This window comes from Barbatula barbatula, assembly GCF_947034865.1.
Source record: "Barbatula barbatula genome assembly, chromosome: 2".
Lineage (NCBI taxonomy): Eukaryota > Metazoa > Chordata > Actinopteri > Cypriniformes > Nemacheilidae > Barbatula > Barbatula barbatula.
The window spans coordinates 11,165,677-11,272,801 of record NC_136767.1 but is presented as its reverse complement, the minus strand read 5'-3'; the positions used below and the strand labels follow the sequence as shown (position 1 = coordinate 11,272,801).

At 39.1% G+C, this 107,125-nt stretch overlaps 1 protein-coding gene across 3 annotated transcripts; it reads left to right on the top strand.

Moving 5' to 3' along the window:
• The first annotated feature begins 16,236 nt into the window (after window positions 1-16,236).
• Window positions 16,237-92,273, top strand: adamts3 (ADAM metallopeptidase with thrombospondin type 1 motif, 3). Of its 3 annotated transcripts, XM_079477093.1 has the most exons (24): window positions 16,237-16,581; window positions 17,041-17,065; window positions 17,898-18,295; window positions 32,143-32,299; window positions 43,943-44,130; window positions 53,706-53,789; window positions 55,109-55,265; window positions 56,361-56,466; window positions 57,896-58,039; window positions 61,573-61,705; window positions 63,683-63,796; window positions 64,048-64,193; window positions 65,011-65,186; window positions 65,702-65,835; window positions 66,479-66,602; window positions 69,365-69,421; window positions 70,529-70,612; window positions 71,108-71,188; window positions 73,666-73,829; window positions 77,659-77,815; window positions 77,950-78,082; window positions 85,324-85,531; window positions 86,601-86,718; window positions 89,783-92,273. In XM_079477093.1, exons 1-24 carry the CDS (start codon window positions 16,516-16,518, stop codon window positions 90,250-90,252), a joined length of 3,624 nt encoding a protein of 1,207 aa, XP_079333219.1. In that variant the 5' UTR covers window positions 16,237-16,515; the 3' UTR covers window positions 90,253-92,273. The 3 variants fall into 3 exon arrangements, with proteins under 3 accessions (XP_079333219.1, XP_079333220.1, XP_079333221.1); XM_079477094.1 differs by lacking the exon at window positions 71,108-71,188; XM_079477095.1 differs by lacking the exons at window positions 69,365-69,421; window positions 70,529-70,612.
• The last annotated feature ends 14,852 nt before the right edge of the window (window positions 92,274-107,125 follow it).

Sequence of the window (107,125 nt, the reverse complement as noted above, 5' to 3'; positions counted from 1 at the left end):
CCGTATATCAATCACTCTTGTAATTGTGCTGTTATTAGGAAAACTCTCGCTCTATAATTCTTTAAGATAATTTTGTTACTCATGAAAATCACTATTGGGATAAGGGACTACTCCCCAAATTGTTCCAAACCTGTAAAAATGTCTTTGTTCTGCTGAACACAAAGAAAGATATTTATAAAAATTTTAACAACTGAACTTTAGGGACATCAATGACTATTATTTACATGCACGCTCAAAATGCGATTATAATAGGATTTTGGAAATACTGCAATTACACTTTACCTCGTGTAAAAGCAATAGTTCGATTTAAATAATGTGATTAAGCTTATAATTGCAGGAGGAATAATGGAAGAAACATGTGGTGTACGCCGGTTTTAATCTCAATATGAAGGCATGTAAACAATTTAATTGCATCTATGCTGCTCTGATCAAGGTGCGCATGTGCTTGTGACAGGCACCTTTAGCGCAAATTAATGGTAAACATGACAGTCTGAAGTTTTACCGTCAACATAACTTGTTGTCAGCGGTCTCTGCTCCTTACCTTCATACAGAAACAGTGTGAACACGATGAAAGCATACCCGACCGTTGCAGAGGTATTTTCTGTCATGAAATATATTTCTATATTCATCACGACGCAGAATAATCATAAATACACCCACATGACGGTGGTTTGCATTTGAGGCGAATATATTTAAACGAAGCAAGGATGCTGGGTTTTTTGGCAGCTTAAAAATAGAGATGTCTATCTTTTGGGAACAGACAGAATTTTCATTTCTGTTATATAACAATAATAATGTACATGTAGTAAAAACAAATTCCTGCTTTGTTTAAAGAGTAGACTTCACAACGAGGCACTTTCAAAACATTACTCTGTTCGAGCATCCTGACTAGCCCTAAATTACACTTTGTTGTTGAAACACATGTTCGTCTTTCTCAAGTGTTCTACCTGATATGAGCACTGAGGGGCGGTGGAGAGATCCCTCTTAGGTTTAACAAGATTCCTTTTGTCCCTAGAGATCAAAAACTCCTCTTCCTTTTGTGCGCCATCTATTAAAAAGAAGTCCATAAGCTGATTCTGTCCGGCAGCACACAGTAAATTTCTGCCCTGTTTGTCTTGCACATTGAAGTGCAAGCTGTTTAGATAAGCGATAAGCCTCAGAAGAAATAGATCAATTGGACAGTAATCCTTGTCTCTCTGCCAAAGACGTCAATTGGAAAAATTCAGGTGCCAACGAAATCCCTGCTATTCCTCTGTAGCTTTTGCGAACTCTTTTTCGATCATCAGAGTGTCGATGTGGTGATAACCAAGCCTATTCGTCAAAGAACCTTGGAGAGAAAATAAGTCATGTATGACTGAATGAAAGGACCAGGTGCTCTGTATTATTAGAAGTTCTGCAGCTTTTCCGGCTTTATATCGCATATTTTGGTGGGTTCGGGGGCCTGTGAATACGCAAAATGCATCACTTAAAAGGAATCGGAGAGAATGCATTGATCCCTTTGGGATTCCAGGGCTCGTGATCGGTTAACTGCATGACTGAGGAAGCCTCTTCCCTTCACATGCCATCCTCACAGCAACAAAACCTTTCAAATGAATAGAACCCAGTGGCCGAGGCCCAGGTCATTTATATCTGCTCAGGCGCTATCTGACTGCTGAACCAGTATTTATATATCTTGACTGCAAACGGGCAGTAAGATCAAAGCTCATTTTGTGGTCAGCAGAATATCTGGCATATGTTCATGAAAAGCATCAGTTCTATCAGATTTATCGTCTTGAACCGGAGGCAAATTAAGTCTAGCTCGAGATGAAAAAAAATATTTTAATATGGAAATCTATAGCGTTATGTATTCCTTGATAAGGTCCTATCTGGCTCTGGTGTATCTAATGGGCCTAGATAATCATCTTTCAGATACAGCAGCAGATTACTGCAGTTCTGCTCAATATCGTCTCAGAGTAGAATGCTTGGAAATGAGAAATAAATCAGTCATGCAGGAACTTTCACACATTTGACTGAGATAAAACAGTCCTTGGGAATCTGTCTGAATCTACTCTCTCTGAATTCACCTCGCTGTCTGAATCCAGCAGAAAGATTTGCTCTATTCAGATACAGTCTTCTTTCGAGAAGTGAGAACATCTGACCAACATAGAGAATGAAATGCTCTACTCAAGCAGAGCTAGTGAAGGTTGAACTGCCAAACTTTTGCTTCCTTAAATTTTAAAGTACAGTCTGTATAACATTTTGTCTAGTGGTTAGTTGCTGTTACTTTAACAAATTCAACTTATTTTTATAAGTTAATGTTGAATTTATGTTAATAGATTTAAAACTCTGAGGAGGAAACTGTGGTTCATTATTATTTTGTAGATTTACAAGGATTGAATATTAACTTATGAGTTGCCTGTTGACAAATTCTTAAAGGGACAAATCACCCCAAAATCTGTCAATTCTGTCATAATTTACTCCAGTTGTTCCAAATCGCTGTAAATTTCTATGTTCATCCGTCTAAATATGTGTTCAACAGAAGAAAGAAATGTACTGTATACAGGATTGGAACAATTTGAGGGTGAGTAAAAAGTCTCAAAGATGAAAATCAGAAAAAACTGAAAACCCACAAGTATTTACGCAACTTAAGTTTGTATATAGTTATACACCAACAATAAACTGATGACACGAAGTAGATTTGTCTGTTTAAAAGTAAAACTGAAGTAATTATAATTTTTGGTTGCCAAGATAATTAGCATATCTATCTAATCTATCTTGAAAACCTATAAACTCTGATGTACTTTTTAAAAGGCCAATGAAATTGGTGAATGGCGCAGCACGCCAGTCTCCGCCCCGTACATACGGGTATAAAAGGAAGATGGAGTGCACATTTATTCTCCTTTTGTTCTTCGAAACCTGCTGCAAAGGTTCATCATCATTATGCTAAGCAATTTATCGCTCTGTACTTACCCACTGGACCATACAACGCAGATTAGTGGAATCACCTCCTGTATACGACTCCCCTCTGGCTTTTCGGTGGAAGACATACAGTAGGTTTCTAAAAGAGCACATTTTCTTAAATAGCTGAAAATTTCATACAAAGTGGGCGTGTCCCTGACATATCTCGCCTGCTGTAACCTTGGATGCGAGCGACTCGTACCAGGTGTTGCAGTCACTGCTGGCTGTGTCTTCCAGGACGCAGCCACAACATCGCCTGCTTTCCGCTCTACGGCAGCTTCCGAGCCGTCTGCAACGATGGCATTCGAGCTATTTGCAGCGATGGTCCCTGGGCTGTCTGCAGCAGCGGCTTCCGGGCTGTCTGCAGCAGTGAGCTGCAGTGCTGATGTGGCGACTCTATTAACGTTGCCTTGACTTTCCTTGACATTGGCAGCTAGGGATATGTCGATGTACCCCAGGTTGAGCGGGCAGTCGCGGCACACCGGTGCCCGCAGACAGCCACCACCTGGAGGGAATGACCAACCCTTCTAAAGTTTGTACGTTTTTTGACACTGGTGCCGAACACTTGCACTGCTGAGGTTTAAGCTGCCCCTGCGTGAGGAAAGACACGATTCAGCTGTGTGCCGCCACTGGCCAAATAGGTGACGGCATGCTGGGTTGGCTGATGTCCACTCTGGTGGTCCAAGAGGGACACCTATGGCTCAGCCTTGAGCAGACGTGTGACGCAGAGAAAGTAAGCCTTCTCGATGCACCCATCAAGCAGGGTGGACTGTTTGGTAACACTGTTCTCAACAGTGAAGAAGCGTGTGCTTCCCAGGCGCACCGCCTCTCCATTCCCACTTTGGTCCCGGCCCCCGTGGTAAGTGTTCCCACTGCCTTCTGCACTCTCCACTCTACAGTGCTTCGTGCAGCGAAGACTCAGGCAGATAAAGTCTGCAGAACCACTCACCACCATTCTGCCAGCCACACAACCCCCCCACGGGGACGATGTTATAGATAACTCCCCTGGCTCCTCTGTCGTAGTTCTTCGATCGTTGAGCTGCCCACCCCATCCAGTTGGCTAGAGACGGTGATCCAGTTTGCCAGCAGCGAGCGCTAAGGGGACGAGGTGCCACCCCTCTGGCGAGTCTGACCGAGATGTCCTCTGGGTTCTACAGCCCCTACTTCATCGTTCCCATCTTGGGGCTGCGATCTCTGAAATAAGCTCTTCAGGCTTCCATTCAGAATGTTGACGCAGATACACGTCCTGAGGTCCGTCTGACATCAGGATTGGTTCCTGGCTGTTGACCTGGAGGACACCTACTTTCATGTTTCGATCCTCCCTCACGCGAGACCCGAGCATGTCAGTGCGAAGTCCTGCCCTTCGTTCTGGCTCTTGCTCCCCTTGGGGAGTAGGTCGTTTGTATCCTCAACCATCTCAAGAGATTTGTTGTGTATGCACAGGGACCTTGGGCTTCGGCCTGCGGGTCAGCTGGGAAAGGAGAAGCTCTACCTTGCGAGAGCACCTCTTCTCTCTGTGTGGAACTAGACTCTGTCACCATTACACTGTGGAATGCAGTCAGTGCTGTGCCACCTGTTACATCTCAGGCGGCAACCAGCGGTCCCACTGAAAATCGTTCAGAGGCTCCTGGGGCATATGCGGCAGTGTTCCGCTCGGGTTGATGCATATGAGACCGCTTCAGCTTTGGTTCCAGAGTCCAGTTCCTTGGAGGCCGTAGCACACCGGCAGAGCTGTCCCCAAACAGAGATTGGTTCAGTGGCTTTTCTCCTGTGCCCGCTGGTAGTAAGAGCTCACTCCACCCAGGGTATAGCATCCTTGTGGGCACTGGATCAGGGCGCCTCTCTGGCAGACATCTTTAGAAGCTGCGGGTTGGGCTACCCCCAGCACTTGTGTGACGGCCCACTGGGCGTACACCTGCGAGGCGCCATCTTTTTTTCCAATTTCCAATTTCCACATATCACCTCCCTGTCGGTAGGATGTGGCCTCAGTAGCACAGGCTTCTCTCTCGAGGTTCCTGCTCTCCCCAATGTCCCTCACGTTGCCAGGCGGCCATCTCGTATCTAGAGTAGAAAGGCCCCCACCTGTGACGGCCGTTGGTAAGAGCCCTTGCCCTTATTCAAGTGCTGCCTCACTTTTTTCACTGGGAAATCATGATTCTCACTATCATGAAATCTCGCCTAGGCTGGTCAGGGTCACGCCGCTTTGGTCGTGATACGGTGAAGCTCAGTGGCGTTTTGTAAAGGAACCCCATCTGTCGGTTCGACACAACGTCGAGAGACTGACAGAAAGGGAAAGAGTTGGTTATGGATGTAACCTCAGTTCCCTGATGGAGGGAACGAGACATTGTGTCCTTTATGCCACAACGCTTCACCCGCTGCAGCGACAAGGTATCCTTCCCAGGTTCATCAGCCCAAAAGGTGAATGAATGGGCCTTTTATACCCGTATGTACGGGGCGGAGACTGGCGTGCCGCGCCATTCGCCAATTTCATTGGCCTTTTAAAAAAAATACATCAGAGTTGGTTTTCAAGATCAAACCCCGTCTGTTGGTTCGACACAACGTCTCATTCCCTCCATCAGGGAACTCAGGTTACATCCCTAACAAAGACATTTTCAAGGATTAAAACAGGACTCAACAAGTCTAGGCTAGTGCTATAGATCCAACTCCCTGAATCATGTGACAGAAAATTTACTGATAATTTAGGATCAATTGAGATACTAAAATAGCTACTTGTAGCTGAAGATATAAAACCACTTAATCCATGCTAGCATGCAGAGAAAATGTCAGGGCTTTCATGTACTTTCCTACAGCTCGAAAACAATGGTTGATTTTTCATCATTTGTGCCGAAGAATCTTGACTGAATATAATGAAAATTACACTGCACATTATAGCAATTACATATGTGTAGAAACAACTAATAAAAGACATGACTGAATAAAAACAAAACAGTAAAACCGTTCATAAGCCTACAGTTTATGTGGTGAAAATATATATCTGCACATTGGCAAGAATCTGCATTGTACCTTGAATGGCAACAGCGACGAAGCCACGCCACAAAGTCCTTGTCAGTGAAGCAGGCATTGATTTTATGGCTTTTAAACAGCAAATAGCTGGAACTGTTCAAATTTGGCTGAACAATGTGAAAATCTTAGATGCGGTGAAATCACAGGATTTCAATCGATCCTCTTTTGTCTTTGAAGCAATCCATGTGTGATGAGGGAAGAGAATTGTGTGCTTTGAGAATCAATGGCTTGCATCTTCTTGAAGCACTTTGGCCACCTTTTCTCTCAGGATGGGTTTATTTTTTTAAAGAAATTCTCTAGTCACGTAAAGCCTGTGTGTTTTTTGCTCCAAAAAGGTTGCATTTTTAGTGTTGGCCAGGAAACTCATACCATGCATTGAATAGAAGGTGACCTTTTGTGTCACGCTCTATGTGGTAATTTGTCATAATGGGAAGTCATTACAGTCTTTTTTAAAGCTAGATTGTCAATTGTACTACTCACAATTAGTAAAATGCACAGCACGAAAAAGGTAATGACAATCCTTGCATGTGTGCCAGTGCTTTAATTGTGAAGTGCTATTATAAATTCTATTCATTAATTAGATTATTTTGGCTTGTAGAATTAATCAAATTTTGCTTTGGATGTCGCGTACGAAAGCACCTCCAGAGAAATAAAGCATTTGTGTACTGTAAATGGAATTTATTATAGTTATTTGACCTTTGTGCCAATTGTCCTTAGTAATAAATAGAATTTCTCTCTCTCAATATACATCAGTTTATGGATTGCATATAATGTATATACTGTATAGTGTTCAGAAAGTGAATGCAAGTTAAAATCATTGTCTGTTCCATAAGGGGTCAGCTATGCTGACATGGTTGACTGCCGACAATGTTGAAATAGCTTTGGGATGTGAGTTCACTCTGGGTAATGTTGAGGCATGGCATGCAGAGGGGTGCGTGGCGGGAGGCGGCCCTCTACTTGATGTGCTCTTCAGGAATTCAAGTTTGAAACAGGGGGCGGATTAAAAGAAACAGCGGCAGCAGGTGGTTTTATTGTATGGAGGTGAAGAGGATATGTGAGGTCTTTACTGTCCTCTCCAACATTCTCTCTCCTTGTCTCTCTCTCACTCTCTCTCATTTGACAGATACAACAAACATTGTTTTAAAGTGTAACGTTCATTGAGAAAGATCAGTAACAGTGACATACATGATAAGAATGTATGAGCTTTATTGTAGAGATAACAAGAAACGACAGGCACAGGTGTGCTGAAATTTCACGCACCGGTCATTTTTAAATAAAGTACAATAATAGGTTAAAAACCTTACAAAATTGGAAATGAGCATTGCAGAAAACAATGGAGTAATTTATCTTCTACCTTATGGTTTTCTCAAAATATCACAACATTATTGTCTCTCTAAAGTAAACGCTTTCCAAGAAATGTCTTCTCTTAGTCATTCACATTCCTGGTTTTCTTCAGGAAAATCTATTCATAGTATTCAGTGTATTTCGTAAGTTGTGATGGCTGCTGAGCTCCAAAAAGTTAAATTGCGCACATGCTACAGAAAAGAATCTGTATCTTTAATAATACATAATCACAGAGCAGCACTAGCTGTGCTTTGAGGTCTTTATTTATGTACTCAATAAATAAAGCAAGAGATGCTTTCTGCCAGGATACTGAAGGGCATTTGATTTCCAAACCATGTCACACTGATGATTTTTCATGTGAATTATGCACTTTTCTAAGGATGAGTTGTGTAAATGGGTGGATATTTTCATATTGTATTCAGACACTGGTAGTATTTCTCAATGGGGAAAAAATCTGTAAATAAAAATTTATTTGGTGGGTTTTTCAAATTGATATTTTTCTTATATTTGTGGGTCGTGTTGGTACTGGTCCAGAGTTCTTAAAGTGGTCAAAAGTTATTTAAAGAGTTGCAAATGAAAAACTAACTGTATTTTAGTTGAACTTCATTTGCCTTACAGATTGTCGCTCAGCAATCGATGCTAAAACCCAAGTGATTATGAGAAACAATACACTGAGGCACAATTAGAATTTTGCTATTGTCATTTAATGACGACCTTTGAGAAAAAACTATTTTCGGCTTAGTGACATTGCTGGAGACATTTGTTAAATGAGCCAAGAAAAAAACAAAAATGCTCCTCAAGATAATAATTAGTATTAAAATGTTTTCTAATGTTTTTACATTGTTTAACTGTTTACATTTAACTTTTCACTGTGTTTCAATAAAACTGTGTGCGTAGTGACGACGCCATTTCTGATGAAAACGGTTACTTGTGAACCTTCCTACTACAATGGTCATGATGATGCATGTTGTTCTCAACGGCTCCTGTCATTTGAAACAAATTCAAGTCTGATGACAATATCTGTGGAATTGTGGAATGTAGAAATATTTTTCTCTGTTGTTCAATGGACATTTCAGGAATATGTCTTATGCCAGGTACCCAGTTGGCCATGTTTATACCTGGTAGCGTCTTAAAGTGTCTCAACTGACCACATGCTACACAGTATGGTACAGAATCATTTTGTTGGAAATCTTCTTTTTTGAAAATATCAAGGTTTTTTATTTCTATTTTATAACTACGATGTGCACCATCGTAGTGACCCTTAAAAAATAAACATGGTATTATTTTCATAGAAAAGAAAGAAAAAGGTAAAATGTTTCAGAGAGGTGACCTGTTTCTGTTTATGAAGCACTAAGGTGGCTGACAAAGGACTAAGATGTTGTCACGTTGCCGCTATAGAAACAACATGGCAAATTCCATGCAAGGAACTGTATGTAGATATAAATAGCTCATTCTAAGGTAAACAAAATGCTTCATTATGTAAGGTTAATCTATGTATATTACATGGCATTTCGGGCAATAGATCCTCCAAAAAATTACACTTTGGACCTTTAAAACTTTTTAAAATGAGCAGAAAAACCATGTCAGATAAATTTATAAGAACTTGACAAATTTCACTGTATGCTGAATTCCAGGCAAACCAGAACAGTCTCGTGCATCACTGTATTGAGGAACATTCTTTTTTCTCCTCATCAAATCGTTATTTCCAACTTAGAAACAAACAAGTTAGTTTACAACTCTTTTAATTGTCAAATTGGTGATTGGTGTGTAGACAGCCCAGTGTTCTCTGTGTCACATCAGGGCACATTCTCTTTCACACTTATCCAAGAGGCACATGCGTTTCTGACTAGTTGTGAATGTGAATGTGAGTGTTTTTAACACATTAACAGCTTCATATTCAATTCTCAATTTTTAATGTGAATGATATGAAATTTCAGCGGTTACAGAGATCTTTTGCTGCAATACACAGTATATCTCTTGAATTCAGCCCTAGGCCAACCTTCTTAGAAAGGATTTTTCCTCTGGCAGGTCCTGAAGGAAAGCTCTTGTGGTGCAACCTTAGGGCAGATTGGACTATTAGGATGCTGATATCACCTGTTTCTAAATGGCTAGATACACATTCCATGAATCCCATGTGTTTTCTGGTGAAACTATTAGAAGTGAGCACTTGCGCTTACATTCTAATTGGCTTTTTACACACATTTTTATTTTTGTTTGATTATCAATATTAATATTGCGGTAAGCAGAGTTTAACTCACATTGAACTCAAAATAGTTTTTAAGGGTCTTTATTTAATTTTGGCATGGTTCATGTCTTTTGTGCTGAAGTTCATGTGCATCTATAAAAATGATTTAAATAATATCTAAAGATAAAAAAATCAAGTTATAGAACAGGCAGATATGAATTAGCCAAACATCAGCGAAGGGGAATTATATAAACATCTTAATGCCATCCTTTTTAAAATCCGTGATTCAAATGATAACCTTCAGTGTCTGCTTAGAAACAACGTTTGGCCTTGTACTCGTCATTTAATTAAATGGGCCGTGTGCACTAAACTATTATGTAACAGCAGAATGAAATTAATGTGTCACATATTTTTTTATACCACAAGCTATTTAGAGGCTAAAATATAGTCCTAAAACACTGTGTGGTTTATTTTAACTGTGTTTACACACTCCATTGACCAGAGGCTTCATTTTTCCATAAGTTCATATTCACTTTATGGAAAGACTGTAAACAAATATAAGTTTAGTATATTCTAAATGTTGTAGCGGAATTTATATTATATTAATATTTTTTATCCTGTGGTTATGTATACTTAGATAGTACTGCCTTGATTTTCAAGTGTCTTTAAGACTTACAGTAGGTTAGGGTTTTTAAAAATTCTTATTCTTCTAGCTTTCTGATCATTGACCAAAATATCAATGTCTACTGAAGGTTATTAAATAGCTGCAGTAAAGAGTGTTGTGAATCAGTAAATAATGGAAATGCTTCTACAGGGTACACATTTGATAGACACTGTGTGTTCTTCATTGATATTACATTTTTAAATCAGACTTATGGATATAAAAACCACACTAAAGTGATCAATAAATGTTATAATTTAATCTAACTTTTAAAACTCACCGATATAGTGTGTGAGACATTGAGTATTTTCTTTTCTATCCTTGCTCTGTTTGAGAATGAATGCTAACTATTTCACTAAACCTGAAATACGAATCAAACTTTGTCCGATTTTTGCCTTTTATAAAGAAATCACATTGAAACCTGCCAAAGGCTCAATAACTTGTTGTACATTTAGTTAAATATGAATTCCTCATCCCATTCCAGTGAAGGCTTCAGTGAATACATTGCATAACCTAGTGCTTCAAAGTGTATATGTATAAAAATCACATTCACATTCACACTCACAGCAAATGGTAGACCTAAGCTGGTCTGTGCTAAAATCTGCCACAGAATTTTCTCCATCTGGTTGTCATCTCCTCAACAAAGCTGACCTTCTTCAAGCAAAACCATGGTCCAGCAAACCAGCAATGAAAAGTTCAAATATTGGACTTTCCTGTGGAGCTCAGGCTCAGTGACAGCATGCTCATGCCAACATCAACAGGGCGGATGGTGTCGGAGAGCATGTCTGTCTCGTCTGCGGCAGGACGCTAAAGTGGCACATGTTGGAGCGGAAAAGAATACTGCTCATCCTTTTATACTTCTTGGGGATTTGGCATCATTGGTGTCTTTTATTCTGTGGATTTCTTCTATTATGTATTTTATTTCAAAGTTTAGATTCCTTGGTTTCTTTCGATTTCCGGGAAATAATCATCAATTTTGGTAAACTTGTGAAGACAAATCTTTTATTGTTTTCTATATTCAAAATTGTTCATCAGCAATTCATTAGACAACATATGGGGCAGCTCTTTTTAATTCATGGAGAGTTCATATTACATGTAACATTAAGTGCAATATTCAATATTCAATGTAAACATCAATATCTCAAGGCTCTCAAATGAAAACGGTAAAGCCAACTCGCATTCTTTGGTAGCTAAATGTTGATGGTATTATTGCATTTATGTCTGTACTGTAACTAGAGCAAAGTGTAAAGTCTCAGGACACTGTTGAGGAATGGAAGACTTTAGCTGTATCAAAATATGTTTGTGTGGCAAAAAAAAATCTGGAGTTTGCATTTGAAAAATGTGTTTGCCCTTTTTTGATGGGTTACGCAGCTATAAGGTACTTGTTGTCCTAAGCAAGTTTCTCTGACCATGAAAAAAGGAATATATAGATTCACGTATTGTTAGTTCCTGGATTTATTCCAATAAAAAACTTTCTTTGCAGTATCCATATTTCAATGTATTTATGTTCAATGTCACTCAATGGAAATGTTGTAACTTCATACTGGGTGGGTGGCATTTTCCATTGCAACAATACACCCGCTGGTTTATCCATAGAGGAAATGGATAAGAACAGCCAATTTTAGGCTGGATCAAATTGCCTGATTTTGTGACCTGGGGACTTTGAAACAGATGTTCGCTCAAAGCCTAAGAGATTTTAGAGGCAAAGGAAGCGGAATCTTAAATTAGTGCGAGACCCTGCACTCTCTCTCTATCTTGTGTCCCCTATTGTGTTTCTTTTTTGCCATGTGCAATTTAATCATGCCAGTTAAAAAAGTGGAACACTTAAACATGTAAATAAAATATCAGGAAGATTTTGCCATCACATATTTTAAAATGTAAGAAACATATGAACAGTTCACCCAAAGATAACGTAGTTGTTGTTTTTGTATATACACAAAGTTGAAATCATGTTGGCAACCCCGTAATCATTTATTACTTACATAATTCATTACTTACATAGACATTATCACTTATTAAGTAGTGCACAGCCAATTCCATTTCCGCCCTTGGGAATGTAATTAATGTCCCATTTGAAACTGTCTTTCAACCAAGAGTGCATAGAAAGTTAAACTCTAAACTGTGGGTCCAACAAAAAACATACACACATTGTAAGCGTACACACTGGTGTTAACATACTTTCGGTCACTCTCTAACTGGAATGTTCCTGGCTTCTGTCTTGACTGTCATCACTGGAATATGGGCAATCCTCCTTAACTCAGTTGTTTCACAAGTGCAAAATGTTCAAATGAAGCTGATGCCTTTTTTAGTGAACAGTCAGTTCTCAGAGTGATGTTGGCACAGACACACACACACATAAAAAAGCAAAAAAATGGGAAAAGCAACTCATAACCCATGGCAAAATATTCCTCTGGTTGACCTTTCTGTTGTTTCCCAGTACACCATGATAACTCGCATAACTGCAGATTATAAATGTTCACAGTTGTTAGAGTAAGCAAAAATATATGAAAACATTGGAAATGAAACGCAGGTCTACCTAGGAAATTGGTTTGTGTAAAAAAATAATTGTGCTATAAAAAAGCATAAAAGGTGCCATAAAGAGTAACAGTATTATTGTTAGTATCAGCAGATGTTTTAGTGTAATAGCAGTGTTCGTAGTATACACTATTTAAAACTTTAAAAGGGTTTTATGATACCATAGTAGAAACAATTATTATTATTTATAGGTATATATGTTTAAGAAAGAATTACGTTTTTTTGTTTAACGTTTCTATTGACACTATTTCTTCCGAATTTCCAGTAAAACTATTGTTTCTATTTGCATTTATTTGCAGGAAATTAAAATTGGAAAAACAGGTATTCATGTTCACATGTCATATTCACATGTAAGCAATACAACAATAATTTTTGTACATGTACGTAAAAGCAAAACAATATTTTTCATGTACATTTTTATCATAGTTTTCATGTGTCTTTTCAATGCTGTCAGTTTTTCATATTGCTGTTGGATGAGTTTGTCACTCATGAGGTTTGATCTTGGACTGAGGTTATGACACTGGACTGGAATGGCCACAATACATCTAGAATTATGATTAAATGAAAATCTCTTATTTTTTTCCGCAGCTGTATATTCAACGATAGGTCAAAGATGTAGTTGTTGTCGTATGTGGCGATTTGTTATAATTCTTACTTTTATTAAAAACCCACATAATTCAGACAAATCTGCTGTTTTGAACGCAGTATGTGTCTTCTGACATCTTTTTGGGCAATTTATTTGTTATGTTTTTGTAGTTATTCACATTTTTTTTCTCAACGTTTACAGAGCTATACCATGCGATTAACTCAAAGGAAGACACTAAATTCTCGACAATAGTTTAAAAACAAACTATTTCTTAAGTTATAAAACTGAAAAATGTGGGTTTCCATATCATGCAACAGTAATTGTTCTTTGTTGTTCAAACTCCCATGAAATGGTACTGCTTAACACTGAATGATTAAGAACTTGTTCTCAGAATAGGGCAAGTATGGGTTAAAATGTCAAAATGTATTGTCCTTTTCTTTTCAAAATGCCTTTGCATCATAGATTTTATTGCTGTTGCTTTTTGTCAACGATGTCTATGGACAAAAAACACTATTCAGCTCTTGGGAGGTCAAAGCACCAATTAGATGGCCATTGTGACTTTGGCATGCCTTCATTCGCTATTGTGTTCTAACGTTTTGTTTGAAAACAAAGTGGGATGGAAGCGGGTTAGACAACTTGACATTCAAATACCTATTTCATTGCCGTCAATGCCGTAAGTGATGTCACAGAGGTCAGCCCATTGCAAATTGCTGTTAGTTGTGGTCTAATGGTTTGATCAGTGTGTTCCCCCTACAAACCCATAGAAAACCCACAAACATTTTGTTTGGAGGAAATGCACTTTATTACAAGTCTTGGTTAAAGCATTTAAGAAAAGATCCCTCCATCCACTGCCAAACACTTTGGTTGGTTTGCCAAATGCTCACATTTTCATGCATTTATCAGAAAAAAAAATTCACATTTTAGGCATGTTTTTAGCATTTAAATGTGTAGGCTTGACTGAAAAAAAAAACACTTGGAAAGGTGACAATCTTCAAACATAAGTAGCACCCTACAAAAACAATATGGTTCTTAACGTCAGCAAGGTTCCAAGTATTTTATTGTTTCATTGACCATTTTACAACCCCATTACTCAGTCAGTAGCGGTCTTAACAGAATTTAAGCTGAGGCGCAAAACAAAAGGGTTGCTGACATTCAATTTTACCTTCCAATAAAAGCCTTAGAGTGCATAGACCTGGGTGCAGACAGATTCTCAGGACCTCCAAGCACCTCTTTAATCAACGATAACAATACAGCTAGAATTTCATATACTCTTTCAGCAGCGGCCCAGTAACACTTGGAGAAAGGCCAGAGTTAAGGACCACAGAAGGAGAGATAATACATTCAAATAAATACATTCAAAATAAAATTACAATTAATTTGAAAGCATTGACTGCAGAAAACAAGGTAACCATTAGTTCTCTTTTTTCCCCTGAAAATCATGTACCAGACCTACTTTACACTAGTTGAAGGTTCTATAACCTTTAAACTTTTCTGGTATGTTTTTTAAATAAACAAATTATAGATGTACTTTCAGAGCAGAAATGATCTTTATAGTCACATGTCTGACAGGTCTCGAAACAGACAGCATTCAGACAACAGTTTGATTCAAACAATAAGCTTTTGTATAATATACACATTTATAAATATTGCCTATACCAGTGAGTGAATGATCACGATAGAATGATAGTACTGTGCCGTATTTTAACTGTGAGCAGCGTGCAGCTGAACAAGTTTCACCAGAGAAATTTATTTTTGATTTATCGGCTATAATATATCGGCCAAAATTTTATTATCGGCTGATAACATTAAAAATGACCATTTATTGGCCGATTGCGATATTGCCGATCATTTATTGTGCATCCCTACCATAAAACTTCAAGTTCTACAAAGCATTCAAATCATCCATTATGGACACAAAACCAAAGGTTTACTTTTACCAACACTTTTCTAAATATATTATTTTGTGTTCTGCAGAAGAAACAAAGTTACACAGCTTTGATATGATAAGAGGGCGTGTAAATAATGACTATAAAAACAAACTATTCCTTTAACACTGAAAGCAAGCTATTATCGGGTGATATGGTCTGGGAAGACACACATGAGGTGTCCAGATGTGTAAGGTGATCAGATTTCTAAACTCACCTGTACTGCATTTACAGACACGTGGCCATAAAGGCATCATGAAGACGTGGATATGGACTCACCTATCCGAAACTGACCATACGTACGCACATTCACGTATCATCTAATGGTCCGATTATCTTTTGGCTGTGCTTTAAAAAGGCTGCAAATGTGTGATAGGTAACCAGGCCTCGAAGAGAAGAATAAAAATAAAAGAGAGCCTTCACATTGCCTTCAAGAATGAAAACAGAGCCAACTCTCTGTTACACGCTGTTCTGTTCATTTCTTCCCTCAGAGGTATCGACACATCGAAACCAGAATACAACACAAATTAGTTGCATTGCGGTATTTGTGCCTCAGCCTGTTTGGCTGATAGAGATAAATGAATCTTTGTGGAAGGCTATTACACAAACTGTTGACTGAGGATTTTCTTCACAGATTTGTATCCCCCTTCCTCCTGTTTTTGATCTGGCAGGGAGGAAGAACAAAACACATCTTTCTCCAACACAGCGAGCTGTTATTTCCTCTGACTTGGAAAAACAGCCTCCAAACAAAGGTCTAACAACTTCACCAAACATAGAAATACAAGTTGTATTATTGATCATTGCCTACTATTAGTAATAACTACATAATACATAATAGCTGCAGTTCAGCCACACACCACAAACAAAGATTTGATTTTCACCTCCGTTTACTTCATACCAGAGTTGTGGCTTGATATTTTTTTTTTGCATATCCCTTCTCTTCTTTTTTTCCACCATGTGCTTTCCTGGGAAATGGTAGATGATGACGTCAGCACAGGGCTGGTCTGTAGTTTATTAGTCAGCGCGAAGTTCCAGGTTCGAGCTCAGACAAGGCTCTGTCCAGCCAGCTCAACTTAACCATAACAGCTCTCTACAAGGGGATGTCTTTCAAATAAGCTTACAAACCTGAGGCATTGACCCAAGTTCTGCAACTTCCACCTCCCTCAGTTCCTCTTGGTTTATTTGAAAGCATTCTTTAAAGATCTCTTGCTTGAGGATAAGTGGTGCTGTGTAGAGAAGAGAGGCGCGCATTGAACCATCCAAAATTGGATTGTAGATTCTGTTTCTCCGTCTTAAAGTTGAAAAAAGCCGACTCGTGATGGTTGTCCTGTCACTTAGGTTACTAATGGTAGGAGTTGTAGTAAGTCTGACTTCAGCTGAACCGGTAAGTTTGAACGATTTACTGTTTATCTACGTGTAGTTGAATGCAACGTTATCAGTGAATGAAAGTTCGCGGGGAACTGCGTGTTTGATGCGCATGATGTTCAAGTCGGTTTTACGTTTAACGAATCGTATAAACAGTTTATGTTAGACTTTTGTTAGTCTGCATTATTCAGTGTTTCACTTTAGACCTAATAGTCTAAATTCTAGAGACGGGAGAACGTCTGGGACAGTTCCCAGCTGTCAAACCCATCGCCAAACTGTCCGAAAAGTAGGCATGGCAAAACAGACGTGGAATCGAAAGTCGAGCTTCTGTCATATCTCAGCACATCTAACACTCTGTACTTGAGACATCCGTTATGCATTCTCTATTTCCAGCGGCGGTACTTTCACAGCTGTTTTGTAAATACAGATCTTGCCTGCTGCGTTTTGACCTTATCTTTGTGCTCTGTTTCGCTTGCAGGCTGGTGAAATAATAGATAAAGAAGGTAATGTATACCGTCTTTGTTGTCAAACGTTTCTGCTATCTGTGCTCAGTGCTTGTCCTTTCCTCACTCGTTTAAGTGAATTTGTATGGAAACACACGTTAAAGTCACGTTATCACTTACATCATCCGCCCTTAATGTTTAATGACAAAATATCACAGGCCGAAGATTGTGGGCTTAAAAAGCCGTGACAGGCAAATTACACAGTGAGCCTTTTAGTCTTGAAAAGTTCGAAATTCAACCAGGAAATTGTTCTCCTTTAAAACGTCTCAGCATTTCAGTTTCTAAAACTCAATGTAGCCTTTTGTACTTGATGACTTGACACTGTTTGCTGTAGTTGGGTCCATTAATAAACCAACAGCTGCAGAACTTCAAGACGTTCATTGTATGGGGAAGGAAGATGTTGGATGTTTTAATAAAACTGCATAATTTTTATGACATAGTTTGGGTAAACGGGTTTGTTTGCTTTACTTTTAGTTACCAAAACTTTACATCTATCAAAACTATCAGCAAATCGTGTGCCGTCATTCATATGTCAGGAGGCAGGCCAAGCACTCTTTTAAAATTGCTAGAAATGTAAACGGCTGTTTAGTCCCCATAAAAACGATTCAGTAGGCCATTAAGTTTACCACAAATGGCCAAAGTTTACTACTACATCTATTTCGGAAATTTGGACATAAATGGACCCATTAGAGGCACTTTGTTTTCCACCTGGATGTTTGTTTTGTAATCTAGGTAGTTAAAATGTATAATATAATCATAATAAATGTATATTTTTGTGAAGTATTCAGATGCTTGTTCCTATGTCTTATGTGTCTGCATTATGTCTTAACAGACTTTTTGAAGATCCGTTTGAAAGAGTATGGCCTTGTTACCCCCATCAGCACAGATGCAGAGGGACACTACCTCTCCCATCTCCTCTCAGCCAATCACAAGCACCGCGTTAAGCGGGACACTTTGGAATGGTCGGTGCAAGCTGTAGAGACGCTGTTCTTTAACATCACTGTTTTTGGCAAGGAATTCCACCTCCGACTACATCCCAATCACCGATTAGTGGCTCCTGGAGCAGTGGTGGAATGGCACGATGAGATGCAAGCTGAAAACATGACTGATAACAGCACCCACTCAGAGAAAGTACTTCGAAGAGAGTTACTGAACACAGACTGCACTTTTATTGGGGAGATCACGGATGTGCCTGGAGCTTCAGTTGCCATTAACAACTGTGATGGGCTGGTGAGTCGTTTCATTTGCCTGACACATTACTTTGATGTAAACCCATTTGTTACAAACCCACTTTTTAATGAGGTTGCAAACTTTCAAGCTTTTGCTTATTTGTAACAATGCCTTTAGAAACATCTCTGCAATGGCTTTGAGTTGCAAACCTACAAGGAACTTTCTTTGATGACCGTTGAATGTTAACCCATAAAGTTTTTATTTTATTTGACATTTCACCCGTCATGTACGTACAGGAAAAAGTCTAAAACTCCAAACCTGTATGATTCTTTTCTTTGGAACACCAAAGGAGCTTATTAATGTCCAGGCTGTTTTTTCCATAGAACCAAAGTAGACTGTGACCAGCGGTGGTCCAGAAAGGTCAAAAACACAATAAAACAGGCCATGCAAGTTCTTTGCTTTATTCCAAGTTTTTTCAAACCATATGCTTGGGTTTATGTGGGCCAAATTTAACTAACTATTCACTGAAAATTGCTTATTATGAATTGAACTTTTATTCCCTTTTCAGACACAGGTACCAATCTTCTCAAATGCCAGTTTTCAAATCAAATCATTTGAACAGAGAGTTCAGAGATGAACTGTGCATTGTACTGTGTCGCTCTTGGCCTATATAGCACTTCTATAGCACTTCAAGCAAATACTATTCAAGCTTTAGGCAAGTGTCCAGGGCGACAGTGGAGTTGAACTGTGGGTCGCCACAGGAAGCTAACAGATAGGATGTAGCAGTTATCAAAGGGGTTCCTCTGTCACACCAGTGTGAAAGCTCCATGCAAAATAATAGAGAGGCAAAAAGCTCATAGAGGGAGGAATGATGTGACTCTTTTTTTATCTCAAATGTTACTTCATCTAAAGAAGTCTTAGACAGTCTTATCAGGATCAAGTATGTGTTGACCTTTTTATTGATGATCTACGGTAATAACCAACATGGACAACATCAACAATAAAACAGTCTGCTTAGGGACCCATACATAAAGCCATGTAAATGTTAGTAGGATTACATTTTTATGATACTGTAAAATCATAAAAATTCTTGAATCCTTTCAGCTGTGAGTTACATGACTGAACCCCTGGCATGATTTTTAATGCACTTTTCACCGGACACAATACAGTGTTGGCCATGTGATTCATTCATACAGGCCTCACATTTATTTTGTTCATTGGGTTTTGGACCATGTTTGTCTTCAATACACTTTCAAACCTTCTCACAATAGATTTATTCATCTTTGGATTAGTGTCCATTTGCCTGTTGCACCATTCGTCTAGCAGAACATCTTCCGGTTGCTTCAGAGAGAAGCAAGGAATCTGTTTCACTCTTCTCATAATTGTAGAGATAGAGTAATTATCCCCTTCGGAAATCTGTCAATTGCACAAACCACTGCTAATCTTGTTCCGGCACCGGTTGTTCAAAACCTTGTTTAGACATGCAACCTAGAGAGAATACAGTAAAAAACGACAACCACAGCCTTTCCCCCCCCCCCCCGCAGTAGCCTACACAAATAATAGCAATCCCTATAACAATATGTCTTCATATTATTTTGTCCAACCCCTCCATATTCCCCATTAGTGAAAATAAACACAAGATGTTTTGAATAAATATGAGTTTGAGCAGCATGTATGATTGAAAATGTCCAGTTCACTGCACCTCCGCTAGTGATGTCACGTCTTGTTCTGAAATCACAAATGTGACGGCGTGCTATGGTTGTGATTGTACGGCTCATGCGGTTAAATAATTCTTGCTCCGTGTCCACATTTGAAAGAATATGACTGTGTCAGTGAGATGAAACATTAGCTAATGTTGGCAAAATGTTTTACCTCGGCAAATACCTCTAAAGATAAATAGTAGTTTGAAGTAATGAAGTTGTAATTTGCATACAGCAGGTGCCTAGAATGCATTCTTAATTGCACTTACATGCTAACCTGCTGAGCTATTCACTTAAAAATTTGACTTTCCTTCAGTGCTATTTATATTATGCGAGAATGACAGCATTGTCAATGTGTAACCTATGTGTTTCTAAAGCACATTGAGTATTTCGCAGCTTTACATTTTCCACCCTAACTCTGTAATTTTCTCGAGTAATGGCTAAAATGCTACATTTATTTGTCTTTGATGTAAAGTACCACTCTGGGACGACACCGAGCTATGTTTCCCTGCTCTTAGTTATAGCAACTTTGAATGTTAAAGTCTTGCAGGTCCGGCGCGCAGATATTGAAGCAGATATTTCCTCTCCTTGCTGAGAGTTTGTGGGGGATGGAGGGATGATTTTAGCTGGGGGAGGAGAAGGAGGAGTTGTTGGCTGGCTCACTTACACGACACAGGCATGTTTCAGGCCTGTGAACATTCCTCTGGAAGTGGAGAAAAGTGAACGCTTCTGCTTTTGCTTAGCAATTCGTCAAGATCTGGGAATATCAGTAGAGACACTTTCATAGAAATACTATGGGGAAAGACTTTCTTCTTCCCTTTTCAGTGAGAGTTCACATGGCAACGAAACTTATCCACTGCTTATCTACGGCTACGCGTCTGTCATAGCTTGGCCCCTTTAATGCATACTGCTGTATTTTTTGGGGGACAGAGTGCTGAAGGAAGCTCCCCTCTCATTGATAATCAGCACTGGCTGCATTACTGTGCCCCTGGCCGAGCTTCACACGAGAGCCTGGCCACGAGCCATAACTTCATCCCCATCGCACCTTTGTCAGGAGAATAATGACATTAATGGTCAGAGGATTCTGTGTTCTTCTGCCCACATGCTGTCAGTAACAATTTCGCATGTTCACGGCTTATGATCTTTCTTAGATGCACATCAGAGCTGAGATGACTTTGAACTTTTCTTTTTTTATTCTTGCTTTGCATTCCTCTAATATCAGAGTTCTGAAGTTCATGTTGACTGTGTGGATTGACTTTGAAATGGAGAGGGATTTCTGACACGCGCAAAGAACAAATACATCTTATACATTATGCCTTTTTGTTGGAATGATCTTTTTACTACTATGTCAGTATTTTAGTAACAGTTTTCACATAGTTATTTTAAGGCTAAATGATTGATCTATAGGCCTATTCAGACTAATGTATATAAGAAGGTGAAACATTGTGACCCAGTTATCATGTAAAATCATACAGTCAGATTTTTGCTTATACCAACCCCTTGGATGTACATTAGAAGTGAAGATTTGGCGAGGAGATCTTTAGTAGATACCTGTAACACATGTTGTCTTAGCGTTGCCTTTATCAAGTTCAGGGCCTGCACAACCTACAACAAACAGAAGTGCCAGTGACTAAGGAATGTACAAGACCTGAGCTGTGGCAAGTGGGCAGACACTGTTTTAAGAGTAAACATAACTGTGCTTTCTGACATCTCTGACATACCAGTGTGTGTATGTGCAGGCCTTTTCTCAATGGATAACTCAGTGTGCCGTTTTCTCAAGGCTTTAAACTCTCGTAGCTGACAAGGTTAGAAGACAATTTGAAAACGTATATATGTAAAAGTAGAACTGAATGGACAGTTCTATATTTTAAAGAAAGGGGAGGTAGTAGATGAAGATTGTTCCAAAATGTGATAAAAATCATGTTTTAAATAAAAAAAAAATCAATTAATATCAATCAAACTGCAGTTGATTTGAGCCATAATAACAAAAAAAATACAGCTAACTTGCATTCCATTCTTCGCTAACACTGTGTCTCTTGACTTTTCTTTTCATGTTTTACATGTGTTTTGAATGAGGCTTGGCTTTGGAAAAAGCTCTAAAGGGAGGGAGGATTTTTAACTAAAAAATCACAACTCAATGGATTAGTTCTTAGTCTTTCAAACCTTAATGCTGTTATTTAAATCTATTCCATGTTTTTGGGGTGTATCCATTTTTAATAATGATACTTTTAAGAGTATCATAAAATATTTCAAATATCTGTTGTACTAGTTTCCATCTTGTAGAGCCAAATCGGATGTTTGTGTGAGAAACATACTGAAATAATATCACAATTCACTCTAAAATCCAATTATTTGTCCAACCGCTTTAGGGCATCTTTCTCCAAAAGTGTCAAATTTGACATTGGAGCTGCAGACTGAGTTGAATTATTTGATTTGTGATTGAATAATGACAAGGTTTGGCATACATGACTTGGAAAATAGTGCTATACAGTAGTATTGCATACGTCATATCTCCGAAGAGTACTTAGTTTGATCAAATTTATAAAAGAGAGATACAGCTGTACGATTATTTCTGGAAAAACACGAGTTGCTTGAGGGGGGACCAGTGGGGAGAGTAATTCTAATTGTAGTGAGGTAGGCGGGACGAGAGTCGGGATTCGAGGCCACGGAGGAGATTGGGAGCATAAGAGGACGAGCGACCGGACCGTCAGTGAGAGAGGACCAGGCCTTGACTTTATGTCATGGTTTGTGTGTGTCGCCGGCAGTCGCCCGTGAGGGGGCTGCCGGCTGTCTATTTACGTTTGATTTTATTAATTAAAAGTGCTTGCTGTGCCTTTCTATGAGAATGGCCAATAAAAGGAATAGAATTATAATTCCTTTGTAGTGCTTTGTAGAGTTTATCAAGTACAGAAATACTACGTCATATGCCCAACTCGTTTTTTGACAAGTTGACCATGTTAAGCATGAGAAGCCAGCACGATTAACAGTGTAATAAAAATACATGACATAGCATGATACCCAATCTTTTTTTGTTTGATACACATCATTAACACAGATCCATAAAAGGAAGGAAGGAGACGGGAACTGGTGAACATAAAATAACTTTTAATTAATAATAGCAAACGTAAATAGACACACACAAACCATAACTAAAAGCCAGGCCTGCTTCTCTCTCACTGACGCCCGTCTCCTTATGCTCTCGATCTCCTCGTTATCACTAACGCACCGGTCGCTGCTCTTGTCCCGCCTACCTCACTACATACCCCCATCCACCCCATCCCCTGGGGGTATGCACCGACGAGACGAGAGAACGGAGACGGGAGCAACCGGAATGAGAGGGGGGGAGAGGGACATGCTGCAGCTCGGTCCTCAAACTGCCGTGTACTCTCCTTCGCGTTGCCTTGCGGTGGCCCTGGGCGCTAGACCATGCGCCCCCTGGTGGCCAGCGGTGGCTCCTCTGGTAGGGAGATGGTAGCGGGCCCCCCCGTCCCTTGGTCCTCCCCCTTGGGCAGACGGACGCAGGCTCTGGCCTCTGGCAGGTGGTGGCCCCTCCCGGCTCTTCCGCCACCTGCTCCTCCCCCTTGGGTGGAAAGACCCAGGCTACGGCCTCTGGCAGGCGGTGGCCTCTATCGGCTCTTTCGCCCCTGCTCGTCCCCTCTTGGGCCGACAAAGCAGGCTCCAACCTCTGGCGCCCGCTCCCTCTGGGGAGACAGTCATCCCGTCTCGACCTAGATGCTCGGCCTCCTCTGCTCCAGAACCACCGCTTCGAGGAGCCGCTGGCGGACGCCTCTCGTCCGCGCTGCCCGAACTCTTCGAGACTGCGAGGCAATTCGGAGCGAGGACTCTCCGACAGCATATCCCCCCCTCCCTTGTTTAGCCACCACTGTAACACAGATCCATAAAAGGAAGGAAGTAGATGGGAACCGGCGGATATAAAAAAACTTAGACACACACAAACCATAACTTAAAGCCAGATCTGCTCCACTCTCACTGACGACCGTCCTCTTATGCTCCCGATCTCCTCCGTGATACATGTACAGCTGACGCTCGTTATCACTCATGTACCGTCCTCGTATACCGGCTCTCGTCCCACCTACCTCACTACAACATCATACAAATTAATACGGGTTAACCACCTCTCAAAATAGCCATTTCTTAAGGTACTTCAGAATAAATCCTTGCTGATATAGAAAAGTTAATGCACAGACTAGTTAAAAGATAAAGCTGAGCAGCCATAGTTGGTATCACAAAGTGGTTTTATTTTGTATAAAGTACATTTTCTGAGCTGTATTGGCAAGTCTCTCTGGCTTTCTTGAGTTTCATTCCCTAAACTGTATACAAACTCAGGTGAGGATTTTATTCAGTCCACACAACACCCGTTTAAACTCTGAAACCATCATGAGAACACAAACACCAAATATTTTTCGCCAAATGTTGGCTGAACTCTGTGACTCTTTTCAGCATCTCAGCTTGAAATGAGGTAAAAAAAATTGATCCTTGGCTGCTGTTGGATCATAACTGTTAGCTCACAAATGTTGTACTTGTTGTTTACTGTGATTACATTTTATGGAGTTTTACGTTTCTTTGTTTTCTAATGCACTTAAAAGGCATCAAAATGAATTAAAAAGGCATCGAAATGAATAATTTGGAATATAACTGGCAGCAGTCCCAAAAATGTTAATCGCTTTGTTTCTACTGGCAAGGCTTTCATTACTTATAGCATTATCCAAAGTGACAAAGAGAAGCTGGAGAAAACAGATGTACTGATTTTTGGATGTAAGTAAATTACAGTACATTTAATAAACCTCTCATCATTTCTTTGCATCAGATTTGTTAAGTATCTGCAAAGAACAGCTGCATTTTACACATTTACAGAAGGGGCATTTGGGCGATTTAGCATATCCAGAAAAAGATTGCCTTTAATTGAAAAAGAAATGCAGCCAGTCCCTTCACCCCGAGAAGTGCAGCCATGCACAAGAGTTGTATTCACTAATAGTTATTGATGTACTTTGTTGATTCAGCCGAGCGATCTTTAGCCTGTTGCAGAGGCTTGACCCCAGAGCTGTTTTGGTATATGGTCTGAGGTTGTGGAGGGGAGGTGTTTGAGGATAGGCAGAGGCAGAATCGTTCTTTGGGTTTGCCTCAGGAGAGGCCGGGGAACAGCAACTCCAGCCATGCGTGTTGGTTGCTTTTATTAATATATTAATATGTTTATTCATTTTTAATCATGACCAGTTTAACTTAAGATGTGACCACATTTTCTGTTGTCATTGCTCTGGACATTGGAGCCTGTTCACTAGCAGCACTCAGTTCTGTTTTGATTTAACCATGAAGGTCTTGCCACCACTCAAAGCAGTGGGTAAATGTTTGCTCTTTTTACAGAGTGGCACTAAAAAGAAATGAATGATTTACATTGTATTCTCCTGTTTAACTTGCAAAATTCAATTTGTATTTTGAATTCTATTTTTATATGTTGTGAATAAGCGTAGAAATATGTGAGGATAAATGTTTTTATTGCTTTAGATTTACTTTATAGTTTCACATTTTGGTTTATTATTCTATAGATTAAATGTACATGTGTGATCTTTAAAAAAAAAATATGTCATGAGCACAAACAGTTCATCAAGTTGATTTTATTATTTAGTTTTTACAACTTATAGTAAATTTTGAGTGAATTATTAAAGTGTCACAAGTGATCGAAAATGTGTTGTCTTGGCATTACTTGGCATTTATTTTTATCTCATAAGATTCAACTTAGATGGCAAGCTTACAACTCAGATAACATTTCTTCGTTGTTCGAATGGATCACCAGCACAAACTGTTTTCAATGTGCATGCGACTACAGGAACTTTGTAAATTTGTCAGCAGTTATTGATTGATTATTGTTGTTGTTTGTTTTGACAAAGCATATTTTTAGGCCATTACAAGTATGCTTATAGTGGAAATAAGATCATTTGAAAAGTACAGTGTAAAGTTGATTACTATGTGACTTTTCCTGAGTACTGCTGCTTATTTTCATTTCCCTCCATTCCTCATACCCTCTCTGGCTTAGATGACTTTAGCATTTTTCCCATTTTTTATGCCAGCGAAAGAAATTAACCGGCATAACTTTTTCTTAACGTTCCTTTTAAAGGTGGATGAAAATGGCAGGTAATGATGACGAAGGTTTACACACATTTCTTTAAACCAAACACACCTTTAAACAACATGTCGTGTGAAAGGTAGCAGTGTCTTGGCTGAATCCAAGCTTTTTTGAAAGTGGTCGTCGTTTTTTCTTTAAACAGCACGTTCATACCGGCTCCTTAAGAAGTTAAGACTGCAGTGCAGTCCTAGAAAACTGGACCCCTTCAGCTGAATCCCATATGTTTGTCTTGGCCCATAGCTGGTGTCTGCTTGGCTGGCGCTGATGGTGGAGTTATTAAACTGATGGAACACAGAACGCTTGATCCTTTTTCATGGGCCGCTATTTAGGTGCTGGCATGGTAGAAGCTCTGTCCAGCCACCTGTGATTGTCCACTTGACAGAGCAAGCTGCTCATTGGTCAGAGTGTGGGTAACGGAGGTGACCACCGCTGTATTTTGCCACCGGCAGTGTCAATTCCAAGCAACTTAATGATAAGCCAGTAATGTTTTCACTGATTTTGATTATATGTATTTGTGTCAAATAATTACATGTATTTTCATTTAAATGTTTTCTTCTTCCATGCTGAACTTTGACCCATTGAACTGTGGGTCTGTGGGGGAAAAATATGTGGGCAGTCGAGAAAGGTTAAGTGAGGTAAATCTGGAAATATTTTGCACAGTACATCGCTGATTCTGTCCTCGAGGAAAGTGCACAGTCTTTTACTTGCCTTGGGGTATTTGAAAGTGTGGGGGTACAGTATGTCTGCGTTCTTATAATAAACCTCTTCAGCATTACCATCAGTATTTAGGACCATTAGCACATTAGGACCCAAAGCTGAATATTATACACTCGTAAAAGAAAGGGTTCTATATAGAACAGAAAAAGGCGCTTCATATATGGAACCCCTTAAAGGTTTTTAAGGGTTCAATAAATAGAACCCTATAGGGATCTTTGCAGACTGGGAACATTTTCTATCATTGAACCTTTTAATGTTCTAGGTTCATTTTTATGGATTTAATTTTTATTTGTCCTTTGTTGAAAATATGATTAGAATATTTATTATTGTCTTAAGTAACACAGTAGAATTACATATGGAATTAAAATCATTTAATTGAACAGTCTTATAATTATTTAAATGGTTTAATGACTGTAAACATGATAAACACCTATAAGTTATGAGAGCACTCTAGTGTGGTTCAACCACAAATTCTTAAGTCTTTAAATGGACATTTATATGTGGCAGACGCTTTTATCCAAAGCGACTTACATTGCATTGTATTATACATTTGTTTCTGACTATGTGTGCAATCCCCTGGGATCGAACCCATGACCTTAGCATTGCTTCTGCCATGCTCTAACCACTGAGCCACAAGCTACAAAATAATCACAAGGTTCTTTATGGCAATAGAATTCATAATACAGTACATCATAAATATGGTTGTACAATTTGGGAATTGGCAGTCTTTTGTAGCCACTAAAAAGTTCAAACAAATGGTGCTAAATTATTTTTATTGTGTGAATGAAGGTTTTTGCCACACTGAAGAAAATACATCTAAATGTTACTTTAGTGCCTCTGTCACTTCTACGTCTTCAATCAGGATATTGACACCATTCATTCTGATGCTTGTCCTTCTCAACAAGGGGTCTTGAAGTGCCATAAAGATATATGGTTGGTGTTAGCTGTGCTGAATACTGAATTTTTTTACATCTACTGAATAACAGAGAATACAAAATCCCCAAATTTACATTTTCTGTTTCTCCTAATGTATTACAAAAATAAAACACAGAAACTAGTATAGTTAAAACTTGCTGTATCATGGAGAGGTGAGGTCTCTGAGCCCCAACATCTCGACACAGGGGTGCCTCAGGGCTCAGTGCTTGGTCCGTTCAATGTTCTGTATACATGACATCCCTAGGCTCTGTCATTCGGAAACATGGATTTTCCTATTATTGCTATGCGGATGATACACAACTCCGCCTGTCATTTTTCCTCTACGATCCGACTGTTTCTGAATTCATTTCGCTGCTCCTGGCCTATAAGGCCACCACTGATTTGGCACCCTCTTATCTTCACTCGCTAATGCAGACGTATGAACAACGTCTTTTGGTGCCATCCCTTAAATGTAAAAATCTCTCTCACGTACCTTCTCTGGATCAGTTCTGCAATGATCTGCCCGCTGCTACAAGATCAGCAGATTCTGTAGCCATCTTTTTTAGAATCGTCTGGAAACACATCTCTTCCGTCATCACCTGACCGATCAGTTTTGCTTTTATCTTTTTTCTACTCTATACTGTGGTAGGCTATATGAGACCCGTTTTTGATTGCACTTATGCTTTTCGTTGTCTTTATGTTGTTCCAATTGCTTCCATTCTTTACCTCATCTGTAAGTCGCTTTGGATAAGACCTTCTGCTAAATGACTAAATGTAAATGTAAAACTTACATTGTCCAGACAGAAGCGAAATCAGCAAAAACATTTAAAATGAGCAGTGCAGCATTCCTCTCCAGATCTGCACCATCACTGTACAAATAAAAACAAAACAGATAAATGAAAAAGTAAGGTGTCTGCAAGAAATAAACATCAGGCCCATTCCAGACCCAACACAAGTACTTACACATTTTCTTTCTGTAATCCTAAAATGTTGATTCTCAGAAGTGGAACAGCAGTCTCTATAAGGAATCTTCCCAGACCGCACGTGCATGATTTCATGAAGCATCTTCAACACGAAGACTACATGCACACTTATACTTTTTATATAAAAATATTTAGATCAAGATGATCACATACTTAGATGACAACATCAAGACGATACTCTCTCTCTCTCTGATGCTAAAAACAGAAAAAACAAGGTATAAAAACCATGTTTAAATGTTTCATAAACATATTTATTGATGCAATCTTTTACAACAGTCATCTGTTTACTCACGTGACTTCTGTCAATCATCGCCTGCATTTATAAACATCAGCGGAGCAATGTAAAAGCTGTGAACTCAAAATGTAAACAGAGATAGCAAAAAATCGTTTAAAATTTTATCTGATCCATATCACGTCATTTCACATGTCTCAATTTATCACAAACCCCAGCAAATCAAACATCCACGGACATTTCTAATCTGCAAACCATTTCTATCCTGGGCAAGAGTTGGATGCTTACTCAGAGAATTACACATAGGCCTAGTGGATGAGCAAAAAAATGTGTGTGACTATAATGAATAATGAATAGGCTTTTATGACGCCAAACAAAATAATGTTATCAATGATATACTTACCCACTGTTTAAAATATGTCTGCTGTAATGTTACTTGATAGAATTGAGCAGAGAAACCACACAAGCGCTTCCTTCAGCGGTCCCCGTTCACCGCGGTGCCCGCCGTAGTGATACTCTAACCCCGCAGCACTGCTTCTGCGAGCGGGCAGGCATAAATATACCGCAGAAACATTGACATCTCCTTTGCAAACAAGTTGCTGAGACATGTAGTCCAGTTCTATAGACGCAAATATATAAAATAAAACACGATTTACTTATATTGTAGTCTATTCAATGCTGGCTGTCACAATGTTTCACACTGTTCGTTTTAAATGATTCATCTGTTAATTGAAACATATTACAAATTACTATCATGCATGCATCTTCTCATACTTGTCAAAAAACGAGTTGGACGTACATTGTATTTCTGTGCTTGATACACTCCCCCAGCGTTCGTATAGGTATCGGAAAGGTTTCATTTCGTAACAACTTTTCTTAGCCCGGAACAGCACGGGGCACGCCCATGCATCAACCAAGGAGAGCGGGAGAAGGAGCATGCGCACAAGTCACTTTCACTTGTGTGCAGTAGAGAGAGAAAGAACTACGTTCACTTCATTTGGGTGATGAATGTTATATAAACGGTAGATATAATACTGGATTTGGAGATCGTTTGAAACTGATAGATGGAGTGGCAGTCCCTGCACTAAAAGATACCGGACATGAACCGCACACGTGTTAAGTGCAAACCGGTCTGTGTTTTGTTTGCAGTGTGTGCGCATGTGCTTTAGTTCCGCTTCCCCCCCACATGCGTTGCATGTTTTCGGAAATAATTGTACAGCTGTATCTGTCTTTTATAAATGCGATAAAAAATTAAGACTCTACGGATATTTGAAGGCTGTGACACTCTTCTGTAAGTATTCAAGATTAACATGAGATATACAGAAACTGTGTTTTGGCGGTTTAAAACATGATTTTTAAAAAGTAATTAAAACCCTAATGGCCCAAATATGAGCAGCTTTGGATAATGGAACGACTGCAGGGTTTCATCTTGTTGTGTGCATAGAAAAGGCATTAATTACAAATCGTTTTATTTACAGTGAATTGAATTTCAATTCTGATTCCATTATTGAAGTGTATAATTAAAAGAATTGGATACAGTCAAAATGTCCTTTCGATTAAGAGGGGCCGCTGAAATGATTTTATTCATTTCTAGTTTGTGCCTCAAATAACGAATATTGATGGGATGTGCCATTCACATTCGATTTGTTCATTTAGCAGACGCTTTTATGCAAAATGACTTCAAAATGAAAGAACATCACAATAAATTTGAACTTCAAATCACTGCTCATTGAGGGCAGAGGTGTCGAACAGAGTTCATTGGAAATGGAAAGAGGCAGCAGGTGCGTGGTAAGGTGAACTCACCATGTGTTCTTTTTGCACATGATGACCCTGGGAAGGTGTGGCTGGGTAATGACAAGGACATAGAGGATCGAGCGAGAGAGCAAGAAAGAGAGCTAGTTTACCAGCACATTCCAAAGTATGGGTTCTGAGAGGCAGTTCTGTGTACAGGAGGCCGGTTTTGGGGCCCGGGGGCTGGATAAAACTGAGAGACTGTTTTAAAAGAGCAAGAAGGCTGGTTCCCTGTCTATACACACACATACACACTTGAATTAATGTACTGTACATTCAAATTCATATGCTCACACGCACAGACCCACGTATATACACACATGAGCATATGGAGAAATTCTCACTTCGGGAGTGAGCACATATTCTAGGCTGAGAAGAGGCGTGCAGTACAAATGAGTATGATTTGTAGTGACTTTGGTAGATGCGCCCACATTTACTGTAAACACAGAAAACCCCAAAATGTGTGGTCACACATCATGAAAATATATAATTTGTTTAATGCACTTAGATGGCCTCACCACATTAATGATACATGCATTTTTTTATTGTATTGGTTTCTACAGGAAAATGCTTTGTTTATGCTTAATAAAGTGTTTATAATTTTGGTTACCAGTCACTGAAGCATGAAAGAAACGTAAAATCTGAATTCTTTCACAGCTCAATACATTTTTTTGTAAGGCTGTAAAATGTTTGATGTATTGCTAACTGGCTAACAACTTTCTACCTGTTCATATGCTGTAAGACTTAGTGAATGAGAGAGTGGGTGAAAAACAGAACATCATCCCTCCCAAAAAGACCATATGACATGTCTTGGCAGGGTTCTTGCGTTTAGTTGGAAGATTTATTGGCACAGATGCCCCCACATAATGAAAGTCACTTACACTCATGAACGCACTTCATTTGCTGACTGTCAAATCTGCATAATGCTGACATTCTCAACCTGTTTTGGGCAGTGATGCATTTTCAGGGTTTCAAAATGTTAAGTTTAGATCTACACTTTAGGATCTTAAGTAACTAGCATATTACATAAGAATAACAATCAAATTGATGGCACTTTAATCAAATTGATGGCACTTTATTCTCAGTAGTGTCAAGTGGTTTATAGATATGTTATATATATATATATATATATATATATATATATATAACTTCGAAACTTCACTGGGGTGTAAAATACAATGCTAAAGAGGGTTTATAAGGTGAAGTGTTTTAATGATATAGGCTGCAAATCTTGCAATATATCTGCATTGTCTACGCAAAAAAACTTTAAAAGATCATTTAAAAAAGCCATTTTATAGAGTATTATGTACGTTTTAAAAATATAAACTCACCCCACTTTAAACAAACATATCTTCCATGATATTTAATAAATGTTTTATATGAAAGATTTCAATTGCTCTCAACACTTGTTGTTTTGTTCTCCTTAGGCTGGTCTGATTCGCACAGATTCTGATGAGTACTTTATAGAGCCTCTGGAACGAGGAACCCAGGAACATGAAGAAAGTGGAAGAGTACATGTGGTGTACCGAAGGTCTGCAGTATTGCAAGCCCTGTCAGACATCTCTTCGGATTACCAGCCGATTGGTATGTACCACAGCATTATAAAAGTTTGGTGTGTGTCTCCAAAGAAAAGTGCATTCAAGTTTTTTGTCTTTCCATATTTCTATCGTAAAACTTGTTGTAGCCAGTCACATCCCTTTATATAGTAAATCATTCAATATTTCTCAATTACCGGTTTAAAATTCACATCTGTGGTTAATAATTAAGGACATTTTGGTTGGTTGCTGTTTACAAAATTAAATAAAAAAGTATGTGTTTGTAGCGAAATAGTATATCGGAACATATTTGTTTGTGCTTCATGTATTTTTTTCCCGATATTTTAGATGAAATATTATCTAACATAAACCTTTAAGCATTAAAATTAACTCAAGGTTAGGGTCATCATTTCGAAATGTTAAAATCATTGTAGTGAAAACTTAAACGTAAATGTCCTTGTAAACCAGGAGTTGCAATAATTTTTACATCTGTATTCTGGTGCATTTCCAAGTGAAATTGAATAAAATTCCATAAAAAAATAGGAAATGTAATTCATAATGTATTTATTTATTTTTATACTTTAACTAAATCCTTATTGATATGTGATGGTTCATTTTACTTAACCAAAACATTTATTTAGCTGTCTTAAGGCTTGTCCACACCGGGACGATAATCAAGTGCGTTTTTCATCTACGTTTAATGCATTGTGCACGCCAATGTGTGTCTCATAAAAAGAAAACGCTGTGGGCACATTTCTTGGATTGACGCACTGCGTTAAATACTGGCCTACAAATGAGAAGTTAAACACGACTTAGTGGCGCTTAAACAAAAAATGGTCTTGCCGAGCACACATTGACGAAAGAAGAATGTAGATTTATTCTTGTGTCTGACAAGCGATTGTCAGAAGCATAAAGTTGCGCAGCGCCACCTTGTGTACCGGGGTATTGCTGTTTTTCATTAAGCGCCATCTATTATCAGGGAGTGAATTTGCACGTTCACTTGGCTCAACGCCAGTGAAAATTGCTTGGGCATGAACTTTGAAAAACCTCTCGAAAAATGCTGGCGATAAGTGCATGCTTTTACACGTTATGTTCGCTACAACCAAGAACTAACATCATGTTGTCCTTTGTTTCCAAATCACATAAACTTTTTTACAACCAGAATCAGGTTTGTAAATCATCAGATGTTTGTATCTGTGTGACTGATAGCACTTTCAATGTGCACACAACGTTTTTTGTTCAAGTAATTTTATAATTACATTCAAACAGTGGGAAGCTCTAGGATGTCCAGCCCTTTGCACGTTCATGACCTTTCAAGATCTCCCCACAATTCAGCTGCTTCTAAAGAGAGAAGTGCTTGTACGGTTGTTACGGTTGCCATGGCAATGTAGTGGCATTCCATTGTATCAGGTGGGAAACAGGCAGCAAGCAGAGATGATTACGCTCTCGCTCCTGTTGCTTAGATAATCTCTGCGTCACCGGACTTTGAAGTAATTGCCGTTATCAAACCAATTGTGTCTTTTTTTGTTTTGTTGTAAAACATCAGTCTTCGTTCATCTTATAAATGGCTTGAGATCTGTTGCTTGGCCGACTCCATTTGTGACCAACTGTGAGCTATATTATACCAAAGTACCCTGCAACCCTTTCTGTGGTGTTTGGTCCCTCGGACATCAGATATACAGGGGTTATAGGAAGTAACTGCATCCGATTCATGTGGAAAACATTTATTTGCAAGCTAGGTTACGTTCCCTCATCTGTCCCTCAAAAATATCGTGCTGGGCACATTCAAACTGTAGCCAGGTAGTCATCTAGAGACCAGTGATAGTTGCAGCTGCTGTGCTGCTTAGCCTTCCGCTTCTGTTTCAGGCTCTGTGATATTTGAACTCCTTCCTTGGTGTGCAGGTCATGGCCTCTGCTCAGCCTCCTGACCAAATAGAAGCTGTCCTTATTATTTAAGTAAACTTGTCCGTCAAAGCTCTAAGAAAAGACCAAGCCTTTCGATCATCTTACATTCTCAAGGGTACTCAGATGAATCTGTTTTGTTGCACACTTGAACAATCAGTAAATGGGTTTGGGTTTATGAAGGGCATGGGAAAGTACCCATGTACCTTACTACGTCAAATGTCCAAGTCGAGGGATGGTCTATGAACTTCAGACTCCCCTGTGTTTATATCCGAGGCTAGATTTGAAAACAATCTTTGATATCATGCTGTTCACTGCCAACACGGTTTAGTCCATAATGAGATTAGCTAAGGGACTATCCAGTGTAAATATTCTCAACCGTGCTGTTTTAATACAGTCAAACACATTCCATGATGGTCATCCTTTAATAAACAAGCCTGTTGTGACAGATTACAAGGTGGGAATGTAGTAATAATCACCCAAACGGCGTATAAAATCTGAGCCAAATTCTATAAACAGTGCTGGGTGTGGATAATGTATTAACTGTGGCCACAGAAAAGAAAGTATCACATAATTACCTTAGTTTTATTCAGATAAATATAAGCATACAGAAGATCGTATTAAATGCGAGTATAAAATAACTCTTTAATCTGCTTACCATGGCTTCTGCACCGCTTTGTCCATGTGTCAGAGCGTGGCAGTAATGTATGAGAATTAAATGAAATGGCAAATATTTTAAGCACAGCTGTGAGAGTATAACAGACTGAAGCCATCGCAACAGCAAATCAGAAATTGCAAACGTAATCTAGGTTCGGTCTAAACCTCCACCCTCCCCGGACCATGAGTCAGCTATGGGAAAGGACAGGGGGCCTAGGGGAACAGGACATTGATGAACCCATTTAGTGTAAATTGCAGGCCTGGTTGCAGGACAACCTCTTTGTCTTGCCGCAGTGCATGTCTCGTTTACTCCTCAGGTTATTTGTCACTAGCTGTAAAGATTGGCTCCGGCCCCTAGAGAGATGAGTTTAACCAAAGGGAATAACAATTATGGTGGTGGGCAGCAGAGGCAGCGTGGTGTGTCTACGCATAAGATGTCTCTTAGCGTGCTGCAGTTGCCAGGCTCCAGGCCGCAAATTAAACATGCTAAACCAAGAAGGACGCAAGGAGAGGATGCGAAAGCCTGTTGATATTGCTTGAGAGGTAGCGGAGGTGCAGAAGATCCAGATTTAACATAATGGAAAATGGCTGTCGAGCTTGAAGGAATTCGGTGAGCTTTCAATCCAAACAATTCAGGAAACGAAAACAGCCACTTATAACACGTAATCCCTCTACAATGCACAAGTATGTGATGTGTGAAAATGTCAAAGCAAATATAATAGGTGAGACCGACACAGAGAGATTATCTAAAGAGGACTTAACTGTAGCCTGAGACATTTTGTCAACCAAAATCCGCTTATCACTGGTATTACAATAACAGTTACTGTTTTTTTTAAGTCTTCAGAGCAAAGGCTTTGAATGATTTTGACAGTGCTACAATGATATCTTTAATTCTGTACGTTCTTTAACTCCATTGGGTTGTTCTATGTTTTCCACTGTTTCAGGGGTTTCAGTAGTCTGGAGAAAGAGGTTTGTATATTGAAGTGTCAGTACGGAAGATGTGACTGTGGCCCAAGCTGTGTTGCTTCTATAACCTTGTTGACTGTAAATCATTTTTGCATTGCATGACCGTATTTTTCCATCATATACGACTGAGTTGAAGCATTTTATTATGGCTTGTTTGTCATGTATTACTCCCCCCAAGTGGTCCTAACCTGTAGAAATGTCTTTATTCTTTTGAACATAAAGAAAGATATTTGGAAAAATGTTGCAACTGACATTTCTGGGTCATCATTGACTATCGTAGAAGGATAAAAAAAAATGATGGTCAAAGTTGCTCTATAAAGGTTAACTTTCCTAAATTCTTCTAAATATCTTATTTTGTGTTTAACAGAAAAAGTATTTTTTGTGATACTTCTGTGTTCATTAGAACAAATACATTTATACAGATTTGGAACAACTTGAGGGTGAGTAAATGATGACAGAATTTTCATTTTTGGATGATAAGATCAATTTGATAATGCAAATTTATCCAAATGTGATATTTGTCAAATTAGTCAGATGCCTTAAGGTAAGCTGTGTCAATGGCTCAACTAGGGATAGTAAGCTTTGCTTAAAAATGGCAGAAATACAAAAAGTATTGAAATATTATTACAAAATTAATTTTATTTTTACTGCACACAACTTTAAATTAATTCATATGCGACCAACGACCAACTACACATTTTCTTTTTGGTATATTCTTATAATTATCTTGTCTATCTTGAAAATATGAATTGTTCATTTTTTCTTCTTAAAATATATCATATTAGTTTCACACTTTCTTTTTGCAGATTCTATTAGACATCCTAAAATATGATTAAATATCAAGATGCATTAGTTTTAACTCATTTGTTGCCTTGGGGGTAACTTAAATACAATTTCTGTACCGAGCAGATCTACTAGATTCCATAGCTCGTATGTTCTCTGAAAAGCTGTAAACCTTAAATTCACTCAGTGACATCATCAACAGTGAGGGCAGTTGGCTTTTTTGCAACATTACAAAGTAAAGCAATGTGGTTTGGGAGCACAAGGGACTAAATTATGACTAACTGCCTTACTGAAAGATCCATTCCAATGACACCGCCTCTCACATTGTGATGTCAAAGACTGTCAAAGACAAAGATATATGTTTTCCCGCATTGGGGATAAAGCGCCTCTTTATTGGCACTAGCCTCTTTCCGATCCAACAGAGACCCATTACTGACACATGTCAGTGGGAAGTTCCTTGAATCTTAATGGTATAAATCGTTGGAGATTATTTTTGTTATGGCCTGAAGCATATTTCTTGCTTCATCTTACAAACGTTAAGGTCATTAAGCTGATTAGCATTCTATAGCTATGTGCAATTTCCATAGATTTCCCCACTATTTTATTAGACATTTCCTTAAAATGGGTCTTACAGCAGATAAAATTCTTGTGTTCACAATGTTTCAATTTTTGAAATTTAGTAATAGGCATTTGAGGGATTTATAAACAGTGATCACAAAGGAAGTGTGATGTTAAATGAAACTTGGATTTAGATCATATTAGACATGGCTAAAAACTGTGTTTGCTGTGTTGTCAAGTCTGAAAGTGTCTGGACTAAAAAAAAACATAGCTTTAGGAGACAAGATCTGCCAGTAACAGCACTTCATTAGAATTTTAAATGTAATAAAAACATGGTGTACATAATAAATGGTCTTATAATTAGTGTGTACCCTCTGCGCTATGAGTGGAAATGCAGCACAACATGTTGAGCGCAAGCTCTGAATATTCTAAAAACCAAGTGTAACAGGGGGAAAGATCATACCGGGGCTCTTACAATTTTTTAATGGCTAGCAATAATATCTAATTGATCCTAAATAAGACATAAACCTGCTAATAATAAATAGGGCTTTCTTAAAGGACCTCCATATCTACTTTGTTGCTTTTTATTTCACATGCTTTCAATCTTCAGCTCCAAATGTCGTATGGGTATTCTAAGTGTGGATTGGAGATTGATGTGTGAACGGTGTGATCTAGGACTTTTGCTTTCCATAATTATTCCTCTCTGAGGATTTTAACAGATCCATGAGTGAAAGAAAAACAATTTGGTGCTTCCATCAGACATCCTCATATAGGGCCTTCTTTAAATTCAACACAGCATGATTGTAAAATATTACTCTATGAAGAGATGATTTTTGGTAAATGCAAGGAATAGAAATGGTACATACAATATTTAAATGGTAAATACAGTTAATATTTTGATATCTTGTGCAACCTTTTTTAAATTGGAACCACCTAACAGAGCTCCTCCTCACAAGATTCCAGAGCATGCAGACCTTTAGTTATTCATTGGAGACCCCTTTTTGTTTTCAAAGTTCAACTCTAGTCAGTCAACAGAAGGACAGGTCTTATACTGTGAATTATCACAATTATCCTCACAGAGAAACATTCTGTAAAATCAATCATCGAGTCACATTTCTTTCCATTAAACCTTTCGAAAATAAGCTGTAATAGTTGAGGACCTTTTTGATCATTTTTTTCCATGAGCTATTGTTATAAATATCCTCAAAGCTGCTTTAAGCTGATGACAACCTTGAAAGCATTTCCACATCATCTGAACGTCATTATATTAGAGTTAGTTAGTTACTCCGTGTGTCTCCGTTCCATTGAATCACCCCTCTGCCATGCCACCTGGCAGTGAAAAAGGAATGACTTTATTACCGTCCCACAATACCCTTTTCTTTCCCTTCTCTTCAAGGTTTGCTGGAATTAGACAGAATAGCAAATTGACAGAATTCTTAGAATTCTTCGTCCACATATAATCTCATATTCAATATTTTATTCCATTAATATTTAAATAAATAAAAAATAATACAGAAGAGCGGTTTTGCGGCAAGGTTTTTGTCCATTGGCCTTAAGGCACAAGCAGATGTATTATGATACGTGTATTCATGTTTTGTGTAGCTTCCTGCTTTTATGTAAATGTTAATGAGTGAAAATCACCTGCGAAGCGGCGAGCTATGTGATACTGAAATACTGTTATCATCTGGTATTTTAAGTGCCTATATGTGATAGTCTCAGCAATTTCGTTTTTACAATATGCATATTCTTTTTAGCTCATTGATGTTCCATTCAAGGTAATTTGCTTTCCAGCAAACTTTCTTTTATTCACCTGGCTTCTATTTGAAGCTTGATATTAGGACCTAGCTGCATTTCCGTCAATGTGGCCACATCTGTTTTTGCTTTGGGGAGGCAAACTGTGGACTAGGAAAGTACTTCATGGCCTGATTCTTTGTGTGTATGTGGCGTATTGCTCTTGGTTGTTAAGAGGTTGTCCCCATGGGCCATCTCATGCTGAAAAACAGTATCAGTAAAAACCGAGTAACAGTCAATAGAAGCTGTCATCACACATGACATCCCATCATCCTTTAAGCTTCCTTTTAACAGAGTCACGTGTTATGGGCAATAGAGTGTACTTCACCTTAGCGCACCTCAAGGGGTCTTGAATTACAGTTATTCATTTATTTACTTTCATGGTGCAAGGTTGACAGAAGGCTTTAGAGACCCAAACTCAATGAAACCAAGTTTTTTTATTACGTATGAAGAATAAACAACTGTATATCAGCACGACAGGGAACTGGTCCCCACTTCCACCCGTGTGACATTGAAGGATATTGTGTTTTGAGACAGTGTTGGGATGTAGCTGTCAAATGACCTGTCAGCTTTACAGATATTTGATATGAGGGTCTGCTTTCGTCCTGTTTTCGAAACAGCAGCGAGTATAAACTTTACATGGTTTTTTACTTTATTTGTTTAAAATCAAGAAAATGGTGGGTATACAGCCCTTGTTCTTTTCAAAGAGAGGGATTTTTACCAACGGAAATGCATTTGGGTTCGTTCTGAACCACATGCCTGATGACTTTAAAATGGATAATAGTTCAAACCAATTTACATTCAAACTCCTTTCACTGTGGAAAATCTGGATTAACACAAGAGATCAGTGATGACATTGAATGTCAGTGGGAGAAAGAAAAAAATTTCCTCTCCCAGTCTAATGGATTCAGTGCCTCTGAGAAATTAGGGTATTTAGCATAGTGGATTTACCATAAGCCCCTTATTTATGTACAGAGAACTTTCGAACAAATTAAATTATGATAAGGATTAATTAAGATTAATTGAAGATAGTATGGCGATGAAATGGCTTTAGGCATATTTAAGACCAGAAAGCTTTGGTGGTATAAAGAACATCCATACAGTAAGCCCCCGCTGCCTTATTTGAACTTTACTAGTAGTGTTTGCTAACTCAGCTGGTCTCATTTACAAGAGTTCTCTTATGTGCTAATAAAGAGCTAAAGTAGCTTCCAGAACATTAGATCACAGCTAGAGATGCTATCCTTCAGTGCCACGTGGAAAGAATTCCATCTAAATTGCCTCCTGCAGCATCTTTTGATCCCAGAGCTGTTTGTTATTAGCACGCTGTTGCCTGCTAATTGTTTATACTTCCAGGGAATGAAAACCGCCTTCAACAAAAGGGTTATTAATCCTCAAATACGTTTTTCGGTAAGGACAGCTGAGAGACCCTTTTTCGTGATTTTTCTTATTAGATGTTTTAAAAATCACACTGTGTACTATAATGTACGACGATTGTAAGTGGTTTAAACATGCTTGATTTGAGTAATGTGTAAAAAATCTGTTATTAACTTGATTACAGTAGGAATCTTTTCATTTTAGGTGTCTTTTGTTGGTGTATAATGTGAACACACCAAATGGGTTTTTAGACTTAAGATCTTTTTATGAAGACTCAAATATAGATGAATGTGTGGGTAGGAGAAATTTTCAACATTCAGTAATGAAATATTATGTTAATCCAGTTGATACGGTCATATCAGTTATACTTTATATTAAGGTACTTCAATTCACTTTGGTTGCGTATTAGTATGTGTAAAGCACATTTTAATGTTTCATTCTGCATGAATTTATTCTACATCCCTTAATCCTACCCAATACCTAAACTTAGAAATGACCTCATAATAGTTAACAGTGAGATATGGACCCTAATCTAAAGTGTGACCATTATATCAGTGGTTTTTACCATAGCTGCATAAAAAGGTGTCCTGAATGTTTACTCGTGACATGATTTTGAAAGCCTTGTATCCAATTTCTCCTCTACAGCAGTCTGTTGTTTTATTGTAAGAAGTGAGCTTGCAAGGCTGACCCAGAGTCATGGTTCAGCATTGCAAGGAATTGAGAAATGAGATCGTGTAGAGGTGACAGATACATGAATACACACACTGTTAGTGTACAAACTCAAATAAAATATATTGTTTCAGGGTTAGTTGCTTACTTCGTGATCTAAAAGCTGCAAAACTAATAACCTCACACCTTGACGCAGTTATGCTCCCATTTTACAGCCCAGACATGGTACATTTCCACTGGATATCTAGATGGTCCAATTTGCCATCGGATGTCATTTTTAGAAGCAGAGGTGGCCGGTTTGCCACGTGTGTGCTACCCCGCTTTGCCATTTGTGCATTTGTGAATGGCAAACCCTAAGGAGAACTAGAAGTTGCACAGAGACGCTTTGGACCAACCAGCTAGTGAGAGACACTCTGGTCGTCTGACTTTGAGGGGAAGCCCTGTGCTTTTTGAAGTGAAACCTCACAGACGATGTTTACCCTTCTGGGATCTGGGCCACACAAGAATGCGTATGTCATGACGGCTGTGTAGGAGCCGAGGAATGTACCTCACAATCCCCACACTGTAGACCAGAGCCAGCCAGGGTGCAAGATGTTTGGAATATTTATTTTAGCATCAATGTAAAAGAGACATTGGTTTAAAGCCTGAATTGATGTTGGGTCATGAAAAGTTATTGTAGGATTTGTTTCTGTTGTTGTTGGCTGGCATCTTCTTGCACTCTGTAAAGGCCTTGCAAGGCACTGGTTTATCATAATGCAAACAGGACTTGTTCTGTTTAATGTTTTCGTCATTGCCAAATGATAGAGAAACGCGATTTTCTTAAAACTAAGAGACCATCTGGTGTTAAGATCTATTTTGGGAGATCTGAAGTAGACAGCACTTCGGATCCAATCTTTCCTTCGACCCCATATGACTTTGTAGGTCATTTATCACTTCCCTCAAATACGATTCATAGGAGCATTTACTACAGTAAATTTGCACCACTGTCTTCAATAGGCAACGTCACAGTAACCTATTGTTAATCTTAGAGAGATGAGCTCACCCAAAAACAAAAACGTATTTACCTCATATCAAGCCAAACCGGTAAGATGTTTTTTTTCTTCTGCTGGGGAACACAGAAGAAGCTATTTTGAAGAATGTTCGTAGCCAAACAACATGGCTCCAATGACTTCCGTTGTATGGACGCAAAACAATTGAATCTTTTTTCTGTTCTAAAAAGGTAAAACTCAGGCCACAGGTTTTGAAAGACAAGATAGTGAACAAAATTTATAGTGAAACAATTAATTTCTGAACAAATGATGGATAAGGAATAATGTTGAAAGTTCATGTTCATGTATAAACAAAAAACGTCATTTCATGATAAACACACAACATTGTCATATTTTTTACTTTATACTCTTAAAATTATAGTTTCTTGAAAGCTTCTTCACAGCGATGCCATAGAATAACCATTTTTGGTTCCACAAAGAACCATTCAGTTTCTTTAAAACCCATCTCATTCTTTCTTACCTTTTTATATTCTGAACAACCTTTTCTCACCACAAAGAACCATTTGCGAAACAGAAAGGTTCTTTGAAAGTTGGAGGTTATTTTATGGCATCATGAAGCAACTTTATTTTTAAGAGTGTAAAACTTAACTGTAGCTCTTGATAAGCGGCTTGCACAAATGCCCAACAAGGTCAGTTTAGAGGATGTAAGACTCGGTTTGTCCTTTGTGCCCCAATTGCAGTTACTGTATAGTTTAAAAGCAAACCCCTAAATAAATAAAAATATCATATTAAAAATAATTTGTTCTCTTTTTCTGATAACAAAATGCAGTAACAGATCATGCTTTGCACACATCTGAAAGTCACTTAATAGTATACTATTAAAAGTGTTTTAAAACATTTGAGCTTAAAACATCATGCATAAGCTTAGATATTTGATTTATTTTATGCTGTAACCAAATATTGTTGTTCTGTTTCTTTTTTTGTGCCTGATTAACCCTCAAGTGATGTTGGGGACAAATGTGGGCAAAATTATTTGTTTTTCTTAAATAACTTTTTTTCTCTTAATCTGATTGGTACAAAACTCGGCTGCTTTCCTAAGTTTGCCTCTAAGCATATCCCAAAAAGTTGGACTTTATTCAACAATCTTAAATTGGTGACAATAAAAAACTCCTTAATGAGCTGTTAGTGACTATTTGTGGGCACCCATAGGTAATGAATGGGAAATGTCTAAAATTCAGTTTTTTATAATAACCATCAATAAATTCAAATCAATGCAGATCATACATACAGATATGTATTAATATAATATATATATAAACATCCTCAACCCTATACAACAATTAATTCAACTATTTTAACTTGTATGAAAATCTAGAACGAAAGACGTTAAGTTTGTTATAACATTGGTTTATAGATGTTACCCTATGCAACCAGTGAGTAGAACTGCCATTGAAATTACATGTAACTGCTATTATGATTAAATCAGATGTCACTAAAAGACTAAAATGGGACATATTTTGGGGGGTTTTCTGTGTGTTTTGATTAAGGGAATGAACGGAATCTTTTTTAAGTGAATTTGAGTTAAAAAATAGAAAATGCTTATTTGATGTACATTGAAAATTCATCTGATGCCACAAAAAACAGAAACGTCATTTATTTTAAAAGGTTTTTACTGTGTGGAATTACGTTTTTAGTAAAAATCATGTTTTCTTGTGAATTTAGGGTGAAAACTGCTTATTTTACATTGAAATAATTGGTGTCATTAGGTAAAACATTACATAGAAATCACCAAATAAATGCATAACTTGAAATATTTTACATTTTTAAAAACAAAAGATTATATGAAAAATGTAAATGGAATCACAAATTTGTCCACTAACAGGAGATAAGTGCAGTCGAGGGTTAACATGCAACAGTGACTTAATCAATGTTGTGTGTAGTCACTATCAGGTGTAAACAGTGATATGCTGGATGTAAACACGTCTCATCTATTTGTTATGCAGAGCCTGGACTGGATGTGCCGAGGGTGCTGGACAACATTGCTAAACAAGTCAACCAGACGGCCAGGAGACGGAGACACGCCGGCGATGATGACTACAACATCGAGGTACTTCTCGGAGTAGATGATTCTGTTGTCCGGTTTCATGGGAAAGAGCATGTGCAGAACTATCTGCTTACCCTCATGAACATTGTGAGTATGCCTTGTGAATCTGATCAGTTCTGTTTCTTCTCCTAAACTCTATTAACATTCCATCTAATTCAGTTCTTAGACTCACATTCAAATGGTCACAAGTGTCATTATTATTATTATGTTCATAACTCATTTTAAGATGATTAGTGATGACAGTATAGGCAGTGTAAAGTGGATGGGCACAGTTAGAATTTGCACATACGCAAAAGTGCATAAGAGCACAAATAAATTGACCTTTTATGAGGGGTGAAATTGTCCAGATGTGCAACCACCATCTCCAACGTTTCCAATTGTGTCTCTGAGTGACTGACTTGCAGGTTATCGTAGCACAACTAATATGATTCCCATTAATGAAAGAGAAGCCCATTACCTCTGCAAGACTGACATCTCCTAGCTTTTTGAAATTGCACTTCAAAATAAAATTGTGAAATGATCTGTGTAGTCTATGGATCTCATTTTTATTCATGTTTTTTTCTACGAGAAATTATTCAAATGGCTTTAGAGATTCAGCAGCATATTAACTGTGTGCATAAACTAAACAGAGAGTGGCTGTAAGCTCCTTACGTCTGAATGTATGTCTTCTGATTGCATAATGTGACTCAACCAGTCCTTAGTTATACTTCAACAATTGGAATTGGAAATAATGGGAAATTTACCCAACTAGTTCTTGGCTGTTCTTGACTTTTTCTTCCGTCTTTTTTCTTTTCACCAAAAACCGAACAAAAGCACAGAGTGCTTGTGGATGTATGCAAAACTCTGATGAAAGGTTAAAGGGTCACTATCAGAGTTACAAAGAACCGTCCTCCAGTAGGTATCCCTGCTGCTCTGCAATACAGCACACTGATAAAATAGTACCATGACTGACCTCACTTAACATGCCCATTGTCCACCCTATAAATATCTGTCCTGTGGTTCTGATTTATGTCCTGATATCACTGACATTGGGAGTCCTGGATATTTCATTGATTGTTAAAGAACTTTTCCCCCTACTTTTCACAGTTTTTGTGAAACTGTGAAAAACACCCCTATATGTGCCAGGTAAAGGTATCAACAATGTCTTAAATTGTATGGTCGACGTAGAATCAATGTAGAATCAGTGTCTTACAATGCATACACACAATGGTGCTATATAGCACTTAAAGTGGTTCTTTGTTCGTAATCATAGGGGAACCACTTTTTGTACTACTGTATATAGCACCATATCTTGGTGCTTCAGTGATTCTTCAGAGGTTTTTTGGGGTGACAGAGGTGTCATATCGCACCGAATGGTTCTTCAGCGGTTCTACGTACATAGCACCTCATTCATCCCAAAGAACCAGGGATCCGGAATCGTTTTTGCTCAACGGGGTAATGTTGAATCAGCGTCAGTAACACAATTAAAAACTAACCAAAAATAAACGCAATTGGTTCACTTACCTAACATTGAATCAACGATAATTTTAGTTGGGTGAAACGACATTAGAGAATCAACACATATTCAACACAAAATCAGCTTTACTTTATAACATGGTAGTAGTCAGTCATTCAGGGAATAGCAAAGAAGTCATTGCTGTGTACTGTAGGTCAAAATCTGTCCAGACCAACATCTGATCTCTTAATGTCTTCAGCTGGGTCTCACAGAAAAACACAGAAAGACCTGCAAGAAAAATCTAACAATTAATTCCCATTGCAAATCCTCCAGGCACAAACTGTCACAAGAGTATTCAAATAACTGTAACAATGCAACAATTCTCTGTATCAACCACCTAAAGAAAAAATTTAATCAGTGTGTATGGAACCAAACTAAACGAGTTGTTGATAACATTACCGTACACACATCCGGTAACATACAAAAGCTTATTTGAGGATAAACTTACACTTCAACTGTACTGTTTTACATTAAAGGCTGTATGGACAATGTCATCATCACTAAACAAATACAGATATTCCCTGACAACATACCGTGGATGAACAAAGATGTGCGACTTCTGTTAAAGGCTGCTTTTCACTCACAACAGTACAGTGTGGCCAAAAGGAACCTGGAGAAGGGCATCAGGGATGCAAAAGCCAGATACAGGCAGGGGGTTGAACATTACTTTGAGAATTCAGACCCCCAAAGGGCATGGCATCACCAAGCAAAACTGACTAGCAGCAGCAAGTCTTTGGCAGAAGCTCCAGCCACTGACAGCCAGCCACTCCTTCTGCATCTGATGATGTGAGACATACTCTCTCGCGCATTAACACTCGGAAGGGTGGACATGTTAACAGATAAGAGCATTTACAGCACATATGAGCAGCTAACGCTTGTGTCACTGGAGCAGTGCTGAAGCAGATGGCAGCAATTGTTTCAAGTCTACACTTTTTACACTGCTTGTACTCCATTAATATGAAAGTGCATTGAAATGGCTAAATTGCACATGCACAATTTTACTATAATGCGTGTTAGTGATGTCAACTGTTGTCAGAAGGTTGTTATCCAGGCAACATTACAATTAAAGGATTTATAACATCTTAAATTTTACCCTCACATACACTGGATCACAGACAGTACGGCATGCACAATAAGCGCTGGCAGTGTGAAAGGACAAAGGATTTGCAAAAGCAGACCTGCCAACCTTACTGAGTACCATCACGGGGTGTGACGGGATGGGACACTGTGTTTAATGGGGTCCATCCATCCATCCATTTTCTTCCGCTTATCCGGGGTCGGGTCGCGGGGCAGCAGCCTAAGCAGAGATGCCCAGACATCCCTCACCCTAGACACTTCCTCTAGCTCTTCCGGGGGGACACCGAGGGGTTCCCAGGCCAGCCGGGAGACATAGTCCCACCAGCGTGTCCTGGGTCTTCCCCGGGGTCTTCTCCCGGGTCTACTCCGAGCTCCTCCCGGGTGACCGAGCTTCTCACCCTATCTCTAAGGGATCGCCCAGCCACCCTGCGGAGGAAGCTCATTTCGGCCGCCTGAATCCGGGATCTTGTCCTTTCGGTCATGACCCAAAGCTCATGGCCATAGGTGAGAGTAGGAATGTAGATTGACCGGTAAATTGAGAGCTTCGCCTTGCAGCTCAGCTCTTCCTTCACCACGACAGACCGGTACATCGACCGCATTACTGCAGAAGCTGCACCGATCCGTCTGTCAATCTCCCGTTCCATCCTTCCCTCACTCGTGAACAAGACCCCAAGATACTTAAACTCCTCCACTTGAGGCAGGAACTCTCCACCAACCTGAAGTGGGCAAGCCACCCTTTTCCGACTGAGGACCATGGCCTCGGATTTGGAGGTACTGATTTTCATTCCAGCCGCTTCACACCCGGCTGTAAACCGTCCCAGTGCATGCTGAAGGTCCTGGTTTGAAGGGTCCAACACGACAACTTCATCCGCAAAAACACATGTGGATTGGTTGGGCAAACTCCCATGAACCCCCCAGCACTCTGTAGAGGGCATAGAGCTGGTCCAGCGTTCCACGGCCCGGACGAAAACCACACTGTTCCTCCTGAATCTGAGGTTCTACTATCGGTCGTATTCTCCTTTCCAGTACCCTGGCATAGACTTTCCCGGGGAGGCTGAGAAGTGTGATCCCCCTGTAGTTGGAACACACCCTCCGGTCCCCCTTCTTTAAAAGAGGGTCCACCACCCCGGTCTGCCATCCCAGAGGCACTGTCCCCAACAGCTACGCAATGCTGCAGAGATGTGTCAGCCAAGACAGCCCCACAACATCCAGAGACTTGAGGTACTCAGGGCGAATCTCATGCACCTCCGGTACCTTGCCACCGAGGAGTTTCTTGACTACCTCAGTGACTTCGGCTTGGGTGATGGACGAGTCCACTTCTGAGCCCTCAGCCTCTGCTTCCTCAATGGAAAACGTGGCGGTGGGATTGGAGAGATCCTCAAAGTACTCCTTCCACCGTCCGACGACATCCCCAGTTGAGGTCAACAGCTTCCCACCTCCACTGTAAACAGCGTTGGTAGGGCACTGTTTCCCTCTCCTGAGGCGCCGGATGGTTTGCCAGAATCTCTTCGAGGCCAGTCGATAGTCCTTCTCCATGGCCTCACCAAACTCCTCCCAGGCCCAAGTTTTTACCTCCACAACCACCCGGGCAGCAGTCCGCTTGGCCTGCCAGTACCCGTCAGCTGCCTCAGGAAACCCACAAGCCAACCAGGCCCGATAGGACTCCTTCTTTAGCTTGACGGTTTCCCTTACCCCGGTGTCCACCACCGGGTTCGGGGATTCCCGCCTCGACAGGCACCGGAGACCTTATGGCCACAGCTCCGAGCGGCCGCTTCGACAATGGAGGTGGAGAACATGGTCCACTCGGACTCAATGTCTCAAGCCTCCCTCGGGATCCGGTTGAAGCTCTGCCGGAGGTGGGAGTTAAAGATCTCTCTGACAGGAGACTCGGCCAGGCGTTCCCAGCAGACCCTTACAGTACGTTTGGGTCTGCCGAGTCTGTCCAGCTTCCTCTCTTGCCATCGGATCCAACTCACCACCAGGTGGTGATCTGTTGACAGCTCCGCCCCTCTCTTAACCCGGGTGTCCAAAACATACGGTTGCAGGTCAGATGAAATGACCACAAAGTCGATCATCGACCTGCGGCCTAGGGTGTCCTGATGCCACGTGTACTGATGGACACCCTTATGCTTAAACATGGTGTTCATTATAGACAAACTGTGACTAGCACAGAAGTCCAATAACTGAACACCGATCGGGTTCAGATGGGCGTTGAAGTCCCCCAGTAGGACGATGGAGTCCCCAGTCGGAGCACTTTCCAGCACCCCTCCCAGAGACTCCAAGAAGGTCGGGTGCGCTGCACTGCCGTTCGGCCCGTAGGCACAAACAACAGTGAGAGACCTAACCCCGACCTGTAGGCGCAGGGAAACGACCCTCTCGTTCACCGGGGGAAACTCCAACACATGGCGGGCTATAAGCAAACCCACACCAGCCCACCGCCTCTCACCATGGGTAACTCCAGAGTGATGAAGTGTCCCTCCTCTCTCGAGGAGTGTGGTTCCAGAGCCCAAGCCATGCGTAAAGGTGATCCCGACTATCTCTAGTCAGAACCTCTCAACCTCACGCACCATCTTTTTAAATGTCATGTTTCTGTTTCTCTCCTTCCTTTTATGGATCTTTGTTACAGATTAAAAAATGGCTCTGGATAACAACACGTTTATTAAAATTATGCACAACGTCACGGCATTGCATTTTGCGTTCAGACTCAGCACTTCAGATATGTTGACTGTCACTGTGATGTATTTAATGTCCAATAAAATACATATTTTCTGTTTATGTTGTAAGTATAACATAACCTTCAACTGTCAGTCTGCTGCCAGTTCCATTTAAAAATTGCAACGGCTTTTTTATACAATCAATCAAATTGCAGAGAAAGAAAGTCACAGCCACTGTTTTTCTCGTTCAAAATTGAACTTCACTTGGACATGCCTCAAAATATGGAAGTAAAACCGATCGCAACTTCTGGTTTACTGGGGCTTTAATGGTTGAACGTGTTTTGCCAAATGTGAAAGTACGCCTGCACTTTTGGTTATAAACAACACTGTTAAAAAAAACATCCTGTAAATAACAAAAATAAAAATTAGAAAATTATGTTTTACACTCGATGCTTCATGTGGCCGAGTTTAACAGCTAAAATGGCTTTAATATTTACCTTAGAGTTTAACTGCGGCTCATATCAGAGAGGCTGTGTGCTAACAACACGATAAATTACAAGATTATGATACAAGAACGTTTCAAAAGCTAAAACGAATTTTTTTTTCAAATATTTTATAATTTAGTATAAAAAACTGTCTAAAATCAAAACATATTGCTTACCTCAGTGGGTTTCACCAGTGACGGTTGGTCCATTGTGCATGCTCGGAAATCCGACTCCTCCCACCAAGTTTCCAGATAAGGAAATCAATGTTTTATAGCCGTCTTAAAACGTTCCGATTTACCGACATAATAGTGAACGTTGATTCAACATCGAAATTTGATGGACGGTCGATACTGACCTTTCAATGTCAGTTTTCTATAGGTAATAATAAAAATGCATTTGTTTAGATGAACATGCAATGAACAACTTTAACAACGTTTATTAATCTTAGTTTATGTTAATATTTCCTGCAAGAGATTTTTCGGCACATCCAAGGTAAAATTGTTACAAAAAATAACTCAATACTGTTGGGTCTCTTGAATCATGAAAGTGCAGCCTCAGAACAGGAACATTTTCCTCTGGGAGCATACAGCAGGAATGTTAGCATTTAGTTGATTTTCAGTATGCAAATGTGAATTTTTCTCTATAAACTGCCACGAGTCAGTGCGTTCATAGTGTAATGTGTTGTCAGGTCCTGACGGGCTCTGTACAATAAATGAAACATCATTGCAATTCCCACACATAGAGCCTGTCATGATAAGACCCCTCGTGTACTTATTTGAAGCTCATCTGCCTAAAGATGACAATTTTCTGTATCGAAGAGAGCTCTTATTTAATTGCGGGGTGCAACAGGGTAAGGAAGGGAACATTGGTATGAGAAGGACTGTCCTCTGCTGATTTTTAGAGCCGGAGAGGCGATCTGTACCCATATGCAAGTGAACATTTGAATCATTTGCACAGGTACATTTTTCAACCCTCCACAACAAATGACTTCAGCAACACAGATCTGCTGGGAAAGTTTGTTTTGTCTATTCCCCTCTGTTATCTCTGGAGCTGTCCAAACATGCACCTTTATGAAAGTACCTTCCTTTTCTTGAAGATAATTTGTTTTTCCCACCTTTCTTTCCGACGCAGATGAGATTACGATACGTTACAGGCCTGACCACTATACTGCAAGTTTTAGGGTTGAAATGTGCCAATTTTATGCATAACAAACTGTGGGGTCCAAAGGTCTAGTACTGCTCGGGAAAATGCGTTTTTGTCATCTAACACGTGTTGTTCACATTAAAAATGTTATTATCAGCATGGTAGTGATCTAGAAAAGTGTTCCTAAATAAAAAAAGAATTCAATTTTCTGAAGTCCTAAAGCTTTATTTAAATTCAAAATCCTGTTTACTGTACATAAAACTCAAGAAGAGAGCAAATCTTGGAAATAAACAGTTTATTCTCCAGTTAACAATATCCTCGGTTCAGCTGATACATTGTATTCAATTGAAAACTGCCAGATGCTGATATAATGATCAATGACCAATGCCTCTAAAACCAAATAAGCTCCAGAATTTGTGGTTTGATCTTTTCCCAGCGCAGCAGCAATGGAAAGGGAGCATATGGCACAGCTGAAGCATTTGTGCATGCACAATGCTGTCTCTGATTGTTCACGCTCTGGACAAGGGTAGAAATATCTGCACAGATCAAACGCAGATGTGTACAGTCATACAGTATCTTCATTCAGCCATGCTGAATTTCATTATGTTATGATCTGCTCAGCTGAGTCAATTGCTATGAGAACAACAGTTACATTAACGTCACTTATTTGTAATAGATCAACAATAATATGAAATTAAAAATGAACTACTGAGTGGATGTGCTTTATTATAAGACACCACTGTTTAATCAATATTTGTTTTCATTTGTATTACTGCAATAACAGTTATTGTATATTATGTATATACTGTAGCTACTCACGCTTTTTAAGTCACATATATCAGACTGTCTTTGGTACCCAGTCTCATGAAAGTGAATCTTTTAGAATCTTTTGACCATGGCAAAGAGACATAGTCATATTGGTTGGAAAATAAATTGGTATCTGAAATGTAAGTATTAAAGGTGTCATGAATTAAGAAATCAATTTTAACCTGAGCTTCTGTTATATAAAAGCACATTGTATTCAGTGTCAGAACTGAAGTCGTCCTTGTTTCTGAAATGACAGCTTTTATGTACACCAGGCCCAGCGAACGCCAGGTCCTGGAATGTACCCATCTATGACGGACGGTTGAACACCATCGCCTTCCACAGAAGAGTATCAACAACTAGTTCTCTAGCCCCGCCCACTGGTTCACGAATGACTTTTGCAACACAAAGTACACACACCCGCATTTGTGATGATTGACAAACATAACCACAAAAAGTTATATAAACTAGCTGCATTTTAAGTTTTTTTGGGGGGGTTCTGTCAGAAGGAGGTGATTGATATTTGGAGAGAGGATTGCTTTAAATCTCAACTTTTCTGCACACTTAAGATTACCTCATAAGCCACACAAGTTTTCCTTTTGTGGAGGTTACAACAGAGCAGCTAATGTTGTGTAAAAAGTAAAGAAGTAGTGCACGAGCACTCACAACAAAATGTGATGAAGTTGGGAAGTTGCTGAACAGAGAGCTTTATTGTCCAAGTATGCTCAAGTTTACAAGAATTTATTGCTGGTTTGAGTTGTTCCAACAGTGCACACGCACATACAGTCACTACACAGTAGTGCTGTACTGAAACAAAAAAACCGACTTTTACACGCTGTATTACATTTAGTTTACATAGAACAGTTCAGTGCAGACCATGCACACATTCACAGTGTGCAAAATGAAACGCATAACAATGATAAAATACAAGTACTGTGCAAGCATAACACCAAATGGTCACGCATACCGAACAGAAAAGTTAATGAGATAATAGTGTGCAGTTATTGTACAGAAAGATATGGGAAATATTGGACATGGATAAATTATTTATTATTATTACAGCAAGGACCATATCAGTGCTAAATGAGACCAAAAAACTGTTCCTCTTCTAAGTAAACCTACATTGTTAAGATTACTTATTATTTTGTGGCATCACAGAGGGCAACCTACTATTAAGAAGCTTTATACACAGCCCCAAAAACATTTTAGCCTTAAAGAGATAGTTCAGTCATTGGGGAATATTTTTATTTGGTTACCAACGGTTTTCAAAATATCTTCATACAGTCATACAGATTTGGAATGACATGAGGGTTAGTAAATGATAAGCAAATTTACATTTTTGAGTGAACTATCCCTTTAAATCAATTCAACCAATAAGTTATATTGTGAAACCCGTGTAATGACATTTATAATAGTACCTATAGGGTACGTACACAGAGCATATGTGACATTTTTGGGATATTTGGTACAGAACTACACCATGCACACCCTGCATTCAACTAACCAACCCCATAACCCTGCATGTTTCCTCCCAAATCCACACAGCAGTCTGTTAGCTAGGTGGGGAAGGAAAAACATCTAAACCTTTTAAAAGGCCTTTGTATGACCAGCTCCACACTGGAGCCTTTTCATTTACCAACCTTTCATAGCGTTTTCCACACCAGCCGTAGCCCCATGATATGCGTAAAATATGCCTCCTAGAGCTACCCTTAGGTGTCGGAGTTCCCTTTTCCTCCTGCTCTCTTTATCTCTGTGCTCTTGTAGAATAAGATTTGCTCTTACTTGCTCATTGTCAATCACAGTGAGGGTCCTAAAGCGGAGTTATTTGCTTTATGCACTTCTTGGATTTGATCAAATCAGTAGCTGTCATAGAGGTCTAGGTGAAGGGTGACGGAGCTTATATCCTTGCCGAATATCTTTGTTTCTGACAACATGACTGTTTTTTGTTTTGTTTTTGTTTGCCGTTAGGAGATGAATGCATTGTTGTATCTTTTTGGATTACAGGTGAATGAGATCTACCATGATGAGTCGTTAGGTGTGCACATTAATGTTGTTCTTGTGAGGATGATCATGCTTGGATATGCCAAGGTAAGTATTGAAAGATAATGATCTTAATTTATCTTTTAAATGAGTTGCATTGTTTGTTCAAGGGTTGGCGATCATGCATTACATTCAGATTCACAAAACAATCTGCACTGCACAAGGTTTTAACTTTTTAATTCTACCCACTACAAGAGCTACAGGCAGTACTTCACAGTTCACAATACAGAGTACACACAGTTCACTCGTGACACAAACTGAGTGACATAGTGCTGCCATATTTTTTATTACATTACATTAGTCTGTCATTGAACCTGGGACCCTTTTTCCCGAAGGTTCAATCTCCTCTCTTCAACGCATCCAATTATTTATTCACTTACTCACAAAAACCTAAGGCAAATGGATAGATTGTCAATAAAACATGTGTGAAACATATTGCATGACTTAGGGGAAGATAAGGAAATATATTTAGTCTGCTGTTTGAATTGTTGTTTAGTTATATATACATTTATGACATTCTAGTTAAAAATACAAATGTTCTACAAAACCCAATGTGCATATCTTGTCATGTCTTTATTTGTAAAATCAGTGCAAATGTTTATTATTTGAGCATAAAGATTGTAGGTAGACAATCTGTTTGTTTAAGACCATATAAACACATTTACAGACACCATAGCAAGTTCGCTTCCTTATTACAAATACAAAAAATGACAAAAACACAATGTGTAAAACATGTAGCAAAGTTCAAAGAAAGAAAGGGAGGAGACAGGGTCAGTGTGGCCGGGACTCTGAGATTTATTCACAGAAAATAAATAATACAAGGGCGCCAGTGCGCTTTCACTCGGCAATATTTCAGAATACTCTTCAGTGTCTGATTCTCTCGATTCGCTTGTGTGCGCGCCGAGTTCCCAGCCGCTCTCTCTCTCTCCCTGTTCGTCTCCTCGCGGTGGCTTTTAACCGTCTCGTCACCGATCACTGGAACGAGACACCAGTGTTTATTAATGTGCACTTGATCTATTTACGCCCTGTCCGTTCCCAGACCTTCCGCAGACCTCGCTGAACCACGCCCCCTTGCCATACCCCCCTAACTTGTTTTGCCAATTAAAACAATTGATTAAATACAAGTAAAATGTATTGCAATGTACTATAAATTACAAATATAAAACAGTCAACAGTAATTATGGAATATTGAGTTCGGGTGAGCTCTCAGAATACTTTGATTTCTGTTTACTATTAACAATAAGACTATATAAAAGTAATTACAATGATTCACAATGATCAATGCGAGTCATTACGACTCTTATAAACTAATGACTCCTAAAAGTGTTCAGGAAACTGTAATGATCCTCTTATTTTCTTTGTCTTAGTCTATCAGTCTCATTGAGCGTGGCAACCCTTCACGAAGCTTGGAGAATGTGTGCCGCTGGGCATTCGGTCAGCAAAAGGATAATCCTGAGCACTCGGAGCATCACGATCACGCCATCTTCCTGACTCGGCAAGGCTTTGGCCCAACTGGCATGCAGGGTGAGACATTTCGACCTTTGTCATGTCTGTTTTTCTCCTTAGCATGCCTTTGACTTTTAAACCTTTCAGGACCTTGTCATGTTCTTTAGCTTTTCTACACACAATATGTAAGTTCTTCCATTCCTGTGTGTGTCTTAAAAAGGTCAGTTCTTTTCTTTTACAATCTTGTGTGCCTATCTGTCCCTCTCTTTCTCTCAGTGCCACATTGGCTCAGTAAGAAATAACAGTCTGACAGAATCCTGGTCGGTGCCTGTCTTCAGACAGACTGTGAATGTGTAAGGAGGTGAACGCCATTGGTAAAGAATGGTTGAGATACATAAAAGCACACTTACATAAGCACAAGGAAAGTAATTATCTTGTTGTCTAAAACTGATTTCTAGCCAAACGCGACATTGGAAAACATGCGAATCGGGAAAAGCTTATTGCCGCAAACGCACGTCAATCTTGTCTTCTGCGAATGTTGAAAATATTTCTCAGACTGTGTCCCAACACAGCATTTTGTTCACAGAGCATGGAGTTCTTTGTATAGAACTTAAAAAGCACACATTTGTATAATAATGCACTATTCATATTCTAAACAACAGAAACACCCTTTGAACGATTTCTAAAGGATAAGAGTTGATAATTACATAGTAAGTTCAAATGAACCACTAAGCATCACAAAAGGCTACTGCTCCCTCGAACGACCTTTTGGGCAATCTGATGCCGAATATTCAGTGGACCATACGTGTAATTTATGGTGTGAACAAGGTTATGTACTGTGACTTGACTAGAGCTGTTATCAGTGGGGAAAATCCCCATATGCATAGGATCCAAAAACATGTTTTGTGGCCCATTAAAAATTTGGTCGAAACAGTGCAAATATGTATGATTTTTAAGGTCAACAGATGGTAGGTTGACACTTTCTCCCTAATTCTGATAGACAGCTCTCTGCAGAGTTACCTGGGCTGTTTGCATCACTCTGCTTCAAATATTGGAAATCCACCAGCCAGCTTGTCAGTAAAGTCACAGGGCAAGACTTCTCACTGTTATGACAAAATACATTATCCATAGTAACTTGTTTATTCTTTCTGTCTCTCTCTATCACTCTCTCAGGATATGCACCTGTCACTGGGATGTGCCACCCGGTCCGCAGCTGCACCCTCAATCATGAAGATGGCTTCTCTTCTGCCTTTGTAGTAGCCCATGAGACAGGACATGTGTAGGTTTTTTAACTCTTTTGTCATTTTGTGAATTGAATAATTCTGAAGCTTGTCATTTGGGTTTGTTAAAGATGTTCTGTCATTCAGAACGTTTTTGTGGTAATGTCCTATTTTTTATTCCTAAAAGGCATAATTGATCAGATTCTAAGTACTGAATTTAAAATCCTACAAATATTTCATTTTTCCTAACTAACTTTGTCAAGGTTAGTGCACATTTTCGCAGTAGGAGAAGTTTGGGTCTTTCTGATGGGACGTTGTTAACTGTCACATACGCGTTGTTTATTGCCGCATACATAGTTATTAAATCGCTATGACACCCCAAAACACACAAATTGTTCCAGATCGGGCTTATATCATGTAATCTGGAGCAGGGGTAATTCAGAATCAAAGATAGGCAAGAGGTTAAAAAACACATGCAAACAGGTCAATCAAGGTAACAGGCAAACAGAGTGATGCAGTGAGCAACATAAGCATACAAGACTTTGCTATGACTAATAGAAGGAACAAGGTCTAAAACGGGGCTACTGGTGATAGTCAAAGAAAATAGATTCCTTCTCAGAACTGGAGCACCGATTCTAAAAATTCAAAGACCCTTGAAAGACATCACAGATTTGTTAAAGAGCAAAATGTTTATTGATTCCATAGCAATACATGTTTATAAGAGCATAATCAGGAAGGTCTGAAAGGTTAGCAAGGAATTGTTAATCTCTAGTATGATCCTGGAGTGATCCCTGAATTTGCACAGAATTTGCCATGGTGTAACACACCTTAACACATACAAGTCTTCACAATAACCGATTGAATGAAATGGGTCTGTAAAGATCGGGGCTCACGAACTACGGTGTATGTGATTAAGCTTGATGAGACCTGGTAAATTATTAATTGGAAATGTAGTTTGAGATGACAGTTCTGGATATGTGAATACTTTACTCAATTGCCTCTCTTTTGTGTCAGTCTCCAGCGCACCTTCACAAGAACACACGAAACGTGCACATGGTGTAAATAGAAATTTCATTTGTACTAGACTATGTGAATTTCCATTTTGCTGTGAGTTTTCAAGTTAGTGCAAGGCGTGCTGAACCAGTTTCTCCCAGCATGACTTGAGAACGCATCAAAGTATCTTGTATGCTATATTGAAAGTCAGGAAATCTGAGTTATCATGGTCAATGTCCCAAATTTGCTTGTGCGACTGGTGACCCAATATAATGCAGAATCTTAAATATTTTACTTTCATTTTGTCAAAACATTTCTTCAATTAAAAATAACAAACTTTCTGTTCATTTCTAGACTAAAACTACAGTAGAACGTTTTGTACCCTAATGCATTACTTTTGTAAGAATGCTAATTATATTAGGAAACACAACCCCTCGCAAGTGCTGTACTACTGTGAGATTGATTTTACTTACTCTTATTGTTTCTTGTCTGTAGGCTGGGAATGGAACATGATGGTCAGGGAAACCGTTGTGGCGATGAGACAGCCATGGGCAGTGTCATGGCCCCTCTGGTGCAAGCAGCTTTCCATCGCTACCATTGGTCTATGTGCAGTGGGCAAGAACTGAAGAGATACATTCAGTGAGTTTACATTACATTACATTACATCACATCAGACCTAAGATATTTACACTTTTATTCAAAGCAATTTACAAATGAGGCAAACAACAGAAGTTCCATATAATTGTTTCTGAGCAAATTTCCTGCGGTGTTATAATTGCGTGCCATACTTGTCACTCGTGCAGGGTTTTATATAACATAAACGTACCTTGTTCTTATATTTTTTTTCGTAAAACAAGACTAAATATCTTGGGTCACTTTTTTGTTATGTAAATTTATCGTTAAGAAGTTTTTTTAGTAGAAAACTAAACAAAAATGCTTAAGAAGCTTTCCTGTAGCTGAGTGGTAAAAGCATTGCGTTGGGATTGCAGATACCATGGGATTGCAGATACCTATGTATAAATATATAGGATAATGCAATGCTTTGGATAAAAGCGTCTGCCAAATGCCTAAATGTAAATGTTAAGAAGAATTTACTTTTTTGCAGTGACCAGTCTCTTTTTGCTCATTTTGAATCACAAAATTCAAAGTGTTTTAACTAAAATTGAGAACATTATTAATTTAAAATAATTTAGTAGTAATTCAATCTACAGTAAATTACAGGCCATCCTGCTACATAATCCTAAATAATGTAAAGACATTCTGATTGATACCTTTAATATCGATTTAAACAATGTCAAAGATTAAAATCATAGTGAAATGAATGGTAGAAATCATAATCTCATCTCATAATTCGATTTTAATCCTGATTTTCACAAACTGGTCACATATTTGAAGAGCCTGTTACAATGTACGTTCAGTTGGCTGAATATAGATTATCCTACTTATCATAAAAAATGCAAACCTTGTGTAAATAATAAAAGCGGCTTAAGCAGAAGCATAAAGTACAAGCAAGACAAAGATGCTGTCACGATCGTGGTAGTGGAAGAACCCAAGCGCAGGCAGCAGGGATGAAGGGGTTAACAAATAGACTTTAATAATAAAACAGGACCAAAACAAACACCCTCGATGGGGAAAACACTATTAAACAAGAAACCAACTGAAAGCTAAACACTCAACAAGACTAGCAAACACTCAATAGGATTATCAGGAAACATGAACACTCCAACAGGGCAGGAAACATGAATACATACAACCAACGAGCACAAGACAATAGACAAGAGGGTATTAAATAGGGAGACTAACAAAGGAGATAACGATGGGCAGGTGTGGGTAATGCGACACAGGAGGAGAGCTATACTAGAAACGAGAGGGGCAGGGCCAAATGACGAGACAGGAGAGAACGCATATTATGTCCTGATTGACCATAATATGTTCATCTCCACATAAAACACGTGGGTCTGTCATGATTCTGCCCCTAGACCAGAAAATCAAGACAAGAGCAGGCAGAATCATGACAGATGCATTTTGGTTTAATCACTTATAAACTAATATATGTTGATTGGCCATTAGATTTTTTGTAAGTAAATTATTTGTAAGGTCAAGGTCGCTCATAGTACCCTGATGACCACCTGTTCTTAGTACTAGGCGATTATTATCTGGGAATAACATACCTTGGAATGTTGCCACTGCCCTATAAGAATCAAGTATTCCAGAGCATCATAAATAAAAAGAAACTATTTTTTGGCCATTCAAAGTTGGTTTTACAATCCTCCTAAAACAGATAAGGTGTGTTCTGCATCTAGAATGTTTTTATTTTTATAATTGATTATAAAGGTTAATTATAAAGATTTTAAAAATGTGTCTATTATCAAAGAACAAACTGTAATTAATGAGATGGGATCCAATAACAAGTTTACACTCACCGGAGTCACATTATGCACATTTTAATCTGAGGTTCTAGCTTGGATTTGTGTCATAAAGCACCCAATTTAAGGTCATTTATTAATTTGAGCTCTCATTGATTAATTCAGAGGACATCTAGTGCCACTTTAAGAGAAAATAAATTTGAATTTATATACTGTACTGCACCGTGGTCAGGGTTAATCCCATCTTGGTCATGGCTGATAGAATGCAAATTACCCATGAATCCCAGCAATTTACTGCTGCCAATACAAATTAGATGTTGAGTAGCTCTCTTCTATGGGTAAGAATGTTCGCTGTTTTCTATTGAGTTTGAAGTGGTCATTATTCTGAGCAGCCTTTGAGCTCTGTCGAAATAATGATTTTTCCATTCACACCAAGCAAATCAATTCTTTTTCAGAAGCAAATGGGGAATGATGTACAGTGTTTACAGTGTACGGACACCTTTGATTTGTACATATTTTTATTCACAACGCCGCTTCCGATGTAACCCTTAACTTCCAGAGTACCTCTTGAAATGCAGATACAGATTTGCTTTTGGTATTGAAGTCTTCACTCTGCCTGGAAATCCTGGAGCAGCTCATCATTGGCTCCATCTAAATTTAGCTGGGGATGTGTAGGAAAGCTCAGCAGAACCTTTTGAAGTTTTAAAGTCTCCATTGCTCGAAATGCCTGACCACTTTGGGCGTCCTTGGTCCTTGGTGTGGACACGTTTAGATTTTTGAAAATGCAATTTCTATTGATCTATTGCATATATTAAAGATCATAAATATTAAAGATCATAAATGCGATGGCTACAATTCTTCCAATGATGGTTAAATGTAGATTTTAATGATACTGGTAAACCAAAACACGGAGGAGTCTCCGGAGGGAGGATACATGGTCGAGATGGGAGAGGCAAGACTAGGTGGTGGACCGAGGGAGATGGTGGAAGGGAAACCCAGGGGGAGATGAGCAGATGGAGAGGACGGGTGACCGCGATGATCCAGAGGGCCTAGGCAGAACAAAGGCGGGGATCCGGAAGACCGTGGCGGAGCCAGAGTGACCGAGGATGAAGGTGGAGCCGGAGGGAAGGAGGAGCCTGACAGAGCTTTACGGGCAGACCCAAGGCTGATGGACTGGCTGGCAACGGCAGAGACAGGAGAGGGAGGCTGGAAGTGGTGCAGACTAACGAAAGGCTGGTCGGGACCAGCAGAGATTTGGAGGACTTGGAAGAACTGGATTGGAACAGCGGGGAAAGGAGCAGCCAATTATCATCTTAATTTATAAAGTCCATCATGCCAGAGTTCAGATAAAGCTCACCCTCTTTGGTGGGAGTGTGTGGGGGGTACATGTATGTTAGTTCCTAGAGGAAAATGTTTTTACTCAAAGGTTGCTCTTCCATAGATCAAAAGATTTCTGAGTTCTGTTTTATTCAAGGATCAACTTGAATGATGTTTCTCCTTAAATTGTTCAGGACAAATGAAGAGAGTATATTGAGTAAATTAATAGAGACAACTTTTTGGATTTAAGTAGATTTAATAATAAATGTTAATGTTCATATTTAAATCTTCAGCGAAACTCTAATGGAGACATTTGTGAGATTTCTGGGCTTTTTAGGCACTTTAATTGAATCACTGAAGAAAATTTGAAATATAATTTGAAACAAGACTAAATTTCATTAGAAATTGTTTAAATGATTGTGACGGATAGAATGCAAACAAAGATTTTAATATTGAGATTTAAATATGTCTTTTGTTTGTTTTTCACAGTTCATATGACTGCCTTCTGGATGACCCCTTCAAACATGACTGGCCCCAGCTTCCTGAACTTCCAGGCATCAATTACTCCATGGATGAGCAGTGCCGTTTTGATTTTGGTGTGGGATACAAAATCTGTACATCAGTAAGTTTAGCTGGAGGCTGTGTTCTTCACTGACAGATCTGATAAGCATCAGTCATTAAGCCAAACGCCAAGGAGCCAGTCTTCAAAGTCCACCCTATTTCAGCAAATGCCTTGTTGATGTGAAAAGGCTTCAAACTATAATCCTTTATTGTTCTTAAAATATTTCCCTGGCACATTTGAGGAGTCACATTAAAGACAGACTTGCGTGTATGAAAATATAAATCAGAATAATTTTTTGGCCTTTGATTTGATTATATACTGAACCGTCTGTGTTTTATGATTCTAACCCAGTCTTGAACTCATTCCAGCGTATAATATTAGGTGCAGCAAAATCGCAGTCTCTGATACAGTGTCAGGGGAAAAAGAGTTTCACACCTGGTTTATAGCCTGAAAGTGAGAACCAGCAGATGCCAATATGTTTGGTGTTCTGTCATCAAAGGCTGTATACCTAGCAAACATGAACAACATGCTGTGATCTTCCTACAAACCTTTCTGTCAGGCCAACACAGTCAGTGCCAAGCTGTGCGCCAGAGCTCAGGCAACACCTTGCAACCCCATAAAAGTTTCTTTGACCCACCAATCATGATCTTAATGGTTGGCTCTTTGAAGACATGAAAAATAGCACCCCACTGTCAGCGTCAATAGTAACGATTCGACTGCAATGGGGCTATTTGTTGATTTTCCTATCTTGAGTGTGACATTTTAATTACTTTTTTCTGGAGTTTTCACAACAAAAGTTTTTTCAGCTCTTTCCCGAACACACACACAAGAATAATGCAGTGGCGTGTGTATTTCATTCAAAAATAAAACTCAGCTTAACCTCACCCAGAGTGCAGTGCATAAATAAATGTGATTTGACGTCTCAGTGACAGACCTTAAGACGTCTGATATCCTTTATTGTAACCCATTGCCAAGGTACTTGTTAAAGACTTTAGGTGGTAGTGCTTTTTCACAAAGATTCTTCTTGTCAGAGTGTTGTGTCTCTTGAGGGATAGTTTATCCAATAATGAAAAATCTGTCTTCATTTACTCAAACCTAAATAAACGTCTTTGTTCTGATGTACACAGAAATTGATATTTGGAAGAATGTTAGCAATTTCAGTTCTGGGACATCATCCACTACCATAGTAGGAAAACAATATTGGATTTTCTTTGTTCTTTTGAACACATCATGAGATATTTAGAAGAATTTAGGAAAACAAAGAGTTCTCGGGCACCTTTGGCTACCATTTAATTCTTCCAAAGATCTTTCTCTGTGTTCATCATCGAAGTCATTTAAACAGTTATGAAATTACACAAGGGTGAGCCAATTTTTGGCTGAACTATCCCTTTCAGAGAACGTCAGAGCTTTTGCTGCTTATTTTCATTTCTCGGTGCTGAGAAATGCTGATTTGGTAAAGCACAGCTCAATGATAAACTTTGCGTATCACCTTCCTTTAATGTCCTTGCACAGCGTTATGTTCCAAGCTGCCTTTTTTTATCGTTTGTTTGCATCTTTTGTGTTTTTAAAGAAACTTATCCTACAAATTCCTTGATTTTCAGACCTTCGCATTGTCATCACTAGTCCTCTCGATCATTCTGTGCTTAGTGAAAAGTAAAAGTAGTAATGAACATACAGTAACTCCAGCTATGCATCAGCCTCCAGTGGATAAAGCTGTCCACCTGAATCATCCCCACAATGTGTCATTTTCTGTAAACACGGACGAAAAACTTGGGTTGCATTTCTGTCTTTCTAACATTTCTTGGCTGGGGAGCAGGACCGCTGACTCGAGTAGAGCTGGCATTGTCAAGAGTGAAAATCAATTTATTCCTCTTTTGGTCAACCTGACTCAAGTATGTTCCAAAGAGCAAAGGGATTGTCAGGCTTACCTCTTGCAGAATAGTAAAGCTGGGCACAGAAGTTCAGAATTATTTCACGATTTAATTCTCACCTTTTCTCCAAAATGTTCCAACAGTGGCTACTTTTCTTTCCTTTTAGTTTCGCACATTTGATCCATGCAAGCAGCTGTGGTGTAGTCATCCAGATAACCCTTACTTCTGCAAAACCAAAAAGGGACCTCCATTGGATGGAACTGAATGTGCACCTGGAAAGGTAATTTCCCATGTCTGCTTATTTATGCCTGTTCTCATCTGGTCTTTTGTCGTCCTAAAAATGTGTTGTGGTCAGAAAAGAAACATGTGCTTCATCTAAATTACTGATTTGTTTAGTCCGTCAGTTAGTTCATTAAAACATTGGCTGAACCAACCCGACTACATCTGATACACTAACAGAAGGATGTTTATGGGTCATATCATGAAACCTAAAGCAGCAAATGCACTGATTCTAACTTCTTCCCCTTTTAGTGGTGCTACAAAGGTCACTGCATGTGGAAGAATGCCAACCAAGTGAAGCAAGATGGAACCTGGGGGGACTGGAGCAAGTATGGCTCCTGTTCTCGTTCCTGTGGGACGGGTGTGCGCTTCAGAACCCGACAGTGCAACAACCCTGTGTATGTTATAGTCTGTATTCGCAGTCATTCTTAAAAATGAACATTATATGAACAAGATATCGCAAAAGGCTAAAATTTAACCTTCTGTATACCCTGGTGCAGCACATGTGTAGATCAGGACAGCGACCGAGAAAATCAACTAAATTATAGAGAATGTAAATGGTGAACTCATAACCATAGATGCCGATTTATGTTTCTGCCAGCGGGTGATTAAACCCACAACCTCCAATCCCCCGCCTCCATCCCCCGCTTTGCCAAAGGAGAGGTCTACTGTATCTTCAAGTATCAAAGTAACGCGAGGGAGATTTAAGATCAGACTGCGCCACAGGCTTTTGAATCAGTCTTGTGGCGCTTTGATGTACGCCAATACATATGCGCAGTCGAACACACCACCATCACACTGATGTACAGTATCATATAAAATTCCATCAGTGCTCGTCCTGTGTCCGGTATGTGTTGCCTTTGTGTTGTCAATTTGCATCTCACTGTGTTATGAGATGCAGATGTACCGGAATAGGTGTTTATGAATGATCGTGCATGATTTATGAGGACTATGGTCAGATTAGGCCACTCACATAAGACTGCTGGTTGTGTTGCATGTTAGTTAAAGAGTGGGGCTACTGATGAAAGCTGCAGAAGTTTGAAATGTTCATCCGTCCAAATAAGTTTTAGTTTGTGTGAATTTGGAAACACATATTTAATTTAGCGAAAAAATAGCTTTTTGTACCACTTTTTGATTAACGTTTTTGAACACTGACTTGTCAGTAATTCAAGGACGGATGTGTTATCATTTGCTTTGATATGATCTGTTCCATAGTCCATCTAACGGAGGTCAGGATTGTCCAGGGGTGAACTATGAGTACCAGCTGTGCAACACAGATGATTGTCCCAAACACTTTGAGGACTTCAGAGCTCAGCAGTGTCAGCTCCGCAACTCTCACTTTGAATACCAGAACACCAAACACCACTGGCTTCCCTATGAGCTCCCAGACGGTGAGTTTGTATAAATTCAGAGCAGCGTATTCGGAAAAACTATATTTTTTAAACATTGAAATACTTTATTGTCAATGTTGACAAGCACTTTTTAATGCCTTTTATCCGTTTGATATTTGCAAATCCCATTGATAAGAATGAAGATAAAAGGTTTCCAGAAGCACAGTAGCGATATACTGGCACACTCATTCAAATGCAGCGTTGACTGTTTCTTAGAGGAGCAGGCTGCCAAATCAGCATGGTCAAGCAAAGCTGTCAACAAGCTTCTTTTTTTAACCTGAGTAAGTGCAAAGCTTTGTAGGCACCAATTTGTACCTACAGTAGTTGTTTCACATGTTTGCTCTCCAGCTCCATTCATGCAATGGCCTATTTGTACAGAATGAAGCATTCAACAGCCCTGCGGTGTAACTTCAGTTTAATTTATTATAGTTTATTTTGTCGCAAAAAAAGGTTACAATTTGTAATATTTCTTACTATTAATCGTCTTGCTTTATCATCTCAATGTCTTTTTTCAGCCAACAAAAGATGCCATCTTTATTGCCACTCAAAAGAAACAGGTGATGTGGCTTACATGAAGCAGTTGGTGCATGATGGGACAAAGTGCTCGTACAAGGACCCGTACAGCATCTGTGTGCGTGGGGAGTGTGTGGTAAGCTATCAATCAAACAAGCTAAACAAAGCTTTCAAAGTCTGCTGCTTAAAAGCGACTCTTTTAGAGTAGCAGCCTCTAGCAATATTACCAGTGTTGTTTGCATTGAATTAACGTTTCTCTTAAAACACTGCTGTTGAATAGTAAGTGGGGTTCATAGTTTTTCACTGAGCAACCGCAGGCTGACAGTACAGGGTATACAGGATCAGTTTCACTTGAATGAATGTCGTTTGAGGAATAGATCTCTGTGGCTGATAGTACATAGATTTTTGTGGATGGGATGGACAGGGAATAGTGATTAGCTTTTGCGGGAAGTGATTGATGGCGTGGCAGCTACTTAACAGAGGCTTTGGGATTTATTTGCTGATGTCTAACACCATTGAAAAGGTTTTGCTCAGCAAACTGTTGCAATGTAACTCACATTTGTCAATGTCAAGGACTGTACAAGCAGAAAATCATCCAATTTCTGGTGAACATTTTTAAAATGGATTATACTTTTTGAGTGTCCAAATATGGGCAATGTGGGAAATTACTATCAAAAGAAGCCATAGTTTCATGATATCAGAAGCAGACGTTTGTAGTGATAAAAGCTTGAGATAAACCCTGGTAATGTCTTAGTGTATGTCTTCTCTCTGTGTCTCAGAAAGTGGGCTGTGACAGGGAAATTGGTTCCGTTAAAGTGGAGGATAAATGTGGCGTCTGTGGGGGAGACAACTCCCACTGCCAAACTGTGAAAGGAACATTTACCCGAACCCCCAAGAAAACCGGTAAGATGCATCACCTGGGCTGTCCATATGCTTATAGTGTTTCACCTAAATCAGACAATATTTCTCTGTACCATTATATTTTATCCTCTGGTTTCAGAGTCGTGATATGACTGGCGTTATTTTACTTTCTAAAACTGAGAAAAGTGTGTGTGGTATGTCTAAAATGTGACTTTAAATATGTTTCGGGATTTTGACTGTTCAATTTGCAAGTCTTCAACATGTTTTATGTATTTATGTAAATTATTAATAGACATTCTTGTTCTAGGATACCAAATGTTTAATATCTCAGGACGTAATATGTTTGCGATGAAACTTTTTCTTCAATTTTCCTTCAGAAATGTTATTCAAAACTTAAAATTGTATGACTTCTGCATGTAAATCGAATTAGAATCTTCTAGACGGCAGTAGAAGATATATATGATAGTATACACTGTGAAAAATCCAGAATCGCCCCTTGCATGATACAGACTGCTCAGGTACTAACTGAGGATTTAAGATTAGGTAACTAGAGCATGTCGGAATTGGTTGGAATGAATGAATGGGAATTACATCTGCATGAAATGAGGATTGTTTAAGCTATGTTTTAGAATAGATTTGAGGTAAGGGCTAAGAAAAGTTGGGGTTTGAGTATGGGTTAGGTCCAGGTATTAAAGCATTTAATACGAGCAATAAGAATATGATTGGAATAGAGGTAACTGCATTCAGTAAATAAAAATAATAACTTTTTTTACCAATATATGTAATAAGGTTGTGCGCCTCTCACAGACCTTTTGAAACCTTATTGTCATTCATTTTCACCTATCAACACTATCAGCTGCATTAACACTTTCTGAGCTTTATTTTTAGCTATGCCACTCACTCCTTCTGAAAGCACTAGCACCTGTGTTTTTATATTTCATATCAAATTTGATGAGAACCACATATCTAGGCATTTGTAGGCATCTGGAACACACGAGCCATCGTAAATTAGTTTGATCTAATTGTTATAATTGTAAGTAAATTTGGTAAACTTTGTCCAAGAAAAAAGTTAATCTACTAGTATACTAGAAAGTGGTCTGTGCTCTCAACAAAAAATTCCACACGAAACGTTTTATCTATGGATGTATTGTATAAAGTATTTTCTTTTTATTTATATTTCAATAGTTTCTTCACAGTACTATACAAGCATTCATACGATGATATTGAAAGCGTTTAGATCTTTTTCTCTGAGTCAGATGAGGCCCATTGTGCTAGGTAGGCCAGATATTACTGGCTATTTAAAATCAATGTTTTGTAAAGGCTAATTAGAAATAAAATACATTTCCATTGTGAAGCTTTTAATGGCCGTACCACTGCACAGATTATTACTGGCAGCGAAGTGAAAAACATAGTAAAAAGCAGAACATTTTGTATACACGGATTCACAATAGATTCTGTTATGGACAGAGGATGCCTAGCTTTATTTAACCTCTCATCCAAAGAAAAACGATCATGTTTTTAGAAGGAGGGTTTTTTTATTCAGCCACCGGAAGCATGTGTTAAAAGGAGAGCAGTGATGTAACTGGGAACTGATCATCTGTTCTCAAATGTATTTATTTTGGGAGCACACACTAGAACACTTATGAATAGATGTAGAATATAGAAGAAAATATATCCCCCTGATGCAATAGCAGTGAAAGTTTAATAATATGATTTTAATTATCAGACATTTTAAAACTCCTCAGTGACATTACGGCTAGTATTGTTACTGTACTGCTTTGAGATGACCAAATAAATCACCAAATATAGGCACATTTTTTGTACAATTGGATAGATGGATGGATAGATGAATTTTAATTAATAATCCTTTTTTTTTGAAAGATGCATGTACCATGTGGCTCCAATATTAGTTTGCATAATATTTCTTAACACAATTGCTGTTATTTTTAAACCACCTAATTTTACAGCTCGAAAGACCCAAAGAATCATGACACATCCTCAATTGCAACATTCAAGCATGACTTCATGTGGCCTTCTGTTTATTAGCATTATGCCAAACAAGCCTATACAACACTCCCACAAGCTTTTACATATTGAAACACAGACATCGCACAGATGGCAGGACAATTGTGCATTAGAATATTGATTCATGTGAGTGTTTGGATTGCTTTCTGTCTTGCATCTGAATGCGTAATTGAAGCTATGTACGGAACATTATTGTATAGGATCATCTTCATTTTGGCAAGACTCTTACAGGCTTTGTTTGACCTATCCAGATGTCCCGTTGTGTGAATTATGCATACAGAATGTCTACTTGTCATGACGGGTTTAATCACTCCAGCTTTATTAGCATGCCATCATATGTGTCATGTGACATTGTTTTGAATTAATCATTTGTTTTGGCTATAACGGGAATTTGCACACAGTTTCTATTTACAATTTGCATTTTATGGACTCTTGAAAATAACGGTGATGCCATAGATGAACCAGGTTTGGTCGATCAGTCAATCTCTTTGTTACCTTTTAGTAATCTTCTTCACCAAAAAATAACCTTTTGTGACAAAGAAAGGTTCTTCAGATGTTAAAGGTTCTTTATGGAACCCTTTAGACAAAAAGATTCTTCTATGGCATTGTGAAGCACCTTTATTTTTAAGATTGAATAAGAGAATTTCATGCAACTTGATCACATTTTAATGACACTTACAGTATATTATACTGAAGTTATTACCACTTTTAACATACTAATTGCATGTACTGAATCTGCATGTTCTCTAACTTGTTTTAATTGATCACTTTTTTAACAGGAAAAAAGTTAAGCAAGAGATCGCAAAAAGAAATTCCTGTGTTGGAAAACATAATCTGCAAGTATTTTGTATTGTCTAATCTTTACATCTCTCTCTCCTGTTCTTCTGGTGACTCTTAGCCTTAAATGACTATTAGGGTTTGAACCAAAAGCTTTCAACAGCACTTGAAGCATGCTGCCAATGACCACAAACGTTATTTAGACTCACACCTTTTGTATTTAAAGAAATAATAAAACAACAAAAAACTAGATTTTACAGTAATGCATGAACAGACAGTAGTCTGTGGGATATATTTAAGGCTTTACGTTTCTTTTTTTATTTCTTTAGTAAAGATTTTTTTTTAATTTGTTCATCAGATGACTTTTACATCACGTTACCCATTTTAAATGCTCATGATCTTTACACAAATATGCAAACCTTGCAATTCTTCACGCTTATGTGTAAAGTAAACGTGTTTTTTCCCCAGAGTATATACTTAACCCATAAGCTAGAGTCATATATACATTACTGTTAAAGTAGATTTTTAATGAGGGACCAGACAAAATCATTTTGTTGAGATAGCAAGCACGCCACAGATGATGATGAAAAATAATCATTTAAGGTTTGATATAAATTTTGTGCAGACTCGCTGTATCTTGGCAAAATGCCTGCTGAACTATATTCATCTATATGGAGCTAAACAGCACAGTCAAGAAGAACTATGTAATAATGTGGCACAAAATCTATCAACATCAAGATTAGAATATAAATCTAGTCTCTCTCTCTCTCACTCCCCCCACACATACGCACTCATCAACCTCCTACCACCCATTGTTTCTGTCCGTCTTCTTTAATCTCTCCTTCTCTTTCTTCAACCCCATTTCGTTCTTCCTCCTTTCACGAATGTCCTCTAACCCCGTCTGAACTCTTTTAGGATTACCCAGCAGCCCCATCTTTCTCTGCAGATGTCTTCCTGTCCACATTAACTGATGATAAAACCTCCCAGCAGACACTGCCTTAAGTGACTTGGCCTTCCCCATCATAAGACTGCTGGCCATCAGTTTACGTCACAATCCTGTCTAAGACAGGCATCCTGCTTCAAGCTTTGGTTTAGAGGGGGTTTGACATGGCAACGACAAAAGAGTGCAGCACAAAAATGACATAACAAAACTTCTTATCCTAAAGGGAAAACAAGAGGAGCATTCTTATTACCGAAAGGAGCACGGAATGTATATCTGAATGAATCGGAGGATTCCAGGAGTGTGATTGGTGAGTTGTGTCATGCTTTGCAGAGGAATGGGCATCAGTAGAGAAGGCAGCATTAGTGCTCTACTCCTAGTGTATTTGCTTTCTTGTGTGAAAAACGGACTCAGGGTTTTGCCACTCAGCTTCTTTCTTAATTCGTATTCCATAACTGTTCCTGGATTTATTCAAAAAATATAGTATTTCATAATTATATACAATAGTATATAGTCCATGATGTATTTACTGTACATGGATTTGTATTTATGAAGCTTGGATGGGGAACCTTCAGTCACGTTTTAATGCCGTTTGTCTCCTCTAGGCTCGTCACGACCCGGCTGGATGAACAGTTGCAACAGTGCAACTGCTCAAATCCGAATTCTTTTACAGCTCTGCAGTGACATAGACATGCCTTCTAGTAATGGGATGACCACCTCTGCAAAGAACAAGCCGTTGTAGACTTTGCTCACTAATTTCTTCTGCTATCTCTCCCTTTGTCGCCTTTTTTGCGCTCTTGCAAAGGTTACCTAAAGATGTTTCTCATACCCCCTGGGGCTAGACATGTGATGATCCAAGAACATGAGGCTTCCCCTCAAATTCTTGGTAAGTGATAACTGTCCTCATGTTTCTTAGGCTAAGCAGCAAGGATATCATATGCATGCCCATTCAATGTGCTGACCAGATAGATGTACCTTTCTGTACTAACAGTAATAGATCCCTATTACTCCAGTACACATCCGCGGCACCATTGTGATTACATAAACAGCTTGCACATTTGCCGGAACGTGCATTAGGCTCTCAGGTTTTAGAGATAAACAATTTTCTGCATTTTTCTGTGCCTTTACGAACCAAACATCTAGATAAATGTACCTGATTTCATTTTCCGTAAAGTATTTGAACATTGCTAAGCATTATCAATGGCATTTGCTTACTTAAGCACTCCAGAACTGGAAATGCCCTGCAATGCATTTTTATGACAATGGCCAATACATTGACTGTTTCTTAATACTGCTTTTATCCCTAGTCCATAGTGGTCGCACTTGGTGATCCACATAACTGAATGGGTAGCTTGTCCCTCATCATGGAAGTTCTTCTGCCCGTAAATACAGTAGATGAATATTATGCCCTGTAGTAGTTTTAATTAATCCAAACCTTATTTTAATGAGTTTTAGATTAGATGTTCAATGACTTTCTGTACTGCCCCTAGTAACCTTACAAGGACTCTCTCAGGCTAATTCTGTCCAATTACAATCACCATTGGAGGGGTTAGTAGCTCATTATCCAGTAATTCCTAGTCATTTTCCAAACCTGCTTATATTAAATTTAAATTATTTGTAAAATTACATATTTTGTTAACACTTTCTTTAAAGCCTGTCATTTATATTGCATTCTTGATGCCATAAACAATCTTTATGATATGTTGCATTGTCTCAAAAATAATTAGTTCAAAATACATTATATTATTTAAAGGTCCAGTGTATAGTGTATTAAAGGATCTATTGAGGGAAATGCTATATAATATACATAACTATGTGTTCAGATGTGTTTTAAGACCTTTACATAAAAAGGTGTTATGTTTTTATTTCCTTAGAATGAGCTATTTCTATCTACATACACCGCCGGTCAAATTGCATAGAATTTCAGCATGTTGTTTCTACAGTAGCCCTAAACAGACAAACTGCTTCACAGAACGAGTTTCTTAAATATGTTATCTTCTTCGGCAAAGAAGCGAAATCGTTATATTATCTTATATTAGTGCTTCGATAGGGAGGGAGAGCAGTTGAGTGAGCCGTCGGTTGCAATTGGCAACCTCACCACTAGATGCTGCTAAATCCCCATATTGCTCCTTTAAATGTTTGTGGTTATAACTTTTAAGAGTATGATGATTTATAACATGTGAGTATCTCTATATGACTACCATAGTTATAATGTATTGTACGTGTTAAGAGCGGTTATGCAATATCCAATAAGACCACTTATAAACAACCAAAAACCTGTATGTTCTCATCATAATATTTAAAAGAAGCTTTCGCGTTTGTGACTTTGGGCAGATATTATGCTGTGCCAGGAGAAATAACAATTATTATCCAGAATGGTAACTGAACTCTGAACTGTGTAATAAATCATCATACTCTTAAAAGTTATGACCACAAATATGAAAATAATAAATAACATGTTTGAACTGTTGTTGTGATTATTATAGCGAGACTATAAAACATATTATAAGGTTTTTCCTAAGGCGTAATGCCTGCATTATAAAACAGGCTTCAAAAAAGCGTTACCGAATTATCTTATATAGATCTGACACTATTACATGTTAACATTGATTTGATTGAATTCATTAATTTCATCCGGCACCTAGTTGGAGGTTGTTATCTCCCAGTTGGCAGAACGTTTAGATTTATTCAAATCAACCAAAGCATTTGAATCATGTGATGTATGGCCTGTTCAATATACAGGATGTGATTGTCCATCAGCAGCAAGCTGGGACGCCAATGAATTTTATATTCACTATTAGCTTTTGTTCTAATTCAGTCCAGTGAATATAGCAGATGAACAGAAATATGTTTATTCAGCATTTAGATGACATTTTAATGTATTGCATTCTAACCTTTTACACATATGATGCTAGCTTGAATAAAATATATCTTACGATCATCATCATTTTTGAAAATATTCCAGACGAATCCACTGCGGGTTCAATATTCTGGAACCTCATTTAAATTTGAAAGTGACATTTGATGACTGGTAGCAACGGTTATTGTCCTGACATGTGCGCGGCTCTTTTTGTAATCAACATTGACATTCAGGCAAATGATCACGTATTTGCTCTCACGCTCTGTGCCAAACTGTGTCACTACTTATTTGTGTCGTTACTTCTTTGTATTATGCGCCCTTCGCACACCAGATGTGTAATATTTTTGCAGCTTGTAACACTAGTGCCTTGTTTTTGAAAACTGCAATAAAGCTTTACTTTGAGACGTCAAAGTAAAAGTTTGAATGATATTCTGGTCACGCTGTTCCATTGGAACTTCTGATCCCCAAACGTTTGAAGAGTTTTAATTAATTGCTGATTGCAGCTATCAAGAACCAGGCAACAGGACATTATATTCTCAACGGCAAAGGAGAGGAGGCAAGGTCTCGGCGCTTCATTGATATGGGAGTGGAGTGGGATTACATTATCGAGGATGACGTTGAGACGCTCCACACTGAGGGTCCACTACACGATGCAATTGTTGTTCTGGTAAATAAAACTTCTCCCATCCTCAGTTCTTTTTTAGGTTTGGTGTGAGCGATCTCATGGTACAGCATCTCGAATGTTGTTCTGAAATGCTTCAGCCAAAGTCTGTCATGATTGTGGTTCATTCCTAAAGAGCAGGCATTTGCCTCTTAGAAACCTCATTCCACAATGAATTAATGTAATAGTTTTGTACAATTTCAAGGTGTGCTATTTATCACTAACATTCCATTACAGGGCTGCAGAACAAACATGCAAATAACCTAACACCTCCCACCCACAAACGTGCACTATATATGGCGCTGCTCAACGCTTGACACGTATAATGTTGTGGATGATGCTCGCTTTAGTTAGAATGTAAATCTGACATTCACAGTCTATGACATCTTTGAGTGGTTTTGTGTTTATAAAACCGAAAGCTGCTTTTATAAGCATTCTATTAAAGCTCTGAAAAGTCACCCCAGAAAGAGCTTAAGAAAGACTCGTAGTATTGGACGAAATGTTTCTCTATTCACCCCCGCGTACTTCAAAGTCCCACCATTGAAAACCCTGTGTTGTGTGTTAACTGTAGGTCCTTCAGAGATAATGAAAGATAACCACATGAGCACATGTCTTTGAATATCTCTGTCAGCCAACGGTCAAGCTTTTCATCATTTTACTCAATGCAGAAGACTATTTGAAATGAGGAACGGATTGTTCTGAATGCACTGAAATACAATGCAAGTGACATTAGAAATGTTTTTTTCAGCCGTGCTTTTTCAAAGAGTCTTTCAGAGAGATACCGCATAGGATAGATGAGTGGAGGTGTTGGCATTATACTGTCTTAGATGCGTTTGTTGAAGAGAGAAAATTAGAGAAATAAAAACGTTCCTATAAGCTCATGTTGAGATAGAGACTTGTTAGTTATTGGTGTGCACTGAGATACTTGATTTAGGGAGTCGGGTTCTTGATTTCATAATTTTTATCCAAATCACAATTACATTGGAGCAAGAAGTGTTTTTCTCTTTTTGCATTAGCTTCCATTGTGCTCCGTGTACATATATGGCACCTCTGAATGGTCGTGAAATAAATATTCATGGTTTGTTGCTGTGTGTATTTCCGAGACTACAGATGCTGTGAGAGTTTGGGAGCCCTTCAGAATTATCATGGATTAATTTTAATGAATTTAATTCAATTTATTTGAGTTGACCTTCATCTAAGCTGTTGTAATGGATAAAGAAGATTAGATTAATCTTTTGCATTGTAGTTCAACTCGTGCTAGGTGTTTTCTTTTTAAACTGGCATACACAAAGAGCATATTTTTGCATATTTGCGAACAGGAAATTGTATGTCGGAAAAGTAATGACTTGGATGAGTTAAGAAGATGTACAAAGATGTTAATTTCAGATCAAATATTATTTTAGTTTTTATTGTATTATGCAACACATTAATAGGTACAGTTCACCCTAAAATGGAAATTCTGTCTTGAGTTGTTCCAGATCAGTATAATTGTTTTCATTCTGTTGAACACAAAGAAGATATTTTGAAGAATGTTGGAAAGCAATAAGTTCTGGGGCACTTTTGACTATCATTGTCATTTTTCCTACTATGGTAGTCAATGGTGGCCAAGGGCTGTTTGGTTACAAGCATTCGTCCAAATATCTTTCTCTGTGCAACCTCTATAAAATAAGTATTAGCCCTAAAATAGCTCGTGAAGCTGAATGTAAAGGTATATTGCCCACGATTCAGGTCATTCTCATTATTCAACTGTCTTCTATGATCTACTCACTTCAGCTCATTTTAGCTGGATCAAGTTGAGAACTCAGATTTAGTCAAAGCACAGCATTTATACAACTTAAGCTTTCGCTTGTTTGGGATTTTCTTGAGCAGATTGTGCAGCATGACCTACATTCTTTTAAGCTTCAGGTCATGGATGGACACACTGGCATTTTCCTGCAAAAAAAAGTATTGGTACAATCCCCAAGCCAGCACTTCATCCACCTCAAGCTATAATCGAGTACATAAATTGCGGAGCTGCGGTCTCTGTGTTGACATGAGGTTTTCAGTTGAAATACAGCCTTTTGTTATACAGTATCTTTATTATTTATGCAGAAGCAAAGAAAAGTTCTCCTGTTCCTGTTAGGGTTGTCAACATTAATGCGTTAACGAATGCGATACATTTTTTTTAAGATTAACGTGTTAAAATATTTATTGCAATTAACGCTGCATCCGTTTATTTAGCCAGTCTTTGACTAGCGTAACATTACATTATCACGCTCTTATTCATGTAAAGGCCAATGTTAAGTGCAATCTGAAGTTGCTTTCACACGTTCAGTATAAAAACGGCACAACGCTACTCGACAGCGGTCCCGTTCTGTTGTAGCCTATTCATTAACGGGCAAAAGGCTGTGTCAGTAAATCTCTGTCAGACCACTATTAAGTTCTCTTTCGTGCTTGAATGAACAAAACCACACAAGATTATGTCAGAAAGCCATTTGCCAGAAAGAATTTTTGTAAGCAAAGATTTCAACGTGTTAAATAAATCCTTAATGAATTCAAAGAGTTGTGAAAATGGGAAAGGTAAAGCGGCAGCTCTTAAAGGGGCCACATTCTTCGACCTGCTGCTGTGACTCCTGTTATTCATGTTAATCAAAGAACAAAAGAAAAGAGGAATTCAATGTGTTTTGTTGCTTATAAAGAATAAATATTCAATTTAATGTCATCAGTTGCAGTACTAATTTCAGAATTTTGCATTTAATTCATAAAAGGGTGTTGTTAAAGAAATCTGTTGTTTTTACATTCATTTGGAAACTACATGTGAAATTATTAGAATGTAAAAGTATATTTAAAAACATTAATGTTATGTGCGATTAATTATTTAAGTTATTCATCACAGAAATAATGTGTGATTATCAGATAATTCTTTCAATCGATTGTGTGGCTCATTGTTGCTTAGCAATGGCAGATGTCGCAAAAGCTCCTCAGCGCTTTGGGAAAAAAAATGACATCGCGTTTGTAGACCTGAAATGGCTAGACCAGGTTGAAAGTATTAAATATTGAATTCTATGTGGTAATGCAAAGTCACCAGGGACCAGCGGTTTTCTGTTACTGCCATTTTTCAAAATATATTATTTCGTGTTCTGCAGAAGAAAGAAAATCAAACAGGTTTCAAATGACAAGAGCGGGTTCAAAAATGACAGAATTTTTATTTTGAAGGTGAACTATCCTTGAACTTTTCATACATTGCTAAATTATGAGGATCTGAAGTCACACGTGTCACTCTTTCAGTGACATTCATTTTCAAATGTGATTAAACAGATCCACGTCAGAGTAATTTCTCATGGAGGGTCACATATCAATTGTATTACATAAAACATGTATTACATGTAATAATTTTATTATGCATGAACAATTACTGCACATTGCCTGTACATTCACAACCCCATGTCTGGAAATATCACATTAAAGTGGATGTAACACATATTTCCAAAACAAGACAGCGCCCTGAAGGCGTGACTACAGCACGAGCACACAATTCATCAAAACATTATCCCTGCATAACTATTGATTCACTATAAGCTTGTTTACCTTATGCACGTACGCGCCAATTGCCAACAGAACACAGACATTTGACTCAACTTTACCTACCGCGGGCGGTTGTCCAGCATCTTTTAGGGCAGGGACCACGCCATCCATATTTACATTTATACATTTGTAAGACGCTTTTATCCAAAGTGAGTTGACCATGTCAAGCTTTAGACGCCAGCCTGTTTAACATTGTAAAGTAGTCAGAATGCATGAAACACCGTTGCACCAGCGCTTTAAACCTTTGTGATCTTCTATTCATCTACAATAGATTATACCTAAGGACAATGAGACAAGATCTACGTTAATGTACAAGTACATCATCCATGAAGACTCTGTGCCCATAAACAACAATAATGTAATTCAAGAGGACACGTATGAATGGGCACTGAAGAGCTGGTCCCAATGTTCAAAGCCCTGTGCTGGAGGTAACATCAAACTCTATGTATCTCATTTTAATTACATTTGGAAGCTATATTGGCAAGTGGGGGTAAAATTGGAAGGATTTTGTTGATTGAATGGTAAATCGCGAATCATGTTTTGATTTATTCATTCACTTCAGGATTCCAGTTCACCAAATACGGGTGCCGTAAAAAAGGTGACAACAAAATGGTGCACCGAGGCTACTGCGATATCAACAAGAGACCCAAACCTATTCGTAGAATGTGTAACCTTCAGGACTGCACACAACCACAGTAAGCAACATTTGAATTGTTTTAACTGTACTCACAACAACACAATACTCATTCATACTCTTGGGTTAATTCATAATGAAATTAGTTATTTGCTTAATAATGGAAATTCAGTTTTAGTCAATTACACGTCGCACACGCATGTTCACCAAAGGATGTCGGCATAAGAAACCAAAACATTTTGTGGAAAACCATCATTCAAATGCTTGCATACATTTTGTGCTGTGAATATATCGAGGCAGTTCCCCACTAATCTCGCTTAAAGCATGACATCATCACTTGACATCATTTGACCATGTGACATCAATTGCTGAAGTCAGTTAAGGTATTACATCTAGCGTATGGTAACATAAGGCCTGTATGAACAAACATCCAAAATCAAGCCTTTGTGATGGACGCAAATATCAAATATGTGCTTTTTATATGTCAATAGAAGGTATTATTTTATCCTCAATGCTGTTATAACATTGACAGCGGAGCACAATTATTATATCTGTCTCTGCGAATTGCACGAGAGTTGCTATTGCACTTTGGTGTGTATATACAGTATGCTTGTTTGACGTTTGGTTTAGATGAATTGTGCACAACATTACAAAGCAATCCTGCCCCATGGTTTGTGTTTATCTCCAGACACTGTACCATAACACAGTGACAGATAACTGTCACGGTGTGTGGACAGAACCCAAACGCAGGCAGCAGAGTTAAATAACAAAAACTTTATTTAAACAAAAGACCCTCGATGAGGAAAACACGATCTAAAACAAGACAAAAGTGTAAACTAAAACTTCCCACATGGGGAACAAAACAAACAAAGTCCTTTGAATAGTAAATCAACAAAATCCACAAACTTAGAACAGGAACAAACACGATAATCCATAGACAGGAATAATCCAACAAGGTGACGTGAGGAGGTACGATGATGACAAAATGACAATGAACCGACAAGGGACAGAGGGAAAACTGGGGCTTAATAAAGGGAAAACACTAACAAGGACTGATGACACAGGGAGAGTGGCCACAGGTGACAAGGATGAAACACTAAGGGAAAGCTAACAGGAGGATTGCACGAGGCAGGTGAGGGGACTGAAACACTAAGGGAAAGATGGATCAGGGCTGGAGACAAGACTAACACTAATGGACTGCAAACAGGGAAACAAGGGGGCGGGACTAAAGGACGAGACACTGGAGAGAGAGCATGGCTTCTTAAACCAAAACAATGCTCTTTCTCCACACAAAACACATGGGACTGACATGATCCTGCCACAAGACTCGAAAACCAAGACAAGGAGAGGCAGGATCATGACAGAGCGCCCGCCTTAAAGAACTCCTCCAGGAGTTCTTCAAGATCACACTAAACATGACAAGACTGACAGACAGGAGGACAGACACCATAAACACAGAACAGAACACACTAGGGGCAGGGCTGACATGACTAGAAAGGGATTGGGGTTGGACAATAAAATAAACATCAATGGGAAGGGGGGAGGCGGAATTGGTGGGAAAAACTTGGGAACATTACTGGGTGGGGACTTAGGAGGGACAGGACCCTGCTTCCTAGAGCTGGGCGGAGGGGTGGGGTAGGAAGGTCTGGGCATGGAAGGGATACCTCTCTTGGAGTGGGAGGAACTAGAAGGGGTAGGGCATGACAGGACGGCCGTAGTAGGGAACGGCTGGGGCAAGGCTGACTGGTTTGTAGGTTGGAGGGCCGGCTGGGCAGGACTTGACGCCGGCTGGAAGGCCGGCAGGGCAGGACTTGACACTGGACTGGGTGCTGACGGGACCACCGGACTGGACGGGACCACCGGACTGGACGGGACCACCGGACTGGACGGGACCACCGGACTGGACGGGACCACCGGACTGGACGGGACCACCGGACTTGACGCCTGGGCAGGGCTGGATACCGGCTGCTGGGCTGGACAGGATGGTGCAGCTCTCCTCTGCTTCTTCCTCTTTGACCGGCTCACAGGACGTGTGGCCGGCTGCAGAGTAGCGGTGGGGGACCCCACTATCTCTGTGCTGGATGAGTCGGACGGGGAGTCCCACGACTCCCGCCGTCCACGCCTACCACGGAGGCTAGCTGGTGGTGGAGCAGAGGGTGAGGAGAGGCCCACGGCCCCGATTTGCAGGGTATGGCCCTCGGGGATGGCGGCCAGCGGGGTGGAAAAACTGGGCTGGACTGAGACACTGGGCTCCGGCCGATTCATGGCATACCTGATCAGGTCTGTGAAGCCCAGCGGTCTCAGCATCTGCATCTCCCACCCCGCTAGTGGTTGGTTGAGGCCGCCATTGAACAGGACCATCTGTTCCTGCTCACTGTGGACCATCTCCCCTGCCACCTCAAAGAAGTGGTCCGCGAACTCCAATACATCACAGTGCCCCTGGCGTAAACGGAGGAGGCGACGAGCCTGGGTCGCTCGTCTTGCCTCCATCTTGCCTGCTGGGTTCGAAGTTGGTCGGTTCATTCTGTCACGGTGTGTGGACAGAACCCAAACGCAGGCAGCAGAGTTAAATAACAAAAACTTTATTTAAACAAAAGACCCTCGATGAGGAAAACACGATCTAAAACAAGACAAAAGTGTAAACTAAAACTTCCCACATGGGGAACAAAACAAACAAAGTCCTTTGAATAGTAAATCAACAAAATCCACAAACTTAGAACAGGAACAAACACGATAATCCATAGACAGGAATAATCCAACAAGGTGACGTGAGGAGGTACGATGATGACAAAATGACAATGAACCGACAAGGGACAGAGGGAAAACTGGGGCTTAATAAAGGGAAAACACTAACAAGGACTGATGACACAGGGAGAGTGGCCACAGGTGACAAGGATGAAACACTAAGGGAAAGCTAACAGGAGGATTGCACGAGGCAGGTGAGGGGACTGAAACACTAAGGGAAGGATGGATCAGGGCTGGAGACAAGACTAACACTAACGGACTGCAAACAGGGAAACAAGGGGGCGGGACTAAAGGACGAGACACTGGAGAGAGAGCATGGCTTCTTAAACCAAAACAATGCTCTTTCTCCACACAAAACACATGGGACTGACATGATCCTGCCACAAGACTCGAAAACCAAGACAAGGAGAGGCAGGATCATGACAATAACAACTTGTTGTACAGCTCCGGTCACATAGCAGGGCTTCGGTGAAAAAGAGGTGATTCCTGAAAATGTATCAGTGTATAATGTAAGTGTACATTTAATGTAGTGTAAGTGTAAATGTAAGTGTATCATTGGTTATGGAATGAAAATGTCGCCTCTGAATTAACGTGATTACAAGGGTTTTAGAATTGAGAAAAGGTTTCCCCATATGTACGCTTCTGACAGTGTTGTCAGAATGTAACCAATAAAGCTAAGATGATCTACTTTGCATATTATGTAACATTTCATTCCAAGAAACAATACTTTAATGGATAAACCCATTTTTTTACAAGTATATTTACAATAGTTTTCAAGTTTCACTAATAGCTGTCAAGTGGCTTCAAAGGTCCAGTGTGTAATTTTTGGGATGATCTATTAATAGAAATGCAATATAATATACAAAACTATGTCTTCAGAAGGGTATAAAGAGCTTACACAATGAAGCGTTATATTTTTATTATCTAGAATGAGCTATTTCTATCTACATACACCGCGGGTCCCCTTGCATGGAATTCGCCATGTTCTGTTCATCCATCGCAGTGTTTGAAGGGAGGGGGAGTGGTGGAGTGAGCGGTTGGTTACAATTCGCAACCTTGCCGCTAGATATTACTGACTGGACCTTTATTTTCAAAAATGCAAATTGTATCATCATTTACTTATAAAGAAGTTGTTCCGAATCTGTACAAATGTCTTTGTTCTGATGAACGCAGATAAATATATTTGGAAGAATGTAACCAAACAGTACTTGGCAAACATTGACTGCCATTGGACGTAGGAAAATTTGCTTTATAAATGTCTTTATTCTTTTTTCAGGAATGCAAATCATGGTACTATGGTAGTTAATGGTGGCCAAGACCTATTTGTTTACAAGAATTCTTCCAAACATATTTTTCTGTGTTCATCAGAACAAAGAAATGTATACAGGAACAACTTCAGGATGGCTAAATGAAGAGAGAATTTAGATTTAGAACCATTATTTGTATTTCTGGGACCCCAAACTCAGCAGCAATAGATACAAAGGCCAACCTCAATAGAGCACATGGTTCGATAGGACTAATTTCAGCATATTTAAGCAGTAGAAATGTTTCATTGTCACAATCTAAACATCACTAATAATTAACAAGTACTCATGCTTCACCGGTTCAGCTGGGAGCTGAGTTTTCATTGATACTATAGGGCAGTACTGCTTTGTTTATTTCTCCTGTCAGATGGTAAGATTTAATCTCAGTAGGTGATTATCATTTTTCATGCTTTCGGAAATAGCTTGTATTTTCTCTTGAATGTGTAGCCTTGATTGATATTTAATTTGTAGGAGCTTGAATTACATACAAAGTGTTATAGCAAGATATGATTTTATTTCATTATCAGTAGGCCTTTTTCTTAACTATAAACGTCAATTTCATTAAAGCCCATAGGATTCGATAATGCAACACACCCTTTCTTCACTTGTTATTCTTGACATTTCTAATGCATTGGTTTGAAGGGTTCTTAAAAGAAACATCTTTACGGGTTTTTCTGCCTCCATCTGACACCGACAGTAATTACTTATTTTACTTTTGTTACTACGCCATAGCTGTATGCTTGATGTGGGCTGACAGGAGATTAATATATCCGTCATGAGATGAAAATACCTGCCTAAAAACATAAATGTGACCCTGGACCACAAAACAAGTCATATAGCACAGGTATATTTGTAGCTGTACCCAACAATACATTGTAGCTATGGGTCAAAATTATAGTTCCCCTTCAGTCAGTTTCTCGACACTGTGTTGCAAGACAGAACGGGGTTTGATCTTGAGAACCTATCATCTCCGAGAGGAATTTTAAAATGCCAACAGGCTTAGCGAATGGCCCACGCACGCTAGTCTCCGCCCCGTACATACGGTTATAAAAGGAAGATGGCGGTGGTCATTCATTCATCCTTTGTTGAGCCTTTGACTTACTTCAATCTGCAGGATTTACGAAGCAAAGCAGCAGACTTCTCCCTTCTCAGCGGACTTCCCCTAGGCGCTTTCGACAGTGAGCTACAGACCTTAAAGAGCAAATTTCACACAGCTGCAAGCACAGCTGAATCCTTGGGTGTGACAGGCTCATCCTTTGTCATAATACCTGCGTCACATGCTTAGCAAGCATGCTGAGGCGGGTTAGTTGATCCTGCATGTTCTGAGAACATGACGATCTAGGTGTTGTGGTCATGGCTGGCGACGTTCTGGTGAATGTTGACGCCACCCTGTCTGCTTCCCAGGCGAGTTTGACTGCTGCTTCAGCAAGGTTGATCGCTTCGGTGAGCAGCGGGGGTGATTTGGGGTACCTATGGATGTTGCTTCGGCTTCACCGACCACCCATACCCCAGCACGCTCACCTGGCTCATCCCCGATAGGCACCGGTAGACTGTCCCATAGCGGGCAGACCTCACAGAGGGATGAGGATGAACTTTCTGGTGGTCCAAGCCTACGTCGACTTTCCCCAGGTAGAGTGTGCCTGCAGACAGCTTTCGGGTTCTTCTACTCTCTACAACGTCAATACAGCGGTTAGCCAATAAAGAGTGTTAAAACAAACCTTTTTCTCCTTAGAAACTGCCTGCGACAACTTTAAAAGTGATTTTTTCAATATTAAATTTGATTTGCACCCTCAGGTTCATTGTATCTCTTCCAAATATTGTCATATACAAACCATATATCAATGAAAAGCTTATTTATTCAGCTTTCAGATTATATATCTCAATTAAAAAAATTTTTGTGGTCCAGAGTCACAAATGTCATTTAATTGACCCAAATTATTTCTGGAGATGATCAACTTTTTATTTAGATTCATTTACAGTATATTACAACACGAGTGATACACTAAACTCAATGTTCATTATATCCATAATAATGCACACTTTTTTTCTAAAGCAATTTATCGGGCATTAAAGTATGCATGTCCTCTATAATGAAACCCACAGTCTTTGCCACACAAGCGGCATGAGCTACAGGAACAACACTTTTCTCACATGGACCTATCAATTTTACTTGCCTGACTTTTAGTCAACCTACACAAGTCGTTGCAACCAGCTAGTCCAGCACGACAGATCCTGAACATTTTATTTCCCACTAGCTGAATTCTCAACGGAGAGTCAACTGTTGTCAGTGCCATCCTCTTACAATTCCAATATTTTCTCTGTGTACAGATCAGTCACCAAGCCTCCTCTCATAATTCTGGTTTCTCTCCCACTGCCTTCAGATCTGCTGCAGTTTCATAGGGGGATGCTGTGCTTGTGGTTCTTCCTGCATTTCCCTGTTCCCATTCAATTGCATCCTGATTTCTTTTCTCTCCTCTTGACACTGTCTATGCAAGTCTCATTCGGTTCCTCTCTCTTCTTGATCTTAGCTCATCAGTGCTCTCTGTTTCATGGTCTGCCTTCCTGTCTCATTGCTGGGGTTTTGGGGCAACCACCACACCGGAATCTGGTTTATTCTTGGATCAGAATTAACAATTGCTTACACAGTTTTTTTTGTATACAGTGACACCAAAATTTATTTTGACAACTGTAGACTTTCTAAATCACACTTAAAGCAGCACATATGCTAAAATAAGATTTATAAAGAGGAGGTAGAAGGGAATGTAGGTGAGGAGAATAATGAACATAACAAATGGCTGCCCACAGCTCTGAGTGTGTGTGTGTGTGTGTATATGTATGCATGTGAACTGCTGTGTGTGTGTGTGCACTTGGATGGGGGAAATGTAAAGCACAAATTCTGAGTATGGGAACCATGCGTGGCTACACGTCACTTCACATAAAATGAAAAAAACTTTTTTCTAAACCGTTTCTGTTTTTTGTGTTTACTTTATACATCCATTAAAAACGACCTTGACAGTAGCTGGTTAAAGTTCCCTTCGAGTTCTCACCGGTGTCCCAACAACATTTATTGAAAGGCAGTAATGCTTTTTAATGTGTGGTTTAAGCATTTACATGCTTTTGGAGGCCAATGTATTTCTTAAGAATTTCTGGCCTTTGATAATCAAAATGGTCTACAATCTGTAGCACTGTAAAGAAAACAATGAATTATTGACTCATCCATTTACTGAAAGCTATTTAATTTGTAATCCAACAGATGGATTGCAGATGAGTGGGAACATTGCACTAAAACTTGTGGGAGTTTGGGATACCAGATCCGTACCGTGCGATGTGTCCAGTTTCTCCATGAAGGCACAAACCGCTCTATTCACAGCAAGTACTGCAGTGGAGAAAAGCCTGAGATCAGACAGCCATGCAACAGAGCACCGTGCCCAAGCCAGTGGAGGACCGGGCCCTGGTCAGAGGTATGTTCACCCTAGAATAAATTTTTTGCTATTTTACTCGCGCTCATGCCGTCATAGGTGTATGTGTCTTGTTGTCTTTTGCCGAACACATCTGTTGTAATAATAATCCAAATCCTGGCTGCCTTTTGGAGTGGGTCAAATCCCAGTGAGCCACTACGAAAAGGGCATATAGTCATTATAAATGTTATCCACACAGCTCCAGGGTTACATGTCCAGGGTTAATACATGTCTCATGACACAAAATGATACATTTCTTAGCAAAACCGATTCATATTTTAAATGTATTTAGTCATGTTTGGATGTAAACAAGATTATCAATTATCAGTGTTCTAACTCAAAAAGGCTCAACGAATCTCATCTCTTGAATCTCATTGGTTCTAGCGGATCCAAGACACACGGCAACCAATTAGATTCAAAAGTTTAAATTCAGATCACTGTAAAGTAGCAACGTTTTCACGGTTGAATCTCATTGGTTCTTATAGTCACAAGCCAAAAGATATCTTTTGATGAAATATATGAAAATATATTTTCTTTGTGTAAGGGAAGAACCAGCACTCAAATGATCCTGTATAGTTAACCAGCATATATGGTATTGATTTTTGACCCCAAGCAAACAGTCAACAGCAAGCTGTCAATGGACATTGCACTTGGTGTTAATAGCTCAAATCAAGATACATAGATGTTATTCTTGTCTAATCCTTAGGAAGGCTGGCTCAGATAGCAGTCCACCGTATTCTGGTTTTCTCTATCGTTTAGTTAAATGTTTAAGATGCTCGTAATATGTATCTTTACACATGCTAGTTACCAATCATCTTGTCTCAAACACTTGATGCTCTGCACAGCTGGCTGCCGTTCAGTCAGGAAGTGTCATCAGACCTGTTTCACCACCCACTATTCTGTGCCAGGGTTAGGCGCACACAAACAAACATTATTTGTCTTTTTAGCACTTTTGTGTAGTGTTGCTGGAAGCATGTCACATGTTTAACATTTTAAGCCATTGGCAGGACATCCTGTTTAATAAATGTATGCTTCCTTGCTTCTCTTACCCTCTTGTTCGTCCATCTCTCAGTGCTCAGTGACCTGCGGGGAGGGTGTGGCCCGACGCCTTGTGACGTGCCGGATTGGAGATCAATGCACCGGCGAGAAGCCAGAATCACACAGACCCTGCAGGCCAGGATCATGCCATGGTAAGGCAACACAAACAGGCCATTCCAAATCCGTCCTAAGCACCTGGTTGAAGTAATTTGTTTCAGGAAGACTTTGTGCAAAATACTTTCAAAACTGGATAAGTGTGGTGGGGGAGGTTGTGGGTTATAGTGATACGCTTTCTTGAAGTTGATGTTGAGATTTTAATTATAAATTGGAACCCACAAACTTAGCGTTCCTAGTGCAATTCTTTACAATTTGATCTACAGGAACACAAAAAAGCACAGGAACATAGAATATTCTAAGGGATCGTTCGGTCCAAGAACTGATTCCTCCAAATATCTTGCTCTGTGTTCGACCGATCAAAGAAATGTATACAGGTTTGAGTAATTCATGGGGTGAACTATCCCTTTAAAACCAGCATGGCAAGTTTGGCAACCCCACATAGTACAAAAGTAATTTTTTTTCAAGTATTTGTATTCAATATTAGTTGGTTAGTCTCCAGTCCCTAAAAGCACACTGGTTCCCAGTAGAAAAAAACACTCAAGTTGATTGCCTTAGCTGTTTATTCAACAAAAGCAGCTTTAATTTGAGAGAATGCAAACCATCACACAGTGCACACTGTTGTGTGCTTCATCCCCATTGATACAATTATTTATGGAGCACTGAAAATGTTAAAATCATAATGAAGGTTCCTGAAGGACTTTGTGGTGTGTGAACTTTTTTAACTGCTCACTGGTGACTGTGAAATTCTAACAACTTGTTTACCTCAAATTCAGCCTTGTGTTTGATGCATTTAGACATGCATTACGCGTGCCAGAGCTTTTAAAATGTTTTCAATGAGGACAAGTAATGCCTAAAAGCTCGAACTACATGATGCTTTGTCAAGATTTGCTATTCATTTCAAATGGGCTCGGTTTTTCAATCCCAGAAATTTCTGGAATTTCTCCAATTGTGTTTTAAGCGGCAGGTTTTACTATGATTAATTGCAGCCCCTACGGCACAGATAATGAGCTGAACGTAGCTACCTTTCAAGTGGACTATATCGCTTCTTTTGTGGGCTTCCACGAGATATTTTATGATTAAAGCCATCGGTTTTCAGTTGGCAACCATTATTTGTTAGGACACTGTGTGGTTTTGAGTCCACTGAAAAGAGTAAGAAAGAAAGCGAAAGGTAAACTGCAAATTCCTGTTTAATGGCTTAAACCACACGGGGATGAAATACATCTCAGCAGAAAGTAAACAAAACACCTAGCCTTTTCAAATGGTGCTCTTATGACACACCGCTGGACTTTTCAGCTCCTTAGGGAGCTCGAGACATTTAGCTTCTTTTCATCTGTAAAAGACAAACCAGTTGGTGGTTCACTTGGCAAAAACAGTTGGTAATCCAGCTTCAAAAATGGGAAATGACACTATTATGACATATATTAATTGAAAGCCCTAGTGGCTTTTTTACAGAGGACCTTGTGGTCTTTTACCTTTTTATTTGGTAGTCAGATAAGAGACAACCCATCACGCTCTCTAAGATCTCAAAACGCAGGACTTTTGATAACACCTAGAATAACTAAATCCACCAAAGGGGGTCGAGCTTTCTCATACGTAGCACCTAAACTCTGGAATAGCCTTCCTGATATTATTCGAGGATCAGACACACTCGCCCAATTTAAATCTAGATTAAAGACGCATCTTTTCAGCCAAGCATTCACTTAATGCAAAATATGCTAAATAAACCACCAGGAGATGCTGACATTAGATATTATTTACTAGAATAATTGGATTTATTATATAACACACCATGTCGTGTGTTTTACCCTTTCTTGGGTTTTTCGTTTTTCCCCTGTAAGCTGCTTTGGAACAATGCAAATTGTGAAAGGCGCTATATAAATAAAATTGAATTGAATTGAATTGAAATAATGAGATAACACCTCCATGAAATGCCTCAAAGCTTGCACACTGGGATTCCTCTCTTATATGTTCTAAAGGTTGACAAGAGTTGACTTAAAATAAGAACTTCCTATGATCACTAATGATGATAAGGATTAATGTGTTTTTATTTTATTGTTTGAGTGAGAATGTAGCCATCTCTGGCCAAGGTAACATTCAGTAACCAGTGTGTGTGTGTAATGAAACATGCATTTTGTACCAATGTAAAGAGTGTGTGACTCTTTTCCAAAAGTAATTAAGCTGCCTATTAGTAAGCAATTCAAGGTATCATAAGCACACTGCTGACACTAAGGTTCACTGTAAAAAAACACATTTTACGACAGCGGGGCGCCAGAAATATACCGTAAAAGAATAGTTTTTCCTGTTGAAATTACATGTTTTTGTTGTAAATGTGCAGTCTTATTCTGTAATTTTATATGTTTAGCGTAAATGGACTGTATTAAAAGTCTTGTAAAAAGTCAAATAAACCTAAAATTTACGGCAGCTGGGGCACCAGAAATATACTGTAAAATACATATTTTTTCATGCGTTTTCATTTTCTTGTTAATTCACAGTCTTTTTCTGTAGTTTTACTTGTTGTACAGTATTTAAAAAGTAGACTTTTTAAATTTTACTGCAGCTGGAGCTCCAGAACTAAACCATTAAACAATTTTTCCCCTGTAAAATTACATGTTTTTCTTTCTAAATTTCTCCTTCATGAATACGTATGATCTGTAAAAACAGTATAATAACTTAAAGTACAGGTTTTTGGATATTACTTATCTGTTTAAAATAACAGGGAAATTCTGTACTTTTTTGCAGTGTTGTTTAGCCAGATTCTAAGACGGCATCTCATGCATACATCCAGGATGGCACTGAGCACTGAGCTCACTATATGTGCGATGGATATGCTATTGAGATTAAAAACTAAGCGTCATATGGGTGTTTCAATTCACTATTTGGTGAGGTTCCTTGGCAGATGCTGTCTTAAATGGCAGATGCTTATGCAGGCAGGAGGCTGTAAAATATCCAACTAGGTTTTACAGCAGAGATATCGTTTCACCCTTTGCTACTCAGGATATAAAGACCTCTGGGTATTTTAAAAGCATTGAGGGTGGAAACTGTTTTGTGTGAAACTTCTCCCAAACTGCACAGAATAAAACTCTTTTGTTTCTATGACAGATGAGCCATGTGGAGGAGACAAGTCCATATTCTGTCAGATGGAGGTTCTGGCTCGTTATTGCTCTATACCAGGCTACAACAAGCTCTGCTGTGAATCCTGCAGTAAGAAAGGTGGCTCTTTTGCTCCTCTTGTCCACGAAGCGGCCGAGATGGAGGAGGGACTTCGCTTCGGTTCAGCCTCTCAGCTTTTGGAGACACTCACAGCCACAGTTAATGGAACTGTGAAAGTCTCTCACCAGAACTTGCGGGGATCCTCATCACAAGGCCGGTTTAACAAGCCGACTCCCACTCATCCACCTCGGAAACCCAACGCCGAGAACGGCAAGACCCAAAAGCGCCTCAAATCAGGCGTTAGAAATCTGCCCGCAATGTCGATCCACAGCCCATGGAATGAAAACGGTGCTAAAGACCATAAAGAAAGTTTCCAAGAGAGTCAGTGGCCAACAGCATTATCTGAGGTAGAGAGATGAAGAATAATGTTTCTTATTTTTTGGACTCGTTCTCCATTTTTTTCTTGTGTAGATATAGACCTTTAACATTCATTCTTCCCTCAGACCAAACATGATATGTTGAAAAGTAAGAGAGAGTAAAGTGCTGGTTCACTTTGAAATGTTCTCAGTCCCCCCGCCAACAATGTTTGATTTTAAAACATGTTTATCACACGCTGTTGTGATGAGAAATGTGCCAAAGTGTCTTCTCGACAGTTTGTTCTATGGGGGTTCAGTGAGCTTACATAAAGAGACTCCGGTGGTAGGCCTACTTGTTAGGAAACGGTTGTAGCTACGTATATAAAACCTCAAAATCCTAACAGCTTTATTTGTATCAGCTCCGAACTTGAATTTGCTCGACCAATAAATATTTATGAACGTTCCTGTAAATACTGTATATGGAAAATGTCAGTATAATTTTTTTCACAAACAAGCTGAGGATTTTGAAAAGATGGAATTCAGGAGCATTGATAAATGGTGCTTTTTATATAACACATTTATTGTTAAGATAAATATTTTAGCTAACATACAACCAGCGAATGAGTGAAGCACTGAAGAATATGTATTTCATGTGCCAGCCCCAGGAAACAATCCAGCGGTAGACTATACATCAGCAAAATAGCCAAGTCTGTCATTTAATAATCCACCTCTCAGCTGTAGCATTCAATCACAAATATTCTGATACATACATTTGACTTTTTTCCCTAAATATCATTTATTTCTTTCCCATGCAGTGTTCAGGCATCCCTTTGATTTTCCTTTATTATTTTGTCTTATCGAACTCTCCTCTTACTTTGTTGCAAAGGAATTGAGCGTCAACTTTGTGCCAGCAGCGGCTTTGTCAGTAATATAAGAGACCCAACATGTGTATTGTGAGATGAATCGAATGTTTAAGGCAAGATTTTGAAGGAGTAAAGCTGGACTTTCTTAAGATCTAAAGATATATTGTGAGACACAGCATGAGATATCTTGCTTGTTGAAGGGAAAAGAAAGCTATTTATTTTTTATAAACGAGGGTTATATCTCAACCACAATGCATCTGACTGCAATACCAAGGGAACCAGTTAATCTATCAGTGGAGTTCAGCTGTTACACACGTTTGTCTGCAGTACTGTATAGCTATTGTATATACCATTGAGAACTTTAGAGTATTTATTGAGATTTCAAAAGTCATGTTTTTATGTGCAAATTTGTTATTTCAGACCCAAACCATTTCAAATACCAAGTCAGTTTTAAAGCATAGACTAAAGCTTCCATTGAATAGCAAAAGTAGCTCTTTCATAACAATAAAAAATAAACGTAGACCTATGAATAGCTTTTTTATATTTGCCTTTTTGTTGTTCCTTGAACTGAATTTTAAATACAATAATAACATGCTCAGATTTTGAGATGTTCTAATAAGAGAAAGCTGTTCCACAGCAGTTTTAGTGTAGAAATATTAAAAATAAATCATACACAAAGCTGTCAAATACAGCGGTTCACCCCAATCCTACACGAAACTGTGTTTTACAGTTAATTCATAGCTTTAACTCCTTAACAATGACACCATGATTGTGGGTTTTCTAGAATAGATTCAGGTAGTATCAATAGTCTTTGTGAACATCATTCAGCAGATGAGGTTCATGAGCAACACAGATTCATGTTCCTGCTGCTTACTTTCAATGTAACATCACAATAAATGTAAGACTTGTCAATGAAAAATTTGCTGCTAATATGATCAACAAGCTTTCAGAGACACAAAAGAAAACAAGTGCTAGTAGATGGTACATTGACAATCCCTGAGCCACAAACAGATACGATATATAACATAATGTGTATTTCTCCCACATTTAATCATTTTCTTCCGACTTACAAAGTCATGTTCAGTTGCTAACCGTCATGTCTCTTTGATTTAACTTGTACTTTTGTTAGTTGTAATGAAAGTGTACACTACTGATGCTGTTTGTTGTAATAGGGAGCACATAGCAATAAAGAAAGTAATAAACACACTGTCTCTTGAGTGTACTCTAAAGTTTGCTTTATTGTTCCATTAAAATGGAACTGTATTCTAGACTTTTATTCCAGTGCAAGCATTTTTGTTGAAAGACAATTCAATTTATATATTTTTATTATATAAACTATTTAAATGTATTTATTGCATTCTTTAATCATAATGGTTGATCAACTTGTAAATGATGCAACGACAAAGCCTTCTATAGTAAGAATATAATTCTTTCCCTGAGAGGGTAATATGGCACCTTCCGTCTAATGGTGACATAAGGTATTTGTCCTGGAATGCTCTTGTTGGTCACAGGAATTTGTGACAGTCACAAAATTGATTCATGTCTGTTGATCTAATCTACTTAATACAAAGTATTATTTTTATTATGTATATACATCAGTGTAATCTGATGAGTATTCTTACCTATTTACGAGGGGGCTCATTCGTGTGAATTCGTATGATTTCAATTATTCATTGAAAATTTGCTTTTGTGCTTGTGACATTAGAGTTTGGTGTGCGGGAAGGGGTGGTTTAGACACCACCTAAATGGTATGTATGACACTTTATACATATACATGTGAACAAGTGGTATATATATTTTGATAGTTGTGTCTAGTGACATGACAAAAACAAAAATTTATTCTAAATTGCGTGACGAACTGCTGTAAGACTGGGTTTTGGTGGTAGGACTCATTTTATGTATCTCATCTCAAACCCCCATTGCTAAATAATTCCAGAACGAGAAACATATTCTACAACCTGCAGTTATTAGAGAGCGAGAGAGAGAAAAACATGGAGAGAGAAACAGAAAGAAAATGAACTTCCGTTTACTTTGTGACAGAAAAGCCAAGTATCTACACCAAAAAGAAATTGTGATGGAGATATGGTGCTATATAGAACTTAGAGCGGTTCCCCTATGATGACGAGCAAAGAACCACTTTAAGTGCTATATAGAACCACATCACGGTTCTTTAGCGGTGCTATATAGAACCGCTAAAGAACCATACGGTGCTATATAGCATCTCGGTCATCCTGTATACAGAACCACCCTAAGAAGACATTTTCTCCTTAAATATGAATAATTATTTCTCCTCAGACAATGGAAATTGTCTTTCATATTGTTTGTTGTCAAATAGACAGTATGTGCCGTGGTGGATACAATATAAGATCTGGAACTTTATAATTTTCTGAAAAATAATGCTGATAAATTGGCTGATAAATAATTCATCAGCCAATCAGAAGAAAGCATTCAGCATTCCTTTGGAATAACATACCTTATTCAAATTCACATTTCATGTGGCAAGTAGCCATGTAATAAGTGGGATAATGTACAAGCAGCCGGCTCAAAATATCTCAAAATAAGACCCTTCAGTGTGATACGCTTTGCGTCGGGTCCTGATCACACCTGATCACACTTACATAGCAAACATGGCAACTGATCTCTGACCCCAATGTTATGCTGTAATTTGTAAGCAAAGAAAGCGTTTGCTTAAATAACATATCTGCTATGAGCATGTCACTATCATGAAGATTAACTGCAATTTCATGGATATTTTCTCATGACGTAAACCGTCAGCCTTTGGATAATTTTTATCATTCTTAATCAGATGAACTGAAACGTGCCAATGTGCATGGAAAATATAAACAGAAACCCAATTATATTCTGCGTACAATGCAACTGAAACTATACAAGGATAAATATGTACTGTATATGTATGGAGTGCATATAGGCACACTTTAAGTCTGTTATCACAAAGTGCCCTTATTCTCCTTGCGACATCAAATTAAATGCACTGAAAATAGCTCTGAATTGAGATTTCCTTTAATTTGTCACAGCAGATATTCAGAGACCTCTCCAAGAAGTCAATTATATCACTTTGGCAAACATTTTATCTAAATTGTATGAGAGTGCCACCCATGGCGCTTTATATAATGTGTTGACACAGTAATATGATCATAAAGTATTATATGAGCTGCAAATTCTCTTTTCAAGTTTCACATATCTTAAGGCAAAAGCTTTTTACAGTTAGGTAAATATAAGTTAAATGTGAATATTTTTAACCCAGCAGTCTTTAAAATTAGGTAAATTCATTCTATACTTCCGTCCAAAGTGTCTTAAAGGCGGGGTGTCCTATTTCTCTCAGCCGTTGTTGATTGTTCAAATCACCAAAACAAACACACCCCTACCCCCATCTTACGACCAATGTCCGTCCTGTGCACTGTGAACCTTACTGCTGATTGGCTACAAGGCTGTTTTGGTGCTCGGCCCGAGTAATTTAGTTCAGTGAGGCCACCAAGCAGCACCTCAAAATGACATAGAGCTCATCATAATAATAAAAATCAGAAGCTCAATTGCATGTTTGTGTGTGCGTGTGTGTACGTGTGAACGCATTTCACATTCGGAATATCTCTGAATGTAATGACAATGTTCAGAAAGACATTAAAACAGGCTTATTCCATCACACTGTATGTTCATTAAAATAATGGGAATTATTTGCAGTATTCAAGATCTGCAAACATCGCATCTTTTAGTTTTTTTAATAAGTTCTGTTTTCATTTTCTGCAAATATAAAATCATATTTTATTTGATATTTGGGAGAAGTGTTTATCACTAGTTCACACAAATGATCATTTTACCTAAATAGTAAATTCAGAAGTTGTCTCTTATTTTCTTCCCACTGTATATACTGTATACAGCCATCGAATACAAATGAAGAGACACTCCAAATGTTTATTTAATCAGATGAATGCTAGCCAATTCACTTGAAAGACTGCAACATGAAGCTTTCCTGTAACTCAGTGGTTAGAGCATTGCGTTAACATGGCAAGGTTGTGGATTCAATCCCAGGGGATTGCAGATACATATGTAAACTGTATAGGATAATGGTAATGATAATAGGTAAATGAAAGACTGACATCACGACAAGATACATAAATATCAAGGTTCTTGTATAAAATTTTACTTTTCCTAAATACATGCACAAACATTACTGTTGTGTTTCTTAATGGGGTAACATGCTATTCCTTTTATTGGCAATTCTCCCGAAAAAGCACGCCCACACGTCATTCACTGAGCGAAAGACCATGCCCACGTGCAGGCGTGAGAGAAAGAGCCGCTTCACTCGGCTGACGGAAGTTAAGTTGTGTCTGTTTGTAAGCTCCATTTCAGTGATGGATGTTATAGAAACGGTGGATATAACGCTGGATTTGGAGGTCGTTTGAAACTGATAGATGAAGCTGTCCCAGTGCTAAAACATGCCGGACATAAACTGCACACGCTAAGTTAAACTGAATCATATGTCTGTGTTTTGTTGGACATCGGCGTATGATTTAAACATCACGAAGGGATAATGCGATGATGTATTGTGGGTGTCTTTTTCCGGAAATAATCATACAGCTGTATCTCTCTTTAATAAATTTGATCAAACTAAATACTCTTTGAAGATACAAAGTATGCAATACTACTGTATAGGTAGGCTACTCAAGATTAGTATGAGATTTGCAGAAACTGCGTTACCCCATCTTTAAACGTGAAAATGTTAAATTTTTAATTTTCCGAAAATAAATGCAAATACATTTTTTATATATTGTCAATTGAAACAATGAAACAAAAATGTTAATTTTACACAAATCTATAAATAGTAATTCAAATTAAAATGTTCTGTTTATTCAAAATTACCAAAAAAACCTGACCCACTCTTGTTCAGTCACTTGTTAGTAATATAGATGTGCTTGTGTCTGTGCTAAAATATACTTTATATTTGTATTTGTCATCCTGTCTACTGCAGTAAGACATGATTAACCTTACTGCTTTGGACTATAGCGGAGCTCAGATATGGGAGAAAATTGCCAAGGCAAGATTTGTCTCACCCAAAATGAAACACCACCATGTTTTATCTTTAATCCTGTATCCAATATCCTGCTGAGCTCTAAAAAAAAACTCATACTGATGTTTTTGAAGAACTGATAAATATTGTTACATGATAAAGTGCCGAAAATGATTTAATTTGTTGCGATGAGACATACTGTACGTTTTTTTATTATTCATCTCAATGTCCTTCACAAAGGCTGAGGATTCGAAACAATCACTTTCAGTAAAATATACAAACATCTTGTGTAATGCTGATTTCTGCAAAGCAACTTTGCCATAATTTAATTATCTCTGTAAAAATGGGTATTTACATTCTGATAAAAAGCTTGAAAATCGTGTTAAAGATCATTTGAATTTTGTGTCAAAGCTGGCACTGAATAATGCAATGCAAGGTGTCTCTGACACCACTGCATATGATATTTCATTGAAAAGGATGCAGTCTAAAGTCTTTAATTGTATTTAAATTACTGCCACTAATATACTGTTGTTGTACTGCAAGGGTTTCATTACAATGAAAAGAACAGCTTCATTAAGCCCCGTGTTGTTAGCTGGCCAGACAAATGCAGATTGGTCGGATGTGTTGGTTTGGAAGGCGTTTGGGCACTTGACAGCTGGTCAGACTACTAGACCAGCTGGGCTACCAATCTAATCCCATTTTGGCCAGAATGATAGACCTTCTTGCAGAGCTGAAGAACAGATCTACCAGAGAGATTTACCATTTTAGGCTGATATGAACTGTTAAACAATTAACACGTAAGAGTCCTCTTCCAATGCATGGAACGTACTTGCAACATTCTGTTCCAGTAATGAAACTCACTGCCGCTGCAGATCTACCACACTATTCCTGTGCCTACATGCAGGAGTGCACTTTAGTGCACCCTAGTTTTCTAATTGACCGTGGCTTTTACTGAATGCAGCTGTGCTCTATTCATTTGAGTCCCCTGCTAAGCAAAGGTGAAAGAATGCTGAGTAGAGTGTCTGCAGCTGAGAGATAAGCTTAAATGCTTCCAAAAAGTTTCCCTGCTGCAGATCTTGGCATTATTGCAGCTTAACATCATTCTCAATGCAGAATCGTGTTTTTAAATGGAAATCACTTAAGCTCTTGTGTCTATGGATTGAAGCAACCCTTTAAATGTAAGTGATTACATCCATGATACAGCATGTCATCTAATGTAGAACTTTTTGTACTGTGTTAAATTCACAAAATGCCTCTTTTCATTATTTTAATATGCATTGGAATCCCATTTGTTGATTGACTTGACTATTTTTTACAATTACTTGTTTCGTTCTTCTAAACGTAGTTTCCAGGTCCCTAAAGATCGTGTGCATGGTGTAGAGGAGGAAGGAAAACTCAACGCACCGTTGTTGCCACAAGTCACGAGCACTGCATCCCACATCAACGAAAGTCCAGCCTTACCATTCTTCTGACGATGCCGTTCCATTACACCCAGAACGAGAGCGAAGACTGGTAAAGTACACCGTTTTCTTCACCGTCGAATTGTCCGTCCCTTACAGGGAGCAAAGAGGGAGCTATTGTGAAGAGTTGAATGGTGGCTTTGCGAGCACGTCAACGAATCCGAGCCCGGAAGCTGCCTGCCCCACGAGTCTGACGACGAGGAAAGTCCCGGTCTGTCCCACGAGGCCTACCTAGAGAGGAATATACTTACCTGAAGAACGGAAAAGTACCTACCGGCACCCCCCCTTCCTCACTTCATCAACGCTACAGCCACAGGCCCACCTAGAGAGGAATATACTTACCCGAAGAACGGAAAAGTACCTACCGGCACCCCCCCTTCCTCACTTCATCAACGCTACAGCCACAGGCCCACCTAGAGAGGAATATACTTAACTGAAGGACGGAAAAGTACCTACCAGCCCCCCCTTCATTGCGTCCACGCTACAGCCTCGAGCATCCCCACCCCTGCTTTTTATCCCTTTTTAGATTAATAAAAACTTACCTTTTTAAACTCATCCTTGTTGTCCGCCTCTTGGTGTTTTCTGGTGTGTGGTAAATAACCCTCGGCCCTGTCACGGGGTGACACACTTCCAGTTATTTTAGAAAATTGTGATGATAACATACTGCAAACTATGCACGGTTTATTTGCATGTGGAGAATTGCCCTTTTAAAAAGATCCATAGGACTACATAATATCAGAACGAATGCTTTGGTACAATGGCTGTCCCCAAGTCACCAAATTTATGAAATGGCTCCCACATTTATCACGTCATACAAATAGCAAGTAACACACTTGTAAGCAAGTATCATTCAATTATTTTGTATGTGGGCAATGTCTGGCTTCAGACACATTTGTGTGGTGATGGTGGGTTGTATTTTCTATTTTTGACACATACACCAGTCACCCCTGACAATGGGGCATTCTACCTTTGTGTAATGCTTTGATCCCAGAACAGTAGAGTAATGTAGGCACAAAGCAGAATTAACCCAGGGAGTCTTTCACTGCACCTTTGCTCCGTTGCCAATGGCAAGAATCGCACACTAGATGGTCTGTATTGTTTGGGTGTGCATATGTATGTGTGTTGGGCTTCAAGGCTAACACCTAGCTTCTAAGGAGGGATTTAGAGAGAGAGTGTTTGGCTGCGGCTGCCGAGGGATGATAAAGCTCGGTGGGTGGAGTGTCCATTGCCTGTTGGCCAGTGTCCCCCTGAGGTCCTTGATTCTTTGCTTCATGGTTGTACAGCCACTATATTTCAAGCTCCTGCCATTGTAATGAAGGTAGACTACGGGGGAAAAATGTCCCAGCGGCACATCTCTAGTTGGATGGACAAGCATGGAAAGCATACAGGGATGACATATTTTGGAAGGCTTGGGTATAAGAATTGTAAGATCAAATTGAAACATTCCACTGTGGAATCTAATCAAACAACCTGCTTCCCAAGAAAAAAATCATGTAGTGGAATGGAAATTTAACAAAACCTACGTGTATGTCATGCTTGAAGATCTTCAGTGTTTTTTTTAACACTATGTGTGCTAATTCAGCCTTTTCTTAACCAAACTTTGCAGAGCAAATGTTCCAGCTGTGACATGTAAGTGACCTCCCTGGCCATCGTCAAGCTAATATAAACATACATGACTGACACATTTTGAGCAGCCGAACTGGTAAAAAATGTATTTTTGTAAAACAAAACTAATAATACTACCTCTCACACATGAATTCTTGACTGCCAGAGACTCAATACAACAGCAAAGCATCACCTCATCTGTAAATGCAAGACATCATCTCCAGCACTGAGTGTCTAAATGTCAAATTACAGTGGGTAGAAATCAGCTGTGACAGCATTACTACTGAGCAGAAGGGAAACAGGATGAGACATATTGGTGGCAGCAGCTGCTGCATAAGCAATTGCCATGTAATTAAGAATCGCAAGTGAGCTTTTTTTCTGTATCCATTTACTCTTTATCTTCATTTTTGTGACTTTTGCATTTCTTTGTCTTCTATAAAATAATTGCAGAAAACCCTTTTAACCATTTGAAAGGCATGTACCCATTTTTCTGCTTTATGTATAATGTTTATATTTCTAGAGAAAGTTAAACCGTGGCTTATGTTTGTTCAATGTAGATGAATTAAAATTCTGCGAAGAGAGTATAACCATACAGTATAAAGGGGTGTTAAATATTGTCTAGATATGGACATATGTCTAGGTTTGAAATGGAAGATAAGGAGATGTGGATTTGTGCAGCACATACATCAAATGTCATCTAAGGTAAGCAAATACCTGCCTGTCAAACACTTCGAGGCCCGCACAAGAGGCCCTATGACTGACAGCTAAAACAGTGTTTTGTGCCATGTCATGTTTAGAGGCGTGGAAATGTCACGTTCACGAACGCGTCAAAAGTTAACAGAAACAAAATGATTATAAGTTTATGCCGTGAACATTGCATCCTTTTAAAAATTAAGCATTAAGTCGATCATGATTAAATCTTATAGCAACCGTTGTAAACACGACAGCTTACTTCTTAGATCAGATGACTTCGTGTTGTTTCCAGGCGGGCCATTAAAGAACGTGGCAGGAACATCTCCCGGAAATCCTGTGAAATTCAAGCAATCAGATGACGACTTAAAGTGTGCCTTATGCATCAGACGTTTAGCCAACGGTCTGTGGGCGTGACTTCTCAGGCTGAGACTACTGTTTATGTAACAGGTCTGACACCAATCCATCCTGTATTATATTCCTCGCCATAGTGGGAGAAACAGGGGACTCTATGGACACCTTGCCATGGTAGGAAATAAATTGCAATCTCTAAAAAAGATGATTAGATGAAACTGATGCCATTGTCACAGCTAAAAGGAATTGTTCACTTTCAACATACATTTTGTCATCCAAGATGTATATGTATTTTTACATCTATTGGAAAAAAAATTAAGGTTTTTGATGACCTTTTCAACATAATTGCATAATACGTACATCGCAGGACAGAGCAAGGGTGAGCATTTGTGTTTATAAAGCATATACATTAAATTGTTTTTAGAAAATGACCGATCGTTTCGCTAGGTAAGACCCCTATTCATCGTCTGGTATCGTTCAAAGCCCTTTGAAGCTGCACTGAAACTGTCATTTTGACCTTCAACCGTTTAAAGTCCACAATATGGAGAATAATGCAAAAACCTTAATTTCTTTTCGACTGAAGAAAAAAATACATAAAAATCTTGGATGACATCAGGGGTGAGTAAATGATCGTGAAAATGTATGTTGAAAGTGAACAATTCCTTTAATGACTAAAAGCTAAAGTTTATGAATACTCCACACATGCTCTGAGAGGGGCACCAATCACAACATTCTGAGAAGAGGAAGCTTGCTGATATGGTAACGGTGGAACACCCGGGAAAAAATAATGTCATACTGGGTCAGCTGTACCAATCAGAGTGTATTGGAAAATGGGACTTTATAGAATTAGAAACCAGGAAAATTCTGATCTTTTGTGAGAAGAGAGACAGCGGTGAGGAATACAAATGAAATGTGTGAAATATAAGGCGTTTTTGGAAACTCGAAACACGAACATCTATTTTTAAACATCGCAAAAATATAACAAACGCTTTTAAAATAGGCAAGCAATCACACCTTTAAAGGGTGTAGACCAGGGCAGAACCAAAACAATGAAATGAGATACTTAGAGATTAAGGCGCAAGTGAGCTGATTGGGACCAGTGAAGACAAAGGAAGCAGGAAGATGAGCATGACTTATGAAGATAAAGTAGAAGGACAGAGGACTTGGAAACTGGCGGGGACCAATGAGTCCAGTATTCCAAATGAGGCTGTGTGGAAATATTATAATATGGGAATTACTGTGGATGGCTCAGTCTCCGCGATAGACATTGGATTACTCTGTATTTGTCCCCTTGCACCCTGTTTATGACAATGAATCCAACCATGTTGTCAAAGCCCTCTGTTACAGTAAAATGATTCAGCAACATAAAACAAAAGCAATACAAAAAGTTATATTTTAAGATGAAATGAATGTAAACAGGTCAAAAAGCTTTCCCTGTGGAGGAACTCCACAATGTGGTACACTGAAAATAGCATTCTGATCTGCCTCCATTCAGATATTAAGCATCCACTTTTCTCAACCTTTCCTCCACACACATCTTCATGTTCCAAGGCTCCACACTGTCCATAAAACGGTTTGAAAGAGTCTAGGAAGAGAAAAGAGAGCAAGGTTTATAGGATACAACATTTAAGGATTTTGAAAGGGGCACATGCCTGGCAGTTCCTAGCAGTGAAAGCAGAAACAGAGGTGCTGTGCACTGCCAGACCCTCGGCCCTGGCTAAAGTCATGGGAAATAGCTGTCTATGACGATCTGCATGAACCTTCTGTTGCCGGATACATTGCACATGCGCATGAGCTTTTCTTTGTTGTGCTGAACACAAAGGAAGATATTTGAAACAATGTCAGTTTCCAGATCTCATCCCCCATTTACTGCTGTAGTAGAGAATATAAATAGTTTGGGAGTCAATGGGAGATAAATGAGATCTGTTTGGTTAGTGACATTCTTCAAAATAACTTCATGTGATCAGCAGAACAAATAAACGTATACAGGTTTGGAACAACCTGATGGTGAGTAAATTACAAAATTTTCATTTTGGGCTGAACAACTCCCTTTAAAGAGCACTTTCCTCTTGAGCATATTGTCAAACCCACGAGGGGGCAAACAGAAAAATAAACAAGGAACCAAGAGTGGCATAAAACATCAAAACAAACACTTCCTGGAAGAGGGCAAAACAAGAACCAAAACGGACAGAGAGCTTACTTTCAGGTACTGGGCAGGAACTAGACAGACGATGTAATTAGGGAATGTATCAAACAAAACGATCCAGCACAGGACAATAAACAAGAGGGCTTTAAGTAGGGGAACACTAACGAGGGAATGATCACATAGGGCAGGTAACGGGAATCGACACTAAGGGCGAGAATATGGGAAACAAGGGGGAGGGGGGGCTAAGAGACGCAACCGTATTAAATCATTACAGTCACTGATGAGAGAACGAGAGGGCGTGGACAAAAATTACAAACAATGCCATATATATAAGACATTTTATAATACCTGCTTTATGCTTTTTCAGTTTGCAGTCATGAGTCATATCCAGAAAACATTTGTATCTTTCAGGTAGCACTGTTGTTAGCAGTGGTCTTGTTAGCATTGGACAAAATTTTGCTGACAAACTGATTTGTTAATCCAAACTAATTTATCGTTAACAGAATTTTTTTTAGTCCCAAACAATGACTAAAGTAAGCTTTACAGTTGAACTTGACGATATCATATGTGTGGCAAAGTGTTGACATACGTTATTTTTTACTTTTGTATGAAATACATCTCCTAGAAGTAGGGTATATCTTGTCAGGAATCTGTCCTCACTGTCTCAAGCTTTCTAGCTCCCTGGGCAGAGTCGTGACATTGCCACGTCTTTCGGGTTTCTGTTGTGTTATGTGTGGAGACACGTTGGTTTTTTGTTGCCACGTGTCCTCCTGTTATGTCTCTCAGCCCCGCTCTGATTTCAAGTTTGTAGACATATTTCATTTTTCTAAAAACCTTGTTTTGTTTTGTCCCCCTTGTGGGAAGTGTTTGTTTGCCAAGTAAATAAAGTGTTTTCATTAACCCTATATCTGCCTGCATCTGGGTACTGTCCAGCCATTCCATGACATCTCTCCCAACACTGTGTTTATATTTAATCTAAGATTACAAAACGCAATATGTTAAGGTGTAGAAAGTATGTAGGTAACACTACTATCTGAGTCTGATATGAAATGTCTAGCAAAAGTCACGGTTCAGTATTTTATTTGTATCAGCCAATTGCAGTGATTCATTTGCCTTTTCCTGTCTTTCTGCAGTCTTTTAAAAGACATTTCTGTTTACAATCAATCATACAACAACCTTTTCCCGTAAAAAATTGTGTACACATAGCTATTAACACTGCTGCTTTAAGTTTTGATTTTCGTGTGCGGGTGACGTCAAGTGCATGCCCTCTATAGCCTACTTGTGCATGCCCATAGATTTAACACTTACTACACTTTTTAATCCATATATATCTTATCAGTGTATCGAGGATGAGTAAACTTGTCAAGGGTTTATTTTAAGGTCCTGCTCCATCGATGGGTTTGCTATAAATTTACCCCCTTGGCATGCATGGATGGTTTTTGTTGTCATGGTTACCACTACAAGAGCACATTTCTGACCTATGACCATTTAAAGACTCCTTTTCTATGATAGTTTTGCTATTTGCAGGGTGATTTTGATATTTTTCATGTAAGAGAAAAAATACATTCATTTTTACATTATTATTATTTCGAATAGATCTTATGATGTTAGGTCACTTTGGCAGCTGCATTAGTATATGGTTAAGGTCCAGTTTGAATTTAGTCCCAGTTGCCATGACTACAAATGTGCAATTGCTTCTCTTCAACCCTTTTGGGGTTTCTCATATCAACTTGCTTGGTATACATCTCTTTCAGTTCATGGTCATTGAAGTTTATGGTTATAAAGAATGATAGATTTCTCATTCAATTTCTCCACAATAAAATTCCATAAACAAATTTACACAACAATGCCAATATTGATTCTGAGAGAAAGGGTGATGGGTAAAACTGTAATGGATTTCTGAGAAAATCCATCCCATATAGACATTGTCTTGAGAAGCTTAGTCTACAACTGTTGACAAAATACTACCTTTTACATATTACTTTTGTGCAAAAAGGATCGCATGTGCTGCACAATTCCATGTTACGTGCTTATTATCAGAGAGAAATTGATATTTTCAGCCATCAGGCGCACACCACCCCTCCCCCATAATCTACTTTACTGCAAGGGCATTATTGGCTCTGGTTAACTGGGCTGCACCTCCGAGTTCTGTGTGAAAAAGCAAAGTATAGTTCTGTACTATCTCACCATCAAGAGGACATTGTGTCAGATACACAACCCCTGCTGTTTTTTAGCTTTTCAGATTAAAAGCAGCAGACCTTAATTCCAGCATGTTGCTTATCTGTGACATCTGAACTGCCTAGGTGAACTAGATGTATCCTCAATTTTTTGCACTGGTGATCCTGTTAGTGAAAGATGACTTTTTTTGTACCCGAAGAAACAGCTATTTTGCTTTTCAATGAAATGCTGGAGTTATCTTGAGAGTTCTAAGAAAGATGCAGTGGATATTTTTGAAGCTGTTTGTTCTGTAAAATAAGAGTTTGCAAGTAAAAATGAAATACCAATGAAACCATGTACATGGAAGTGGAAAAACGTCTCAGGTTACGACTGTAACCGTAGTTCCCTGAGACAGGGAACGAGACACTGCGTCAATGTTGACACTTTGGGGAACGCCAGCAGCGTGACGCATCTGAATACGTTGTGTGAAACTAATCTCGCGACTTCTCGTCACGCCGCGATTTATCGTCGCGCCGCGATGACGTCACTATGACGTCACGAGTGACGCGCGGCACCGGAAGGTATAAATAGGAAGCGGACGCAGTGCAAATCAGCTTCTGCAAAATTTATTGAAGCAAATGCTCCAGGCACAGGGAGTTATGGCACAACGACGCAGTGTCTCGTTCCCTGTCTCAGGGAACTACGGTTACAGTCGTAACCTGAGACGTTCCCTTTCGAGGGAACTCTACACTGCGTCAATGTTGACACTTTGGGGAACGAAATGCCCACTACGCCATAATGCATTGTGTCTGTCCAAGTGTGAAGGTCTCCACGCACATCTCAGGACAAAAGTGCCTGGGTTCCAGGTAAAGAAAAGAGGTCCAGTTTGTAGTACCATATAAACATCCTGCATAGACGCCCCGACAGAAGGGCCCGCGAGGAAGCCATACTCCGAGTTGAATGTGCCCTTACTAGCAGAGGTGAAGGTATTCCACGCACCTCGTAAGCTAAAGAAATTGCCTCTACCATCCATTTACAAATGGGCTGCTTAGAGGTTGGTTGACCTCTGTTACGAGGTCCAAAACAGACCAACAGTCAGTTAGAATTTCGTCATAAAGAAGACCTGCGCACATATTCTTCTAACGCCCAGACAGGGCATGACAAATATTACCTTCGGTTATCCGCTATCTTGAGGTGGAGGATGAAAAGCCTGGAGCTAACTCCAAACAAGATTGAGAAGCTGATAAAGCTTGAAGGTCGCCTACCCTCCAAAGAGAGGTAATGACTACCAGACAGGCTAGCTTGAGGGATAAATGAATGTCCCAGCTAGACTCAATGGCCTTAAAAAGCATCTGGGAAAGCCCTTCTAGAATCACAGTCTAGAGCAGGAACTTTCACCTGAGATGAAGGCCTCATCCTCATGGTTCCATGCAGGAACCGAACAGCTAAGGGATGTCTCCCCAGAGAACCCTCGGGTATAGGGGGTGACAGGCCGAGATAGCTGCCACATACACTTTAATGTATGTCGGACTCTTTCTAGAAGTCCTGGGAGCAGAGCGATCGGAGGGAAAGCTTACAGATGCCGTTGTGGCAATGTCTGTACCAGGGCGTCCAGTCCCAACGGAGCTGGGCGTGTAAATGAAGACCACAGAGGACAATGAAACGTCTCTTGGGACGCAAACAGGTCGATGGAGTCTCCTCTCCCCCGGGCCTCAGCCCCTGCCTTGACAGCTTGTCTGCTCCCACATTCTGGACTCCAGGGATGTACACTGCCCTGAGCGATGTAAACTTCTCCTGGGCCCATAGGAGAACCTAGTGCGCCAGTCTGTAGAGAGGGCGTAGTCTCAGGCCCCCTTGAAGATTTATGTAAGAGAACTGTCGTATTTTGTTGATAAGAACATGATGGCCTCTAAGGACTGGAAGGAAGTACCTCAGTACTTGTAGTACAGCTAATCTCCAGGCAATATTTGTGCAGTTGGTGATGCTGCACTCCAATTTCAACCCTTGATTGAGAAACCAAGGATTCTTCCATATAACCAGGAAACGAAGGCATCTGCGCGTTAACCTGATCATACAGAAAGGGTTACCTCTCGAGGAAAACCTTTTGCCTTTTAGCCACCACTGTAAAGATCTCATGTGCAGGAGGCCAAAGGAATCACGTTGGACGCTGCCGCCATTAGACCAAAAAATTCACAGAAATGCTTGACAGTGTAAGCATGACCTTACTTGATCCTGGACACCGCTGTCAGGATCTATTCGACACGTGCAGGGGACAATCGTGCCTGCATCGTGACCGAATCCTATACTACCTCTATTGAGGAGTTTAGTTGCTCTTTCTGGCATTGAGCCGTAACCCCCCACGCTTCATATGGTCGAGAACGAGATCTCAATGTCGAATCGTCATATTGTGAAACTGAACTAATATTAACCAGTTGTCTATGTAATTTAGTATATGGATCCCTTGAAGTCTCAATGGAGCAAGGGCTGAATCCATGCATTTTGTAAAGGTGCGTGAGGAAAGAACAAGGCCGTATGGAAGAACTCGATATAGGTAAGCTTTGCCCCCGAAAGCAAACCTGAGAAACTTCCGATATTGAGGAAGGATAAGAGTGTGGAAGTATGCAAATTTCAGCAC

Coding starts and splice junctions, on each gene's coding strand:
- adamts3 (XM_079477093.1), top strand. CDS start 16,516: ATGGTTGTCCTGTCACTTAGGTTACTAATGGTAGGAGTTGTAGTAAGT. Junction 77,816..77,949: donor TTCAAAGCCCTGTGCTGGAG/GTAACATCAAAC, acceptor CATTCACTTCAG/GATTCCAGTTCACCAAATAC. Junction 86,719..89,782: donor CAGGCCAGGATCATGCCATG/GTAAGGCAACAC, acceptor TTTCTATGACAG/ATGAGCCATGTGGAGGAGAC.